This window comes from Salvia hispanica, chromosome 5 (genome assembly GCF_029641045.1).
Source record: "Salvia hispanica isolate PSC_SH4W2 chromosome 5, Shi_PSC_v1, whole genome shotgun sequence".
Lineage (NCBI taxonomy): Eukaryota > Viridiplantae > Streptophyta > Magnoliopsida > Lamiales > Lamiaceae > Salvia > Salvia hispanica.
The window spans coordinates 3,424,251-3,563,759 of NC_142696.1; the positions used below are offsets into that span (position 1 = coordinate 3,424,251).

At 36.3% G+C, this 139,509-nt stretch overlaps 18 protein-coding genes, 2 long non-coding RNA genes, 1 other non-coding gene and 1 pseudogene across 31 annotated transcripts; 8 read left to right on the forward strand and 14 right to left on the reverse strand.

Moving 5' to 3' along the window:
• The first annotated feature begins 4,020 nt into the window (after positions 1-4,020).
• LOC125188501 (E3 ubiquitin-protein ligase AIRP2-like) lies at positions 4,021-6,655 on the forward strand. Its single transcript, XM_048085363.2, has 5 exons — positions 4,021-4,296; positions 5,001-5,151; positions 5,244-5,310; positions 5,395-5,629; positions 6,193-6,655. Exons 1-5 carry the CDS (start codon positions 4,208-4,210, stop codon positions 6,401-6,403), a joined length of 753 nt encoding a protein of 250 aa, XP_047941320.1. The 5' UTR covers positions 4,021-4,207; the 3' UTR covers positions 6,404-6,655.
• A 70-nt stretch (positions 6,656-6,725) lies between these two features.
• LOC125188499 (internal alternative NAD(P)H-ubiquinone oxidoreductase A1, mitochondrial-like) lies at positions 6,726-10,006 on the reverse strand. 2 transcript variants are annotated; one of them, XM_048085359.2, is made up of 9 exons: positions 9,826-10,006; positions 8,694-9,363; positions 8,276-8,480; positions 7,926-8,086; positions 7,770-7,835; positions 7,517-7,680; positions 7,334-7,448; positions 7,065-7,244; positions 6,726-6,981 (listed from the first exon to the last, which is right to left on the reverse strand). In XM_048085359.2, the coding sequence occupies exons 2-9, from the start codon at positions 9,300-9,302 to the stop codon at positions 6,829-6,831; spliced, it is 1,653 nt and encodes a 550-aa protein (XP_047941316.1). In that variant the 5' UTR covers positions 9,303-9,363; positions 9,826-10,006; the 3' UTR covers positions 6,726-6,828. The 2 variants fall into 2 exon arrangements, with proteins under 2 accessions (XP_047941316.1, XP_047941317.1); XM_048085360.2 differs by lacking the exon at positions 9,826-10,006 and adding an exon at positions 9,688-9,731.
• A 1,634-nt stretch (positions 10,007-11,640) lies between these two features.
• Positions 11,641-14,199, reverse strand: LOC125187903 (endonuclease 1-like). Of its 3 annotated transcripts, XM_048084553.2 has the most exons (10): positions 14,079-14,199; positions 13,925-13,968; positions 13,545-13,725; positions 13,097-13,204; positions 12,923-12,978; positions 12,760-12,843; positions 12,387-12,482; positions 12,194-12,258; positions 12,022-12,095; positions 11,641-11,950 (listed from the first exon to the last, which is right to left on the reverse strand). In XM_048084553.2, the coding sequence occupies exons 1-10, from the start codon at positions 14,116-14,118 to the stop codon at positions 11,817-11,819; spliced, it is 882 nt and encodes a 293-aa protein (XP_047940510.1). In that variant the 5' UTR covers positions 14,119-14,199; the 3' UTR covers positions 11,641-11,816. The 3 variants fall into 3 exon arrangements, with proteins under 3 accessions (XP_047940510.1, XP_047940509.1, XP_047940512.1); XM_048084552.2 differs by lacking the exon at positions 14,079-14,199 and having other exon boundaries at positions 13,925-14,055; XM_048084555.2 differs by lacking the exons at positions 13,097-13,204; positions 14,079-14,199 and having other exon boundaries at positions 13,925-14,055.
• On the forward strand, positions 12,225-14,205 carry LOC125187907 (uncharacterized). Its single transcript, XR_007170679.2, has 4 exons — positions 12,225-12,350; positions 12,769-12,901; positions 13,099-13,373; positions 13,565-14,205. It is a non-coding gene; the product is annotated as an uncharacterized LOC125187907 (long non-coding RNA).
• On the reverse strand, positions 14,084-17,174 carry LOC125187904 (endonuclease 4-like). Its single transcript, XM_048084557.2, has 10 exons — positions 16,999-17,174; positions 16,820-16,938; positions 16,433-16,607; positions 15,955-16,068; positions 15,828-15,883; positions 15,612-15,695; positions 15,399-15,491; positions 14,892-14,950; positions 14,664-14,737; positions 14,084-14,540 (listed from the first exon to the last, which is right to left on the reverse strand). Exons 2-10 carry the CDS (start codon positions 16,934-16,936, stop codon positions 14,422-14,424), a joined length of 891 nt encoding a protein of 296 aa, XP_047940514.1. The 5' UTR covers positions 16,937-16,938; positions 16,999-17,174; the 3' UTR covers positions 14,084-14,421.
• A 301-nt stretch (positions 17,175-17,475) lies between these two features.
• On the reverse strand, positions 17,476-19,383 carry LOC125187905 (TatD related DNase). Of its 2 annotated transcripts, none has more exons than XM_048084559.2 (2): positions 19,238-19,383; positions 17,476-18,713 (listed from the first exon to the last, which is right to left on the reverse strand). In XM_048084559.2, exon 2 carries the CDS (start codon positions 18,642-18,644, stop codon positions 17,763-17,765), a length of 882 nt encoding a protein of 293 aa, XP_047940516.1. In that variant the 5' UTR covers positions 18,645-18,713; positions 19,238-19,383; the 3' UTR covers positions 17,476-17,762. The 2 variants fall into 2 exon arrangements, with proteins under 2 accessions (XP_047940516.1, XP_047940515.1); XM_048084558.2 differs by having other exon boundaries at positions 17,476-18,725; positions 19,238-19,380.
• An 11,963-nt stretch (positions 19,384-31,346) lies between these two features.
• Positions 31,347-33,385, forward strand: LOC125187297 (uncharacterized). Its single transcript, XM_048083856.2, has 2 exons — positions 31,347-32,034; positions 32,746-33,385. The coding sequence occupies exons 1-2, from the start codon at positions 31,434-31,436 to the stop codon at positions 33,102-33,104; spliced, it is 960 nt and encodes a 319-aa protein (XP_047939813.1). The 5' UTR covers positions 31,347-31,433; the 3' UTR covers positions 33,105-33,385.
• Positions 33,386-41,967: 8,582 nt separating this feature from the next.
• LOC125189990 (syntaxin-125-like) lies at positions 41,968-42,925 on the reverse strand. The gene is made up of 2 exons (XM_048087195.1): positions 42,501-42,925; positions 41,968-42,421 (listed from the first exon to the last, which is right to left on the reverse strand). The coding sequence occupies exons 1-2, from the start codon at positions 42,923-42,925 to the stop codon at positions 41,968-41,970; spliced, it is 879 nt and encodes a 292-aa protein (XP_047943152.1).
• Positions 42,926-43,272: 347 nt separating this feature from the next.
• Positions 43,273-47,341, reverse strand: ABO5 (ABA Overly-Sensitive 5). 3 transcript variants are annotated; one of them, XM_048085923.2, is made up of 5 exons: positions 46,222-47,341; positions 44,556-45,916; positions 44,210-44,280; positions 43,712-44,140; positions 43,273-43,613 (listed from the first exon to the last, which is right to left on the reverse strand). In XM_048085923.2, the coding sequence occupies exons 1-2, from the start codon at positions 46,966-46,968 to the stop codon at positions 44,711-44,713; spliced, it is 1,953 nt and encodes a 650-aa protein (XP_047941880.1). In that variant the 5' UTR covers positions 46,969-47,341; the 3' UTR covers positions 43,273-43,613; positions 43,712-44,140; positions 44,210-44,280; positions 44,556-44,710. The 3 variants fall into 3 exon arrangements, with proteins under 3 accessions (XP_047941880.1, XP_088915495.1, XP_047941879.1); XM_089059369.1 differs by having other exon boundaries at positions 43,273-44,101; XM_048085922.2 differs by having other exon boundaries at positions 43,273-44,140.
• Positions 47,342-54,421: 7,080 nt separating this feature from the next.
• LOC125186400 (sphingosine kinase 1-like) lies at positions 54,422-57,847 on the reverse strand. Its single transcript, XM_048082757.2, has 10 exons — positions 57,301-57,847; positions 57,093-57,215; positions 56,892-56,992; positions 56,564-56,636; positions 56,384-56,470; positions 56,223-56,300; positions 55,837-55,907; positions 55,119-55,415; positions 54,850-54,972; positions 54,422-54,711 (listed from the first exon to the last, which is right to left on the reverse strand). The coding sequence occupies exons 1-10, from the start codon at positions 57,605-57,607 to the stop codon at positions 54,520-54,522; spliced, it is 1,452 nt and encodes a 483-aa protein (XP_047938714.1). The 5' UTR covers positions 57,608-57,847; the 3' UTR covers positions 54,422-54,519.
• Positions 57,848-59,482: 1,635 nt separating this feature from the next.
• LOC125189989 (uncharacterized) lies at positions 59,483-60,148 on the reverse strand. Its single transcript, XR_016130189.1, has 3 exons — positions 60,021-60,148; positions 59,792-59,936; positions 59,483-59,705 (listed from the first exon to the last, which is right to left on the reverse strand). It is a non-coding gene; the product is annotated as an uncharacterized LOC125189989 (long non-coding RNA).
• A 4,113-nt stretch (positions 60,149-64,261) lies between these two features.
• LOC125190576 (uncharacterized) lies at positions 64,262-66,708 on the reverse strand. The gene is made up of 7 exons (XM_048087906.2): positions 66,541-66,708; positions 66,351-66,416; positions 65,533-65,654; positions 65,319-65,446; positions 64,878-65,025; positions 64,633-64,792; positions 64,262-64,546 (listed from the first exon to the last, which is right to left on the reverse strand). The coding sequence occupies exons 2-7, from the start codon at positions 66,361-66,363 to the stop codon at positions 64,452-64,454; spliced, it is 666 nt and encodes a 221-aa protein (XP_047943863.1). The 5' UTR covers positions 66,364-66,416; positions 66,541-66,708; the 3' UTR covers positions 64,262-64,451.
• Positions 66,709-74,780: 8,072 nt separating this feature from the next.
• Positions 74,781-76,545, forward strand: LOC125190654 (myosin-4-like). 2 transcript variants are annotated; one of them, XM_048088004.2, is made up of 6 exons: positions 74,781-75,222; positions 75,298-75,427; positions 75,495-75,602; positions 75,687-75,742; positions 75,820-76,020; positions 76,102-76,545. In XM_048088004.2, exons 1-6 carry the CDS (start codon positions 75,025-75,027, stop codon positions 76,411-76,413), a joined length of 1,005 nt encoding a protein of 334 aa, XP_047943961.1. In that variant the 5' UTR covers positions 74,781-75,024; the 3' UTR covers positions 76,414-76,545. The 2 variants fall into 2 exon arrangements, with proteins under 2 accessions (XP_047943961.1, XP_088914685.1); XM_089058559.1 differs by having other exon boundaries at positions 75,820-76,545.
• A 1,453-nt stretch (positions 76,546-77,998) lies between these two features.
• Positions 77,999-82,100, forward strand: FMN/FHY (riboflavin kinase/FMN hydrolase). 3 transcript variants are annotated; one of them, XM_048082330.2, is made up of 12 exons: positions 77,999-78,072; positions 78,180-78,373; positions 78,755-78,889; positions 79,146-79,332; positions 80,132-80,262; positions 80,351-80,420; positions 80,519-80,584; positions 80,901-81,055; positions 81,131-81,226; positions 81,314-81,465; positions 81,544-81,627; positions 81,698-82,100. In XM_048082330.2, the coding sequence occupies exons 3-12, from the start codon at positions 78,814-78,816 to the stop codon at positions 81,821-81,823; spliced, it is 1,143 nt and encodes a 380-aa protein (XP_047938287.1). In that variant the 5' UTR covers positions 77,999-78,072; positions 78,180-78,373; positions 78,755-78,813; the 3' UTR covers positions 81,824-82,100. The 3 variants fall into 3 exon arrangements, with proteins under 3 accessions (XP_047938287.1, XP_047938286.1, XP_047938288.1); XM_048082329.2 differs by lacking the exon at positions 77,999-78,072 and having other exon boundaries at positions 78,079-78,373; XM_048082331.2 differs by lacking the exon at positions 77,999-78,072 and having other exon boundaries at positions 78,079-78,373; positions 79,172-79,332.
• A 1,297-nt stretch (positions 82,101-83,397) lies between these two features.
• Positions 83,398-85,192, reverse strand: LOC125187756 (uncharacterized). The gene is made up of 2 exons (XM_048084389.2): positions 84,896-85,192; positions 83,398-83,875 (listed from the first exon to the last, which is right to left on the reverse strand). The coding sequence occupies exons 1-2, from the start codon at positions 85,038-85,040 to the stop codon at positions 83,592-83,594; spliced, it is 429 nt and encodes a 142-aa protein (XP_047940346.1). The 5' UTR covers positions 85,041-85,192; the 3' UTR covers positions 83,398-83,591.
• Positions 85,193-87,222: 2,030 nt separating this feature from the next.
• Positions 87,223-88,086, forward strand: LOC125186312 (uncharacterized). Its single transcript, XM_048082664.2, has one exon. It carries the CDS (start codon positions 87,340-87,342, stop codon positions 87,856-87,858), a length of 519 nt encoding a protein of 172 aa, XP_047938621.1. The 5' UTR covers positions 87,223-87,339; the 3' UTR covers positions 87,859-88,086.
• Positions 88,087-92,344: 4,258 nt separating this feature from the next.
• Positions 92,345-95,635, forward strand: LOC125187890 (protein TRANSPORT INHIBITOR RESPONSE 1-like; annotated as a pseudogene). Its single transcript, XR_016130462.1, has 3 exons — positions 92,345-93,430; positions 93,851-94,342; positions 94,618-95,635. The product of XR_016130462.1 is annotated as a protein TRANSPORT INHIBITOR RESPONSE 1-like (transcript).
• A 944-nt stretch (positions 95,636-96,579) lies between these two features.
• Positions 96,580-98,496, reverse strand: LOC125189988 (ARM repeat superfamily protein). The gene has a single exon (XM_048087193.2). It carries the CDS (start codon positions 98,460-98,462, stop codon positions 96,762-96,764), a length of 1,701 nt encoding a protein of 566 aa, XP_047943150.1. The 5' UTR covers positions 98,463-98,496; the 3' UTR covers positions 96,580-96,761.
• Positions 98,497-99,264: 768 nt separating this feature from the next.
• Positions 99,265-101,479, forward strand: LOC125189022 (cytochrome b-c1 complex subunit Rieske-4, mitochondrial-like). Its single transcript, XM_048086185.2, has 2 exons — positions 99,265-99,672; positions 100,637-101,479. Exons 1-2 carry the CDS (start codon positions 99,486-99,488, stop codon positions 101,275-101,277), a joined length of 828 nt encoding a protein of 275 aa, XP_047942142.1. The 5' UTR covers positions 99,265-99,485; the 3' UTR covers positions 101,278-101,479.
• A 199-nt stretch (positions 101,480-101,678) lies between these two features.
• LOC125189023 (uncharacterized) lies at positions 101,679-103,550 on the reverse strand. The gene is made up of 6 exons (XM_048086186.2): positions 103,332-103,550; positions 102,606-102,864; positions 102,491-102,527; positions 102,289-102,394; positions 102,081-102,191; positions 101,679-102,009 (listed from the first exon to the last, which is right to left on the reverse strand). Exons 1-6 carry the CDS (start codon positions 103,482-103,484, stop codon positions 101,893-101,895), a joined length of 783 nt encoding a protein of 260 aa, XP_047942143.1. The 5' UTR covers positions 103,485-103,550; the 3' UTR covers positions 101,679-101,892.
• Positions 103,551-118,498: 14,948 nt separating this feature from the next.
• On the reverse strand, positions 118,499-121,001 carry LOC125186310 (vesicle-associated protein 4-2-like). The gene is made up of 7 exons (XM_048082660.2): positions 120,613-121,001; positions 119,951-120,021; positions 119,714-119,795; positions 119,477-119,595; positions 119,197-119,274; positions 118,983-119,102; positions 118,499-118,899 (listed from the first exon to the last, which is right to left on the reverse strand). The coding sequence occupies exons 1-7, from the start codon at positions 120,878-120,880 to the stop codon at positions 118,846-118,848; spliced, it is 792 nt and encodes a 263-aa protein (XP_047938617.1). The 5' UTR covers positions 120,881-121,001; the 3' UTR covers positions 118,499-118,845.
• Positions 121,002-133,239: 12,238 nt separating this feature from the next.
• Positions 133,240-133,375, reverse strand: LOC125191425 (small nucleolar RNA Z247). Its single transcript, XR_007171109.1, has one exon. It is a non-coding gene; the product is annotated as a small nucleolar RNA Z247 (small nucleolar RNA).
• Between the last annotated feature and the right edge of the window lie 6,134 nt (positions 133,376-139,509).

Consider the following 139,509-nt stretch of genomic DNA (forward strand, 5'->3'; position numbering starts at 1 on the left):
TTGCAAGCGCAACCACCGAAGCCCGAGCCACACAGGCCCAGCCCTGAACCAGGATACCACTGTTGGGTCTCGGTGGCGCACACCCGAACTCCACATTAGTATGATATTGTCCGCTTTGGGCAAAGCCCTCACGGTTTTGCTCTTGGGGTACTCCCCAAAAGGCCTCATACTAATGGAGTAGGGGTAGTCCATTTATACACTTGCAAGTCTTGTCCATTCTCCGATGTGGGATATGGTTTGCTCCCTTTCAATACATAGTGACATAGGGTGACAGACAGCTAATTGCAGTTTTGCGTTTTGACCTAACATATCACTTTAATATTTTGGTGGGTATTTTTGTAAACGTATTTATCACTAATGGAGCATATATGAATCACAATATATAGTATAGTATAGTATAGTATAGTATAGTGTATAGTATGTAAATTTTGTATTAAAAACTTCATCATGTCTCACTACTTTTGAAAGTTTTTTCTTTAATAAAGTATGACATATTCTCCGATAATAATAATTTAATTATATTTTCTTTTAATTTCTCACTTATTTTATTAATTGTGCATTATAACATATACTCCTCTAGAAGTTCATATTTATAAGAAACGGAGAGCGAGAGTTTTTGTTAGTTAAACCTTTGTTAGTTAAACCTTAACTTTATAAGATCGAATTAAACTATTTATATGAAGCGGACCTAATATTTTCACTATAGATATAACTGTTTTTCAATCGAGATTCAAAGTGTAACAGAAAGAAACTTAAAATGCATTACTGGTTTATGCTAGTTCAAGGGCAAAATAAAACTCCAGTATTGTTATTATACGTAGTTTAATATGGCGTTAATGTATGTGCAGTCCGTGATTGGTAGGAGAAGCATCTAGAATCTAGATAGATATCTATGAAAGATAATAATTTAAATTTTATCACTTATTTTAGAGAACAATGGACCTACATGATATTATAGAGAATACAATCTTGTCTGTATGTTCGTTGTTCCTATTCAATGGAATGTGAAAATTTTATTGCACCTATTTGTTTGAAAGATATATGTCCATATTCGAATTTAAAAATAGATTCTAATGAGTTTCATAGAAAGTGAATATGTAGTTGATGAACATGTATTTTGTAGAATGACTTTGGAGGTTGTATTTAAGAATATGTTTACTTAGATTTAGGATTAGTGTTACTTTACTTATTTAACTTTCTATTACTTAATTATTTTGATTAACTTATTAAGTTGAGTTTTTAAATTGACCTGAAATAGATTAAGAAAAAGAGACCGAATTAGATTAAAGTATGAAGTCAAAGCACCTAACTCAATTAAGTGGAATGTTTATAAGTTAATCGGTTGAATGATAAGACGAAATCGGTCGATGAATCCAATGAGTTGAGTGCAAAGAGGCAAATCCGTTCAGAGAGACTCATTTGATAGAGTATTTTTGTTTATAAAAAAAATTAATACTGTATTTTTAATCATAAATAGGGTAGAGAGATAGCACTGGAATTTTGGCAGAGGCTTCATGCGGCGGAATTTTCAGCGCTATTGCAAGTCACTTAAGGATGGTGCGCGGAGCGGTTGCACCTGTGCGTGCGATGGCTTTCATTGTGCTTTTTTTCTTTTTTTAATTACATTATTCTATATTTAAATATCTTTGATGGTTGTAGTTTTAATTTATGTTATTAGTGTTTTTAATAAATAATTAATTAATAAAATATAAAAAATAGTAAAAATTAAGTAAATTATGTCAAGAATTATGGATGGCCTAACAAATGAGATTATTTGCGGCAAAAAGTGAATATTGAGGCCTAGAGGGTAGTGGCGGCTGTGCCCACGGATTACAATGCCAAAGCATAAAAAGAGTTGGAGTGGCAGACAACCAAATTCGCATTCACTATAATCATGCCTATTTATATGAAATTAATTTTTAATTAATGTAAAGTGGAATATCTAATTAGTTAATTAATACTGTTAGACTTCAATAAATTTACTATAATTTAATAGTAGCAGGTAGTTTATGTTAAACGAACTTTAATTAATTATATTTGAATGCAGCAAATTTGAATTTAATTACATAAAAGGAATGTAAGAATATTAAAAATGTATACCCATTAATGCACTAGAAGTCTCGAACTGGTATGCAGGATGTTATGAAATCCTATTGCTAAGGTTTTCTTAGCATAAAAAAGATTTTAAAATCATTTCAAAAAATTAAATGATTTCTATCTATAAGGTGTATGAAAAAATAAGCCTGACAACTCAAGGACATATTTGATAAGTTGGTAATGTCTAGATATAGATACGTATATTACTATTTCCAAGTGTTTGGTATCATAGTTAACCTATCATGGATACTTGTATTGTCCTCTATGGCCCATCCAAGCCCGCAGGTTTTTTCCTCAAAATACAAGGATATGTATTTCACAAATTTGGTCGGATAGCATTTCTGTCTCATTTCTTGTCTACCAACAATAAAAGAAAACCCCATATGAGTCTATCTTGACATAAAGTCCGCATTTCTTATCTTTGCAAATTTTCTTATATCTCATCTTTCTTATCAAATATTTGTGTAATATGTGATTATAAAAGAGATAACCTCACTTGACTATCTTAATTTATAATGTTGTTAGAATCAGGGTATTTATAATTTTTAAGAAAATTATTATATTAATTTATCAAAATTATTACTTTAGATTAGTTAATAATTTATTGAGTATTTATTTTAGGCGATTTTACATTATTACAAGAGATCACAGACATTATTGCAAAAAAAAATAAAAAAAATTATATATTAACCTGAATTGACCTGAGATGGAAATGAGATTCCCTAAACCCAAACGACAAAATAAATCAATAATGGGGCTGTGGATATTGGATTTTGCCCCACTTGTACTTTATTTTCACGAATAAATAGTGGAGTACTACTATTTGCATATGAAATTATTACGTCATACTCGTGAACGTCAAAATTTGGAAATGAAAAACGCTAGAGAAGGTTACTTGATTTTGATAACAACACTTTCTCCTTCCCTTGAAAAACAATATCACAAAACTTTGTCATTTCTTTCCAATACTAATTTTGATAAATGTCTTGATAAATGGGAAGTATTCATTTTTACTATAAATTTTTTAATTTATAGTATTATGTTGGGTAAATATGTGACTCACTTGATTTTTATAGTACTTAATAACTTAAAAAAAACATAAGATATAGAGATGAAGTAATTCCCAAAGTGAAATGAACAATGTTTTCAAAAATTATGAGTGCTAATCAATATCATTTAAATACGAATTTTCGATAGTATATAAAACTAATATAATATTTTAAAATTCCTTAATCTAAATATATATAGTTAAGATTTCGTTATATTCATTATAATATTACATTCTTGATAAATTTTATTTTAAAAATATTTAAACTGTACAAACTAAAGTAGTAAAGTGTGGTGCAAAAATATAATTTCAAGAATATTAATTATTAAAAAAAGAAAAATATTTCTCTCTTCTTAGTACTCCTTATTAAGTAATTCATATCCTTCTCTTGAAAGCGCCCAACTAAAATATTTTGCTTTTTACAAGAATGACCACTTATAATCTTTTTATTTTAATTTATCATGCACTTTAATACTTTATTTATAATCTCTTTTACCATAATCTATTAACTACTATATTCCCTTATTTTGTATTGAAGGAATGTAATAGTAAGTTTAGGAAAACCTCTCAATTTTAATAGAAGACAAAGGTAATAATAAGTTTTATAGAAAATAATTTTGAATACTGTACTTTGTTCTCTCACTTTAATTTGTATATTCAACTAATGCAAGCCTTTCATTTGATATTGGATGAAGATAATAATAAGTCATAAATTTGTGAGTTTATTGCTTTTTACCTTATGATTTGATCATTAGATGTTTATTAAAATCAAAATTCTAAAATGGGAATTATCCCTAACTCACCTCACCTGCTCCTCCTCCACGTGTCACCTTTATCTCATCTCTTTTCTATATCCAAAGTAGACAACTCTAAATTTGAGGGAGAGAGTGTCAGTTTTAGTCAGAGAAATTTCTTTTCAAATTCACCACAACAATCTCCAGAAATATCTAAAATCCATCCTATCCAAGTCCAATTTTCTCAACGTAGTTGAAAGTTTCCATTTATGATTGTTTGATCCTCCAAAAATATTAGGGGAAAAAGGATATTTTTCGAAAGAGAGAGATGTATGTAAGCGGCGGAAGTCCAATACGGAAGTCTTTCCGAGACTCGCTCAAACTTCTTGAAGCAGATATTCAGCACGCTAATACTCTGTCAGTTTTTACTCCTTTTTCTCTCCTTCTCCATCTCCCTCTACCAATTTTTTTTAGTTTTTATAGTTTTGATTTTTCTGGAGCTTCGAGTATAGCTATTTTCTTTTTGTTTTTTCTCTGTTTTTTTCAATTAACGCGATTTTTTTGTTTAAGCTTTTTCGCTTTTTCATCGGAAAATTAATTGTTAGTTGCGGTTTCTGTGTCCTTTTCTTTTATTTTATTTATATTATTTTTTTATTTTTATCCAAGTCGCTCTTTGTGCTGGTATCATGATGAGAATCCAGATTCTGCATATTGATCTGGAAATTTTTGTAATTGATGATAGTTTGGCCTTCACTTTATCTGTTGCTTCAGTTTGTCGTAAAGGTATAATTTTCAGGTTTCAAGTGAATACTACACCTTTTATTCAACTTCTCAAAATATTTCTCTTGAAGTACTAAAAATTGAATTATTTTTCTCTTTTTTGTTCCCCTCCTCATTTAGGTTAGAATTTGGGTTAATTTTGATGCATATTGATTGGATTTTCGAGGGTTACAAAATACAGTAACTCTGCACTGTAATGCCAAAAATATCATTACTTTATGGTGTATTTGGATTTTGACTGTCTGAGCTAGATTCCCCCCTCAATTATGTGAATTTGTTAATTGAAGATTATCCATTTCATCTGTTGGATAAGTATAATTAATGTGGTAACATCCTTCCAGTGCATCTGATTTTCCAAGGGAGTATGATGGGGCGTGTCTACAAATGAGAATGTCATATAGTCCAGCTGCTCACTTTTTACTCTTTCTAGTTCAATGGACTGATTGCCACCTTGCCGGAGCTCTCGGACTGCTGCGGATCTTAATTTATAAGGTCAGTCTGTCTTATGTAGTTATGTTCTTCTGTATAATGTGACTACCTTGTTTGTGGAACTGATTGGAGATTGAACTCTTGTCACTGCACAGGTGTATATTGATGGCACCACCACAATGTCCACTCATGAGAGAAAAGCGAGCATTCGAGAGTTCTACGGTAAACTTCCTGGTTCCATCACATTTCTTCTAAGGTGGTTAATAATCAACTCTGTTCTGAAAAAGAAATGTATCTTGTGGCCAGCTGTTATATATCCATCTCTAATGCAACTTGAGAAAGGTGTTACGGATTCAGAAGATAAGAAACAGAAAGCTGTGTGTCTGGAGCGATACAGAAGGAAGGATGACGATGATCTCAGGCATTGCTCGGAGCTGGATGTCGAGAGGGAGGAAGAATGTGGTATTTGCATGGAGACGAATAGCAAGATTGTCTTGCCCAACTGTAACCATGCCATTTGCCTCAAATGCTACAGAGAATGGTATGCTGCTGCTCCTCCTAAACATTTTCTTAAGTTCTTTATAGAATTTCTCTCTGTGAACTGTTGCTTTTGTGGCCCATCATTGAAATTTCTGTACATTATCCAGCTGTTTTATTGGTAGAATTATTTTATCCTTCTCTTGTATCTTATGAGATTCTCTGTCGTTCACGTCCTTTCTTTTAAGTTTGGTTATACATACATTGAAGTGTGGATTTCTAATTTATAATGTATGCTTGGATATGAGTTTCGGTTAGGGGTGTAGCCATCTTATGATTGCATCATGTGTCCTAATAGAGGACTACGCATAATATTTAGTCTGTGTTGAAGTGTTAAGGTGCTTTTGTTTCGCTATGCGTTGCATGTTGCTATCAGTCTTCTGTTAGGTTGAGTTGCGCTCGTCTGCTCAGGGTTTCTTCTAGCTTAAACTAAGCTGGTTCAAAGATTTGTACTCCATATTTTTTATGTTGGCCCTATATGGAGAGGAACATATGCAATGATGTGAGACTATAACGTCGAAGGCTTTGATTTCTCCCCACTAAACAACTTAACATTCTCTATTGCAGGCATTCAAGATCACAATCGTGCCCTTTCTGTCGTGACAGCTTAAAGAGGGTAAACTCTGGTGATCTATGGGTGCTTCTGGATAACAAGGACGTGGTAGACATGGCTGCTATAACAAGGGAGAATTTGAAGAGGCTGTTTATGTATATAGATAAGTTGCCAGTGATTATCCCTGATAACCTATTTGACCCCTATGATTCCCATGTCAGGTAATGAATATTTAAAGTCGTCGTGTCATCTGTGCTGGATTATGCTATGAGTCTGTTGAATTAGACTTAGAAAATCCATAGGAACAACCCAGCCTTGATTTATTGTTGGCGGAGGTTTAAGGTTTAGAAAAGAAGAGAAGGATGGTACCTATGTTGTCTGGTAATTTGTAAATTCGTGTATAGTTTGAGGTCTTCTCAGCAATTTGAGATTGTGACGGCATAAAGAAATTAATCTACTATGTCTGTTATGACTTTATGAGACTTGTGAATATTTAGTTAATATGACCTGCTATGTTTCTGCTGCTCAATGTGTTTTCTTGTGCACATTGTATAGAGAAATGAACATTAAATTAATCATGTTGCATATGTCTACACAACATACATTAGGGTAAAGAGTTATTGCAAGCTGTAGTAGTAGTTGCTGTAACATTAGATCCTGGAATTGTCTCGGCCGAAAACAAGTGTGGTCGCCCAGTTGATAGCAACATAAAATCTGTTTCTCCAGCTGATTACTCGTGTGAGATAGGCCGAGCGCCAGATGAACCAGCTTAAGAAGCCAGCTAGTGATAAACCCTTAGCATCCTGCCGCCACACCAAGATATACTATCTTATAATAGAGTTATTATTATGTGCTCATTTCTTGAAATAGATCGGGGTGAAGTTACCTTGGACTGGCGGAGATCGACCAAGGCCTTGTAGCGGCCTACAGATGCCATGCTTCCGAGATGCTTGTAGACGAACGGGTCACCTAGAGGAACATCTTTGCCAAAAGAGGCCTTACCACCTCCCTCTTTCCCCATTCTGTTGAACAGCTCAACTAGATACTTCCCTTGCCGCTCCGCAACCTGATCAAGATTAGATAGTATAGTTTGGTTTTGTTGGGTTTGAAACCAGAGAAGCAAATGAAGATGAGGACATGATACTGAAGTCTCACCTGAGCTAAAGCGGGAAGCACTGGCCGCCCAACCCCTTCAACAAATCCAGCGCAGTCGCCAATGGCAAACACATCTTCCACAGATGAGACTCGAAGCCATTCATCAATGCCGATCCTGCAATACATTCAATTTGGTTTGGTCCACGACGAATACATAACAAAGGGGTTGATTCAGTGTTATACCTGCCGCCGAGAGCCTTGGGGAGGGATAACGAGTTTACAAATTCTGAGGGACCGACTCCGGTGGACCAAACAAGGAGGCCATAAGGAACATCACTTCCATCGCTAAGAACTATCTTGTTCGGGTGCACCTCTTTAACGACACCACGCACAAGGCGCACTCCACACTGATTTGAGAAACAACCGTTATGTATCAGTACAATTTTCGACAAGGAAAGCCTCTGCCATCCAAAAGGGGAAAGTGCTCGAAAAATACCTTTGTCAAGTGCTTTGTTGCATATTGCCTTAATCCCACATCAAATGATGATAGAATCTCATTCGCCTGGTAAAGGAAGTGTAATAAGTATAGTAAATAGCTACAAACAATATGATCCACGTCAAATTTAATGAGCTGAGAAAAGAGTGGGCATACCTCAATGAGTGTTACTTTTATGTAGTTCTTGACATGAGCATACCTCTGCCGGACATCTCTCATTATAAAATCACTCAATTCTCCGCTGAATTCCACACCGGTAGGTCCACCACCGATAACAACACAGTGCAGTAGCCTCTCCTTTTCTTCCTCTGACATGCCTGCACAAAACATCCATTAAAGTCAGTCGAAGACTGAAGACGAGAGAGAGGGACGCTGATGCCATTAATTCCGTGTATATAGTTTCACAGAAGGAAAAATTTGATCATACCATTCAACCCTGGAACTTCTTTTCTGCATGCTGTACACTTACACACTTGCACATGCATATATTGAACATAAAAGATCACCTGGATTTTCAGAGAGCATCAGGTTTAGGAGAAGCCTCTTCCTTATTTCTTGGGCATGAGACACTTCTCGAAGAAAAAAAGCATGTTCATGGACTCCTTTGATGCCGAAGGTCAATGGTTCAGCTCCAGAAGCAATTACCAGTTTGTCATATGCAACTTTGAATTGGTATGTTTCTTCACCATCAACTGCTGTCTCACAGAACACCTGATATAGCAATGGAGATTGAATGTCCTTAATGGTACTTCTGAATCAACTCAAATAACAATGACAACAATACTGAAGCATCATCTCATTGATAATTATTAGCCTGTGATTGCTATAAATAATTAATCCTATGTATATTAGATGTGATGTAGAAGACATAATAAAGAACAGAATGTCTTGAATGAAATAACATGAATATTTGAAGCTACTTACTTCACGCTTGTCCGTGTCTAGACCATTGCACGAAGCAAGGAAAAAATATGAATTCGGATCCTTCGCCAATGCTGTCTGTATCTGACTAACAGGCTCTGCTACCGAACGGAATTCCAAGGTTCCAACACAAGTTGAGGCAAGCAAAGGTGTAAACACCATATGGTTCCTTGGCGATATACAAACAACATCATATAGCTTGGTGTTGAGGCCTTTAAGAAACCTACATGCGGCCCACCCACTGCCAATAACAACAACTCGAGGCTTTTCACCGGGCTTTGTTGCTTCAAGAGTAGGATACTTTAGATTCTCATATTCTGAATCAGATTCCTCGACTGCCGCTTGTGCATGAGCATATTCATAATGAGGGGTCATCCTCAACCCCCTACTGCCAAAACTTGCTGCAGGAAACCTGCCAATGCTTGAGAAAAACGGAAGATTGCTGCGAGGTTTAACATGTTGCTGGAAAGCTGTGAAGCTCCCATTGAAAGGGGAGTGGGACTTGCTCACGGACGATGACTCCTCACGGATCATGTCCCGTATTCTAGCATATCTACCCGTGGCACCTCCAGATTGTTGGCAACCGTTTCTAGCTATTCTCGCCAATGCCATTTTGGAGGGCAAAGACTTATGCTGTTAATTGAAGTGGAACAGAAATCTGTACAAGTTTTCACTGCACAAAATGTTTAAGAACCAATCAATACAAGTGAAGAAAACCAAATGATAATACTAATCTCCAAAGAATGTGGAGAAGTAAAGACAATGATCTAAAAAGACAAATACAAAATGCAGTGAATCTCTTTATAATTTCAATCCTTTTTGTTTCTAGAAGAAAAGACTAATTCAAAAGCCAATTTCATCTACACATCAACAGAGGATTGCTCATGAAAATACAAAACTAGTTATGATCTGCGAGTAAAACATATAGTAGTATCTATGATTTCTCAGATGTAGCAATCTAATCGACTAAATCTAAAACAATAAGCCAGAAACGCACACACTAAAACACACAGTTGGTTAGATTCTTCGAAGGTGCAAATACAAAATGTATGCTTATAAATATGTGTATATATAAATATTTGTAGGGTTTAACGGAGGGTTTATGCAAAGAGGAGAGGAGAGGAGATGATCATACATTGCACATGGACGTGGGAATGCGACACCAAAAAGGTGAAATAAACAATACGAAAAGAAATCTCCTTGTCCGGAGACGAATTAATTAAGTACCTTACAATTTGTAATAAAATAACAACATTTTGCACAACAAAAAATTGAAAAATGCAACGCCTTGGTGAACAAGAAAGCTACCTACTAGATCCACAGCCTGGCAAAATTTTCTTACTGTCAAATTTAATTTTTACATATGCTTAATAATTGGTTGCACAATTGTATAAAATGGCTATAAACCCTATTACCAATGTAGGCAGCGCAACGGAAAATGATAAATTAGGTATTTATTTTTATTAAATTTTATGTAATAAATTAAATTGAGCTAGACAAATCGGTTGGTCGGAATACAAGTTTGAAAAATTGACATTGCATTATTATATGCAATTAGTAAGTCTATGAGTAATTATAACTCACTTAGATATTTGTACCATACATACCGATCTTTCTTTCCATCACATTTACGAATAAATGTTAGCCTTGATTCGTATCGTAATTTTGATCTTATTGTGTTTACTATCATTTTGTAATTAATTTTGATTCTGCATTAAATATTGAGATGTGTCCTTAATATGTTAAAAAAATAACCCGAGTTAAATTATTTGGTAAGTTGAAACTATCAAATTAATTAAATGGGACTTTATTACATTTTTTGATAATGGGATGCATGGAATATTGTGAATTACGATAGGCATGAGTAAAGCACTAGGAAATTTCAAAACGTGAATATTCAATTCAAAGAAAGCTGGTCCTTCCACTCCACGTCTTAATCAACCGGAATCTTCGGAGCCGTCTTCATTCATTTCAACTTCGTTTTTCCTTTTCTTTGTTGCACTTTTCTTCAATTAAGTATGTCATTTCATTAACAGCTGACACGTATTGGGGAATAACATCGGATATTCGGATTTTGAATATAAAAATAATTGAAAAAAGGTACTAATAAATGAATTACTGCATGAGTCCCTAAAAATTTATTACTTATTCTCATTTTTATCGATCCCTAAAAATTTAATACATTTCACTTTTACCATTTTTTACGATCAATCACACATTTCATATCATTTACTCATTCGTACTCATATTCAGGGGCGGGACTACATATAAAGGGGGAGGGCTTTAGCCCCTAATGAATCTAACTTTTAAAAAAAATTCTATTGTAAAATTTCAAAGTATGTTCGTATTTTACACATATTATAGTATAAAAGCCCCTAATGATTATCTAAATTACTTGAAAATTTAGTTTGAAATAAAATTTTGAAAATTTAGCTTCTACTTGTATTTATTTCTGCGTCCGCGCTGCTCACATTTTATTATAAAACTAATACTCTCTCCGTCTCACAAAAATATGCACTCTTTTCTTTTTAATCAATCCCACAAAAATATGCACAGTTCAATTTTTGAAACTCTATTCTTTCTATTGAGGTGTGACTCATTCTCCACTAACAATAATTTAGTAGTCCTTCCGTCCTGCATAAGGAGTCTCAATTGAGTTGGGTGCGGGTTTTAAGAAATGTTTAAGTGTGTAATAATTGGAGTGTGTAATAGTGGAATGTTAGACTCATTTGCATTATTATTTGTTTTATTCTTTGGATCTGTTTTTACTTGTTCTTTTTAGTATTTTATTTTATAGTATTTTTATTTCACTTTATATGGAAATGTCTAACCGGGTCTCCTAATACGGACGGAGGGAGTAACTTTTTTCTTTCTATCCCCCTCTTACTTTTTTATTGTACATTAAAACTTGTGTCTAACCAAAATACATATTCTTGTGGAACGAATGGAGTATATAAAAGTAGGACTACTTTCTATTACATTTCTTAAAACTCGTGTCGGATCAAATTGTGACAAATTATTAGGGATGGATGGAGCATTTAAGACGACATACATAAAAATAATGAAATTCGAAATTGAAACGCAATGGAAAGTGAAGGTGGTTAGTTTGTTTGAAGGATTGAGTAATCATGTAGCAACAAGAGTTTCCTCCATCTCTAAGCTATCACCAGCAAAAACCCGGTTCAAAATCATGCCTAACCGGACTCCTCCCTGAGCTATCCGCTTCATAACAATGGGCAATCTCGAGTTGAAGTAATCATCTGTCAACACAAATAAAAGATAAATGGAGTGAACAGATGGCTCGTTTGAGTCGAAAAATGGCCCTCCGTACCAGAAAGAGTGTCCCCTGACTCAACACCTTTGTATCCCCATTTGCAAGCCGTATCCATACTCTCAGCAGCATACCTGCAATACATGATAATGAACACCAACTACATTCGTAATAAATGTTTGTTTTTCATCCACGTCGATAATTTCTTGCATTTCTTGATGCAGATACTCACTTGCTCACACAAGAAGATATGTGACTACATTCTCTCCATGAGGCAAGATCGCTGGACCAGAGTCCCTGTTTGCAACAATGGATGTGGCATAACGAATCAGACTATAGATTATACGATCATTTTGCAAGTAATACCATTTTGATCATAAGCTTTACAGGTTAGTGTTTTAGGCAAAGGATGTTAGCTAGCTTACTTCAGTAAAATTTCCTTGAATGTCTTGCTGGAGGAGGTTGATGTCCTTTCCATAGTAATTCGCCGCGGCTGTAAGAATTATCTCTCTATCCCACACCTAATTGGGGAAGACATCAATGCTGTCATGCTCACTCAATTTGAAACTTGAAATCAAGTACACAAGAGAAGTGAAGTCTCTAAATCAAATTAACGAATCTTGATCTTAACAAGAGTTCATATTAACTTTCTAGACCTATATTTTCTACATATAGAATCATCTAAAGTGGTTTCTGTTAACCTCATCTATATATATGCTCATGTAAAATGTATCATTCTTATCAAGAAAATAGCTAAAAAAAGATGATAGTAGTAGCATTTTATAAGCCAACACTCACATGGTGCAGATTCGACTTGTGCCTGAACCAGCGCAACTCCACAGTGTTTCCACCTTCGTCGCTTGTGAACCCAACATGCATTGGCTAACAAAGGCGAAACCACAACTAATCGACAATCACAGTGAAACCAGAATTCATGCAGGTTAGTGTTTATGTTGGTTACCTGATGGATGTCTCCCATGAAATGTGCTAAAAACAACAATGCTTCTGTCATGTTATCTGGGAAACATAAATAAAGAAAGAAATTCCTTAAGCATGCTTAACATAATTGGTTTAAGCAAAGGTGAGGATATGATAGATGAGGCAATTCATGGTAATGGGATGATTGATCTCTAACAGCGTCGATCAGAGGTCCCGTGATGGTAATGTGAGAGTTGATTGGTGAAGTTCCGGATGGCACCTGCGACGCACATATCCTTCGCACCCTTTGGGTCATGGCAGTCCCCTATGTTCATCCGTCAATATCAGATACCATAACAATCAACACAACAACAAGGGTGTGTTCTCTTAGATGGAAAAATGTGGAATACTGAAAAATTGTTCCCCTCCTTTTCCTCGCTTCACATGTTCTCCAGGATAGATACTTTTCACGGTCAGGATGGAAAATTTTCCAGGCAGGCCCCTTTCCCTCTTTTTCACTCCAATTCGTGATAATATTATCATAGGGATGTTGGTGTGATAATATTTTCCCTCCTTTCCCACCTTTGCTTATCCCTCTTTTGTCCATGATAAATTTACAAGAAAAGACGCACACCCTAAAAGTGATGATGATCATATTAACTTACTCTGATATTTAAAATTGCAGGCTCGGTCTGGTGTGTCAATGAAGTGAAGAGGGCTCGTCCATCGGTACCTATACCAGTGTCTTACTTGGTCTGGCCAAACACACAGCGCCGACAAATCGCCATTCACGTAGTCTGGAAGCAGCATTTGAACTGCGTGATGCGCTTCCGGTTCCAGCAAGTCCTGTCTTACATAGGAATGTATGACTGTGAAATTCCTAGAGATTTTGAGAAAGAGAGGACCAAACAAGCAAGCACGCAATGATACAAAAGGGATCTCCATCACAAGAAGAAAAAAAAGGGTAACAGGATATTATTTATCTTCCCCCTTGAATGAATATAATCACAAATATGAAAATGGTTGCATCTGATTATATTGATACCTGAGCAATTTTACAAGTCATGACATGACCCTCTTTGCTCCATGCTTGAACACCAGGTTTGTGAACAACAACACAAGTTAGAAAAACAATGAAGGATGCAGAAATTCCTCTTAAAAACGGCATTTGAAATTCAAAAAAGGATATTGTGACCCACCAAGATTACAAGCTAGTTCTGCATTAGCATATATATACATAAACTATTGATAGTTTACAATGCGTACAAGCTAAATACTGCTCATCTTTCATGTGTCTTATAAGTTGCTTTTACAAAAAAAGCAACATACAGAGGCAAATTCCAGATTAGCAGAAGCAATAGCTACATAATTTAAAGTACAATTCTTAGCAGAGCAGCAATGTTGACTTCCAAGATAGCCAACTACTTAATTTGGAAACTTAAGTCTTGGCGTGGGGGAATTGTACAAGCCAAGAGGAGTGGCACAAATAGAGGTCCCTCTCGAGATTTATCGTAGAGTACATCTCGATCTCCTCAACCTATATTATTCTACTGCAATTGACTTATTTTTGGAGAAGATCCTGTTGAGAAGAGTTGCCAATCTGACCCCACCTTGGGCCAGTCTAGACTCAACAACAGGCCACCGAGAGTAGAAGTAATCATCTGCATAGAAAGAAAGAAAGATGTAAAAATTAGTAAATAACATGAAAAGATAAAATAGAGAATATGATTATCCGAAAATGGCAACTCTAAGTTGAAACAGGATTGCAACATTAATCATTTTACCTTCTAAGGTGCTTCCAGGAGTGGCATTTCTGTAAGCATATTTACAAGCTAAAGAGATGCTTTCAGAAGCATACCTGGGGAGAGATATGCACAGATAAGAACCAAAAGGAGTATAATCAAGAAGTAAATCATATACATATATGCTTAAACTGAACGTCTAAAAAAATTTATGTTGTGAACGGAGACTAGGATGAGATTGTGAAAGAAGAGTGAAGAGTACAAACGTACAGATCTGGACATACTGCACCCTTGCAGTTCTCATTAGATACATCATCAACCATGGCAGCCTACAATACATGCAGTTAAATGAGAACTATAAAAAGAGGGCAGATAAGATCTCCCAAATACTACTAAATTTCAGGTGGAAGAAAGTTGGATAGCAGAAGACGAGGAGTGCCTCAAAATTATATCTCTTCCAGAGATGAAGAAAGGTTTACAAAGCAATATACAAATACAAATTACAATAGAGTAAAACAAATAAAGTACTGCATTAAAGTAAAATGTTCTTTTAAGTGAAACACAAAATACTCATAAAGGGCTATTGCATAATTACACTTTTCACCTACTAAGCATATGCAGAAAGTGTTGCTAGTATATATTGTCCCATAAATGCTGAAGATAATATTGATTTTAGAATGGCACCATATATATCAAAGACATCAAAGACAAAGGAATACGGAGCCTCTCATATGTTAATAATCATGTTTTATGCACCAAATTAGCAACTTCACACACCGTGATATTTTTCTGAATGGCTTGGGTCATTGCAGACAGATCTTTACTGTAGAATGTCTTTAGAGCAGACTCAATGATCATATTGTCCCACACCTGAACCATAATATTTCTCATTACCTTCTTAACAAGTTAAAGTCACAGCATCTCAACAAAAAAGTAGAAAGAAAGGTATAAAGATTGTTTGTCTAAAATTTTATGCCAAATACAACTCACATGATGCAAATTTGTTTTCCTACGGTACCAACGGATGGTGATTGAATTACCACCTAAATCTCCAAGAAAGCCCACGTGTAATGGCTGCCAACCATTTTCAATGTTAGAAACTCTTGGATTACATTAAGTCATTAACTCTCTGGTAAACTGTACTTCTCTTACAAATATTCAGAATCATTAGACGGGTTTGGTTTAGAAAAATAGAAATGACATAACCTGGTGGACATCACCAATATAATGTGATAGGAACATAAGTGCCTCTGTCAGGTTATCTGTAATTTGAAGAGACAACTTAGTCAATTTCTGGAGTACGAGCAACCATTCAAGATTCAGTGATGCTTACGGCTTGTTGCATATAAACCAGAATCATCGTGCGCTGACATAAGCTGCTCTGTGTAGTTATAAATTGCTCCAGTGACACATCGATCCTTGCGTCCAGCAGAGTCGTGACAGTCTCCTAACATATATACATGAATGAAGCCAGTCAAGGGTTTTCAAACTCAAATTGAACGATATATGCATCTGAGCTTTAAAAGACAAAAATTTGAATGGAAATGGTATTGAAGCTTAGAATCAGCCCTCAGCCAAGTAATTATTAATGAGATAGCACACATAATAACAAAGTGTTCAGTGGCTATATACAAAATCGTAATACAAGTAAAAATTAAACCAAAAACTTATACCATAAATCGATTGACTGATAGTATATAGTACCAATTTCTTCATTTGGGAACAATCCAAAAGATATAAAAAAAAACTAAATATAAGTAGTATCAAAGAAAAGGCACTAGAAAGTAGAGAATGAAAAAAGATGAGCTTACTGCAGTAGTCATAGTTGCACCTGAAGTCAGGTGTATCTACATAATGCAAAGCGCTGCTCCAGTGATAGTGCCAGCGAACCTGGTCTGCCCAGGCGCAAACAGCAGCAAGCTCACCTTCCGCAGAATCTGGAAGCAAGGCTTTCACTGCAGCCAAAGCTTCGTCCGTGAGATAATTCTGTGTCAAACAAAGAAATTCCGTCAGGGAAAAGTAGTTCTGCACAATGCAATCATAAGATCCTCAAAATAGCCCCCTTTCTCCTCTCCACATCTTGTCTACTTTAACGAGCATTTCATCACATGTCTAAAATCATCAATGAAATGCCAATCCATCGAGATTACAGAATACTCAAATCCAAAGTTGAGGAAACTTGAGAGAGAGAGAGAGACCTCGGCAATTTTGCAAACAGTATGGTGACCATCTTGTCCCCAGCCATGAATTGTTGGAATTAAAAACAGGAAAGCAACGATCGCCCCCAATATCCAGTGGAGTTTCAACACATCCATCTCTGTATAGCATTCATAATTACAAATCGTTGGTGAATAACATATTGACAGAGTGAACAAACCTGCAATTTTTTTGGATGAAAAGCGATAAAACTCCACACAAACAGAGTTACAGAAGCAATAATTTTGGTAGAAGTGACTGATAACACACTGCACTATCTCGATTCTCGAGTGATATAATTGCAACGAGTAGTAGATATTTTTCTATTGCGACTGATTAGTTAAACGTGGGTTGTTGACTTTACCAAATAGCAATGGTTTCTCATTTAATTCATTATTTTATACTTTAATAAAATGTGGTATACTAAACTTTTTTTTTTATTTGTGGATAAAAGCTTAAAATATTGCAGGATAAAAAAACAGAACAAATATTTTGAAAAAAAATTGAAAAGCTTAAATTCGAAGCAAATCAATTCCATTTTTAACTAAATTTATTCAATACATTTTTTAAATCATGATAATCGAATGGTATAATACTTACAGTTATACTCTCCTGAGTAACCGAATAGTTCAATTTTACAAGAAAGAATCCTTTCCAGTGGACGCATCTAATTGCTATTCCTTGCAAGAAATTCTATCTTCAAGCCAATAAATTACATCATCACCTCTCATTATAATGCTATACATGATGTATAAAACTAAAAAATAAATAATATAGTGGACAACAAATAGAGTCACAAAGTTAGTTGATCGTCTCTGATTCTTCAACCTTGTTTTTACTTGGTGTTCCCGAATGAATACGAAGCAACAATTATTCAGTATTTACATCAAGTTTTTCACGATCAGACTGAAACCATACAGAGAGTGATAGCATTCAAGAACTTCGTTAAGCTTGCACCAGCTTTGAGCCCTTGTAAGAGAAGAGGCGTTTTGCATTTTCATAGCTGAGTTGAGCAAGTTCCTTTTCCTCCATTTCAAGCATATGTGCAACATAAGCAAGTATGTGATGAATGTTAGCTGGATGATTGAGATTCTCCTCAACGATGGAAGTATCTTCACCACCACTTGCCTCTTTCGGATCCAAGACCTCTCTCTTGATCACAAATAGAGAATCCGGATCAACTGAGCTTGGCCGGGCATCCGGAGCATCTGTCTCCAACAAAATCCTTTCGGGAGGAACGGACTTCAACATTTTCTTCGCCTTGCTCTCTTTCATCGACATGAGAAACCCAGAAAACGAGAAGTAAGCACCGAGCTTAGCCAATTCAGGAACCATCTCAGCCGAGCCAAGAAACGAGTGTAACACCAGCCCAGCAGGGAAAGGCCCCTCGGATTTCAGAATCTCGAGAAGATCGCCAAAGGCACGCACACAATGGATAGATGCTGGTTTATTTAGCTCTTTCGCGAGTTGGAGCTGTTGTCGGAAGACTTCAACTTGATCTGTGAAGTCTATCTTCTTCCCAGTAGAGCCTTTGTCCAAACCAATCTCTCCTACTGCAGCAGAGGGAGTGGACGCGAGGAAATCTCTCAACGTCTTCAGCCAATCAGGAGTTCTATCGGTTATAAACCACGGATGAAGGCCAAAGTTGGGAACAACAGAAGGATGGGCGTCGCTCATCTCCTTGACCAAATGCCAGTCCTTCTCACACACTCCATTTACGGCAAAGTGAAGGACGCCGGTATCAAGGGCCTCTTTTATAAGTTTGGGAGCCACATTTAAGACTCTTGAATCTTGTAGGTGACAATGAGCATCGAAGAGTCTGATCATTGCTCACATCAACTAGTGGTGTCAATCTCGTATCTTCACAAAATCGAAAAGCAACAGCTGCAAGCAAGCCTGGAAGTGCCACTATAAGCATCATTTTAGTTTATACAAACAGCAAAGAGGAGAAGTGACAAAGCAGCATCAGCGGGTATGAGAATATTCATTGGTTACACATCAAACTAAATCAATTCTAACTTAATAGAAATAGGTAAGACTCAAAACAGAAGGTTTGAAAGGGAAAACTGATTAAAATATGGTGGCAAAATCACACGCAAAAAAAACATACAATCAAACTTCTTCAGTGTGCGAATAGCAGAGCAATATCAATCAAAATTAATCTCAAAAACAATAACCGGAGTCAATACCGCTAGATCATCAAATGAACACGCAGAGGAAGAAGCAAAGCTATATATGAATTGTTAAATTTCTTCAGGAAGATTCAATTAACTGTCACAAATGTATTTATCTCAGTAGAATGGTAAATCAGCTGTGTTGCGTATGAGTCGGAACAATCGAAAACCTAGAACAATTATGTGAATATATGATATGTATCCAGATCTAACTGATTAATTGGTAGAGGCGGAGAAGAGAGAAACCTGGCGAGGGATGAGAGCAATCCGCGGCGGTGCTAGCGAGCCGGCCGTGGACTTTCTATTTTCCGGTAATTCAGTATCTTTTTCTTTGCTGCTTATCGCAATCCTTCACATACTCCCTCCTCACACATATAGAAGTCTCATTTTTCATTTTAATAGTCCGCGAATAGGAGTTTCAACTCACTTTTTTAGGATTCCACCTCCACCTAGCTCATTTAACTCACATTTTATTTAAAACTAATATATACAAATGAGACTTATATTCCACTAACTTTTTTCTATCCAATTTTTTTTAAAATTTCTTAAAACTCGTGCCGCTAATGAATGGACTCCTAATGGAGGAAAGAGGGAGTAGATTTTATTAGTACTGGATATTGGACTGAACTAGCCCAAACCTCTTTTGGGCTTTTCAAAAAATAGTTTGGATACGTACGTTGGTACTATTTGATGGTCCATGATTGCTATAAATGATAGTTATATGAACTTCACTTATTCTCATAATCTCATTTGTTAACAGTAACACACTTTTGCGGTTGAATCATTATAAATGTGACAACTCAAACTGAGTTTTGTATGGACCAGGTAAAATGGAACAGAGGGAAGGAGTGATTTGATTTTTTTATTAATTAATTGGAAATTAATTTAGGAATGTTTTGCTTTAATCATTTTACAAAATGTAACATGAATAACGACAATTTTGAGTTAGCAAATTTAAATCATGTCTAAAAAATGAAATAAATTATTACACACATGCTTGTAAACACATTTGAGCTTCTTAGATGATAGCAATCTATATTCTATATTATCTGAGAAAATAATTAATACGTAGAACCTAATGCTTACCAATGTATGAAGATAATTCACAAATAGTTGGTAACTGGTAAGCTTTTATGAATTATGAATGGGAAAGATGGGATCAATGCTTTTTTTTGTTAAGGCTTTTGTAATTAAATAATGCACCATTTATTTCTAGCATATCTGTATTTATCACAAGCATATAGAAACTCGTTGAAACAAATTGATAGTATTACATCTTGTCATCTAATTCACCTCTTTCCTTTTTCTTTTAACAATACATATACGCGAAATAAATCGATTAGTGTGTATGAGCAAAATACATGAAATACTAATTGGCATCCTAAACATATCTGCAATCTTCTAACTAACGTCTCAATTGCATGAGCTTCCAAATCTTAAACTAAAACTTTCTTGATCAGGCAACAAAATCATGGGATCCAAACTCACTATTTGTGGCTATAAATGTAAGAAATAGTTAAGCAATAAACAAGAATCAACTCTAGGAAAATTAAGCGTGATGGATGAATAGGAATCCTTGTAATCCTATCCAATCAAGCATCATCCATTTTGTCTAAATGAAGTGGATGTGCCTTGTTTGGATATAATTACTCTCGATTCTTCTCAAACTTCTTTCCATCTATATGTTTGTTATTTTAAAATAATATTACGTCTCGTTTTATTTTTTCCCACGTTTGTTTCAAGTTTCAATAGTTAACCCAGGCCACACATGACATCCCCATTTACAAAATATTTGTCCTGATCTTTTAAAAAATTAGTTCTTCGCCATATTTTTAATTTGTTTATTAGATGATTGTTTCAAATTATACAACTAACCAATTACTCTATATTGATTCGTACGTTTATATGTATGTAGATTTCTAATTAATTGATTACCTAAATCAAAGTATTGATCAACATTCACAATATATTTCCACCTCCAATTGTCAAGTCTAAATCTCAAATTTGTTGATATGAATGGTCCAACTCCAACAACTTGTCCTGTTAAAGGCATAAACAAAATTTGGTATATGTAGACCATTTGAAACTTCTATAACTACAAATTGATTTTGAGAGGTCAAAACAATCTTTTTCACCGATTCGATTTGATAATGATCACGTCTATTTTATATAAATTCGGAGACTCATGTTTCATGTCTCACATATTTAAATTTGGATAACTCTTCCAATCTTTCTAGTCTTCCTATTATAAGTGACTCATTTTCTACACAACTTTTTACATAAATTTAAATGCAATGTATGTTAAACTGATCTATCCTTCTCATTTAATCATGGCCCAATTTCTACACAAGTTTTTTAGTATAACTTTTAATGCAATATGCCCATATATTCTATAGTGACCCATCCTTTTCATTTAGTTAGGGGTATGGTTATGCAGAAAGCGATAAAAGCTAGAGAAGCTTTTGTATTAAAGCTGTTGGTCGGTGGCTCCACCATATGAAACCAGCCGCACTACGTCGTTTTCAACTCCAAATTGTTGGATTTTGGTTTTTATCTGCGTATCAAATTAAACAGATATTTTTGGCCGCCAATTGAAATCGAGAGGTTGGGAAAGTAGCAACACCTTTTAACAAGATTATATAATTATCTTACCAATTTTTGGGCCATTAATTTGCTTTTCATGTATTCAAGTGCAAACTAAGATCTGGATGACTGTATAATGACCTGATAAGTGAGAGGGAGTATTTATTTGATTTCGTTTTCTTAAGCCGACGCCAGTCGTTTTTGGGACCCATGGATAATACTCCAAGATTAGGGATGAATAAAAGATAAGATTATGGATGTTAAGATTAGGGATGAATAAAAGATAAGATTAAGGATGTTAATTTTTAGAGTGAACTACACAAGGTATCTGATCTTTCACTTTCGCACGCAAATGGTACATGATCTTTATTTTATATCGTTTTTGGTACCCAGTGACAAAAATAACCCTAGGTACCAAACTTGTGATTATTTTGTTATGTAGGATATTTTTGAAAATTTCCATTAAATAGTATACCAAACATGTGATTATTTTTTTCATTTCTTATTTCTTTTCTTCTTCTTTAGTTTCTCCTTCTTTCTTTTTTCTTCATTTTTTTTTCTTTTTAGTATTTTATCCTCCTTTTTTCTTTCTTTTTCTCCTTAGTTTATGTTTTCTCTTTTTTCTTTTCTCTTCTTTTTCTTCTTACTTTTTAATGTTTTATACATACATCTAATTGCATTCATAATATAAATCAAGAACAAAACACCTAAATTAATTATTTAAAATATTTAAATCAATTAAATATTTTGTATTGAATTATTTTATACTCATTTTATGGTTGAAAAACCTAACTAAAAATATTCAACTCTTAATATCATTATGAATACAATTCACAATTTTAAATTTTTATCAAGACTATATTGATTAGTTATTAATTTAATATAAAATAATAATAATAATAATAATAATAATAATTATTATTATTATTATTATTATTATTATTATATAATATTATGTTATTCATAATTTAAATAATTATATTATTATTATTTATTAATTACAACTAGTTTTTAGTATTATAACATTAATATTATTACAATAATTAAATATAATTATAACTATAATTATAATTAAGTATATTTGTATGTAAAAAATTAATTCATTATTAATTTATAACATCAAAATAATAATATTAATATTGATTAATAATAATAGTATAAAGAGTGAGAAGAATGAGAGAAGAAATTACAATATCACTTTTGGTACTTAGTTTTGTATGCCTAAAATAACCTTAATAATACAAATGGAAATATGTAGTATTTGTTTAGAGGGCATTTTGGGGTCAAAATTGCATTAGGTACCAAAAATGTGATTTATAGGTAAAAAAAATGATATAAAATAAAGATCAGGTACCATTTGCGTGCGAAACTGAAAGATGATGAGATACCATTTACGTAGTTCACTCTAATTTTTAAAGAAAAAGATAAAAGTAAAAAGTAACATGGGACAAAACTAAAAAATGGTGAGCTAGCTAAGGATGAACTATACATCTTATTCCCATAACGGCTATAAATCCGTATCACATTTATTAATTATACAGTCACATGAAATATTTATTGCCACCCACTATTTTGTTCATCATCTGTTAGTTCTGTATTTGTTTAGCAATCAGATACTCTGAATCTTGTATATACTGCATGCATGTATAATGTATTCATTTCTTATACTATTATACATTTATTATACTACATATGTGAATGTATTCACGATACTTAGTGAGTGTATGTTTATATATTATAGTAAGAGATATAATTAATATGGTAGATATGTACTCCCCTTCACCAAATAATGTCAAATTTTGCCATTTTAAAACTCCATGATATTGAGTAATATTTACTTTTTTTTCTATTTTAAATAGATCTAATACTTCATTCATATCTTTTATAAAATTAATGCTTCGTACTTTCATATAAAAGTGACGTTTTTTTATAAGAGTATTTCTTTTTAAACTGATATATATATAGGGTAGAGATAAAATGAAAACTCATATATTGTATAAACTCCAAACTTTTCAATACAGTATCAACACAACTTCAACACAATGTCAACACAGTATAAAATTTCAAGATTTTGATATCAACACAATGCCAACACAACATCAACCATTGACATCGTATTGACATTTTTTGTTGCTATGATTTTATCATATGTTGATATTTTTTAACAGTTCAGATCATAGTTTAGAGTTTGTACAATATTTAGAGTTTGTATTACATTCCTAAACCCTAAACCCTATATATATAGTAGTAGGGATGCGTTAAAATGACAACACCTCTTAAAATAACATCATACCGTCATTCCTAGCCAATCATTTGTACACGTGGACGAATAATAAGTTGTCATGTGGCAATAAAAAAAATGCTCAAGTGTAAAAATCTCGGCCAGCAATATACAACACTGTATACAACAATTATTTCTTGGCCAGCAATATCCAACACGTTATACAACAATCTATAGATTGTTATGTGGTGTTTATAATATTATTGTGTAGCGTTTATAAGAGCATCCGCAATGGTCGGCTAGCGACCGGCTAGCCGATTCGTCGCGCTAGCCGATCGGCTAGCCGAACCATTGCAATCGGCGAGGGCGATTTCGGTGAGCGGATCGGCGTGGGCTGGCCGATCGCTCGTCGCTGGCCGAAGCGCTGGCCGATCGGCTAGCCGCCATTGTGGCGGCCCGATCGGCCAGCGATCGGCCAGCGCTGATTTTCGATTTTTTTTTTTTAAATCATATATAAACGCGATTTTCGTTTCATTTTCATTTGCACCACTTGTTTTAACGAGTTTTCTCTCTCTCTAACTTTCTGTACAAGATCATCATCGAGCGATGGATCACAACAACGAGTCCAGTCCACGGGGGGGGCGATGGGGGGGGGGGAACCAGGGGGTATGCCGTGGGGGATGCCGGGCGGCGGGCAGGGGAGCGGCGGGCAGTCAGCGCCCGGGTGGAGGGGTATGCCCCAGCTGCAGCAGCAGATGATGCTGCAGCAGATGATTGGGATGATGTGGCAGGGGGGGATGCCGCACGGTATGCATCCCGGGATGCCGGGGGGTGCAGGGATCACCGGGAGGGGACGCGGTATATCGGTCCTCGCTTGATTTTTTGACGGCTTCGTCTCACACGTCGACCCCGGTGGAGACGCAGTTCTCTGGCGATGACCTTCTGTCATTGCATGATATGGGGATCGATCTCGGGGACGATGATACTCCCGTTCCAGCGACGCCGGCCGCGCCGAAGAAGAAGACGAGGGGGAGGGGGAAGGGCAAGGCGGTCGGCGAGTCATCGCAGCCCGCTGCCACTGGCCGGGGGAAGTGGACGGAGGATGAGTACGCCGGGGTGGCCAAGGGGTGGTTGGAGGTGTGCGACGATCCGCTGGTTGCAAACAACCAGCGGGTCGTCAACATGTGGGCGAAGATCAGAGATGCCTATAGGAGGCACTGCCCGCACGGGATGGACTTCAGCAACGATGAGGTCCGGAAGAGGTGGGAGCGCACCAGGGCCGCGGTGGGCCGTTTTGCGAATTTGTACGCCAACGCCCTCCGTCAGCTCAGAAGTGGGCAGACTGAGGACGACGCCCGGAGGATAGCCGCGAGTCAGTTCCCCTTGGAGGGGAAGTATAAGGAGTTCACCTTCTGGGAGTGCTTCTTGTTGTTGAAGGACTCCGAGAAGTTCCAGGCTGGGTGGCCGAAGAAGCAGCGACTTAACTATAGCGGCGACTACAGCGGCAGCAGCGGCGGATCCCACGACCTCCCCCCGGATGCTGAGGAGTTTCCATCCCCTCTTTCATTTACTGGTCGCCCCCGCCCGGTTGGACATAAGCGGGCGCAGCGGGCTGCGAGGGGCGGATCCCCCCTATCGCCCCGCGAGGTCCAGTCCTCCGCCCTCCCAGCCGCCCCACTCGAGTACACTCTCCATTCGCGTAACCAAACGCGGGCTCAGATGTTACAGGTCTTCCGAGAGTGGAAGAACGCCACTGACCCCACGGAGAAGAGGTTTCTTTACGAGATGCTCGAGAGCATGCGTGCTGATTTAGAGATCGCGAGGTCACGGCTGGGGGGTTCCGACGTGGGCTCAGATACCACGGGTGGCGGCAGCGGCGAAGGCGGCGGCGACGACGAGGACGACGGCGACGGCGATGAGGAGTAGAGAGTGGCGGGGCTCGTGTGTTGAAGCCCTTTTTTTAAAAAAAAAATCATGTACTTTTTTTTGAAATCTTTGTACTATTTTTTTAATGGAATGGATTATTTTTCCCGTATATGTGTCGTAAATTTAATTCCGTATTTTAATCGTAATTTTAATTCCGTAAATGTAGTATATTTTGAATTATTTTTATTGCGGCTGGCCTATGGCTGGCCTAAATCTGATGTGGCAGGTGGTTTTTTTAGTGTTTATGACGTGGCAGGGGAGAGAATGGCTGGCCTATGGCTGGCCTAAGCACCATTGCGGATGCTCTAATATTGTTGAATATATGGTGTCACAGTGTTACTTTAGGAGGTGTTATCATTTTAATACAAATCTATAGCACTAAGTTTTAAGGATGATCTTTCTCTGTTCTTATCGCCTTGAATATAAAATTATCAATGAAAACAGAGTGCCAGCTGTAGTTTTATCCATTTGTTGACGTTCGACTGCCCAAATAACATAGTACTATAAAACTTATTTTGGAATTATTGTATGATTTGATATTTAAATTTGAAATTAAAAAGCCATCGTATAGTTAATAGTTTAATGTTTGATACTAACATTGATAGAAAACGCGGGATTCCCATGATAACATTGATATAAAATGAAAAAGACTGCAATCGATTTGATAAGTTTTGAAAGTAGAGATTGGATTGATTAAAAATAAAAAATTTAAAATGGAGATGGATAGAGAGAACATTTCTTTCCAACAACATAATCTCTTTTTTTTCCCCTTTCCCTCTATGTTTTAATATAGCGCTGAATGGATTAAATTGATGAGCAAAACACTGGCCTGGACCCAATACCTTATGAAAAATCTGTAGCCTCTGCCTCTACGGTGCTTCAACGCTACAATGATTAACAGTTAACACATTAAACTCTGCCGTTGGATCTATGAAATTGTGTTTGGTCTGCGTCACGTTATGGGCGCACGTCCTTCAATTATCTTTAAAATATCATCAATTAAAGGGCATGGGTTACTTCTTGCTCCGTATTTCTTATTACTATGCCTCTCATTATAAATATGAGTATGTATACTTTGAAGAATAATACTACCCCGTCTATAAAAAATAGGACACATTGTGAATGATATGGGTTTTAATTTGGAATTGATAAAGTAAGAGAGAAGTACTGTGGAATTTGAAAAAAAAAGTAAAAGAGAAGTAGTATTAGTGGGATGTGAGATCCATATTATTAGTAAGAGAAAAGAGGAAAAAGTAAGAAAGAAGTTGTTAAAATTTGAAAACTTTTCTTTTTTAAATGTGCTCTATTTTTCACGGACAACAAAAAATAAAAAATGTGCTCTATTTTTCATGGACGGAGGGAGTACATAATAACTAGCCAGTTTAAATTTTTCATACAAAAAGTTAAATAGTTTTACTGATTCAATCAATTTACACATAATATATAATTTTCAATAGTTTTAGTGATTCAATCAATATACACATAATATATAATTTTCTTATTATAGATATTCAATTGATTTAGGTCATTACTTATAGTGGAAGAGAGAGTATTAATTTTTGGAGAAAAAGATTGTTTATAGCTCGCAACCCCATTCGCATTTGGGGATTTATGTGGACTTAACAGGTGTAAAATTGCTTGGATATTTTGAGTGTAAGTATGCAACATTTCCCACTTTAATTTACTAAAATACATTATACTAATATTTTGTACTAAGTTAGTAACGCATTGGTCGTGACATTAAGTCATTTGAAGGAATTTTTAAAGGGGTAAAGCAACTACGTAGTAGTTAGTACACTAATTAATGAATAATACTACAATCAAAAAAATGAGAATGGATCTTTTTATGACTTGGAAACTCAACAGATCTGTCCTAACTAAAAAATCTCACTACTATGTGGCCCAATAACATTTATTTAGGTGTGAACAATATTAAAGTATCAACAAAGAGACAAATGTTATGTAGTTTGACTTGAATTAAATATGTAAAATAAAACTGCAATTAAATGACCTTCACATTTAAGTCAATACGTGCGATCGAGTGCACGCAAATTTCGTAGAATATAACTAAAAATATCTTAGTAAGCCTGCACTGTCACATGCAATGATGCAATTATATAGTAAATGGGTTCTATTTAAATATCTTGATTAGCTGATTAAGTTCTTAATAACTAATTAATAATTTTAACAACGTATTCAGCTTGCTGCTAATCTCAGCCACGTACACCATTATTTTGCTCAACTAACTAGAGAGATTCAGACGTAGAATATTATAACGATATGATAGTGAATTTGTTGCTGCATATGGGGGTGTAGCTGGACAGTTAGGCAACAAATTCAATAATATTATGGCATTATTCCATTAGTAAAATAATTAAGTAATTTATTAAATGTTCCATTATATCAAACCACGTAATGCCATGTTGCTTCATAAAATATATTCAATTAATCAGATAGTATATTACGAAAGTGCATTTGACTCGACTGGTTATAGTACATTATACTGCAGAAATAATTTACACAATTTAAGTAGTAATCTAACGATCCCACAACTTTAAACCATAGATATTGCTACAAAATATCTACACGTTAACATCACTCGGCTCAATTCTAGCCCAACATTACTACCTAACGCAAAAATAATTGATGGAGGTCACTCGATTATAATGCAATATAACTTGGCAAGAACTCATAATAATTAAAACCAAAACTGGGACACCTAAGGCTAGGATTAGACAAAATGCCTAAATCTCAATAATTACTGAACCGTAAAGTGTTGGCATTAATATTTATGAAACATAATGACGATGCTACCGATTCATAGTTTAATTGGTCAGACCAGTTTGACCATTGATCGGATCTAACTATTGTACCATATTATAAAATATAGTAAAAATTTAGTGAATGAAAACCAAAAATAAGTATAAACCACAAATTGGTCGGACCAGTTTGACCATTAAGATCTAACTATTGTACCATATTATAAAAGATAGTAGTAAAAATTTAATGAATGATAACAAAAAACAAGTATAAACCACAAATCTTGAATCTTAATAATATTAAATGCAAACAAGCCTACAGGTTTACAATTAAATTCAATATCAAATCGTTATAAAATATTTTTTTTCAAAATATCTTAAACACAACAAAAAGTTAAAGCTTTATACGGAGTATTCAATATTCGTCTCGTTTTGCTTTCATTTGCAACTTGAAGGTTAATGCAGTGAAGTTCATTTTATATATATACAAAAAAAAGCAATAGAAAATTTACAAATATTGGTTTTTTTTAACTGGTGTTTTCAAATCATATGAGTTCAAATATTTAGTTATTGGAGTACTTATTTTTATGTCCGAACCAAATCAGCAAGCACAGTAATTCATATAGCTGAATCAGTCAAATCAGCCAATCCAATCCGTTTTAAATTATACTCCAATTACATCTAAAGACCAGAGTATGTGATCAAACCAACTTTAAAAACTAGGACTAACTGCTTTTACCAGTTTTCCCTAATTAAAAATAGTAACAAAATGAAAATAAAATAAACTTTATAGAAAAAAGGGCACGCCATAGTAGTACAATGTGCTTTAGTCGTGGGACCTAAGTACTATAAATTAACTATAACTAATAGTAGAAGCGCACTTGATGATATCGATTTACAGAAGAAAGGCCACCTTTTTTAGCTGCAAAGTAACGCATGGAACAGGCTGTGGCCGCAACTCTAGGCCCGCTGCACCGGGATCTTCCTACAACTTATCTGTTTTCCTCGTAAATTATCCACCCATTAACATACGTATTCTACAATGGTTTCATTATACAAAGTAAAGTAACGTCATGTGCTCCTTGAATATTATATACTCCCTACATCAGAAATACGGAGTATAAGTCATTTCATGTTTTGAACCATCATTATTAAAAAGGTATTTCCATTATAACTTTTTTAAATGATAATCCTAAAACGACATATATAGAATTAAATTAATGAACATTCATGGGATGCAAGGTGTACATATTATGTTTATTTGATCAAAATCGGTAGCACTGCTTTGCTTTCAACTTTTTTAGTCCAGATATTAGGAGAAGTTAGGAAAAAATAGCTAGATTGGCGGACCAAGGCCTAGTGTCTACTAAGCTAACTCTTTTTATTCGTATAACTACATCAATTTTTTGTATTTTGTGTGAATCATGGTGCAGAAGACCTTAATCGTCACAACGAAATATATAAAAATTGTTATCTCGAAAATTTGAAATATATAGTTTCTATCTAAATACCGGTCATACCATGCATCAAATGCTAAGTTTTTCCTCTTTTGGCTATCAACATATATTAACCTATCCATCTTCTATCATCAATACTATATTGGATCATGTTATTAATACTTGGTGATTATAATGTTATCATTTTGCTGCGATCTGATTACTTGAATATACAAGTAAACAAATCTTATACTAAGTAAATTTTCTTTATTCTAGAACAAACTTAAGTTTTACTCAAAACTTATCAAGAGGTGCATATTCTCACTCATTTTAGAGCATCCACAATGGATGCCCGATCGCACGCCCGATCGGCTGAGATCGGGCTCGGGCGTGGTCGGGCATCCATTGCAGCCCTCGGTCACGCCCAAGCGCGACCGATAGTTCGGTCACGACCGATCCCGAGCCCGATCGATCGGGCGCCCATTGCAGGCCGATGCCCGAGCCCGAGCCCTATCATTTTCCTTTTTTTTTTTATTATAAATTATATAAATCCTAATTAAAAACACTATAAATACTCCATTTTTCTTCACTTTTCACACACCAAATTTAGATGACTAGTTTGTTTTTTTTTAATTTAGTATTTTAGTTTTAATGTAGTTTTTTTTAAGCTAAGTATATGATGTAGTTTCACTTTTAAATTAAGTAATGTAGTTTTTTACTTTTTGCATTTGTGGTATTTAATATAATATATTTTGGTATTTTAGTTTAAATAAAAATAAAATTAAAAAACAATGATTTAAAATTGAAATGAAAAGTGAATAAGAGATAGGGCATCCACTAGAGCTCCACCATTACAGAAAGATAGGGCATGCTGACGTGGCAACCACTAGAGCTCTCACTAGGACTTCTACTAGGGCATCCATCGTGGATGCTCTTAGAACCCATATCACTATAATACTACTCCTATTAATAAAGCAATAGTACTTTAATTATTTTCTAGTTGCTTATGACTTTCAAAATCAAAACCACATTATCAAAGCCATACTCAAAGTAATTTCATACTATCACTCTCGTGCACATTCTAGAAAACACTAAGCTTTGGTTGGAGTAATTTTGAAATTAGTTTATCCAGATAACGTAATTATCAAGTGTTAGCCGACCAGAAAAGAGGTAAATCTAAGATAGTAGAATGTGATTTAGACTTTTCACTTCCAAATCCAGCAAGTAATTATATTAAATTAAAAAAATGAAAATAAATTTTATAGTTTGAGTCTGTTTGACCCACAAGTGGGCCAATCAGAGCACACAAGTTGCAACTGTTTTTGTCCCCTTATCGGACGGCCCAGATTTCACGCCTTTGCACAAACCGCGTCCCCTCACCATCCGCTCCCCTCCTTTATATCTTCCCACACACATCACCTTCTTCTCCACAGCACCACTCTCCAATTCCCTTCACTTGTCTCATCTACTCTCTCTCTCTCTCCTAAATCACACACACTCTCACTGCATTGAAAGCTATGGGGGCGATGAACAGCTGGATGTCGATGAGGATGATTCTCATATCAGCTGGAGTTTTGTCCGCGGCTATGGGGCTGAAGCTGTCGATTCCGATCGCCGTCGAAAATGTCCCGGCGCTGTGGTCCGTCGTCATATCCTGGATGAAACCTCCGTATCTGTACATAATCATCAACGGCATCATCATCACCATCGCCGCGTCGTCGCGCTTCCACCACAGCCACACTGAGCCTGCCGCGATTCGATCTGAGCGCTTGATTTCGGTCATAACGCCTACGCTCGAGAGTTTCGTTCCGCTTCCGGCTCCGGCGAATTTCAAAACCACCGCCGCGCCGGAACCTCGGGCGGAGGTTGTGGTGCCGGCGGTTGAAAACAGGGTTGTCGATTTGAAACCTGTGGTGGTGAACGGTTTGAAGGTTGATTTCGCTACGGAAGTGGACGATCTGCGGATACTTCGAGCTGAGGCGGAAGATGTGTTTGACGAATCGGCTTTGCTGAACAATTCGCCGGAAGTTAATCTGGAATCGCTCTTTCCAGCTAGAGAGAAACCGCTCGCTTCTTCCAGATTCGTACACCGGAAGCCAAACAGAACCCCTTCTGAAGGTAAATTTCACTGTATTTAATTTCTTCTATTTCTGGATCAAAATCTTAGCATTTTTTGGTCACTAATCGTTCATTTGAAAATGATTAGGAAATTTTGATTACTGTTCTGTTTTCCTACCTCCGTCCACGAAAATTCGTCCCGGTTTGACCGGGCACGAATTTTAAGAAATGTAATGGAAAGTGAGTGGCCTGTGGTCCTACTTTTATATATTACTCCCTCCGTCCCGGCTAAGATGACACACATTGCTTAGCCGGCACGAGATTTTAGGAGTTATTGGTTAAAGTATTTAATTGGAGAAAGAGAATGTGGATGTAAGTATTAAAGTAGAGAGATAAAGAAAGATGAATATTTGAATAGGAGTGAAAAAAAGTGGTCGAGTGGATTAATTGGAGAGAGAAAGTTACCATAAAAGGAAATGTGTCATCTTAGTTGTGACAAACTAAAAAGGAAAACGTGTCATCTTAAGGGGGACGGAGGGAGTAGTTTTATAATAAAATGTAAGTAGGAATGAGTTAGTGGAATATGGGATCCCCTACCACAAATGTAAAAGTGAAATGAGACAAATTTTGGAGGATGGACGGAAATGGAAAAATTGGACAAATTTTTGTGGATGGAGGTAGTAATTCATAAGCATGCAAATGTTTGCTTCATCTGAAAAGGTTTAATTTCATTTTAAAATCATATTTTACTGATCGATTCGAGAAAAACAGTTGCAGGTGCAAAGGCGCTGCGGCGGGTGGCTCGGCCGAAGAAGCAGGAGACGCTGGAGAGCACGTGGAAGATGATAACGGAGGGGAGGCACGTGCCGCTGACGAGGCACCTGAAGAAGTCGGATACGTTCGAGCAGCAGGCGTCTCCGGTGATGGATCGTGTGGCTATGGTTCCAAAGTCGGAGACGTTCAAGGAGCGTAGCAACTACGAGGCGAGGATTCGGAAGGAACCGTCGCTGGGGCAGGACGAGTTGAATCGGAGGGTGGAGGCGTTCATCAATAAGTTCAACGAAGATATGAGGATGCAGCGCCAGGAATCGCTCCAACAGTTCCACGAGATGATCAATCGTGGAGTCTAGATGGAGTTTTTCTTTCCCTTATTTTTTGGGAATGGAAAAATTGAAGATAACTGAATATACCTATAACAAGAATCAAGATTAGAATACTCATTTTTAATTGTGATGAGGGTTTGATGTAGCTATGAAATTCTTTGGTTAAAGTTTATAGAATACAGGGAAAAGGGTATTTCTAGGTCGTGGACAAATATTATTGTACTATTACTAATATTATTGTACTATTACTCCATTTGATTGTGTACATTAATATGAATTTGGTTGTAGACTGCAGTGGTGTTTTCGCACTTCAATTTGTTGCTACATTGGAATACTCCTTTAAGTAGTAGTAGTACAATATTTCATTCGAACATTTACATATACTCCTACATATCATGTTACTATAAATAATCTTCATATTAACATACACGACATTTTTCATGTTTTCACATTTTGAAATTGAGAAGTAGAATATTACTCCCTCCGCCCCCGATTAAAAGTCACACTTTTCCATTTCGGTCCGTCCTCAATTAAGAGTCACACTTCATTTTTACCATAAATAGTAAGTAGGTTCCACATTCCACTACCTCAATTCACTCACATTTTATTATAAAATCAATATAAATAAATGGATCTCACATTCCACTAACTTTTTCAACCAACTTTTCTTTATATTTCTTAAAATTCGTATCTGGTCAAAAGTGTGACTCCTAATTGGGACGGATGGAGTATTTGGAATTTGTTGCATGGGTGTCATCTGAGATGTAATATTCTAGGCAACAGTACATTACATTGAATTCCAGATTGGCGATGCACTTTAAGGTTTATGCGTAAAAATATAATAATGATAGTTTGTTAGCCTAATACTCAACTGTATTGGTCAATATTATAAGACGTTTTTATAGAATTAAAGAATAACAAAGAAATTATACTTACCACTGGATTATATAGGATCACGGTGTTGACCGCCGACTTGTAGTTGTACATATATAAACTTTTAAATAACTACTTTCACTATTTTAGTGTCACGCCATCTATCTCACCAAACTGTATCCACTTACCACTTTAACATGGTTTTAGGCTGTGGGGCCAAAAAGTGAGAAAGCGACCATTCAAAAATGTTTCTCCAACATAATCTAAATTAATCCTTAAACTCTCATCACTTTCCCCTCATTTTATTCTTATCATATTCTCTCTTTTATTACACCAGTAAAGGAAATGATGTCATAGTAAAGTTATTCATGACAATATTTTCTCTGAAGTGAGGAATAAAAGGGATGAAATTATTTTTTGTAGATAATAAGGGAAAAGAAAGAACGAATAGAGAAAGTCATCTTGATAACCAATCTCAAATTTAAAAGTGAGGATTTTCTTTTCTCTCATTTTCTCCTCACAAATTTACAATTTAAAAAAACTCACATTCGTCTACATACTTTATTTACACTGTTTTTTTTATTGAACGATTGGCATGTGATAAACATTAATAGGTTTACATATACTATATGGCACGATTAACTGTACACTTGTATTCCCAATAAATGGCATAACTCATCTAATCATCTTATCCATGCACTAATTATACAATTACTACAGATGATTGGGTTTTGATAACAACAATATTTGCATATAACATAACTACTCAAAACCATAAAGGGCTAAGTTAAGTTGGTGATCTAAATTTTATTAAAAGTTTGGCTAATATTGGCCTAGGCCTCTTATCTAATAAGTTAGGTTTAGGCCAGTAGATGTGCCGTGGACGGTGAACCATTGATTTTGGTAGCTGCTTATTGTTAGTAATCAAACGGGGATATCACTGTCAGCGAGTCAGGGGTAAGGGGGGGCGATGCTCTCGGCCCAACGCTATGCTATGTTTCTATTTTGGGTCCTAATTGTTACTCCCTCCGTCCCGCTTTAGCAGCAGTCCCATTGACTTTTCTGCTCTCTTTTTGTAAAAATGATAAAAAATAGTTAAAGAGGAGAAATGGTAAATTAAGAGAGAGAATAACATAGAAAAGAGTCTTATCTACATTATTGTCTCTCTTACTTTATCATTTCTCTACTTTAACTATTTTTTATCATTTTTACAAAAAGATGACAGAAAAGTCAATGGGACTGCTAAAGCGGGACGGATGGAGTATATTGGGTCTAGCCCGTCTCGTGTGTCTATTTATATAGAAGTAGGACGCATAACTCTATAATCCGAAAAACAATATGAATACAATATGTGTAGAATTGGGTAATTCTTTGTTATATTATTCACAATAGAATTATACATCATATATAGGCTAGAATAAAACTATACAAGGTAAGATTTCCTCAATCAAATATCTCTAATTCTCGGTCATAATATTGTGCAATCTTCTTCTGATTTTGTGTAATCTTCTTTGCCTTGCTGAATACTCCAGATCTTCTAACACTTCCCCTCAAGTTAAGTGACGGGATTCCCAAAGCTTAACTTGTCCAATACTTATTGAAAGCTTTTTACAGAGATTGTTTTGGTCAGAATGTCAGCCAGTTGGTCTTCTGATTTCACATACGGAATTTCCACTATCTTCTCCTCAAGGTTCTCTTTTATGAAGTGTCTATCAATTTCGACGTGTTTAGTTCTGTCATGCTGTACTGGATTCTCCAAGATACTGATTGCAGCTTTATTGTCACACAACAATTTGCAAGTTTTTTCCGGTTCCAAATTCAGTTCCTTCATCAATCTCCTAAGCCAAAGGATTTCGGTTAAACCGCTCTTGATGCCTCGAAACTCGGCTTCAGCACTTGAGAGAGCTACTACCTTTTGCTTTTTATTCCTCCAAGTGACTAAATTTCCACCAACAAAGGTGAAATATCCACCAGTTGAACGTCTGTCGACTAGGTTCCCTGCCCAATCAGCATCTGTATATCCGTGAATATCTAGGTGCCCATTCTTCCGGAACAAAACTCCATGTCCAACAGTTCCCTTTAAATAACGGACCACTCTTAGTGCTGCTCCCCAATGTTCTTCTTGAGGACCATGCATGAACTGGCTAAGAACTCCCACTGCATATGCGATATCTGGCCTGGTGTGGGACAAGTAGATGAGTTTCCCAACTAGTCTTTGGTATCTTCCCCGATCAGTGGGGTTGCCCCTTTGACGAGTTGAAGTCCGTGATTCTGAATGATTGGGGTGTCTGCTGGCTTGCAGTCCAACATCCCTGTTTCTGCCAAAAGATCAAGAACATACTTCCGTTGGCTAATAAAAATTCCTTTTCCCGATCTAAGTACTTCAATCCCGAGGAAATATTTGAGATCGCCAAGATTCTTCATCTCGAATTCTGCAGCCAGGTGTTCTTTGAGTTATTGTATTTCTTCGACATTGTCTCCAGTAATGATCATATCATCCACATAGATTATCAGACATGTGATCTTCTCCCCTTCTCGTTTGATGAAGAGCGTGTGGTCAGAATTGCTTTGTTTGTATCCATACTTCTTCATCACTTCTGTAAATCTTCCGAACCAGGCCCTTGGAGATTGTTTTAGCCCGTACAGTGTTTTCTTCAATTTGCACACTTTTCCTTGCTCGAACTCTTCTAAGAATCCTGGTGGAGCTTCCATATAGATGGGGTCTTTCAATTCTCCATGAAGAAACGCGTTAGTCACATCGTACTGATGAAGTGGCCAGTCCCTATTTGCTGCAATAGGGAGAAGGACTCTTACGGTGTTCATCTTTGCAACCGGAGAGAATGTCTCAGAGTAGTCGATTCCTTGAGTCTGAGTGTACCCCTTTGCTACCAGTCGAGCTTTGTATCGCTCAATGCTACCATCTGGTCTTCGTTTAATTGTGAAGACCCAGCGGCACCCAACTGTATGTTTTCCATCGGGGCAACGGACTGACTTCCCAAGTTCCATTTCTTTTTAGTGCCTTCATCTCAACTAGCATTGCCTCCCTCCAATGTTTGATTTTCACTGCTTCTTCAAATGTTCGAGGTATCTCTTCCTCATACAATGCAGCATGGAACGCCCTTGCCATTTTGGAGATGTTAGCTTCTACGAAGTTTGCTACAGAGTATCTGCTATTCTTTCAGGGGAGTATCTCTTGGGAGGAATTCCTCTTGTGCTCCTTACGGGGCGCACATATTGCCCAGTATCTTGATCAATCGAAGTATCCTCTTCCTCTGTATCAGGGGGTCAGAAATAACCGAATTTTCAAGAGGTGAGTCATGGATTACCTCGGATTCCGTTACGGCTGGATCATCGGAACGCGGCGGAAGCATCGTTGGGTTCGTTTCTGTAGATGAGGTCGGCTCATGGATAGTGCCAACTTGCTCCGTTGGTCCTACATCAAAGTGACTTGGCACATACCACCGAAGGGAGTCGTTTTCTTGGGTCTCCCCCTGTCTCTCACTCTCCCCCTGAGTCCCAAGGTGGTAAAAGAATTATGTTTCGAGAAAGTTGCAATTCATGGTGGTGATTACCCGTCTGGTTTTTGGATCGTAGCATCGATAGCCCTTTTGATTAACCCCATACCCCATAAATACACACTTAATTGCACATGGGGAAAAATTGTTCTTTCGTGTTTCGGGATGTGCACGTAGACCGTGCAACCAAAGGTTTTTGGTGGAATGGATAAGGCTGAGGGAACTTGTGTCTTAGTAGCCAAATGGTCTAGGGGCGTTTTTCGGTTTAGTGTTTTGGTAGGGAGTCGGTTAAGGAGGTAAACGGAGGTGGCTATGGCTTCGGGCCAGAAAGACGGTGGGACTTTTGAATCAAAAAGGAGGGCTCGAGTCATTTCAAGGATGATTCGGTTTTTTCGTTCCGCTACCCCATTTTGTTCGGGTGTATGAGGGCAGGAGGTTTGGTGAATTAACCCGTTATCCCTAAAAAACTGAGCCATAGAATTGTTTACAAATTCCCCCCCGATATCTGATCGTAGGATTTTAATGGATGTTTGAAATTGGGTTTGGACCATTTTATAAAAAGAAATGAATTTTTCAACAACCTCGGATTTTTGTTTCATAAAGTATACCCATGTAGCTCTACTGCAATCATCGACAAATATCACAAAATATTTAAAACCAAAACTAGTTCCAACAGGTGCGGGCCCCCACACATCAGAATGTATTAACGAAAAAATAGTGTCAACACGAGTATCATTAGGTTTAAAAGAGTTACGGTGGCTCTTGGCCAAAACACAAGCTTCACACGAAAAATCCTTAGGAACAAAAAGTTTAGGAAATAAAGATTTTAGATAACCCGGAGAAGTATGACCCATTCTTCGGTGCCAGAGCCAAGTCTCCCGAATGGTGGGTCTGTGAGCAAGCATCGCCGCACCATCTTGTCGAGCAATCTCGTCTACAAAATAGAGCCCACGGCGTTCAGTGCCACGTCCAATAATCTTCCCCGTCCAGATATCCTGTAAGAGACAGAAGTTTGGCTGCATTAGTAGAGTACAATTTAAATCCTTAGTCACATGACTAATTGACATCAACTTCTGAGATAGATTATGAACATAGAGGCAATTTGATATCTGCACATTCGGGAATATTTCTATAGTTCCTGCTCCTTCAACCGGTGTCACCCCCCATTGGCAGTTTGTATATGTGACTTAGGGGTTTCATGAAATTTCACAAAATCACTTTTATCATAGGTCATAGTATCTGTGGCCCCACAGTCAAAGATCCATCCCGTATCATCAAATTCATTATAATCCCGGACCTCAAAAGCATTGGATAATTTCTCTAAGGGAGCAAAAGAATTTTTACAAATAATGGGGTCAAATTCAATATTTCTCCTAAGTTTGGGGGCTGTCTTATGTATAATATCATAATGGGGTTGGTTTTTATATTTATCATAGTTGGAGGATTTAATTGAAAAGGGGGTTAAAATAGGGTTAGGCTTTTCATTCCCTAACCCTTTACCTCCAGTTTCACCGTCGTCGACCTTGAAAGAGGCTGCCATTGCTTCGACCGTCTTCTCCCCACCGTTGTCGCCTCGCCGGCCACCGCCGGTGTGGAGACCACCGGATTCCGGCCTCCGTTCCAAAAATTGAGCCATCTTGCGGCTCCCTTCTTCCCCTGTTCCAGCTTGGTTCCTTCCTCCCTCGGCTCCGATGGCTACTTTCGCATTCGCTGCCTTCTCCTCTTCCCACCAGTCGGGATATCCGACCAATTGAAAACAGGTTTCCTTCGTGTGTTTATTCATTCCGCAGTGGGAACACCAAAGCTTTGATTTGTCCAGTTTAGAGTTTCCCCGACTATTGGCGGCTGAGCGCGGCTGCGGTGGTTGGCCCTTGTTCTGTGGCTGAGGCGGGCGATACTCCTTTGCTCCAAAGCCAAATCCCACTCCCGATGATGAGTCGACTTCGACACCGGTGGTGGGAGAATTGGACGCCGGTGGCATGATCTTGAATTGAGCCGCCTCCCGTTTCACCCATCCATACGTTTCATCGACTGGGGGATATGGATCCTCCTTGAGTATCTCACGCCGGACCCAATCATATTTCTCATTCAATCCGGTGAGAAATTTGAATAATCTCAACTCAGACTTGATGCTTCGACATTGTGCAACACCCTTGTCGCAACAATCGACCGTCTTGTGTGGGCATCGATCGATGTCCATCCATAGTCCATGGAGGCGACTCCAGTAGGCTTCCAGGCTTGAATCCTCTTGCATAATCCTGCTTGCTTTTTCTCGCAGATCGTAGATGAGATACGAATCGGCGGAACTTGCAAATGTCACCGCGAGCGTATCCCACAGGGATTTCGCCGTTTGGTGGTGTGCGAAATCTGCTATCATATGTGTCTCCATGTTGTCGATAATCCACGAGAAGACAATTAAGTCGATCTCCTCCCAATCTGTATATCCCTTCTCTCCTGGCCGCGGTGGAGTCGGGTTTCCGGTGATATGACGGTAGACTCCTCGTCCTCCGATAGATACCTTCATTAATCTTGACCACAGTGAGTAGTTCGAGCCATTCAATTTGAAGGCTACGGTAACACTCTTGCTTGATCTAATTTTCTCGGCTATTGGTTCAATATCAATATCATGCTTGTTATCTGTCATATTGGTTGGGTTCTCGCCGTTTCGGTCGAGAGAGGTATATTTGGTTTAGGGCTATGATGATTTTTCTCTGAGCCTAACCTGTTAGAAGATCTGGAGTATTCAGCAAGGCAAAGAAGATTACACAAAATCAGAAGAAGATTGCACAATATTATGACCGAGAATTAGAGATATTTGATTGAGGAAATCTTACCTTGTATAGTTTTATTCTAGCCTATATATGATGTATAATTCCATTGTGAATAATATAACAAAGAATTACCCAATTCTATCATGGTATCAGAGCGGGTCGCCGACTGTGGGTCAAATTTAACTGACCCAGCAGTATATCTGGGCCGAAACAAAAAAAAAATGACTGATCCAGCAGTATATCTATATTTAAAAATTTGGGCCAAGTGGTCCAACCGATCGAAAAAAATTGGGCCGATTGTCCAATCGATTAGAAAAAAGTCCAACCCCTCCAAGGTTCACCTTGAAAGGATTGAGGGAGGGTGTTGGCAATTGAAACTAAAAATATAACATATAACTGTCTCACATCGGTGTCAAGAGAAAACTGAAACTAGTATATAAGTCTCATGGGCCCTCCTCCTATCACCAATTGGTTTTAGGATGGAACCCATGGATTTCTATCAATATGTTCTTCTTTCTTGCTCTTGGACGTAGCCAACACAACGTTGGTGAACCACGTAACGTAAATCTGTGTCTCTTTACGTTTCTGTTTGTCTTGATTACACAATTACTCTATTTTGTCACAACAGTAAGTATCAAGAAAAATCAGCATTAAAAAAGATTAAGAAAACCATTAACTAATCCCTCACATTTTTTTTTACAAAACACATTGATACGAATGAAATTGAGGTAGCCTTATATATTAGCTTTACTTTTCCCCGACTTGAGATATGATTTGCACCCCAACAATTTCCATTTGTGTAAAAGCATCTCCAAGGAAAATGATAAATGGAGAGGTAAAGAGAAATAACTACCATATTTACTTCTTCATAAAATTTCATGCTCCAATGGAAAGGGTATTTGAGGATGTTTTATTCTTTATTTCATTTTGAGAAGGTATCTTTACCTCTTCTTGATAGAACAGATAAAAAGTTAGTTATTTTTATTTGCCCTTTCAATTTACCTTCTTTTCTTGGAGTTCATTACTTTTTAATAAGATATAATAACCTTTTTGAGAAGGTGAATGAGAATTTCTCATATAGTACATTTTTCCCTTAGAAATGCTCTAACTGAGCTTATTAAGAAAAGTCAGTACTGAAAATAATCCAAAAAGTCATCATTAATTCAGTTGAACGCTTTATAAACTTCCTTTGGATTAAATGGGTAGGTAACAATTTCATGTCAAAATCTTAACAAATGCCAATGCCGAAAATGAAATGTAGTACTAGTATAGTATCTCTAAAGTTCTGTATAATGACGTCAAACAGCTATTTACATATCTTTCCCTCAGTGTTATTACTTTTGGGTCAGTTTGATTTTACGTGCAATAACTTTTTTTTATCAATTTTCTTGATATATTAGGACTCTTATCTGGATATTTTATGTATTAGAAGCACCGGAGTTCGGACATTTTGCAATCCTCTTACTCTGACAGTAAGAGTGACAAAATTACAAATTTTCCCATCACATGCTCGCTCAAACTTACAATGTCAATAATAATTAAAAGAGATCTCCTGCAACTATACAACAAATTAAATCTGATGAACAAGCTGTTGTTAGCTAGACAGTTTGATCATAATCTTGATTATTCGGATATGAATTAGTTGATGGTGATATGGTGAAGAAGCAAAATAGAGTGTATAATTATGAATATGACAAAATAGTGTAGCAGCAGCAGCGGCAGCATCACTATCTATGCAGTTGCAGTGTTTTCGAATTGATTATCAACTCTAAGAATGGAGAGGACGAGTACAATGATAATCACCAAAGCAATGACTATAGCAATATAGGCCTGTTTTCGGGTCTCCTTCTCGTAATCATTGAGCGACCCCGTCCCCGTCCCGCCGCCCTTTCCTCCACCTGACGGCGCAGCCTCATCTCCCCCAGCGGCGGCTGCTCTGTTCCCGCCACCCAGTGCGTCGGCTGTGACCGGCGTTGCTATCCCCAGCAGCACTTGGTGCAGCGCCATGAGGTTCCTCCGGATCTCCCTCATTGCGTCGCGCCTCTCCTCAATCTCCGCCACTGCCTCCGCCACGGAGTCCTTCCCGTGCTCAACCTCGCGGTGGAGCGGAGCCCTTGCGGCCTCGCTCGCTATCAGGCTGTCGATGGCCTCTGCCATTGCCTTCTCCCCCGTGATCGCGTAGAACCTTATTTTGTCAACGTGTTAGAATCCAACATAAACCTAATAGGAGTACATTTTAAAGAGCATAGTGTGAAGTATCTGACTTGGCGTCGATAATCTGTCTATGATCGGTCTCCATTTGGGACCTGAGGGATTGGAATCTGTGCATAATCAATTGGAGGGCCTCGATGATGTCGGAGATCATGGAGGCCCGAACCTGGTCGTCTGCGGAGCCACGCTGGGCAGCATTGGCCCGAACGAGGCCCTCGTATTTCTTGTTGATCTGTTTAGCCAGCTTGAATAGGTCGTCGAGGTCGGTTTTGAGGCGGCCCCGGATGTCCCTCATCATCCCCGAATTCTCTGCCTTTTTAATATCCTCATTGGATTCCTGCAGGCTGTTGTGTAGCCTCTCCAGATGCATCACATCCTGCTTCACACTTTCAACTTCCACAGAGAAAATCTCCAGGCAGTATGAGTCCTTCCCCCCCTCCGCCTCTATGCACATCTTCGAGGAACCGTTTACATCCATTTTCTTTTCTCCGAATTCTTCAGGAAACAATCGTTGATTTTCCAGAAGAATTCGGGGATGGAAAACTGAATGTGTGTTTGTTTCCTCTCGAGATTATCACGAGGTTTGGTGATAGATCATCGGTGATGTCCCTCGTATCTCCGATGACGATAGAGGACAAGAAAGGGATTGGGATTTGGTAGACAAAGACATTGTTTATGAGCGTTTACATGGCCCTGTTGGGGAACTTCCATCTCTACCAACCTTTTCTCCACGTTGGAAACCTGAATTAATGTTTATGAATTCGTGGATAATAATTAACCTTGGTGAGAAGCCCATATTAACGCTCCTTGTATACTCATATCACATGCACTACTATAAATACTCTTAATTCTTATTTCAAGAATAAAAAAGTTGATAACTGCAAAAAGCGTATCAAATTATGCTGTATTCTAATTGGTTATGCTCCCTTCAATTCCTCCTCCCTTTCAATACATACAGCTTTACCCAGCGAAACCAACCAAAAATTCGACTACTTTCTTCCATGAATTTCCTCTGACCATTTTTTTGTGCAAAGCCCCACAACCTAAAATATTTATACATCAAACTCCATCTTGCGTCCCTGACAAATTTTCGACCACATCTGACTCCAACGATCTATGTTGCTGGCTGAATAATCTATCAGCAGAACCTGGGATAGAGCATCTCACTGCCCAAAAATCCAAGCGAGGTGAGATATCTTCCTACCGCTCAGGCTGGATGTTAAGGTCTATTTGGCCTTTCAAAGGTGAAGTTGACGATATCTACCTTCAGGTTCTTCCACATAGCTTGAATTCAGCACATCTTCCTCGTTTAAGCTTCTGTTTACAGTGCTGCTACCAACACATGGATCACCATCCTGCTCCTTTTCACATGACTGCTGTTCTTATAAGTTCTGAGACGAAGATGAGGGTTCAGTTTGTTTCTTTTCCGTCTCTCCATCAAGGTGTTAAAATGGCGCTTTAACGAAGCACAGTCACAAGAGTGCCGGTGGTTGGTCCATTTCCCACTGGGAGGTTGAAGGCAGACAATGCATGTACAGCCACGTCTATGGTGTAGGTGTTTTGTCTTGTTCTCTGAAGAAGTCAGGGCCTTCTCCCTCCCCTTGAATAGCTAAATTAGGGAGTGTATCGAGTCCTTCCTCAGCAACAAATTCATCTGCATCCCATCCAGAGCTCTCTTCTTTATTACAAGGGTCTGCTCAAAAGTTGGGAAACTTGAGTATGGAATACATAGCAGTGCAAGACAAGAAAGAAAAGACCCGACCTTTGTTCATGGCAGGTAGCATTTGCTCTAGCTGTTTGTTAGTCAATTCCTCAGCAGATGAAAACAGAGATCTGACACAAATATAATGATGAAATCAAGGTTACTGGTGAACTAATTAAAATATATGGAGTACCATTACAGTAGGCTGGAACTCAAAATATAGGAGTAGTTCTTATAGTTACAAACTAAAAAACAGCAGTTTTTCAGATTGTACACACTACCTTTATAATTCAAGAATGGATCCAAAGATAAGATGGTAGTTCATATATCACGGTTTTAGAAAGAATTAAAAAACAGCAAATAATGACAACTACATCATCACGAATTGATAAAAAGGTCTTCCTACCTGTGAAGGTCCCACACATTATCTGAGCAGGTCAACTTTGAAGACACCTTACGATGTGAAATTGAGAGAAAAAGGTTAAAAATTGGGTATGAGAGCTAGCATAATAAATCTAGGATGCAGCTTCAGCAAAAGAACATGGCAGCAACAATGGCTTATCATCTCAACGGACTAACAACCCAACCAGTAATTGGATTCTGTTTTCGTATTCTATGCGTTCTCTGCGAACCACTCTGTAATCTCTCAAGAATTGCATAAGTGATCGAATCAGGAGTTAACCCCTCTTCTTTAAGCTTTGAGTACAAATCAACAGCTTCTGCACTTCTCCCAGACTTCTCAAGACAGTCTAACAAGATATTGTATGTAACTATATTAGGGCAACAGCCTTCAGCAAGCATTTCATCGAACAAGCTATACGCCATCTCAACTTTATCAGTCTTACCAAAACATTCTATCAGTGTACTGTATGTTACAACATCGGGATTCAAACCCCTCTCTTGCATTTCCTTAAGCCTCATGTGTGCTTCATCAACATCACCATTTTTTCCCAGACAATTAATCAATGAATTGTATGATACAACATCTGGTCTGCAATCACTATTCTCGAGCTCTTCAAAAATTCTAACAGCTTCATCAACTCTTCCAGCCCTACCAAAACTAGAGATCAGAATATTGTAGGTGAAGATGTCTGGTGGCGGCCCATCCTGTTTCATTTTCTCATACAGATCAAGGAGATGAGCTATTTGCTTTGACTTTCCAAGAGCAGAGAAGACTGTGTTGTACATGAAAGTATCTGTCATTATACCCTTTTCGTGAGTTGTACTCATCATGTCTATTGCCTCAGTAACTTTTCCAGCATTGCATAAACTCTCCAACATGGACAGATAGGCATCCCTGTCTCCCTTCTCATGGAATTTCCACATATTACAAAACAACCTATGCGCTTCACTTGCATGCCCTAGTTTGCTTAGCATTCTCACCAGAAACGCATAGATTGACTTATTCATGTATTTGCTCGATATTTTCACAACCTCATCCAGTCTACCAAGCTGTCCTTCCACAGCTAAAACATTGAGAATGAGGCTGTACGTGAACTCATTAGGCCTGCAATTATTTTCCACCATCTTAGAGAAAAGAATCATAGCTTTGTCTGGCATTCGGCTCCTAACCAGTGCCTCCAGCATGGTATTGAAAGCCATTGAATTTGGTTTGCAATCCTTCAAAAGCATTTCCTCAAATAAAGCTACTGCCTCATTCAGCTTGCCCAACCTTCCATTCATCCTGATTAGAATGGTGTATGTGTATTCATCAGGTCTGCAATGCTTCTTTTTCATGTCTTCAAGCACCTTGTATGCAACATCAACCTGACATGAAGCACAACACATCACAAACAAAATTAGATTCTGCAAGTCACATTTGGCTTGTCAAGATCTAATACATTACACAAAGATTCAACTACATCATTTCTACCAAAATTCCAATTAACCTAAAGATCTACAAAATGATATTCTAGAAATTTAACCAAGCAACACACTCTAAATCTTCATCTTGATGCACAATGTTCATAAATTACAACTAGCATGATCCTTGATATTAACATGAAGTACATAAACAAGAGATTCAACTAAATAATCAATGGAATGCCTTACAACTACATGCATATCCAAACCTTTTCGTCTTTAGCAAGCGCATCAAGAAGCATGTTGTAACCAAAGTTATCCAAGTTGTACCCTTTCCTCCGAATTTGTGCATAAACCTGCAATGCTCGATTCAAGTCGTTTGCCCTCAAATATGCTTGCACGAGACACTTATATGTGTAACAAGTCAACTGCAAACCCCAATTCTTCAACAATTCCAAACACTTATCCAATCCATCAACACTATTAAACGCAGTGATCAATATATTGACGGTAGAGATATTCCCAGGAGTCCTTAATCTCGCCATCAAATCGACAATTTCTTTGATTTTTTCGGTCCTGTCTGGAAGAGACGATTTCGAGAGAATCAGCAAAATACGGTTGTAAGTGAAGGCATCGTGTCGGTAATTCGGGATATGCGAGCGGCAAAAGTGAAAGAACTCGAGAGCTAGGGTTGGGGATTTTAAAGCTTTGAGAATTTCGGAGACTTCAGAGGTGGTTGGGGGTATGTTTAGGGCTTGCAGATATTCAGAGAGGTCGAGGAAGGAATCGGGCGAGGAAGCGGCGGATTTTGATTGCAGGAGTTTGGTAGCTTCGGCGATGAGCTCGCGGCGGGGGAGAGGGTAGCCGCGGACATCGGAAATTAGCACGGGAGGAGTGACGGAGACTTCTATGGCGGAGGTGCGGCCTTTGTTGGTAGATGTCACGATTTTTCCAGTGTATTTGGTGGCGTAACCGCGGCGGGAGGAAGGCAGGAGGAGGGCGAGATGAGGGCGCATGGTGGGGAGCTTCAGTCTATCAAGGGTTTGGCAGTTGTATAATACTAGTAATTAGCTAGCTCCATCTTTGATTCGGAAGAGATTGAGTCTACACATTTTGATCATTCCGCAGCATGTTACTCATATATTTGAAAATCTGTCGCAGCAATTTTTCATGAACACTCTCTATTCGGAACAGTTCGCTATGCTAATTGCCTCTTCGTCATTTCCAACTCAAGCATTAGCTTCATTGGTTCAGAAAACGTGGCCACACAAAAATAAAATCTTTTAATTACCTTAATATTGCTAGAGGCGATGGCTTTCTGGAGAGCACCGTCGGTCCTGGGCGAAGGCAGAATGGGAGGCGGTGCTAGCCGGCGACAGGGGGCAATGGGTTGAATTTTGCGTGACTGGGGGAAAAAAATAGGAATTTAATTGCAAAATGGGCCGGGTAATTGGGCTGGTCTCTAGATATTGGGCTGAATAGTTAAAATTGTAGAGATAGTGTTGGAAAGAGCATTTGAATGCATCGAGAATGCATGTACAGAAATGGTTCAGAGGTGATATGACATTAAAAAATTGTCATGTGTAACATTGTTTGTACAATCCTAGGCTTAATTGCAAAACAAATAAAATAAAACTGGAAACAATAGATATATCATTAAAGAAAATGAGAGGAAAGAAAATGATAGTGTCAATAGGTTGGGGTATTCACAGACCCAAAATAAAGGATCAACATTTCAGTCCAAACAATAAATACAGAGGGGCCCAACAACTGAATTTTCAATGCAATATATTAACCCATCAATTTGATAGATTTTAATAACCGAGTATTAAGGTGAATTATTAGTATAGTGTATAACATTCCAGCAAAAATTTGTGATTAGCCAAAAGTTGGTGGTAATGTATAGAACTTGATGTTGATACCATATCAAGAATATGTCCTTTTTCTTCTGGAAGCGTGCGTCGTAAGTATATTAGTTTATGATTATTTGTTGATTTGTTGTGATTTTAATTTATAGAATTGTCTAACTAGAGATTAAATTATAATATAAGTAATATTTAAATTCAATAAAAGTTCATGAATACCTGAAATATTGAGCAAAATAAAGGTGTAGGCAATTAAATTCAGAAATTTTGTGAAGTTGAATACATAATTACTACTTTTTGGTCCTAGTTTCAAGTTCTGGGTGGAATTTCCATCAGCTAAGTATCAGCAAAAAAACTGTGAAGGGTGACATGGTCGACTATCAGAAAAGAAACCTCTCAGCCACAGTACTCGAGGTTGTGATTGTCGTAGATGATAGTATCACCGACAAATTGGAACAGTAGTACTTAATTTACTCTTCTTAATTAACTTCTTTAGCTTATGCGAAGCATTTTTAATTTGTTAAATTATTTCATGTAAGTTCTATAGTTCTTAATTCAATTTTTAGCTTATAAAATGTTCATTTAGGTTTATGATGCTAGAATAACTTGAAATTCGCACGGTGCTTTCAAGACAGGTTGATGAATCAAAGGAATTGCTAAGCTATGTAGTCTTTCATTTAATTTTTAGCTCCGAAGATGTTCACTTAATATGGTTTATTATTTCGTGAATGTATGACAAAAGTGAAAATGTCGAAAACATTAATGATCGATATCAAGATAACTTGAAGTCTGCACGGTGCTTACAAAACAGGCTGGGGAATCAAAATCATTGCTAAGTTAAATTTTCAATATAAAATATAAATTTAGGGGCAATACATGGAACTTTCAGTTATAAGGTAGCTGACAACCCAATGACATTTTTATTGCAAGCCGATACTTCCATCTCCGGTATCTTTAATAATACCCCCGACTAAGCTGCTTGCATAGAGACATCGGGTGGTATATGACACATGAGAAATTCAATCATATGAACTCGTATTTCTTGAGTATGGAACACTTCGATTGAAGACATCTATTGTATTGGTCGAAAAAATAGACCTCACACTGATAGGTGGTTGGCTCAACAGAAAGTTGTGGGCTCATAACAGGGAAAGAGACAAAGCACTTCAGAACTTTAACATGTATCCTGAAAGAATAGCAGAGGAATTGATATAAAAGATAAAGAGAGACTGTATATTTCCAGAAATAGTATGTTCATTGATTGAGATTGGAATTACGTGCTGCACATATATATAGCTACACTGAGAATAATACTCTACCATAACAAGCAATAGAAGAGTGACAACACAACACATTTAACTGCCTTGGACCACAAGAGCGAGCTGGCCACCTTCTCCTGCTGCCAACGTTTTAGGTGGTCCCAAGAGCACATCTTTCCAGCTCTTCATGTTGTGAGTAGATGCCACGTCCTTGACTGAAGAATCTTCATTTTCACATTTAGCATCAGCATTAGGATTGAGAGCTAGCTTCACTTTAGTTTCAGCTTGCTTGAGAGTGCATAGGCTAACACCGACTGTTGATGGACACATGTTGAATCTGATTTTATAGACATCTTTAGCTCTGTCATTTGTAGTATTGTGGAACTTAAAAGAAAACATAATTCCAACATGAAATTGCCATCACCCAAGTTAAAAAAAATCGTGAAGAGCTTACTCTTTTTACTCTTTAACATAGACACATAGTTATGTGAGTAGAAACGCCCCTGATAAGAAATAACAGTGGCGGATCCAGGATTAAAAAATGGAGGGGGCGGAATAAAATAATAAAATATTAAATATAATACTTCAATATGTTTTTTTAGCAAAATGAAAGTCTATTACAATTCAAGTAGCTCTAGCATCTGTTAACCGAGACAACTGATTTCTACGGGTATCCATATCTTGAAAACGTTTGAAGATTCTTTCATTAGAAACACTAGCGAAGATGGATCTTTCAATGTATACTACCAAACTGTCATTCAACCACTCATCTCCCATCCTATTCCGCAAGTCAGTCTTGACAAATTTCATTGCTGAAAATACTCTTTCAACAGATGCAGTCGCTACGGGTAAGATCAATACCAACTCAATCAGACGATAAACCAACGAAAAAACTTTATCTTTCTTGGTTTCAACAATCTTCTGAGATAGGCTAGCCAAATCTTCAATAGCATTCAATCGTGCATCTCTTCTCACAATATCAACAAAAGTTTCAAGTTGTTTAAACAATTCAGTATGTTGAATCCATGTGAAGTCCTATGGGTAAAGAGTAGCAAGATGAACAAGCTTATCAATATTAAAAGCAGCGAAATCTTTTTTGGATCGAGGCATGCCATACAACTTAGCAAGTCTGTGGATGTTATTTCAATTGAGCTTGGGGCGATAATGGTTATTTTCTTCGGTCAACGGGGCGACATCGGAGGCAACGGAGGGGGCGGATATGGAAATATACATCCGGGATAAGGGAAAATTAGTCGCATGGTGGGGGCGACCGCCCCCACTTGCCCCCACCTGAATCCGCCACTAATAAGAATGTTTGATCCATGCAAAATAAGGATATGAAGGATCTCAGGGATATAACCAAATTCTTCTTAGAGTATAAACTCAACGTACAAAATCTTCAACCTCCTTCGCTACTAGAAACTATAGAAGCGTAATGTCTACAACAACTAAATGATAGGTAATCATCTAAATATATACTTTGGTATACCTCTTACCATATTCTTTTAATATCCCGAACTATAAACTATTTTGTAAATTTCCTATATATTTTTATACAGGGCGAGTTTTCATACAACTACCCAACAGGACGTGATGCATGTAAAATGGGATCCGAATCTAGTGTTCTTTTGGGACTAGCACATAATAGATAGGTTCTTGACGGCAATGCATATGATTTTATTTAGAGGCACACATGCATACAACAACAAGATTACTTATGTTTTTGTTATCAGTAATTGGATTATGCAAGTCTAGCAATCTGGAGACTAGAAAATACAAACGGTTCACAACCAAAACCAAAGTCCATATAATGGAGGGAAGGGTAAGTTACGTTTTATGGAGAAACTGCATGGAGCACATATAACCATATCTTGTAAAATACATATGAAAATTCTTATACAAAATTAATATAATATATTTTTTAATATTATGTTTGTGATTTACAACCGACTAGTCTTTGGATCGCATGGCCATCCATAAATCCGTAATAAAAGTAATCCCATAACCGATACCCGAGGTTCTGAGTGCAACATATGTTGCGATTGTCGAGAGTTCGTATATGTAAATTCGCTAGTTCTTAATTTATTTTTTTTAATCTACTTTCTCTAGTTTAAAGGATGTTCATTTAATATGTTTTATTATTTTGTGTATGTATGATGATTTACGTGGATATTTTATATAAAGAGTTGGGTTGGAGGCAGTGGTAAAATTACTCTTAGTAGATTAGTTTAAAGTTGAATCTAGACTTATACATGAGCAACTAACCAATAAAGAAAGGAGAAATTTATTTAATCCTTGAAGCATGAGTATGTTTATTCATTGATATATTCACATAATAATAGAACATTTGAATAGCGTAAGAAACAAAGAAGAAGTGACATAGTACAATATAATGAAACAAAATAATTTGAAATTTGCACGGTACTTGCAAAATAGCTTGATGAATCAAATGCATGACTAGGCTACGTTGTAGTTCTAAATTTAATTTTTAGTTTCAGATATGTTCATTTAATATAGTTAATTATTTCATGCAACTATGAAAATGTCAAATACGTTAATACTGTCAGAATAATTTGAAAAATGTCAAATACGTTAATACTGTCAAAATAATTTGAAATTTGCACACTACATGCAAACAAGTCAAGGAATCAAAGTCATTAAGTTAAATTTTCAGTTTAATATATTAACCCATCAATTTTATGGATTTAAATAATTGAGTAACACGCCTTTAGGGTGAATTATTAGTTATTAATATTATTGGATTAATTATTTACACGTTTAAGTCTGGGATATTACATATTTGGATAAAGTGCTTTACCCAGGTCCTAAAACAATATGTTGGGGTTACCGCAACGGAAACACGGAAAACAAACATATTCTTACAGATCTATTTAGGAGATTATGTATTTGATTCCAATTTAATGCAATTAAATCTAGATCTATAGATAAAAAGGATATTGGTCCCTAAAACCATGAACTTTGGCCAAAATTTGGTATTTTCACACGAATTCTAAAATTGGCCTAGAATGTTACAAACTTTGCACTTTGTTTGGTATTTCCTACGGCATGTCTATCAACATATTTGACTAACTTACGAGGTTTTATATCATATTTGACACAGTCAAATCAATGTGGGTTTTTACGTGACTTTTTATCCTACTTTTAATGAACATAAAAAGTGGTTTAAATATCATAAAATGTATCATGGTTGCCTACGTAAAATAAGATTTTGATGAAAATATCTTATTTGGGTCAATTTGAAAAATATCAAACAAAGTGCAAACTTTGTGATATTCTAGACCAATTTTAAAGTTTGTGGGAAATACCAAATTTTGACCAAAATTCATGATTTTATGGACCAATATCCCTAGATAAAACACATCAAAACCACATAAACATGTTATTTGATGTAGAGATCGTTGATTGTTACCTTTTGATCCAAAATTGGATCGGCGTTGCTAGCTAAAACTCCTTGTAATCTCAACTACGAATCTTCCATTCTATTCCCACGTCATTGATTGTTCATCCGGGTGGGCGGATCTTGAATAATCAATATAATGAAGTGAGATCGTGGGAGAACCACACAAAGACACGCGATTGCCTTATCTAATCCTATGAGTCAGGATATAACAAGAACAAAATCGAAAACCCTAATCTCCCTAGAGCAAGGGCACGAAAATCAATGCAAGAGGGGGGGAGAGAGAGAGAGAGTGAGAGAGAGAGAAGGCCGACGACGGCTAGGGTTTGGCGAGGAGTGTGTTGTGCATGTGTGCTAGGGTTTCCCACCTCTCTTCACTATTTATAAGATGGACTTCTATTAGGCTAGAATGGGAATCCATGGAGTGATTAGATGTTGGGCTATCCCATTAGACAATGAATTTATTAAATCAATTAATCCTTAATTTAATATGGAGTATTATCTATAGAATATTTTTATTCCACTAAGGAATAATATTAAACTCCCATCTAAATCCCAAATTACGAAGAACTTAGGTTCCATTTTATTTTATAATATTTCTCGTGTTTAAAATTATCTTAATCCATTAATTTAATTCTTTATCTGCTATGTGACTTGAATTAAATTAATTCTCCAAAGATTTTTTCTAGTTTGAAACTTTATTTATCACATGAAATAAAATTCCAAGATTCCTGAACAATAAATTCATTTTTCAAACACCTCTTGGGATAAAATCATACCAAACTAGGCACACGAATTCTATGAAATAATTCTAATATTTCATGTTATTCAATTACTACCACCCAAGATACTATGATTGAGTTGCGAAAAACTCTCATATATTGATAAGTCAAAGTGGCGTCTGATTAAATAAATACATTTATTCTCATTTACTTTAATTTCTCTAACTTTATTCTCTCTTATTTCATTCTTTCTTCATCATTTTACCTTTTTCATTTCTTACTTTATTTTTTTTTACTTAACTCACTTAACACAATTTTTCTTAAATCTCATATTGAAAAGAAAAGCTTTCACTACTATAGAACAGAAGGGGCAGCATTTAATATCACTTTAGAACACATCCAAGCAGTGGCGCGCAACGATTAAATGCTTTCTGTGGAATGTTAGGGACGAAAGTATATGTATATCCTTGGGAGCAGCATGCTTTGATAGTAGCAACATTTAACTGTTTATTTTTTTTAGAGTTTGAGTATCATCTATCCTCTAAAGATTGTAAATCATTATACTTATTAATACTAGTATTTAGTTTTTGTAGCTTTTCTACTTTTAATACATTTTATTTTTTCTTGTAAAACAGTTTTCCAATTTTCTTGTAACTTTTTTTTTTATCATTAGTGTGAGCATTTCCAGTAAAATTTATCTGTTCAAAAATCCTTCAAACTATATGGAAAGGCTAATTGCATTACACAAATCGTATACGTATAACAAGATCTACTTAAAACTAAAAGAAATTATAAGCTTCTCAAATCTTAAATAACGATGCCAATAGTTTACTTTAGAATATTATTAATCAAGTGCTGAATGTCGGTATATGCGATCAAGATATCACAACAATTCACAATCCTACATATACTTTCAGAACCAAATTAACTAATATACTATTACTAGTAGTATGGAACTTCAGTGAAAATTAAATGTTGAATATATTGCATATACTTTTATTTCATTGATATAACTAATTCAAGTGTGCAACCACTCTCTCCCCCCTCTCTCAAGTAAAAAAAACAATACAATGAAACTCTGATACATTAAAAGTTGATTACAGGGGACCATATTGCATACAAATAAACGCACAGAAAATATACATATAAGACCAAAATTTGTGAACATGGTGAACCAGCAGCTATTGAAATGCTAAACAAGAATCGAAACCAAACTCTCTCATTTATAGTTGCATCAGGTTATAATAGAAGGATCACAAATACAGGTATAGATGATTAATAAATAAACCACATTCAGATTATGCTAATGCGGAGTAAATAAAGTAGCCAAACCTTGATCGACTCTAATAAGTAATCTGTCGTATCTCATCAATGTATCTTCTTCACATTTGTATGCTCCACTCCCTCTGGCCAAAACTTCTCCATCCACATCTATGATCCCGGATTTAGTTGGGTCATCGGTTCGTGGCCCAGGCTGCAAAATGAATGCCTTCACCTGTAATTACGAACCAATACAAAATATATTGAAGAGAAGTGTTGCTAACAAAGATACATTGATGGTTCGTATGAAGAAGAAAATACTGATCGATGGAAAAAGAGGAAATGAGATCAGAAATCAAAACTCTGAGTGCACCTTCAGATAAGAAACATAAGGGGATTTAACATGGCCTCCACTGTTTAATTCAGTCATCAACTTTAGCAAAGGCAGTTTAGGAGTTTCCTTTATCATGATCAGGTCCAAACACCCATCTGAAAACTGTAGATGAATAACAAAAAGGATGGAATTATTACTCGTTACAATTTTACTTAATTACCTCTTGATATGACAATAATAGAGTTGGACAGTAAAATTACAGTGGTGAGGCAAAATAACAGAAAAGAGAATAAATGGAGGGAATAGACCTCGGCATCAGGGGCTGCTTTAGTATCTTCAGCTCCCCAAGGTACATTATGGAGCCAGACTGAAACAAAAGGTCCGTCAATCATCCGCCAGTTTAAACTCTTTATATCAACATTAGGACCTTGATAGCCATACGCTGGATCCCTAGCAAGTCCATCCGCAGATTTAATTGCACTTTCATCATCGATAATTATATTCTTTTCTAGATCTAATGGCTCTCCATAAGATTCATAACCCGATGCTGGCACAAAAATTATATTGCCGTTGTACCTCCTGAGACCAAATATTCGTTGAAGACCCTAAAAAACACAAGAGAACCCCATTATTTTCAGTGAAGACAGAGTTTCTTGGACAAGGATGTATCATTCATGAGAATCAACATGATAACACCCACATAGAATACAATAGCAACAGAAGAAATAACAACTTTTTAGGAATACCTTGATTACAACTTCCAAACTGCCACAAACATTCGAAACATAGTTGTAAACCGTCTCAATAAATAAATTAATCAAGGAAATCAGAAATGCAAAAGATTGTTTGCAGCCTATCAGTCTATCATATAACAAGAACTCTTCTCAAGATACAGATAAATGATGCTTTCATGTAAAGAGTATGCAACACATACAGTGTATAAAATTGTATAGTATGAGCTACGCAATAATAATATAGGTGTACTCTGTTTTATCGTTATCCAGTAAGATTTCAATCCAAACTTACGTAGAAATCCAATCGAGCACTTCCCATCCATCTGTATTTCTCAGACTCAATATCAATATCAGCCACAAGACCTGTATTGATTTACCCCAAAATTCATACATTACCACTAACATATTGTATAATCATGACCAACAACTTAGTTGACTACGTTAAAGTAGTTATCTATATGACTTAGAAATATGAACATAATTTAAGCTGTTGAGACTAGTGCACCAAAAGATCGATGATCACATGCATTACCCCAAATTCATACAATACCACTGACATATTGCATAATCATGACCCACAACTCGGTGACTAAGTTAAAGTAGTTATCTATATGACTTAGATATGAACATAATTTCAGCTGTTGAGACTAGTGCTCCAATAGATTGATAATCACATACCCCATGCCAGCATTAACATGCTAAAAAATCTAGTTTCCCCTTGTGATATAGTAGCTATATCCAGTGAGCACTTATGCCCTGCAATTTGCAAACAAGAACTTACTTACATTAGTTTCAAAAAAAAAAAAACTTGGAATGAATGAAAATAGAATACAATCTACCTCGAATAATAAAAAGAGCAGCATTAGATGCTGCACATGGTTCACCATGTGAATCTAGAAGCGACTTTGCCATGCCATTTCCAGTTCCTGGATTTTGTATCTTATCAAGTTCAAATTTTGAACTCGTAAACAAAGAGCTACTGTCTTTATCTATGGAAAAACATAAACATAGAGTCAAACCTGCAGGTACTGCTCCAAGAGGAATCCTTATTGCCTTTTCCCAGTCCTCCCTAATCAGCAGTCCATTTAGCACCTACTAGAGCCAGAATGTGTTAAGAAAGTGAACAATTTAAGACATTTTTCGTTACTTCGCTACTAGGAGACTGAAAATTGCAAGTAATCAATAAATAAATTGAACTATCTAGTTTGAGGATTCACAGTTTGAGGATTTTAATTTATATATCATCGAAATAAAGCAGATAGAAAACCGACTTTCTTAATCTGGGTAGGTAGTTGCAGTACAATAGTTCATGAATAAGTATATATGCCGCTATAAATACCGGCCTACCTCCACCAGAATTCCATCCCCACTAACGCAAACAATCCCATCAAATTTTGCCAGATCCAGCGTCTGAACGACTTCCTTAGCGTGCAACTGGTGTTTGGTTTCTAAATATCATCATAAACCCCAACACATCAACAACCATCCATCATCCATTTTTCAAATTCATCGGCTACAAACAGAGAAGGAAAAGAGACGAATGCCAACCTTGTACAGTATACTCCACGCTCGCATCATCGAGTAAGGGCTTCACATCATTTTGAAAAATCTTCGACGCCGATTTCTTCCCTCCGTAGGGATTCACAAATATAAACAGCCGCCTCGGCCTTCCTGAATCCAAACACACAAAATTGGAGCCAGGCTGATGAAATTGAAATTCCTACCATCCAAATTACAGCATAAATGTTGTGATTACCGAGTGAATCCAGATAATCCTGAAGTTTTTCAGTCCAGATTCGAAGAGAATCGCTCGATAACAGCTCCAGCGTGAAGGTCTTCCTGATCAGGGCGGATTTACTAGTGCAGCAGCAGATTCCAGCTTCGGCTTCCGCAACCGCTCTAAATTTGATCTTCAATCCGTCGACGGAGAAACCTAATACCTGCTTCTCGATGTCCAGCCGGTGGTCGTCCCAGCGGAGTTGACCGGCGGCGGAAAAAGTCGCCGTCGTTGTGCCGCCGTTGGTGCGTACTTGGTCGGACAATATGCATTCATCCTGCTCCATTCAATTCAATACAATCAATATGAGATAATTTAAGTGAGCTCTTCCCAAATCATACAAGTGTTTTGATCCAAAGGAATTTGATTTCTTGTTGGATTTGGATTCTCCGCTTTGGTTGGTTGAATGGTTTTGTTAATTGTTGTTTTGCAGGAAAAGTTTTGTTAATTACCAAACAAAACCCTGCTTAGTGCCTATTTTAAAAAAATTATAAAGAAATGGACAAAAAACTCTTCCTAGTGGCAGTGGAAAATGGAAATATTCGGACACGTTGAATTCCCTTTTAATTAAGAAACAATTTATAAGTTGTTTTATGTAATTTATTTTCTTCTCTTTTAAAAATTATTCTTTGGTAGGGGTGGGCAACATGAGGTGGACTGTAGAGGTTTACTCGACAACTACATATACAAATAAGATTAATATAGTTATACTTCGTCCGTTTCATAAAAGATGTCATATTTATGGGACGACACGAGATTTTAGGAGGTTTTGTTTTGAGTGGTGGGTGGAAAGAGAAAATAGTAATATTTATATTAATGTGAAAGAGAATTTTTTCCGGAAAAAGAAATGTGACATCTTTTGTGAGATAAACTTTAAAGGAAAGTGTGACATCTTTTGTGGGACCGAGAGAGTAGTATTTATTAATTTGTGTACTTATTTTCTCTCTTTCCAATTTCTACAGAAGCTAAATTATCAAACAAGCCTTTTCTCCCTAAAATTTGAACGGCCCGAGATAGTTTCTCACTAGATCTTGATTGGAGGTTCATGCTTAATTGCAGTCGTATTCAGTTTATACGTGTAAAATGTATAATTAATACAACTAGTATAGTTTACTTGTGAAGCTTTATTGGATTGTTGTAACTTGTAAACTTGTTTTTGGCATGTTTGTTGATCATGCGGAGCATATGATTGGAATTCTAGACGCATCCAATATATGTGAATAGTTAAATCAAGTATTTTTTCAGTCGTTTGCAAAAACTCAACACTATTACTATTATTCAAAAAGAAAAATGTTGATAGAGAACGCGTGTTCCTCCAATTTAGTTGACTCCGAAGTGAAGAAAGTGCAAGAAAAGGAATAATTATGTAGACCGTCTTTAGATTATGGGCCATGCTTTTTTAAGTTTTTTAATCAAAGTAGTAATTAATTTGCTATGAACTATGGAAATTATATAATGCAGAATAGTCTATAAATACCTCCTCCGTCTAATTAGCCTAATTTCAGGTGATTGATTTTCATTTATATTAAAAAAATAATATATATATTCTCTCTTAATTTATTCTTCATTTATTTTACTCTCTTTTTATCTCTTCTATTTATTTATTCTCCGTACTTTATTTTCATTCAACTTAACTCAATGGAGTATAATTTTTTAAAATTTTGTACCCAAAAAATTCCAATCATTTGTAGGAGGAAGTACAATACAATGGGATACACATAAAAATTTGTAAATTTGAATAAATATAGATATATTAGGTCGAAAAGGCAAAACACAATGATAAATGCAAAAAAATAGGCCATTACTTACTCTGAAGGCAATTGAAAGTTTGGTTCTCATTAGTTTCAACTAGGAAGCAGAGAGAATATGACAAAATCATGCCCTCTCACAGTCCCCCTGTTCAACCGAAGCCTTGCCTCTTGTCGAAAATTAAAAAAACTGAAGCCATGCCTCTCGAATACCAAATCATAATGAGTCATTAACAAATGTATATTGTTTCTATGACACATGGAGAAAAAAGTTTAAAAGAAATAGAGGTTCAACATAACATCCAACTCAAGTTTTTGGTCTAGTTAGTAATGGAAGCTAAAATAAATTATATACCAAATCTTACACATACAATCTCCAATATAGATACCCTAAAGGAACCATCCAATCAGCATACATTAAAACAAAATCTCAAAGTAGATCTCCTTATTCAGTTATTGCATCAAAAAACAAAAAAATGTTACTACAATCCATCTTCAAATTAGCATACAATGAAACAGGCCGCAGGATTCTCTTCATGTGCTCATATGGAAACAATGTTGGCTCACATAAAATCATAGTCATCATAACCATCATAACCATCACATACAATGAAAGCAATTGTTTCTTCTTTCCAACTGTAAGCAATATATAACTTGTCATAAAACTAGTACCATGACAAACCAAATTCGCTAATGTAGGATGCAATTGAAAAGTGGCAAACCTGTCTTCTTTTTGCTTGCATTGGCTTCTTTTTCAGCTTTTATTGCAGTAATGGACGAGGCAACTTCTTCGGCGTCTGCTCCTTTCAAAAAAGTCAATGACAACCTCATAACAGCCTTGAGCAGACCAATGTAGTGATAGCTTTTCTTAATAGAGAAAATGTATAGGGCATCACACATCTATGCAACAAATGCAAAATAAACAGGTATAGTGAGGCAAATATCACGAACCTCATATGGACGAAGTTTATGAGAGATGAGTTCTGCATATTCCAAAAAGTCACTCTCGCTGTTTGGAATAAAATTATCCAGAGTCTTTTCATCACCCTTCTTGGAAAACAATTCTGTAGTAGCACGAGAATGAAGATGGCTGAAAAATTGAAATGCCGAGCATAAAAGACTACCTCTGCTGCCGAAGTTTTTCTTCTAAAGGATCTAAAGGCACCTCTTGTATGGCTTCAACAGCTTTCACCTTCTTTTCATCTGGTTTTGCTGCAGTCTTTTTAACAGCCTTTTCAGGAGGTGGAAGCGGCTGACGACATAAAATTGGATAATGATAAGTACCATAACATACAAGAAAATTAAGAGCAGCAATGCAACCAAATAGTGCTTAGCGTACCTTCGCAGGCTCCTCTTCAACTTCCCAAGAATCCTTGATACCATCTTCGTCCAAATCCTCATCATCCCAATTGCTCTTCAGAAGCTCCTTTTTGCTTAGGAGATCTGGAACAGGCTCATCTTCTGAAGCACAAAAGGATCATCACATTAAGATATTGGAAAAGTAACAGAGCAAACCAAGATATATTCATTATTTTACAAAAAAATAAGAAAAACAAGATGAGATGTTTAGGGTGTAGTCTAGTTGTAAAAGCCAACAAAGATCTTGTTATTGTCCACTCAGAGTTATCCATATTCACTCAATGATACAACTCTTGAGACTTTCAGTGACCAGTTTCAGCAAGAATGATCGGTATTCAAAGTCAAATTATTACATTTATTAGAAATCACAGGATATCTAATCATGGCAAGAAGTTCAGATCCTCAACCCAAATTTTTGGTAATTTCCCATGAATTTCGAGAACTGGAATTTTGCTAATGACGAAACTACCATAACTAATCCAAAAAACAAATGTTATCAGAGGCCAAAATCATATAATGAAAGTTATCCTAGAGCGATTCTGTTATAGCAAATCTAGAGTCCTAGATCAACCTCAGGTTCATGAATTGATGATGCATTATGACTATGTCTTATACTCCTGACCAAGAGTTCACACTCCTAACCATTATAAAAAAATGCAATTAATTATAATAGAATGGTGAATATTGTTGGTTTTTGGAACATTGTTGTATTTGTTGAAAATCACGACATAAATCCGAGCGTATTGCATAATAATGTGCGTGAAGGCCGTCAACAAGAGCATGTTTGATAGCCTTATGCAATGTAATCGAATAAAATCTGTTTAGCTTCAGTTTATTGTCTCTTTTCCCGAAAACTAAATACACATGTCCCTCCATTTGAAAAATTGAAGAGTTGATTTGTGGATGAATAGCAACCCTGAATCACCCTTTAAATCCCACAATACATCAACGTCTTGAAGCATCTTTGTAGTTTCACCAACTAGAAGGAGAAACGTGTGTGTCTCTGGACGCCTGCACTCAATCAAAGTGGTAATGAGTTGATAGTCCAGTAGCTTGGACTCCACAAAGTAATACACGCCATTGAAGCCCTTTGCCCCAAAACGACCTCATGCATCATGTATGCCAAAAATTTCTCGTCCAATTTACAGCATTGGATAGGCTTGCACTCAGGGACGGATCTAGAAATTCTGTATAGGTGGGGCAAAATTCCATACAAACACATTTTAAGGATTTTAGAAGGGGCATTTATAATAGTATTTCAAAAAAAAATTTAAAAATAATGATCAAAATAGCACTAATGAATTTTTTTGAGGTGGGGCATTTACCCATTGTATGATGCATGTACATCCGTCCCTGCTCGCACTCATGTCCAGCCATGATATTCCGTTAGATATGATGGTCTTGTTGGTATAGCATGGTGATTCATATTTAGGTATATCCACAAGCGTATGAAGCTAGTATAGTAAATGCTCCCTCTGAAAAATATGGTCCAAGTTTGATTCGGCACGGATTTTAAGAAATGTGAAGAAAATTGAGTTGCAAAAGTTAGTGGAATAAGGGTCCCACATTTATATATTTGTTTTGTAATAGAATGTGAGCGTAAAGAGTTAGTGGAAAGTGAGGACCATTTACTAAAAATAGAGAGAAAAAAAAAAAGGTGGACAACTTTTCACGAACGGACCACAATGGCAAAACTATACAGCATTTCACGGACGGAGGGAGTAGCAAATAAAAGTATGGACAAATGTTTTTTTTTTTGTTATATGTGATATCAAGTTTATACGTGACATATCAATGTCCTTGGTAATATGTGCAAAGCTATTTCATTGTTCAACTAGTTTGTATTCTTGTATTCTTCTACCTGAGCGACAAATCTAAAGTCACTTGGCCAGTTGCTTGCCAAGTGCAAAACATATATTGCTCTAGTTTTAGGCGATGGCGTAAAAGGCTATCAAACTATGCAAAAGTTAGAGAATTGATCAATTCAAAGGAAGCCTTTGCTCGTCGTCAAAGTGGATGGTATGTTTGTTCAGTATTTCGCCAAATAACAGCCTTTCGTGACTTGAGATGTAATGGGTGTTTAGCTCAAACACATATGTAATGGGTGTTTAGCTCAAACACATAGCTCATAACTCACTCATAACTCATAAGAGTATGAATCATATGTCGTAAATTTTCATTTTGATTTTGATTTTCATTTTCATGAATAGGGCGGTGTTGAGCTCAAACATGATATCAATATGAATCTTACGCCCTAACTATTTTTTGCATTTTAATTTTAGTTTTCATTAGGGGTGGGGAAACAGTTCTTGGGTTCTCGGTTAACCGAGAACCGAACCTTATTTTTCGGTTCTTGGTTAACCGAGAACCGAAAAAATAAGGTCAAGGTTCGGTTTCGGTTAGTGGGTTTAGGATTTAGGCGGTTCTCGATTAACCGAGAACCGAAGGGTTAAAACCGAATAACCGTTTGATTTTAATATTTAATTTTATATTTATTTTATACATTGATTTTAGAAGAGTTAAAAACTAAAAAGGAATGTAAAAAGTTAAAAACCCTACTGGAAAACCGCCGCTGCATTCCTATCTTTCTCTCACTGGAACCGTTTTCTACTTCTCTTCACTCCATACCGCTGCAACGAGGAGGCGACGACTCCGATTCCATCCTCTTCTCTCCACGCCGTTGTTCGAACTTTAAAGGTATACGTGTAATATGTAATTATGTATGTTTGAATTTGAGGTTTTGAACTGTAACTACAATAATTTAACATATCTAATGTCTTCATGTAGATTAACCTTCCCAATTATCAATTATGGAATAAGAATAATGTGAATGTGATTTAAATTTTAACATATACACATGTAGTCATGTAAATTACCGATTTGGAAATAGGAATTTAGTAATTTACTTTGAACTCAATTGATCAAACTGAATATTTAAGGAATTTAATTTCATTGGAAGTTCGGAGTTCCGAGTTCGTAAACCATTCTTTAGTCTTTCCGATTTAAGAATATATTTATTTGAAGTAGCAACATACTTTCCAGTGAGCATATTTAACCTGTAGTCCATCATGATTCATGCTTCTCAACTTGTATTGCAGAACGGTAATACAATGTCTGAATCTCTCCTTCAAGCAATAGTTAGCAACCAGCCAGAGCACAATGTCGAGACATTAGATGATATTGAAATCTCTCCTTCTCCATCAACCTCACCCAGTAACGAATCCCAGCATTAGCAAACTTTTTAATTTTACTGAATGTATACCACTTGAGTTCGGTTCCTTCGGTGGAACCGAAGACCGAACCGATCGGTTCCTCAAATAACCGAACCGACAAAGGGTTCGGTTTCGGTTCTTGAATTCAGAAAATATGGGATTCGGTTAACCGACTAATCGGTTCGGTTCTAACCGAACCGACCGAATCCCCAGCCCTAGTTTTCATGGAGTATTATTATCATAAATTAATACTTGTATTCCAAATCTCAAAAGTACAAAATTTCGATAAAGTCGTCATACTAAATTGTAAAGATTGTAAAGATTGACAACGAGCCAAGTTCTTAAATTGTAAAGATTGACAAACAATTGATGCAATTCTATTATTGAATTTCCTACTAAATCATAGCAAGAGGAGAAATTTGAAGAAACCAGAGCAAGAATATGAAGAAATCATGCCAACACACACATACGACGCCTATCCACTTATATACAATGACCAAAAAAAGTAAGTACTTAATTCATACACAAATGTATAGTTTTTGCTGAGAGGAAGAAATAGATAGTATTCAACAAAATATCCAAATCAGAAGTTTTTGGTCTAGTTGGTAATGGAAGCTAGAATAATGAATTACAACTCCTTATGTACCAAATTTTACACATACAGAAGGAACCACCATCCAGTCAACATACATTAAAACAAAATCTCAAAGTAGATCTCCTTATTCAGTTATTCCATCAAAAAAACAAAAAATGTTACAATCCAACCCCCAATTAGGGACATGAAACAGGCTGCAAAATTCTCTTCATATGCTCACATAAAATCATAGTCATCATAACCATCATAGCCATCCACCACCACTGCATCATCTTCTTGTTTGCCAACATGCAATTGTTTCTTCTTTCCAACTGTAAGCAAAATATATAACATCATAAAACTACTATCACGACAAACCAAATTCGCTAATGTAGGATGCAACTGAGAAGTGACAAACCTGTCTTCTTTTTGCTTGCATTGGCTTCTTTTTCAGCTTTTATCTTTTCGTTTGCGATTGCGGTAATGGATGAGGCAACTTCTTTGGCGTCTGCTCCTTTCAAAGAAGTCAATGACAACCGCATAACAGACTTGAGCAGACTAATGTAGTGATAGCTTTTCTGTAATAGAGAAAATGTATAGGTCATCACATTTCTATACAACAAATGTAAAATAAACAGGTATAGTGAGGCAAATATCACGAACCTCATATGGACGAAGTTTATGAGAGATGAGTTCTGCATATTCCAAAAAGTCACTCTCGCTGTTTGGAATAAAATTATCCAGAGTCTTTTCATCATCCTTCTTGGAAAACAATTCTGTAGTAGCCTTAAAATCAGCTTCCTCAACAAGCCTGTAGAAACAAAGCACATGTATTGATAGATACTCCGTGTTAGTTACTTAAGTTAATGAAAAATAGTTATTTATATTATTATAAAACTGTGACTGCAGATAATGGAAGTTCAGTGACTGTTTCTTTTGGAGTTCAATGATGTCAACCACCCCAACCCCCACAACTGCAAGAACTAAAAATAGAAACTCTAGTATGAAATATGAGCCAAAATGAATGACAGGACGTATTGCGTCAACTTTGATAGCACGAGAATGAAGATGGCCGAAATATTCAAATGTAAAGCATAAGACTACCTCTGCTGCCGAAGTTTTTCTTCTAAAGGATCTAAAGGCACCTCTTTTATGGCTTCAACAGCTTTCACCTTCTTTTCTTCTGGTTTTGCGGCAGTCTTTTTAACAGCCTTTTCAGGAGGTGGAAGCGGCTGACAACATAAATTTGGATAGGATAAGTACCATAACATACAAGAAAACTAAGAGAAGCAAAGCAACCAAATAGTGCTTAGCGTACCTTTGCAGGCTCCTCTTCATCTTCCCAAGAATCCTTGATACCGTCTTCATCCAAATCCTCATCATCCCAATTGCTCTTCAGAAGCTCCTTTTTGCTTAAGAGATCTGGAACAGGCTCATCTTCTGAAGCACAAAAGGGTCATTACATTAAGATATTGGAAAAGTAACAGATTAAACCAAGTTACATTCATTACTCAAACTAAAAACAAGAAAGGCAAGACGAGCTGTTTAGGGTGTAGTCTGTTGTGAGAGAGAACAAACATCTTGTTATTGTCCAGTCAGAGTAATCCATGATTCCATATTGACTCAAAGATACAATTCTTGAGATATTCAGTGATCAGTTTCAGCAAGAACAATTGGCATCTAAAGTCAAATGGTTACAATTGACATTTATTAGAAATCACAGGAGATCTAACCATGCCAAGATGTTCATATCCTCAACCCAAAATTTTGGTAATTTTCCCATGAATTCCGAGAACTGGAATTTTGCTACTGATGAAACTAGCATCACTAATTCAATTACCAAAAGGAGAATTATACATCTACTTTGAAAAAGAGATTATCAGAAGCCAAAATCGTACAATAATAGTTGTTGATAAAATAGCTAACAGAAAGAAAGAATGTTAACCAATCTGAGAGCGATTCAGTTATAGCAAATCTAGAGTCAGAGATCAACCACAAATAAACCCAATTTACACAAGCCAAAGCAATCGATCAAATTGGGTACAGAAACAAGTTGCATAAATGATGAAAATACTACAATTCAACAACTAAAATCAATCGAGGTAATTGAAAAAAGAAATCGACAAAAAAAAGTACCCCAATCCTCCATGTAGTTCCGCTGCGTCTGGACTCAAAACTCTTCCAACTTTCGATAACTCCTCTCTATAACAGACCAATTCAGAATATAGTGAACCAATTACTTCAGAATCATATTAATTGAGAAAAAATATAGTCACAAACCACCAATCAAAATCAACTGAAATTTCTCGAAAATTAAAGATCGAACCTTTTATGAGTTATGTGCGAAACAGCTGAAGCGCAAAAATTGGTGAGAGGAAACACTCCAACAGGGGTGCTATGTAGTAATTTTTAACACTGGGACGGCGACAAGAGAGTGAGGAAGGAGAGAGGAAGTGGTGGAGTTATTATTAGGGTTAAGCAAATGGCTGTTCATTCCTCCTGTTATCCGATATATAGAGGCGGTGTTAGGGAGGTTTATTAAATTTGTTTTTCCTTTTTTGATCTTTGGGTCATTAAAAAATTCAATTAATTTATTATGGCAAATATATGCCGCTCTCTTTTCTTGTAAAGAATATAAGCATCTAATAACTTTTTACATTTAATTGGTATACTCCATTTCTGGTAAACTATAACCAGTCCACGTCCCATAAGAATATGCATTTTTAGTTATGTACGAATTATAATGCATATTTAATAAAATAAAATAGATAGTTTAAAAAAAATATTAAAACATTATTAATAGATAATAGTTCTCATCTCTTTCAGAATTTTTTTTTAAAATTAGAAAATACATATTTTTATTAAACAGACTAAAAAAAATTGTAATATTTTTATGGAATGGATGGAGTATAACTTATTCCTTTTAATTACTTCAATATTTTATGTGTTAATGTACATATCTTCACAAGTGATGATGTATAATTGAATATTCATCTATCTTTTCATAAAAGTAATTATATCTATTTAAAAAGTAATGAATTCTAACAGAAAAAGATAAATTAGGGAAAAAAGTAAATTAAAAAGTTATATTTCTCATTTATCTTCTCAAAAAGTAATTATATCTATTTTTAAAAAGTAATGAATTATACGAGAAAAAGATAAATTGGGAAAAAAAATAAATTAAAAAATTATATTCATTTATCTTCTAAAAAGTTAATTATATCTATTTAAATAGTGATAATTCTTAGAAAAAAAGATAAATTAAAAGACAAATAAAAATGACTAACTCTTTACATTTGATATAAAAAGGAAAGATACATTTCCAAAATTTAAAAATTAATAATCACTTTACAAATGTTCTTTCTATTGAAAAATATATTTTTATAAAGAAGAGCTAAATATGATATATATTTTTCTTAACAATTATAGTGAACTACACAATTGGTCCCTAAACTATGCGTTTCGCATGCAAACGGACCTAAGCTTTAAAAATATTATGGTAGCCCCTTAAGGTGTAATCATTTCCATGGTACTTTTCACTATTCATTACAATGTACCAAAAATGCCCTCAATACATGAAGGACATTTTTGGACTTTCAAATATAGGTACGGGATATGACACTTTCTCTATCTCTCTCTAATATTAATATGATATTTTTCTTATAGTTTGAATACCTAATATGATATTTTTCACTTTACTTTTTCAATTATTTTATGTCAAATCCCCTTTCTCTTAAACTATTACTACAAAGTAAACTTTAAAATAAAAAATACTATTACTATGAAATTCATAAATATATTAATTATAAGAATTAAAACTATAAATTTAATTATCAAAATAATTTGTAGCTAAATTTAATTTTGATTGTGATTTAATTATTTTTAATATTAAAAATTAAAAATATTTATTAAGAGCATCCCCAACACATGATATGCAGACGAGCATGCTTGTGTCGTCCGTATGGCATATCGCAAGCTCGTCGTTGGGCTCGTGCAGGCGAGCTTCGCTTATTGGCAAGAGCACACACTCCTCCTCCCCCGCGAGTGGGGTGTCATTTTTATCTGTTTTATTAATTATTTAAAAAAATCAGAAACATTATAAAAAAATTTTAAAAAAAAAAACCACTTCAAAAAATATGGCCGTTTAATAACCGTATTTTCAAATTTTTATTTCATTTTTTATTTTTTTTTATCATCAATACATCCAAATTATCTATAAATAATCATTCATCACCCAATTATAGAATTTTAAATTTACCGCTTGTATTTTTAATATTTAAGATTTATATTATGCAATTTTAAGTTTCTAGGATTTTAATTAGTCAATTTAAATTTTTAAGATTTAAATTATATATTTTTTTAATTTATTAATGAAGTTTTATGACTCCATTAAATTTTTCTAGTAATTATAGTTTTAACAATAGAATAGTTGGACCCATAAATAGTGAAAAGTATGTTCTTGGAGAAGAGTATGGTTGTGGATATTATGTCTTAGTTACAAGTATGGAATAAAATATAAATAAAAGTGGTATCAGGCTATGAATAGTGAAGAGTGATAAGTCGTATTCTAAGCCTTGGTTACTGGTCAGTATGTCGTGATTTACATGTATTATCCGCAAAGAAGTTGCGTAAGTGTGCAGGAAAAGGGTCTCGATCATTAGGAGAAGGTTCGGACAACTCAGGTGAAAAGAGCGCTAGAAGGTACTAACCAGAATGCATGCCAGAAAGAAGGCTCGAGATGGAGAAGAAGGATTGCTTGGATGATCAACCACAAACAAGGGCAAATGAGTCATTTCGCGAAGGAAGTCTACCCTAAAAGTAAGGGCAAGCCTCCCTCTAAAAGGAGCCACTTGGAGAGAGAGAAGGAGTTCGGCCACTACACTTAGCTAGAATTCTCTCTCGGAAAAGATCATTTCCTTTAGCATTGTCCACATCTTCTCATTCCTCGCCCAAACCATGGTCACCTGAAGTTCCAGACATCCACCAGAGTATCACCATCTATCGTTCCAGCCAGTTCATCTCGTAGTAGTAGTAGTTTCATCGCCCGGAGTGGCAAAACAATCTTAATCGCTTTCTTAGTTTAAATCTTTACTTGTTTTCTTTCGTTGGATCTGTTGCATAACTTAACTCTTTGTTATCTTTTGAAGTATTTTGTTGAGATCCAAATGTTTTTAGTAATGAAGTTTGTTTTATGCATCTCTTTTGGTTCGAATCTGTTTCATTCTGCCTAGGTAGCTTAGATCCAGTTATCGCGTTTATTTTCTAAGTGTTTAAATATGTTTTCGTTTGAGTAGGCTAGATCTGGGTTTGTCAACTAGAATTTCGAGTTTCTTTGTTTCAGTTTAAGGTTTATGCATGAGTTTTTCATTTTACGTTACTGTCGTCACCTTACATGTTAGTTAGTAGGAGTAATCTGGAATTATTGGCTGTTAATCTTTGAGTTTAAGCTTTTAATTTATGGATCTTATGTTTGAAGCTGTAAATCTGAGTTCATCCATGGAGTTTGTGTTCATTTAAATCTTATGCATACTTGTTGAACATCACAATACACTTTTTCTAGGACCACTTTGACTTTTTAGTTACTTTTTGCTTTTGTCCTTTACTTTTAAGTTTGTACCCTCCAGACCTGTCAGAGTAGACACCCAACTACTATTCCATATTACTTTTTATAGTAACCGTTTTACTTTCCACATGTCTCCAAAACACCTTGTCCCTCGTTCTCACGTACACAACCACATGTCTATCACTTTCACGTCCTCCAATCAGTAGAGTACCACATTTAATTGCTGCTTAGGTAGAATCTCAACCCAAAAGCGTGGTAGCTAACCAAAACCTTCCAGATTATCACCACGATTATCCTAACGTATCCATCTCTGTGGGATTCGACCCTTACCTCCACTATACTAGCCAGATTATTGATACCGGCTTCCGGTCGTCGTGCCAACGACACAGCTAGGTTGGGATTTTCATCCTGATCAGTTGGATATACCTTTGCATTAACACAACACCGAAAACCTCCTCTTTCAAAGAGCATGCTCTCAGCGGAGAGTACGGTTGAGCATGCTCTAAGTCTCAATTTCAAAATGAAAAGAAATCATGTGGAGAGAGAGAGACTATGGCGGTGGAAGGGGAGGAGGCGACAAGGATGCTATGGTGAGAAAATAATTGGGGCACATGCTCATGTACAAAGCGCGCAAATGAGGGTGGGAAACGGATGTTAGGTATGGGTTACCATAATATGACTCGATACCTATCGGGTAGGGTACCCTATATCTAATTTACGAGATCTTGTATAGGATCGAACAATAAGATTTAGGATATGTCGAGTGTTGGTTATTTGTGATTTACTATTTTGAAATTTTTTAATTATGTTTGGGGTTGTTCGGCTTGGTTATTTATAATATAACACATTGGCTGCTTTTAATTATGTTTTCTAAAATTAGAAGATGAAGTATTTCTCTCTCCTCGTGCCTACTAAAAATGTAATAATATTTTGTACGAAAAATTGGTACTTGACACCTCAAGAACAAAATCACTAGACAATGAAGTGTAACTCAGTTGGTAAGACGTTCCCCCCCCCCCAACTGATAAATCCGAGGGTTCGAGTCATTTGAGGTAGATGGGAAACCATTGTTAATAAATTTTCCCTTACCAATGTCACTATCATTTCACTCACAATCCGGTTAATTCTCCTTTAATTGTGTTTTTTATATAATCGAAAATATTTTAAAAGAATTAGTGTCTCAATATACAAGCATTTGATCTCCAATTATTAATATGCCATTATATTGGCACCATTTCATGTCTTCGGGTGTACAATTAGTCTAATTCAGATACCTACCCAAAAAAATCGGTTGGGTATTAGCTGGGGTCTTAGGTTATTTTCGGTGCAGGTACCTCGTTTTATTAGATTTGACACCGAATTCGCTGCTCTTAGGGTGTCCACAGTAGAAAAGCTCATGGTCCTGCCCAAGCCACAAAAACTTGGCCAAGGCCAAGAAACTTGTCCAGGCCACAAAAAAACTTGTCCACCCTAATAGTGGACAGGCCCAAGCCACAAATTAATTATTTTTCATTTTTTGTATATGTTAATTTAACTAGAATAAAAATTATCGGACTTTAGTGATCCTGGCGTACTTCTTCTAGACCTAGTCGTGTGTACGCTCGGCGCTGCCTGGCGGTTTGAATCTGTTGCACACCGCCAAGACGCGCTTCCAGAAGCATATGTCGGTCTGATCCGTGCCAACTATGGCATCCGTCGTGACCGCGTCCCAGGCCCTGGCAATAACAATGGACTCCGCCGTTTTGTACAAAGTCCTCCATCGACCGCCACCGCCACCGCTATCGTCACCACTGCCGCCACCTCTCCCCGTCTCCACACATCTGGACGTCAGGGTCTCTGGTGTCCCCATCAACTCCTCCCACGTGAATCTATTAGATTAATCCAGAGGAGATTGGGTGGAATGGAATTGGGAGGACTGGAATTGAGTGGATTGGAATTGCTGAGAATGGGTGTCAGAACGCGGAGAGTTGATCGCGTCCATGTTGGGTCGGTAGTCGCCCAACCCCGATTGGGGACGACCCACGTTCCTCTGCTGATGAGAGGGGGACTGACCCCGATTTTGGGGTGTCAGTTGCCACGGCACCGGCGATGGCGGACTCCATATCTGGGATGGACTGGGGGCTGAGACTCGATCTCCAGGGTTTGGGAGGTGGAAAGTTGTCGTATCCCGAATCTCCATAGCCGGGGGAATTATCATCTCCACCTTGCATTTTGAGATTATAAAAATTGTAGAGAAGGGTGTAAAATATGTGGAATGAGGTATTTATAAATAATTTTTGAAAATATTAAAAATTAAAAAACAAAATAAAAAACAATCGTGACGGCGACGCATAGATGCAGTGTTAACTTAATTCATTTATCCTTCTTGTTCATGTGTTCTTTATCTTTGTCTAAAGTGTATCATCTAATGGTGTTATAAGCAATATGAATATCTATGCGAAAATTATTTGAAATTAAAATTTTGAAGGAAAGGAGAAAGTGGGGTTTCTTGAGATTGCTAAACTGCTCTCTTCCCATTTGTGAAAACGGCTTGAATGCTGCTGGGGTTCATTGTCCAAACCTCCCGAAGAAGTTGCTTGCAAGTTCTAATTTAACATTCTATTTTTTTTTGTGGAGACTTCCAATTCAATATTTTCTAGTTTTTGTCGATGATTGTCTGGATGGTGATGTTCAATTTAATTCGGGTGGTGATGTTCTCTCGATGCAGATTCAGAGAGATTAGGCGATTTATAGAAATCGAACAGAGGGAGATTAGGCGATTAAGAGAGATTAGGCAATTTCTCTGGGACAGAAATTTTAATTTTTTGCCTGACAGAGGGAGATATTATCGCCATGTATAGAAATCTGAGTTTTTTTAATAAAATTTTTTAGCATAACATAACACAAAACGACGTAGTTTTGTGTTCCGACTGCCACATAAGATAAGTTTATGCCGGAAAATTTCAGGGTTGGGTCGTTCGGGAAATTTGCACAATCCAGCAAAGTTCGTGATTTTTCACACAACTTTTAAAGTTCACGGGAAATTTCAATTTTTTTTGAAAGTTAACAATTTTAGAAGCAGTTTACCATTTTTGTTTTAATATTTAGCCCATTTCTATGGAGCTTAATGGGCCTCGAGCTATTTTAACTATCAATTCAATACGACCAAGGCCTAATCAGTCGATTCAGTTCCATCTTTTCTATATCATTGGGTATAATTTTTTATGTTTTTATCAGAATAATTTTTTATCCTCATACTGGCTCAAATTTCTTGAGAAAAAATCAATTCATAATTCTATAAGTGAATTCAAATCCAGTACCCCAATATATTTCGTTATTTTGTCCTACTATCAAATTCGTGAAGAGTTAATGGTGCGAAATAACTAAATAAATACTTAAATAAAATGTTATCCATCAACTTAATTTTAATAAATTACAATGAACTTTGATATGAAAAAATTTAGAAGCTCTTAGTATGAAATGAGTTCAATCGTACCAACGCGTTTCATGTTGAAACTGGTTCGGATGATTTCAATTTTGTATAAATTTCAGTTTGTGCAGTGATATGGTTAGTCAAATTAAAATTGGTTGAATTTAGCTACAATTCATATAAATTAAGTTGATGGCCACTTTTTGTTTCCATTATCTATAATAACTATCTCAGATTTTGCATCATTAGTTATTTCAATTATGCTTATTTTAAAATAAATTCTCTAACAATATAAAGAATCACATTTAAAATTTGTGACCCAAAACTATTTTTAAAAAAATATATAGCCTACTTATGAAATATAAACTTATACAATCAATTATTAACTAATAAAATTGAAATTAAATGATAAATGATTAAACTATTTGGTAACCAATGAAAGTAAATAAGGTCGAATTTGAATGAAAAGAGAATGTTGTTATTTGAAAATAGTACTCACAAATCACAATAGAGCACAATTTTTTTTATAGATCTCGTTGACCCCAGTGAATACAATTTTTACTGTCGTAACTTTTGATCAAGGCCAATTTTGATATTTCATGCCATCGAATTGAAGATCTTTTACTAAAAAAACAATATTGATATGCACTATCTATATCAAAATGATTTGTGCCAAACTAACTAGTATAATATCAAAATCAACCTTGACACTAAAAACACAACGTTGCATCAAACTGAAGACAAATTACGGCACCCACCATTGTACTAAACCTTGCTTGAATCGTGATACTTGATAATAAAACACATTCTAAGAGCAATAAACCAAAAAATATAGGATTTCTAAACAAAAATTAGGATTTTTAAAACAAAAAATAATGTGAATATGAGAAAGGAGACCCCTGCACATGGAAATAAAGTGTAATTTTGTTAAGCCCAATGAATATGATACCCACGTGACGGGCCATATTATTACTCTCTAATCAAAATCATTTCTCTCACAGCTTTGGAGCCATTTGAGGGAACACATTTCAACCAATTATCGTGGCCCCATTTCTTTCATTAAAACGCCCCTGCATTTTGAATAAATCGTCAATTAACCGTTATACATATTCAAAATTCATCTTTGATTTATATTGTTAATCATTATCTTGTTTACAATAACATATAATTAGTCTCATCATCATTACTCCCACTTAGTCCTTCAAATAGCAATGATCAAGACTATAGTGTATTATATAGTATTTACAGAGCAGATATTCCGCCGATACCAAAAACCAAAGATTACATATTTCACTTTGTTACTGATCATATACGTAACATCAGTAGCGGATCCAGGATCCGGAAACGGAGAGAGCGGAATATATAGTATTAGCTTGATTTAGTGCGGACATGATTATTTTTTTCGTTGTTTAGAGAGACGGCGAAGATAAACGGATGGAGCGGACATGGTAATTTTACGTCCCGATAAGAGGGAAATAGTCGCATGGAGGGGGCGACCTGCCCCCCTGATCCGCCACTCGGTAACATTTTGTTAATTTGTATTCAAATGAATTTCGAGCCCCAAAAATACAAATCCTGATCATCCATTTTCATCTTATTCCAGACCTGAAAATGAAAAGATTCACATCCTATAAAGCAAAAGGCATGATGAGAAAAAAGCTGTTTCAACAGTTACTAATCACGCAGTTTCATCCCCTCCAACACAAGTAGATTTTCCCAAACTCAAGTAAGCCAAAAACAAAAGCTTAAAGCCACATTCATTCCCATACAGGAATGCCGCGCCACACCTGCAGATTCGTCTCCACCTTTCGATTAAAACTTGAAACTAAGCTGAGAAGATGGTAACAACGACCTCCATGGCGACTCGCAGCTCGCTCGAGCTCATGCTCGATAAACTGCAGCAGCTGGAGGAGCAGCCGCCCGACACTCTGCCGCCGCTCCCCGCTAGGGCCCGGAGAGCCCGGCCGCCGCGGCCGCCGGGCAGGCATTCGCAAAGAAATGGAATTGCAGCTGCGTCTCACCATTTTCTGGAAAAGGTAATGTTGTGATTTCATCAGATTGATAAACATGCTTCGATTCAATTGAAATTGAGTTGTTTTTTCTGTTTACAGAAGCTAGAATTTGGGGAATTGAAAGAAGGAGCAGAGAGAGGAGTGTGCAAGATCCAGAAATGCTACCGCGGTTACCGTGTTCGTTGCTGCTATTGGGAGCTGAAAAGGGGAGTGATCGCCCTGCAATCGTGTAAGCGGTTAGAATACAATTTTTGAAAGCAAAACAATCTCAAAATTAATGTTCACTTCTGGTGCAGTTATTCGAGGCCAAAACGCTAGAAGGGGATACGAACAAAGATGCAGAATTCTTAGTGCTATTATCACAATACAGAAACAAGGCAGAAAGTATCTCGAGCTTCGCTCTGGTAAATCAATACGCCTTTAATTTATGCTCACGAGGATAAAACGGATGAACTTACGATTTCATCACCTGCTATTTTGATCTGCAGCCAGTCTGAATCCGAATCAAATGAAACGGCGGCAGCTAGAAGCGGAGAAAACCAAGGTTAAACGTTTGATCCGCACACAGAAATTAATCTCGATCTCCCTATTTTCGTAACAAAATCCAATTGAATTTTCCAGGATCAAACTCGAATTCCGCACACATCTCTGGTTGATCTTCAGAAGCGAGTAGTGAGAACAGAGGCCAAGCTCAGGGCGAAGAATGAGGAAAACGCCGCGTTGAAGAGGAGACTGTTGGAAATTGAGAAGAAATGGCAGCAGCGCGAGGAGAGGATGGCGTCAATGGAGAAGGAGTGGCAAGATCAATTAACATACATACAAGTGAGATCAACATATACATTTTCATTTGAAACTGTCAATTACCAAATCAACAAAAATATGAGCATGCGTTTAATCACGCAGGAATGCTTAGCTGCCACAGCTAAGAAGAATCAATCGCCTCAAATCCGATTTTCCAATCGATTCCAAAATCCAGAAAACGGAAGGGGTTTGCATATTCCGATGAAATCCAATAATAATGAGGTGGATGAAGACGATGAAGTTGGAGAGGAGCGAGTGTGCCTCAAAGTCCGCCCTCGCGAGGAGCTTCAGAAACTGAGTGTAAGATTTAAGGAATGGAAGAAAGAGTACAAGAATAAGCTAAGGAATGCACAATCAACCTTCAAGAAGACTTCAAAGAGCCACAAGAATTGGTGGGGAAGATTATCCAACTAATTAACTCGATCATCATTTAAATGTGCCAACAAGTCTCCCTATTCTTTCTCCCACTCCTCTATGCTTGCACAATTGTAAACATGTTGAATACCAAACATTATTTGAAATAGAAGATCTCTTCTAGTTTCATTAGATGTGTAGCACTAAAAGAGAAGACTACTGCTATTGTTGATATAAAATCATCTCATTCGAGAAGTACATGGGAAACTAACCGTTATTTAATTGAACTATAGTAGTACTACTAGTTAGTATATTTGTTGGGCCAAAGGCCCACAGCCAACTAGAGGCTGGAGCACTAGGTGGTGAGGAAAGGACAGTAGTAGCGGGTCCAATAGTAGTATAAACTTATTATGTACTTATAGGCTGAAATGACTAATATCCCAGTAATAACAACGATTATGAATTTATATACTTCCTACGTTCCTAAGAATTACTTTTTGCCATAAAAGTCTATCCCAGTTTAAGAGCCACATTTAGATTTTTTCATATTTGGTCATACAATTTTACCCCATTGTTTATTAAAAGTCATTATGTACATTAAAATAAACCAAAACAAAAATAAAAAGGGACCCACCTTCAACCAACTCATTTCATTTATTACATACTCCACCATCTCACTTCATTTATTACACACTTAACTCTTTCTTAAAACCCGAGCCATACCTATATCTAACTCCTAATCTGGGACAGAGGGAATAGTATTCATTTATCTTCAATCCAAACAATAAAATTTTCATTAATTTTTCTTTTTTCTCCGAGCTCAGTGCTATATTATTAATTAAAAAATTTATTATACTTAGTTAATTTAATTGTAAGTAATATTATTTCCGTCACTGCAAGGATGTGATCGATGCATGTCGGCGCGATTTCGGAATGCCACCCGTTGATGATTATGGCATCGAGATTGGGGGAGGGACGTCGTCGGAGGCGGCAGCGGCACGGGCGACGAGGACGAGGAGGAGTGAGAACCGAGGGTTGTATTTCTCGACTTTTTATGATTATGTAATTATTAAGTATTATGTAATTTTTTTAATGAAGTATTCGAATTTTCCTATATTCCGTGTCGATATTTTAATTTCGTAAATTGAATAATTGTGAATTTTAATTTTATTGCGGGAAGTCCTAGTGCAGGGGAAGTCCTAGTGATGTGGCAGTGGAATGGGAAGTCCTAGTGATGACGTGGCATGAAGTTTTTGTGGGAAGTCCCAGTGAAAGTCCTAGTGGGAGGGGCGCCACCAGAGATGCTCTAACTTAATCAAGCTCATTTTTTACTAATTAAGATACAATCATTTAACTTAGTAATGAATTACTGTAGTAATACTCCCTCAGTCACATGTTCTCGCACTTTTCATTTTAGACCGTAAATTTGGAATTGATTTTTTAATTTATTAAATTAGAATTTTAAGCATAATGAATAATGAGTGAGCTCTTAACTTAATCTAACATATTAATAAAATACATTAATTCTAACTACTGCTATTTATTAATTCTAACTACTAGTACTATTTATTAAGAACAAATTATTCGGTCCACCTCCATTGGATTTAAGCCCACTTTTATTTATTCATAAAACAACAAATAAATAATAACTTAAAAAATATAAAATGTGCACGGTGAGCAGGGCTTCTTCTTCGACCATTTTCTTATTCCACCCTCAAGGTGAGTTTCAGAAATTTTCTCCTCCCTTCTATTCTATCCCCACTTTTCAATATCCACAAAGAATTGACTTGGATGCAATATTCATAAAAATATGCGTATGTGAACAGTGCCGACCGTGTATCACTGTTCAAAAACCCAAAAAATGGGGGATTTGCGATAGGTTTCGGAACGTGGTTGGAGGTGATTCTTCCCTCAATTTTGCGTTTTCCAGTACCGTCCCCAATTTTGAGACACAGCCCCAACTCCAATTTTGAGAGAGAGACAGGACAACCCGCCTCCTCCGCCATCCCGCAGTATCAAGGTGTGCCCCCGGCGCTTCGGTTGTTAAATCGTGTTAGTTGTGTTATTCATTGAGCTGATGAACGCATCAACCGTTTTTGTTTATTTTCTGAATTGAAAAAGAGTTCTCTCTCGAACACCAGAATTGTGTTCAATAGCTCATTCACATGATCAAAGTATGTTCAATTCGACACCGATATCCCCCAAAACCTCCATATCGCCATCTCCCTCGCACCGCTAATTGATGTTTATTAGTATTATTGAGTTTTTTATTGACTTATTCTGCCATCATGAATTAGATTTCTTTTCTGCTTTCCTCAATTTCCGCATGATTAACCACTGCACTGTCATATTTTGAATCAGTTGGGTCCAACAGTTCTTCTTTGACTTGTTTTTGCGGCAGGATTATTTATCATGGTTGATGAATCATAACTCTGCTTTGGTGTGCTACTCATTCATGCTATGTCAATGACAAGCTCTTTGAGAAAGCTCGCGTCCTGCGTTATCCTTGATTTGGATGGAACACTTCTTAATACAGGTGGTGTTTATATTCTTTTGTAGAGATCTTTTATTCATATAAATGCCATTAAGATACGAAATTCCTTTAATGATTATCGTGCATAAATTGATCAAAATGGAAAGATAAGTACTTTTACTAGTCTTTCTGGAGGAATAGATTGCCATCTGCAGTAGATGATGAGCGTAGATTTACTGCAATATGGGCGCGAGATGAACTTTATAGGGCTTTATGTTGTGTCCTCTAGTGCTACTTATTTAGATTTCATTTATATTAGACGCCATTGTGCACGATGTCTTGAAGGCTTACCTGGTAAAGTATGGAAAGCAATGGGATGGAAGAAGATCTGATAGAGTCGTTGGAAAGACACCCTATGAAGCTGCAACTGCTATTGTTGAAGATTATGAACTTCCCATAACTACAAATGAGCTTTTATCAGAACTTTCTCCAATATTCTCCGAGAAGTAATGTTGCTTATCTTCTAGCTCCTCTCTTATTTATATTATTGATGAAGTTGGTAATTATTATGATCATGCATCTTCTTACTTAGCTAACAGTTGTGCATTGTTCTTTTTGAATATTTGGAACTTTTGGAATTGCATATCAATTTACGCTGGTGGGACATGCATGTTTTCCTTGTTTCATCTTACTAAAGCCTATTGTGTTATTTTGCAATGCGTTGTCTAGAAACTTATTTAGCAACTTGCTCTCATGAAGTACTCTCTCTCCATCCAACTCAAATGCCACATTTCTTGTTCATACGAGATATTATGAGTGTTTTTCAGAGTGTTAAGTGGAGAGAGAATAAAGTTGGATATAAAATAAAGTAGAGAGTGGTGTTTCTTTTTCTAGAAATGTCACTTTGAGTGGGACATCCAAAAAGGAAAATGTGTCACTTTGAGTGGAAAGGAGTGCATATTTCTTAGAGAGATTCTAATATTTTTCTTCAAATATAGAACAATGATTCTTTTTCCCGGTTTATGCAAAGTGAGTAACTTAGTTTCCAGGTTTTCTTACCTAAACTTTGCACAATTAAGGTTTGAGAAGAAGAGGCACACTTGGTTGATTGAGTAAATTATGCCATCTTTGCCTATGGAGATAATTTACTTTAGGAACATGTTGGCGCGGTTTTCATTTTCTCCCATTTGGTTTTCCTTGAGTTATTATCAAGTAATAAACTAGTATGTTTCAATTATGTTATTGGCAATATGTACCTTCTTTCTTGGTGAGGACTACCTAATTGTTATTTTAATTTCATATTAGGTGGTGCAGCATCAAAGCCCAACCTGGCGCCAACAGGTTAATTAACCATTTGAGGAGTCATGGCGTGTTGATGGGCTTGGCTTCAAATTCCTCAAAGGAAAATATTGAAACTAAGATTTCTTATCATCATGGTACTTGGATGTGAATCTGATTTTTGCACCCACATCACTGTTGTGTATGGTTTTCATTTGCATTTCCTGTGGCAATAAAAACTTGTAGGATGGAAAGAATCGTTCTCTGTCATTTTAGGTGGTGATGACGTCACTTCTGCGAAGCCATCTCCTGAGATGTAAGATTAATTAAACCTACTTTATCTTGCTACTTTGGATGCTTCTTTCAGAAAAGAAAGCCGTAATGGCCATATGACTTTGTGGTTTATCGTTGCAGATATCTTGAAGCTGCTAAGAGGCTGGAGGTAGAAGTTGCAAGTTGTCTTGTCATTGAAGATTCACTGTAAGTATTAGTGAAGTACTATGTTGCAATGGGTGGACAGTAATACTTTGAGCAAGTTGATATTTTGAGATTTGTGGTACTTGGATTTTTCTTCTGAGTACATTGAATGTGTTATTTTGCCATGGAAAACATTGCATGCTAACCAGATATGTTAGTTTCACAAAGCTTTAAGGACTAGAAATGGTATCACTCACTTTGTAGAATGAGTTTCTTATATTTTTACTCATGTACATGCTTCTTTCCTATAAATATGTTGTAAGTTTGTGTAAAATTAATAAAATTACAATGCTATTATTATTTCATGTATTATTTATAGGCCGGGTGTTGCTGCTGGTAAGGCTGCTGGAATGGAAGTGGTTGCTGTTCCGTCACTTCCTAAACAGTCCCATAATTTCACCTTGGCAGATGAGGTGATTAATTCCCTCCTAGACTTGCGACCGGAAAAGTGGGGCCTACCCGCATTTGAAGACTGTGAGCTGCTCTTTCCCGTCTTTGATTGCTTTGTTACATGCTATATTCTACATATTGATTTAGCAATTGCTGCAGGGTTGGAAGGTACTTTACCAATAGAACCATGGTACATTGGTGGTCCCGTCATCAAGGGCTATGGCCGTGGTTCAAAGGTTCTCGGGATTCCTACAGGTTTTTCCACAAACAGATGAATCAATTACTCTGGTTGTTGATAGAGTAGTTTGGTCTAACAAACTTGGTCTTGTGCTGCTCTTCCAGCTAATTTGTCGACTGAAGGTTACTCGGATCTCCTCTTGGAGCATCCTTCTGGTGTTTACTTTGGGTGGGCTGGACTAGCAACTCGAGGGGTTTACAAGATGGTAATGAGCATAGGTTGGAACCCTTACTTCAACAACACCGAAAAGACAATTGTGAGTCGTGCTTGTTTTGCTCTCTTCTGCAATCTGTTTTTTTTCTTTTCCCATTCTTATTGTATAAAATCATTACAGGAGCCATGGTTGCTTCATGATTTTAAAGAAGATTTCTATGGTGAAGACCTACGTCTTGCTATTGTCGGCTACATACGGCCTGAGGTATGTTCTCTGATCATTGTTTCACGCGAAGAAAAGATATGTAACCAACGTTAATGGTGTCGTTGTACAGACCAACTTTTCGTCGCTCGAGAGCTTGATAGCAAAGATCCACGAGGACGGAGAGATTGCTGAGAAAGCGCTTCAACTTCCCCAGTATTCCAAGTATAGGGATGATCCATATTTCAAAAGTTCCTAACACAGTTGCCAGTTTCTGGATGAAAAATTCAGACTAATGTTATTACTCAACTCATCAATTTATCAGAAGGCGAAAAATGTGATGGATGAATGCTTCAAAGTAACTCATTTTTATTTGGGGATTGTAATTAAAGAAATATCTTCATATTAAATAAATTATACTCATTGTAATTCAGCTATGAACCCTTGATCAATTGGATTGTAGTAGCGCCGAGTATTATATTCACAAGAATTCTAAGTAAATGAATGTGAGTATCGAATGATCATTTTTACCTCTATTTTCTTTTGCTTGGTATACGATATATTTCTACTAAATAAGAATCGCTATTCCTTCCCCAAGACATGGGTTCCATCATTCTATTCCTAATTTCCTATATCTATTCTTTTCCAGTCTTCATTCTATTTCTCATTTATTTCATTTCATCGTACGAAGCATGTCATAGGTTTGTACTACTAATTAACTACTCCCTACGTCCCACATTTGGAGTCACTTATTGTTATGACTCAGATTTTAAGAAAGAGTTGAAGTGTGTAATAAATAAAGTGAGATGGTAGAGTGTGTAATAAATGAAGTGAGATGGTGGAGTTGGTTGAAGATGGGTCTTTTTTGACTTTTGATTTTTGTTTTGATTTATTTTAATATAGATAATGATATTTTTATGTAATTTTGAAGAAGAATGAGATAAAATTGTATGACCAAATATGAAAAATTCTAAAAGTGACTCTTAAATTGGGACGGACTTTTATGGCAAAAAGTGACTCTTAATCTGGGACGGAGGGAGTAATGTGTTTGAATCGTCCAATTATAATTTCTTATGGAGACTTCAATAATACTCCCTCTGTCCTACATAATTTGGGACACTTTGCCCGGCACGGGTTTTAAGAAATCTAATGGAAGGTGAGTTGAAAAAGTTGGTGAGATGTGAGTCATACTTTTAAAGTATCAGTTTTATAATAAAATGTGAGTATGAATGAGTTAGTGGAATATGAGGTCCACTACCAAAAATGGTAAAAGTGAAATGTGTCAAATTATGTGGGACAGTCCAAAATGGAATACTGGGTCAAATTATGTGAGACGGAGGAAGTAGATTTTAGTTGTTAATTTGGTTGATAAGTTAATACTCTCTCCGTCCACGATTAAAAGTCTCATTTCTAGATGACGCAAGTTTTAAGAAATGTTAAGAAAAGTGGGTGGAAGAAAGTAGGAGTCCCACTTATATATATTAGTTTTAAATGATATGTGAGTGAAATGAGTTAGTGGAATGTAGGATTCATAATTACCATTTATAGTAATTATGAACCAGAACTCTTATTCGTGGACGGATCAAAATGGAAAAACGATACTCTTATTCGTGGACGGAGTCGGAGTGAGTAGTTGCTAACAGCAAGTTTTCGTTAATTGTTAAAAAACTTTACTTTTTTATTTACTTATAACATTTAATTTCTGGACCATATTGTTAACGTAAATAGAATCTAAATATTTTATTTTCTGCCTGAACATTTTATGAGTTGGTTATATCCTTTATCTTGGTAACATAGGTTACAAATTTGCTACTTCACTAATTGCTACAAAACTAATCCTAAAAAGCTTTTTGTGTTAATTTCGTGTAGCAAGATAGAGTACATTATTGTTCAGCAAAACACAGAAAAATTGGCAGCTCTCAGTAAAACAGTGCTCAAATATAGTTGGCATGTGGTTACATATATCTTATATAATTATATTCCATTCATAGACAACTCTAACCTCCATGTTTCTTGCAGCCCCATTCCTAAATGCAGTACACAGGAGCTTTGACGGGGCGATAAACGAAAGGTCTCACAGCATGAGAATAGCCAGAGGGGTGCTCGTAGCTGAACTTGACACCCGCACTTCCATCTCCAAGATGCGTGCAGTGGTTGTGGAAGCTGCTGATCGGCCTCGCTAGACAGGCATCCCAACGCTCACTCTCTGGCATCGTCTCAGCTACTGTGTATATCCCATTTGAATTTGTGAACGCCTGGTAGTTTAGGACTTCCCCGGACTTCGTTATGCAGAGCACAGCCACCTCAGCACCTGCGCAAGAATCGGAAAACTCAGGATATCTTGAACTTATAATGACTGCTTATGCCTTGAAAGGTTAACCGGGAACAAACAGGGCTAAACAGGATACTGGAAACAAGTGAAAAGGAGCAATGTATTTCATTCTCCAGCTATACCAGATCGGTTGCTGATTAAACTTGGCAAGCAATTGAAACAAATTGAAAACATGCGCGCTAATTGATATAATCGTGCATATCAGCAGAGATAAAGTGAAAACTCTATGCCTTATAGACCAAGTTCATCAGACAAGAGTGAAGAAGCCATAGGGTTCTAATCCATTGACAGAAAGATAGGGGCAATGCCCTTAATTTCCTCCCCAGTAGATATCAACACTCTCCTAATGAAGCTAGGATGCCGCCATCATAATCCTACATTATATCTAGCTTTGCGTTCCTCAATCCTTATCCCGCTGTTTATCATGAAACTTGGACAAATCAATCCTCTTGAAAGATCTAAAAACAAAAGCGACTGATAGACAAACATGGGATGTGTCCACACTCGAGACAAGCACAAAATGAGAAGCATAAAGTCATCAGGACAATCCAACATTTGCAGGTTCAGCAGAAGCAAACTTCTATGTGTCCAATCCGAACAAAAGCAACATCATCATGTTCTCAAAGAAGCCGAAGACAGCTGAATCAGTCATTAAATCATGAACTACTACACAGATCATTGATATACATAATTCACCCCAATATCTAGATTACTATTCACAGTCACTAAGAAAGTCATTTCAACAACTATATACAATTATCAACAAATCATTCTCTGGGAGTTTACATAAAAAAGGCGAATCACATCATCTTAGAGCATCACAATTAAAAGATTTATACTCCTCTTACGATACCTAATTGAACATAACCCTAAAATTTCTTATAAAATCAACTAGCTCGGTGAAAAATTGAATAAAAATTACAGGATAAATCACCCGCCAATATTGGCAAAAGCAATTAGTATAAAACTAAAATTGGAAGCAGAAATGAAAGGGGTTGCCTGCTAAAACGTGATCTTCGGGGCCGATGGAGGAGTCGGCGCACACGTCGCACACTACTCTGCCGTGGATTTCGCCGGTCCATGCCATCACTCCTTTTGCCATCAAAACCGTCATCAAAGCAGCCGCAATAAGAAGCTTGGACATTTGGTATGAAAACTACTTTCAATCTTTGCTACTGCACTAAATATGTGCTTCTTCTCATTCATTTCATCATTTCAATACAAATGCCACGCGACACTTTTATTCCTATGAATAGGAATTTTGTACAGTATATTATACCATAAAATTATCTATTTAAATGAATTTTCAGCAAATGCTAAACCGATAATTTTCTTATACTAATATAAATATTAGTAGCATTCTTTGAACCGTAGGTCATATACTAATTTAAGTAGGAGTAGCATCTAATATTCCCTCCGCTCCAATTCTGCGTATTACTAAGGTTTTTTTGTTGATGTGAAGGTGAGAGATTTGTGGACTTGCTGTTAGATTTGCTGAGGCTACCAATTATTTGGCGGAGATATATGAGTGAGTTAGATTTGCTACCTATGTCACAAAGCTTTGTTATGGTTTCTGATGGCTTAAACAAATTGTGGGGAACTTTATTTAGCCAAAAGATACTGTAGAATAGTTGGAGTTATCTGTTCTGATTCATCAACTCTTAGTGCCTATTTGGTAGGCATGTTAAGATAACACGAGATAATTAGAGTAAGATGGGCTTTATAAGTGCCTAACATGGGCCTCCTCTTATCGATCAAACAGTCAAATAAGCCCATATAACTCATATATATATAGGCTACCAAACAAGCACAATTTATGCCAGGAAAGTGATCCTCAATGTGCTCACTCTTGCTGCATACATGTCCATGCAAAAATCATGATTTATCCTTCTACTTTTACATGTGTAGAACAATATGTGTCTTGTTGAAGTAGCAGACTATATTTTTCCAAGATGTGGCCTAATGTTTTGTTTGCACTATTCAGCTTGAGTCCAATTATAAGTGTTGCAGACACTTAACTATCTTTTCTTTCTACCCATCATAACATTGAGTCACAGTTAATTACCTTACAGCAACAGCAGTAGTGTGTGCATGCCCCATTCCAATTTGGGTCTTGGGGCACATCATCATGTGATCACTCTGCCATGTTCAAAGTTGTGTGATACTCTATCTTCAACATTTCCATTTGGGGTGTCGAAAGATATTATTATCCATCTGAACTAACTTCTAACACCAACTTATTCCGGATATTCATAATTGATTAATTTGGTGTGTTTGGTATTTGATTCTGATCCTCATTCTTTGCTCAAGCCAAGAATCACCAATTTTGATCCTGGATGACTATTCTTCCTTCCCAACTAATGTGTTCATATCATACACGAGTCAATGAAATCGTTGTCTGCCATAACCATCAAGGGACCATACTCATCACCATCCACTCCATACTTTTGACCCTCTCTAAAAACACCCCTTTTTCTCCCAACTCACAACTCTGGAAACAACTGTATTTGGAACATCTGACAAATTACAGGTGACAACTTTAATGTCTTGCAACATCTGTGTGATGAGATCTTGTACATGGAAATGAGAGTAGTGTGTATAATTGAAGGGTGATAAGAGTGTGTATAAGCTTGGTATGTTGGTGGATTTAAATGCCAATTAACTGGATTTGGCGTCTGACAAAAAATACCCCTTTCTTATGGGACACCTTGCCTCTTTTTGTAAAGAAGCCGCATCATAATACTAGCTTCTTCTCCTGCTACTCCATGTGCTATGTCACCACTCCAAATTTATTCTCTAGTGAATGAATACCGACAAAATAAGTTAATAAATTATTGCCAATTAAACATACCTATGTTGCAATATTCACCTTACCTAACCTTAACTTACCTTTTAAAAAAAAAATAAAAATAAATTAATAACCTTACCTTACCTTACCTTATAAAATACTCCCTCCGTCTCCAATTAAGAGTCACACTTTTCCATTTCGGTCCGTCCCCAATTAAGAGTCACGCTTCATTTTTACCATAAATAGTAAATAGGTCCCACATTCCACTAACTCAATTCACTCACATTTTATTATAAAACCAATATAAATAAATAGGTCCCACATTCCATAACTTTTTCAACCAACTTTTCTTTATATTTCTTAAAACTCGTGCCTGGTCAAGGTGTGACTTTTAATCGGGGACGGAGGGAGTAGTTAGAAGGATTATATGATCAACAACCTATTCTTTCTCTTCCTTTGGATTTTCTAAGTAATTAATCTGCTTCTTCTTCTTTTGATTAATCTTTGTCTGTATATAATTACATAACCAAGTCCCAGGCAAACTCACTTTCACTTTCCCAATCTTCCACACACGTATTCTTGCATGGGGAGGTTTACAAGTAGACTCATCAATCCCATTTCAAAAGCCCAAAATCATGATTTAATTTGGTAAATCATGAATTCTCTCTTCTCATTCGTCACCACTCTCTACGCTCTCCTACTCCTCTACTTCCCCTCTCACTTCTACCGCTTCCTTCTCTCTCCCGCTCTATTCTCCACTTTAATTCTATTGCTTTATCTTCTCCGCCTCGGCGCCGCCCAAAGATCTACCCACTCCGACTCCACGCAACCGTCAACCGAAGAATTCCGCGAATCTACGGAAAAAAACGGATGCGATGAGAAGAAGGAAACGAGCCATTTGTGCGCGGAGTCGTTCGTGGAGTGGGACGTCCGAGCGCCGCTGGAGGTGATATACGAGGAATGCGAAGGAGATGACGATAATTCGGATTCGATCCGCCGGTACGCCTCGCTCTCGCTGTTTTACCCGGAGTCCGACAGCGACGCTTCGTCGGAGGGGGATTTCCCGGCTTGGGATGGAGAAGGGTTGATTGAGATCACGCTGGATGAGAAGAGGAGGAGTTGCGACTTTGAGGATGATAATCTGATCGAGATCAATCTCTCGCCGGGAAGATGACGTGGAATTCGGAGGGGATTGATTAACCCGTAGTTTTGGTAAATTGTGATGATGATTAATTAAAAGGAGAGACGTTTTCTGGGGTTCTGGGTTTTAGAATTGTATTACATCAAGGATTAACGCGTGGTTAGTTGCTAAACCCAAAGCTTCCTAATGATGAGCTGATTTATGTATTTACTGGTGTGCCCTCACAGGCCTAATCCAATTTTCCTTTTTATTTAAGTTTAATCGAATAGTTGTATAGTTCTTATACTCCCTCCATCTCCGATTAAGAGTCACACTTTTCTATTTTAGTCCGTCCCCAATTAAGAGTCACATTTCATTTATACCATAAATAGTAAATAGGTCATACATTCCACTAACTCAATTCACTCACATTTTATTATAAAATCAATATAAAAAATGGGTCCCACATTCTACTAACTTTTTCAACCAACTTTTCTTTATATTTTTTAAAACCCGTGTCCGGTCAAAGTTTGAGCCCTAATCGGGGACGGAGGGAGTAATTTATATGAATTCATTATTGGATCTATCAGTGAATGACTATTCATGTGGTCCTTTTTTTCATTTTCAGTCACATAGCATGGGTTTTGAATAAGACAGTCACTATTCTATTGTATGCACAAGAGATAATACGAAACTAAACGGCTAATAAATTTGGTTATAATTGAATTATTGAAAAGTTGAAACTTCTTTCTTAATTTTAGTAGTTGTAGAAAAATGATGGTAAAACTTCTCCTTTATAAAGGAGAAATCTTTTTGGGAAGTACACTTTTTTTCTCACTTTAATTTTTTCCTTTCGCGGTTCGGGCATGAGTGATTTATATACTTAAAAAGGTGGTTTCCATGGATTAGGCGAAAGGCATGTGGAAGTGAACATGGTTTGTGCTGTCCCTGAATTTCATTAGCGAAAGGGATATCACGATGAAGCAAAATTCCTTTTCTTGTGACTCTATACAATTACAATATTACAATTTCAATTTGTGTTGTGAGGTTAATCTTAACTTAGGTGACAACCATTATTTTATTAGTCTGATGTCCAAGTTCAATCATTTTTAATAACTTCAAACTTAACATCAAGATGAACTCGTAATTCATTAGAGAATTAAAATAACTCGCAACCAAACTGTTGGAATAAAGAAATCAAGTAATTGGAGAACAAGAAGCTAAGAGATGAAGTTATGACAACTGATTTCCTTATTCCAATTTTACTTGCTTGTGTTAAAAAATAAAATGCGAAAAATTAAATACTATTGCAGAAAGTAAAAAACGGGAAGAACTTTAAAGACTACATTGTGAATGACTTGAATTGAATTATCTCAATGGTTACACAACCTTTTATAGGCTCTAATTCTAGCTATACATGAAAAATATATTCTAATTATACTAATATCCTTTTATTTGATTTTCCATAATCTTTAATTGATTTTCTTCATTATTCTTGCCATAACTTCATCTCTTACCTTCTTGCTCTCCAATTACTTGATTTCTTTATTCCAACACAAACCATCTCAAAACATCTCAAAACAACTGCACGATGCAATCAAGAGTTTTATCCGGGCATTTATGATAAAAAGATGATCATTATTTTGAGCATATTCTATGCAAATCAACATAGTATATACGGTAATCATTTTTATTAAATTTCATAAATTGAATAAAATGTATAGAATTTTAGAACGAGAGATTTTGATCATGCGATGAGATTAGTGTGAGAGCTGATCATGAATATGACATAGAAATTAATCATACAAGATGTGATTAGGTTTACTGATTTGTGGATTATAAGTTTTGTATAAATCTGGAGACTTATGTGGATTTATAAACATGTATGTATATCACAATCTGTTATTGTCATGAGATTGATATTTTGTCACTTTGCTTTGCTGCAGTACTGAATTAATAGCGATGTCGACATATTAATGGAACACAGCCCCTTCCTCTCACAAACATCTTGGTTGTGCAACAGGAACAAGACCAGCAACTTTGGGTCTATATTATGTTTATCTATGCTCACATGTCTGCAAACGTTAGCCGCCACATTGATTTGTTTATAAAATTACTTATTTTATTCATACTTTTTTTATAGGTTAACTTATTATATTTTATTAATTATATTATAATCTTCACATATTCTAAAACTCTGAATCACCAAAAAAAATTGGATGTATAACCATTTTGGACTATTTGCTCCAGGCGAGGTGAGGTCTCACTTTACTTGATTAATAAATAGACTAAGTCTACGATATAAAAATGCAATTGCAATGAAACATTGGTGACTCTATGTACAGGAGATTCTACCGGTGTGACGAAAGGACCCCAGCCAGGAACTGCTTGCTACTAAATATGAATTGAGGAGAAAGCTTTACAATGCCCTTTGTCGTGAACCCGACCTTACTAGTGCTATGCGGGTGAATCCCAAGCTGCTAAGAAAAGTTCGTTTGCAAGTGTGACTAACCGATACATCTTCTCCGGTCGCTCTTGTGCTGTGTATAAGAAATTCAGAATGTGTCGTATCATTTTTCGCACACTAGCAAGTAACTTAATCTTTACTTTTACATATTACTACCAAAGGAATATGTTGAGTTTCTGTTTTCCCAAATCTAAAAGGGAGTGGCAAGCCAATTATGTTGACGTTGCTTTTTCTAAGCAAATCTATACTATGTGCCTAGATTAGGAATACTTTGCATCGAATCGAACTTTTCTTTACTAATTTTTTTGACAAAATCTATATTTGAAGACGGAATATATTCATTCAATACTAATGAAAACTAAAAATCTGAAAATTGGTCTAAATTGAAAGTGTAGTTTATTTTCTTTGAAATTATGATGCATGACCTATTCCATGTAGGGCAGATGTGGCCCGTTGCGTGTGATGGGCTGATGGAATGGAAGGGCCCAGAGAGAAAATGGGCTAGGAGTGCCATGTGGCAAGCCCCCAGGAGGATTTTAGATAATGAAATGGGAAAAGGAAATGAGATGGAGAAAAGGGATTGGACAACGATCGGAGACATGGAAGATAAAAAGGGATGATTGTTGCCCTTTGGTAACATGGGCTTTTCATTTCCAATTTAAATTTCATACATATCCATACAAATCCCTATTCCTAATCTCAATCCTAATCATATGATTAGACCTAATTCTTGGTCTTAAATTATTACTTCGTTCGTCCTATTCTAAGAAGTACATTTTTTATTTGCCACAAAATTTTATAAGTACTTTGTTTTGTGAATTGAACAGAGAGAAAAAAAAAAGTAAAATAAATAAATAAATAAAATTGAGAGAGAGTAGTGTTTTAATTATAAGCAATTTATCGAATAAAATGAAAGCGTATCAATAGTACGATAAAGAGAGTATTATATGAAGTACTCCCACCGTCCCAGATAATTCGTCCCAGTATTCCATTTCGGTCCGTCCTGCATAATTTGTCCCATTTCATTTTTACTATTTTTGGTAGTGTCCCCCCATATTCCACTAACTCATTCCTACTAACATTTTATTACTCCCTCCGTCCCGGCTAAGATGACACATTGCTTAGCCGGCACGAGGTTTTAGGATTTATTGGTTAAAGTGTTTAATTGGAGAGAGAGAAGGTGGGTGTAAGTATTAAAGTAGAGAGATAAAAAAAGATGGATATTTTAATAGGAGTGAGAAAAAGTGGTTGAGTGTGTTAATTGAAGAGAGAAAGTTACCAAAAAAAGAAATGTATCATCTTAGTTGGGACAAACTAAAAAGGAAAACGTGTCATCTTAAGCGGGACGAAGGGAGTATAAAACTCATACTTTAAAAGTAGGACTCACATCCCACCAACTTTTTCAACTCACTCCCCATTAGATTTCTTAAAACCCGTGCCGAGTCAAAGTGTCCCAAATTATCTCGGACGGAGGGAGTAGTATATAATTCCCCGAAATAAGAAAGGGAAATCGAAGGGAAAGGGGAAGAAGAAGGAGAAGGGGGGAGGGGGGCATATTATTTGGTGTTGGTGATGTGGATTCATTTCTGAATTCTTGGCCATGTACAACATTATCTCTTTCATCTTTATCTCACGTTCTCAATTCGTGTACTCTCAATCATTTATTCTATTCATAAAATCATCAAAGTTGTTATTGGTATTTAGCTTTAAGAGAAACAAGAGATGGATTATGACCTGGCAACTAAATTTGTAGATATTTTTCCTATTTCAACTATAGTTTTCTGAAAACAAACACTAAGACAAAAACTAGCCAATATTTTTTTGCGGAGACTAGGGAAGGTGCTGGATGGTGCCTTCCACATTTACTAATATTACAAGTGTGTCAACTCTTTTTGACACACTATATGTTTAGTGACACATTATTAATATATAAATGATGAGCAGGAAAAAATGGCTCTCTGAGTCAACTAACATCTCATATAGAAAAAGGTTTGTGGTTTACCTTTTGGCTTTTTTCCTTCTTCTTTTCAGTGGTTTGGTTCACTGACTTTATCCAAATTGCCATTTTTTTACAAAACTTAGGCCAATAGGCAAGCGTTGTTTATATACAATAAAAAATCGTCAAGACTTTAGCTATAATTATGCACTATATATATAATTATAAAGCGAAAAGTATATCAGCACAGTATGCTAGCAAAAGGGTGTTGGCGATTACAGTTGAAAGCTACTTCTTGATCTCACTTCAAGTTTTAATTTTTGATACTTCCTTTTCCACTCCTTTCCTTTGGGTTGGAGAGGAACAACTCTTTCATTTCAAGATTTCTCAAATACTCTAATTTTATCCTATATTGTTGTATTAGTTGCTCACCATATGAATATGTTACATTCAACTACAAGTCTACAATGGATTGTGATAATATACTAGGAAAAGAGCCTGTGAAGTTTTTAAAGTCTGATAATCTCCTAATGATTCCTTTTCTTGAGGAATGTAGATACATTTGAATTCAAGATTGTTTTCTATTACTGCACCTGTGGATAAAAACTCAAATAAATATAATGGTTGCTGTCTCACATTGTGTAAATGTGCAGGGTAGGCAGGGTGTGAGAACTTGCTGAAGCATAAATGAATCCATTCCCCAAAAGAGGAATGGATCCAGAACCAAAATTTCCTTCAAACTCTGGCAACTACCATGGGCGAGTTCACCCTCGATCACCATTCCCAGATGAAGTATTGGAGAAAGTCCTGTCATTCGTTGATTCACATAAAGACAGGAGCTCAGTCTCCCTTGTGCGCAAAGATTGGTATAATGCTGAGAGATGGACAAGATCAAAGCTTTTTATTGGAAACTGCTATGCAGTGTCACCAGAAATAGTGGCTAGAAGGTTCCGAAGAATTAAGAGTGTTACACTTAAAGGGAAGCCAAGATTTTCGGATTTTAATATGCTGCCACTGAATTGGGGTGCTAATGTGCATTCTTGGTTGGTTATGTTTGCCAAAGTTTACCCTTTCTTGTAGGAGCTGAGGCTGAAGAGGATGACCATTACCGATGAGAGCCTGGAGCTCTTGGCAAAGTCATTCCCTGGCTTCAAGGCTTTATCTTTGTCAATGTGTGATGGATTCACTGAAATTGGGCTCAAAGCAATTGCTAGTCATTGCAGGTGCCATCTGCTTTTATCTTTTATTATTAAGTTAGTTCATTTGTCTGTGTGTGTTGATTACTTTCTATTTCGGCTCCAGTTTTGGACCTTGTGGTTTTCTGGAAGCAATAGTACTTTATTTACTGGGGTTTTAATTTATTGACTTTTAGGGTGTGTTTAAAATTTAGGTTTTCTGGACAGCTGTAGCTTCTATTTTTAGATAGTGTGAAATGAACCATTTATCGGCTAGATGATGCAAAAGAAAATTTAGCTCTGTGTCCATGATAGAGAAATATGTTGCCAGCATATTGACTAATAAGCACCATATGATGACACTGAAAGAGGACATGCTTGACTATTTTCCAAGCTTGAAGTGGCTCTGAATTGATTTGTTCTTAACATTAATGAAGGAGATAATTTAATCTGTACATTTGTTTCTAGGAACTTGACTGAGCTCAACATACAGGACTGTAGAACAGAGGAGGTTGGTGGAGGTTGGTTAGGTTGCTTCCTGGAAAACTTTACTTCGCTGGAAATTCTAAACTTTACTTGTCTTATGGTGATGTAAATTTTGATGACCTGGAGAGACTTGTTAGTCGATGCAAACTACTAAGAGTTCTGAAGGTGAATGATAGAATTACTTTGGTTCAATTGCAACGGCTGATTGTGCATGTTCCTCTACTAACAGAGCTTGGCACTGGCTCCTTCCTGCAAGAACCTATGCCTCGCCAATATGAAGAGATTGAAACTGCATTTTGTAATTGTAGAAATCTCCAGGCTCTTTCGGGTTTGTGGGAAGCAACTCCCTTGTATCTCCCTCTTCTTTATGGAGCTTGTGCCAGTCTGACTTTCGTGAACATGAGCGAAGTACCCCTTCAAAGTGGTGAATTCGCAAAGTTTCTTGCTCACTGCCCCAATTTACGATGCCTTTGGGTAAGAATTTGTTTTTACTTCTTTATGAAATTTTATTATTGGAGAAACTTGATGATCATAAAATAAGAAAACGATATTGAAATCTGCTCCATCATATAAACTATCAGTTAAGTGCAAAATTAGCTAAACGCGCACTGAATGAGTGCCGTTCTCATTTTTCTATAAGACGGTTTCTCCCTGGATTGGCATTATTGCAGTTTCTTCCTTCTTTAAAGTAGTATACTTTAATGTCTCCTTACTTGTAGTCTATATCTCAAAGTTCCCTCCATATGTAGGTCATGGATTCAGTTGAAGACAAGGGGCTTGAGGCTGTTGGTTCGAGCTGTCCCTTGCTTGAAGAGCTACGTGTCTACCCTGCAGATCCATATGACAGGCATCATCGTGATGGAGTGACTGAATTGGGTTTCTTGGCAGTGTCTCGTGGATGTCCCAAACTCCACTATGTTCTCTACTTCTGCAGGAGGATGACTAATGCTGCTGTTGTCACCATAGTGCATAATTGTCCCGATTTTACCCACTTCCCCGTTAATGCATTATGACCCCGTACCAACCAGATTACTCACAAGCGGTCCCTTGGATGACGGCTTTGGTGCTGTTGTCAAAACCTGCACGAAAATTAAAAGGCTTTCAGTTTCAGGCCTTCTGACGGATCAGACATTTGCGTATATAGGCAAGTATGTTAAAGATCTTGAGACTTTGTCGGTGGCTTTTGCTGGCAGTAGCGATTTGGGAATGCAGTGTGTCTTGGAAGGCTGTCCTAAGCTGAGGAAGCTTGAGATTAGAGATTGCCCCTTTGGAGACTCTGCTCTCGTCTCTGGACGAGAGAAATATGAGATGATGCGGTCATTATGGATGTCATCGTGCAGTGTGACGATGAAAGGTTGCAGACTACTCGGGAGAGAGAATCCAAGACTCAATGTTGAAGTGATTAGAAAGGATGAAGACCAAGCTCACAAAGTCTACGTCTATCGTTCTGTAGCAGGGCCAAGGTGCGATTCCCCGCCATTTGTTCTCACACTTTGACAGTCATTCTTGGTCAGTCTTTGCTCTTTTCTCTTCTCTTATAATATAAACAAGTTTCTTCTAGATCTTTCACTAATGTCATGTTGACTAATCTGGGATTAAGGATGGATAACGAGGTAAATGTTTTAGGTTACTCTTACTATGATGTTTCTCTCCTTTGACTGTCATGATCAACATCTCCTGTTCTGTACATGCATGAATCTTTCAGTTTCAGTCTTTGTGGTGAACACTTTGTTATAATCTTATTTTAAATCCAAGGTGAAATGTTGCACTGAATGTACTTTGGTCAAGAATATTATCTTTTGGATTTTTGAATTTAGAAAATATGAAATGGCTGGAAAATGTCATTTTTTTACTAAAATAGACTGTCAATCCTAATTAACTAACTTTTGACTGGATTAGATTACTAATCCAATATTAATTAGAACTTAAATATAAACTAAATTTTTGACTTTAACATTTCTAAATAGAAATTAGCTTAATAAATAAAAGAAAATAGAATCAACAAGATCGAAGCCATCTCATTACCTTGAAACCAATCTTTCATCTCACTGTTAGCTCTCGGGGATGTGATCCTCTGCAGTGTTTATAAACACAGGATGAGGTGCTGTTCCAAAAACTACATCGTAACAATTACTTAAACAAGTCTACGATGATGAATTAAGCCATGTGTTCTCCATTGCATTTCTTCACAGTAAAAGAAATGACCATTTTTGGATCGTTTTTCTTTGTTCGGGATTCAAAGTCCAGAAGAGGAGCAATATTTTGGACACAAATTATAAAATGGTTGTACGTTTCGGACTAAAAATAGATTTTAGTCTTTCTTTTTTCTGTTCACTTAAAATGAAAGTGTTAAATTTGCAAATTACTAATGGGTACATCATAACATCACATAAGAGGACACTAGTTCCTAAATTCAGAAAATAATAGTAGTACTAACATTATATTTACAGCAGGCAAGAATTTTGATTGGCAAAAGCATGGGGGCCAACAATTATTTGTCTGAAAAGGTGAAAAACCATTATCAATAATCATTCAATGCACATATCGAGTTAACCGATCCAAGAATTGGATCACATATTTTCATGTTAGGCCACCAGTCCCCCACCTTAACTGGCATATGCATTAAATAATTAGTGCAATCCACCTTAACCTATTTCTTGTCATTGTAACATGCATGTAATTTGTGTCTTAACAAAAATAACCAGTAAGAATTAATCAGATGAACTATCACATTCTTTTTCATCAAATGCTAACCCAACAGTGATGCAACACTTGAACATGTTCTAGTCTCCACTTGATTCCATCACCATTCACCATGTGCAGAATCTGAAAATTAATCATCTTCATCACTAAAAAGGAGTGTTTCTAAATACAAGGGAAGCTCTAAAAAGAATCAAGAATGCCAGATTCCATTGAAAATGGTGCCTAATCTATTGGAAGACATCTTTCTGACAATTTTCTTAGCATCGGAGAACTGAGCCTCCGCAAGCTTCTCGATGTGTTTAAGGTATCCGGAAGTCGCAATCTTCTTCCTGGCAGTAGCGCTGCTGCTCGTCAGCGACGTCAATATCGAAAGCAGCAGCTTCTTGTTCACTGCATTGTTCACCTCCAGCATCCTCAGCACCAGTCCCAGATTCTGATCGCTCTGCACGAACTTCTTCCTATTCTTCGGAACCACAATCATGCTCGAGATCGTCTCCGCTGCCATCTCCCGAATCTCCACCGATTTCGAGTCTAGAAGCTTCACCAAAACCGGCATGAACCCGGCTTCCCCCATCACCTTCCTCCCTTCCTCCGAAGTCCCGGATAGCCAAAACGCCGTCTTCAACGAAAGCTCTTGGACGGAGACCTCGCCGCGTCGGAGGAAGTAGAGTATGTGATCCATGAATCCGTAATTCACCAGCAAATGTAGTGAATTTTGCGATGAGCAGCAGATGTTCACTATCCCTCTCAATGCCATCTCTCTTGTCTTCGTTGATAAGGCTGATTTGGGGCAGAAGACTCTCACCAATGCTCGAATTCCACCTTCTTCAATGATCATTTCCTTCACCGATTCATCGTTGCAAGCCATGGTTTGCAGCAAATCAACTGACTTAATTTTGATGATTTCATCTTTACACTTTGCGAGATTAACGAATAGAGAAATTCCGCCTTCCTCCACCACGAACCTTTTGATTTCTTCCACTCCGACGAGATTCTTCAGCACCGCACAAGCCAGCGCGACCAATTCCACACAGCCGCCGTCTCCGCCGCTGCTACAAATCTTCAAGAGGGTAGTGATCCCTCCATGTGACAAAATCGACCACGCATTTTCGGAATTCTCCGTCACTGAAAGCAGACACGTGGCGGCGAGCTTCTTACTCTCTTCTTCCCCCAATTCGAGAACCCTAATCAAAGGAGCAATCACCCCTGCACCGATCAATTCGCTCTTGCAAGACTCAATCTCTGCAATTAAACACACACACTTGGCAGCCTCTTGCTGAATTTCACCATCGAGAAATTTTACCAGAAATCCGATGAAATCATCCAGCTGCAGAGCGACGGTTACGTATCTCTCATCTTCTCGAATCACTTCACTGAAAGCGAGGAGCGCTTGCTTCTTCATCTCATCGCTCCCAATCCTGAACCTCGACAGCAAATCGACGACGTAGAATCGGACATCTTCCATCGACGCGGCGGCGCTCGGCCGGGAAACAACGATGGCGTCGCTGCGGGCGAGGAGTGCCGCGGCGTGGATGTCGAAAATGGTGGAGATGTGAGCGTCGATTTTGGCGGAGACGGCGTCGAGATCGCTCTGCATAAGCAGCTTCCCGCTGTAGGAGAGGTTCAGGCACTGCTTCGCGAGGTGGTCGCAGCTGTGGAGAGTGGCTAAGACGGAGTCGAGAAGTGGCGGGAGAGATGGAATTTGTGCGGCGGATTGGGAGTTGTGGATGGCGGTGAGATTGGAGGAGAGGTGTTGGAATTTGGAGCGGATGGTTTGCCATTTGGGGGAGAAGACTTTGACGGAATGGGAGAGAGAAATCAGTGATGAAATGAGGAGAATAGCTTGGTCCAGTGTGGATGAATGATCAGTTGTACTGCTTTCTTCATCCATTTCTGTTGCGCTTTGTGACAGAGTGCATGTGCTTCATATTAATTGGATGGTAGTATTACTATTATTATCTGAATCACTCACACCTCATAAAAAGGATAAATAAAATAAATATGCTTATATGAGATATATTTAAACAATTCAACTGATAAGTTTACTTATATTTTTATTTCTGGCAGCATTTACTTAATAAGGCATTTGCGGGAAGTGTAAGGGAGATGCAGATGTTAAAAACATGGTGATAGTTAGTTGTATGAGGGGTTTACTATTTTTAAGTGTTTTCGAGCAAGTATACTTGAGAAAAAGATTTGGAAAAATTAACACTATTCTTGATGGCGTGGACCAAGAGTCAACCATAAAAAAGTAGAAACATATTAAGAAGAAGAAATAAACAAGTGGACCAAGAAATGACCATAAAAACTTAGAAATGAAAAAATAAACAAGTGGAACTAGAAAATAGTACTAGTACATAAAATAGTACTCGTACATAAAATGGGAGTAGTAGAAACTAAAAAGGTTAAGAAGAAATAAACAAGTGGAGCATGAAAAAACCAGTAGAATCTAAGATGATAAAATTAAAAATAATATTCCTCTCGGTCCCAATAAATATGAAATGTTTATTTTTCGGCACAGAATTTTATATAGTATTGTTTTGTGAGTTATAGAAGAGATAGTAAAATAAGAGAGAGGATAAAGTAGATATAGAGTTATTTCTAATTTAAAAAATGTTTCATTTTTAATGGTACACTTCAAAAAGGAAAAGGTTTAATTTCCGGTGGGAAGAGAGGAAGTAGTAAAATAAACAAGTGGAAAACCAGTAGAATCTAAGATGATAAAAAGCCATGCGCTCTACAGCTGGGCTAAGACGGCTTTGTTTACAAATTTTGCACTAATTTTTAATTGATCTCTTAATCTAACCGACTCACTTTTGTTTTCCTTCTTTTAATCTGCCATTGACAACCTAGGTGCAAGCTCCCGAATCGGTTATCTTTGAAAGAAGTTGAAGATTTTTTCGATTGATTGGAGATGTTGAGAGTAGCAGGGAGGAGGCTGTCTTCTCTCTCATGGTTGTCTGCTCAGCCTTCCTCCGCCGCGCTCGCGACCAGTAATTCTTTCCCGGTCGCCGATACATCTTCCAACGGCCGCAGCCCATCCGTTTCTTCACCCTCACATTCATTTGCCTGCAACAACTCCTTTCCCAGTCTCTTCCGAGGTTCAGCGTTTTCTCATTTTATTATGGAGTAGTAATTATTTTATTCATCGCCCCCTTTTTAGCTTTTCGTTTTTTTGGAGATCAGATTGTAGGCGGGATTAGACAATTGAACTTTTGTTTTTTTGATCGCCCCTCTCTTCAATTCAAACACTGCCTCTTTGAATTGAACACCATTTTTTAGTTGTATTATTATTGAATTGCTCCCATTTTAGTACGTAGTATAAGATTGGGATTCTATTTAGGCGGTATTCTTTATTGGTTTCAGCATATGTTTTGACTGTTTATTTTGCTTGAGACTAGTTATGGGGATTCGCTGTCCATTTCAAATTTGTGCCACTCGTTTTCACTGGTATGATCAATCTTCTTTAGGGTCTTGTGGAACTGTTCTGTTGTGAAATAGCTCAACTTCCATAACAACTCCTTTGAAACAAATATGATTTTCAGGCATTCCAGAGTAAAGAGAGTATTATAGTTGTTATGATCTTATGGATTGTTGAATAATATTAGCTGTATGTCAGGCAGAGAATATACTTATTAGCTGAATAATATATCTTCATTCACATTATTATTCTCACTGCTATTAATTTGTCATTTTATTAGTCATTCCGTTATCTTTGAACACACTTCCTCTTCTAATTCGATACCACACTTATATCCAAGTTTATTTATTTCATGTAATTTTTAACTCCATGGGTAACTTAACTAAATGCATTAGCTGCATCTTGTCAGATGTTAAGTACTTAAGTGTGATTTGGTTCCATATAATTTGTACATAGTGAATGTGGTTCGTAAGTCAGTCAACTATTGTTGTTCACGTTATCTTGAATGCACATCTAGCTGGGCTCCTAATCTCCGCATTGTGTGTTGATGGTCGTTTCGCCATGGTTTCTTTCAGCAGGTCCTCTAAAATTGATATCTGCTACATATGTTCACAATACATGAACCTTTTGGTTAACTTTTGCAGGCTTTGCTTCTAATGCCATTGCTCCAGGACACGATATTGGTCTGGTTTCAGATCTTCCTACTGTGGCAGCTATTAAAAATCCTAGCTCAAAGATTGTCTATGATGAGCACAACCATGAGAGATACCCACCGGGTGATCCTAGCAAACGTGCCTTTGCGTATTTTGTTTTAACAGGAGGGCGGTTTGTGTACGCATCACTGGCCCGTCTCTTGGTACTCAAATTTGTTTTGAGCATGTCTGCCAGTAAAGATGTCCTTGCTCTTGCTTCTCTGGAAGTTGATCTATCCAGCATTGAACCTGGGACAACTGTTACTGTGAAGTGGAGAGGAAAGCCAGTTTTCATTAGGCGCCGTACTGAAGATGATATCAATTTGGCCAACAGTGTTGACCTCGGCTCCCTTCGTGATCCACAGGAGGATGCTGTTCGGGTAAAGAATCCTGAATGGCTTGTTGTTATTGGGGTGTGTACCCATCTGGGTTGCATTCCATTGCCAAATGCTGGCGACTATGGTGGTTGGTTCTGCCCGTGCCATGGATCTCATTATGACATATCTGGTAGGATCCGTAAAGGTCCCGCACCATACAACCTAGAGGTCCCCACATATTCCTTCATGGATGAGAACAAGTTACTGATTGGATGAGAAGTAACTTTCTTTTTTGATTTCCTGCACACAAGATCCAGAACCTGGAAGATTTTATATCTTTTTATGCTCGTTTGTAAGTTGTAATTTGTTCTTAACGCTGCCTCGTCATGCTTCATTTGACCTGAACAGAGGCTCAGAGGTTTGTCGAATGATTCTGGTAACTTTTTCTTTCATCCACCTATAAAGATTCGGTTTCTTAGATTATGATTCTCAGAAATAAGCTATGCTGTGGTGATCTGTAACTGTGTACTATGGCACATTGGCATTGGAAACTCTGTTGATTCTTTGATAATGTTCTTATCAGTAAACACTAAACATGGAATCAATCGATTAGGTTGCAGAGGTGCTGAAAACAATCTACTTAGTGTGGAAGTGCAGCGTTTTTCGTGTGCGACACGTTTTTGAACTCGAATGTCATTATGAAATAGATCCTGAGAGTTTTGTAAGTATGTTTTTATCTTACTTTATGCTGTAAAATTATCCTAAACTTGAGATATTTGTATGAGAGACAACAGTAGAATATGGGAGGCAATGTGCCATAATTGATATAGAATCACAAGCATATTAGCAAAAGAATATATGTGAATTAGCAGCCTCTCGTCTCGATCTGTATCAGCAGTCCTGAATGGGTACCAACTTCAGGGGCCCTCCAACACAATCGGGAAGCTGATCCTCATCGATATCTTGGAGCAGGGTAGGTCTTAGTTTTTTGTCCTCCACGAAAACAATCTGAAAAAAAAGACGACTCAAGTTACCGAGGGTCTTTGGAAGTGAAATGTAAGTGGAATTTGGTAAGATACCCTTCTCTTTGTGTTTTTGTCAATAAATGGGTAAACCATCTTCCATGCAGTCATGAATATGTAGGGTGCGTTGATGATCAGCAACTTGCCCAGCCTCTCCGGGTAGCAATCCTGTCACAAATTCAAGTCATGTGTTTGTGTCACTGCAAATTTTAACATAAAAACATTTCAACGAAATAATGCGTATCGAGAGAGGGAGAGGTCATACCTGCAGAATAGATAAAGCAGCAAGATATCCTCGAATATCGCTGTTAGCATAGCCCCATCCTTGTAGATCAGCAATGGTAGTAAACTTCTCATGGCCACTAGGCATTCTGAAATACAGTGTGTAAGAATAAGACATGGTTTGCTATTAAGATTTGCAGGTTTCAGTTAAAGAAGAAAGATTTGAGCAACACTATAAAACCAACCTGCTGCAAATTTTCTCAAGAATGTAAATAACAAATCCTGCAGAAATAAGGAAACAACAGTTAATGCAAACATGATACAATGGTCAAAAGGAAGAAAACTAGACTAGAGGCTTACGCTTGATCTCCTCCACGGTAGTGGATGCAGGCTTATGGCGGGCAGCGAAAACGAGCATGATGGGGCGTCCAGCCTTGTCATGACCTTGCACAAACAACTTATTCTGGGCCAGTTCATTAGGGATTTCGGAAGGAGATATGAAGCCATTTGGAATAGATTCTCTCCTCCATTTCAAGTACTTTAAAAACATGGCTGACGCCTTATCAACATCCAGATCACGAGCCCGAAGAAACCTACGGATCATCAAGTCATCCACATCCTGCAACACCCCATAAAACATAATCTCAGTAATTGAAATTTGAAAAATATACAACTCAAATTCAGTGATAGAAACGCATTAACTAGATACATTGTATATCAATCACCATTTAGATTCATATTTCCCTCTCAATGGAAAAGATGGAAGTCAAAATGCACTTAGAAAGGCATCATATATCTAACTGATTGTTGCAACACACCTTTGTTGATTGCACTCTACTCTACTTTCCTTTCCTATAGCTGATAAAGATCATCGAGGAGAAGTAATTTTTTTGATCACTCTGATTCTTCAAAGGCCAATAACTACAATGTCAACTTCTCCAATTTTCCAAATTATACTAGTCAGATCAACACATTTTTTTGCTATTGGTCATGAATTAAATTGAATATAGAAGTAAAGAAACAGATCAAATAATAACGTGATTAATTAGGCGTTGAATAAATAGGAGAGAAAGTGATTGAGGTGACCTTAGCAGAGGGATCTTGTTTAAGGACAAGGGCCTTCATAGTTTGAATTGAAGTCCGCTCCAATTCTTCTCTATTCTGTGAGTCGAGCTCATCTTGTTTTGCATCGTCGGAGACTGTGAGAGACTGAAACTTCTGCCGCAGATACGAAGTCATATCCCCCTGTGCTGCTCTGATTTGCTCTCACAACCTGCAATCAAGAGAGAGAGAGGTGAGAAGATGCCGGGGATGGCGCAAAAGTTATTATATAGATAAACTAACGTGTATTATTATAATGAAGAATATATATGCAATCAATATCTAATAAGGTCGTAGTTGACTGTACATTGCGTCAAATCTGTTTATTCTTACCGTTGTATTTTGACTATTGACAGATTGGGGAATATATGAACTCCATTTTATTTTTATTTTTATTTTCGCATTGTTTTCTTTAATTTTAACTTAGAAACGATTATAAAAGCATTTCTAACCATTTTGGATAATTAAATAAAACTCTAACCAATTTTAGTAGTATCTAATTATATAGTAATGATTTTATACCAACTATTTACACTAAATTCAAATTTTGAAAAGTATTTTATATTCAATTATTTTTTATGCTTAAACATTTCAGTCAAATTGATATATTTTACTTAAATTACACACTAATACTTTATTACTATGTCAATAACTTAACTTAAATAAAATAATATAATACTAGGATATATTCATTAATATAAAAATCACATAATTTTTAAAAATTATATAGTACATGATTTGAATCAAGTTAATAGGTGTAAAATCGTGTAATATGGGCTAATCCACTAATAAATAACTAACCTAATATTAATAGAAGATTTTTCAATGCTTTTTTTTGTATTTTTTTTATTTCTTTTCATTATCTTTTCCTATTTTAATAAATATAGATTGATTTGGACTTGATTGTAATAAATTTTAATTTAAAAATTAATTTATGATTATTTTAATGTAAATCTAAATATATTTATTTTCTATTGAAATTTTAGTCAAGAATTATCATTGGAGATGCTCTAAAATGGAAACATTAAAACATCCGTGCAACTGCAAATTCGACAGCGTGCCTCTCACTCTCTTCACGTCGTCCTTGTACTTGGCGGCACTCGCCTCGTCCATTGTGGCGGGAACAGTCACCAGGAAACTCTCTCAATGCTGCTCGGTGGCGTCCTATTCTGCACCGGTGCTCTCGTTAACGCCTTCGCTTACGCTGTTTGGATGCTCATTCTCGGCCGTCTTCTTCTCGGAGCTGGAATCGGCTTCGCCAATCAGGTACCAACCATTTTCACATTCAACTTGCTGCTACATAAAAAAAAAATGCCATTTTATATCCTTCAAAATTCATGTACTCTGCTCTTTACCTGTCGGTGATCATTATGATATTTTTAATTTATTTTCTCAATTTTCGATCACCATATGTATTATTCACCAAACGCGGAATCTAAACCAGTCACCACCATATAACTGTAAAATAGTAAAAAAATAAGAGAGGTCAAAAGAGTAAAGTAGAGAAAAAATAAACTTTTACAAAAAAAGTAAATGACTGTACAAATAATTTAGGACGATCCAAAATAAAATATATAGCAATTAGCTTCAAATTGAGAAGGTAAACGAGTACAATTATAATCTAGAACATTAAATTTGCTAAGCTACGTTTTAAATAAATATCATAATATTATTTAATGACACTATTCAAGATTTAATAATTATATAATTATAATTTTTAAAATAATATAGCAAATATAATATTATATATACAATTTTATCTTATCAAAAGTTGATTGTTATTTTAACTAGTATCAATATTGTGCGTTGCACGACCTATTGAATTTTCTCATATAAAATTTTAAATTAGATAAATTATGATAAAAAAGTAAAATTATACTTGTATAGAGTTTTTAAACCACTAATACAATATAAACCAATGACATTGATTACGAAGCAATCTTGATTATGTTATTAATAATTTTTTGTAATGTTGAAAAATTCAAATAGCTTTCCACATCATCTTGTAGATTTTTTTTAATAATATTGAAATTTTAATTTAATCCTTGTGTTGGAATTAATTACATTTGTCATCAATCCATTTAATTACTAATCGTATAACATTCAATAATGTCACTAATAGAAAATCGATTAATAATAGAAATATAAAAAAATAATAAATCAGAATGAAACCAAGAAATGAGAAATTCAACAAAATAGAATTCAAATAATTTTATGCTCATGTAGCTCTGTCCTATCGCCCATCGGCCCCCATCTATCTTCAGTAGCTTTCATCTTCTCCTCTCATCGTCTCCAACACTTTCATCGTCCTGCGTCGATACCATCTTTTCAACCAAGCTAGTTTGCTCCAGTATGTAGATAAGAACTTCAAACTAAAGTCAACTACAGACCCATACTGCAATTTCGATAAATATTTTCATTCGTTAATAATGTGAAAACAACTTAGTATTTGTACTATAACACTTCATAAAATACTTACCAATTTGTAAACCAAATTTGGCAAGGTGAATGCTTCCATGATTTCAACCTTTGATTGATAAAGTTATGGTAGATTGTAGATCACTAAGAGGGATTAATTCCATTTCCATGGTTTCAACTATCTTCACCGGTAAGAACAAAACAACAAATATTAGTAACAACATAATAATCACACTTAAACAATGTATAGAATGGAGAAATATAAAAACATACTATTGATAAAGAGCAAGAATCATATTGAAAACAAATTCATTTTGTAGAAAATTCAGTGATGTAATAGATTATAGGTAAAGGTAATGAGAATGAGAATGAGAATAATAAACTAGTGAATGATACATATATATATATATATAGACAAAAAAATATGAAAAAGTTATAGTGAGTTGAAATTTACGTTAAATTATTATTAATATAATTCCTAATAATGTGGCGGTTACAAAGCTACAAATCTTCTAATTCGTGTAACCCCTATTCCATGGTTGATCAATATGTAGTGCTTAGAATTAAATTATTGAGATTAAATCAAAATTATAAAAATTGTAACGGCCAAAAGTTTATAAACCTTTATGAAGAAAACTTCCATCCACATTTATTAAATTAATTAGTGTAACAGCCTATCATATGGATTAAATATAATTAAGTGAAAATTCAAATAATTTTTATAATTGGTGATTAAAATGTAACAACCATGAAATCATTTTTTTATTGATCAACCAAAATATCTAAATTTTATAGAACAATACAAAACTTATAAATTAATATATAAAAGTAGGACTCATATGTCATTGACTTTTTTAATTAACTTTTCACTACATATCTTAAAATTCGTGCCCGGTCGAAGTGAGACAAAATTTAAGAGATGGGAGTAATATGTATATTTAACTCTCTCTGTCCACCAAAAACAGAAAAGGTTATGAAGGATATATGTTTTAATGTATAATCGGTAAAGTAAGAGACAGATAGGAAAAAGTAAGAGTGAAGGAGGGAAAAGGTAGTGGAATGAGTGTTAGTAGATTGTGGGGTCCACATTTAGAATGATGTATATGGTTAGTATTGGTTGAAAACTTTTCACTTTTGGACTTAGTTTAATTTTGGTGAATACCCCAAAATGATAAAACTAATCTATTTTTTGTGAACAGATGGAATATAAAATTAAAGGTTATTTTTTTTTAGTTATTTATATTATAAACATAATCAATGAAGTGTTAATTAGGAGACAAAAGAACAAAACAATAGAAATTTTATCAGGTTTTCGGGCTAGCCCATCTAGTTTTCAGGTTAGCCCTATTCGGATACTCGGGTATGGGCTAATCGAGTTACTATAATTTTATTGAACTTAAAATTTTCAACCCTAATCCTCTAAATTTAACGGGCTATTCGGGCCAACTCACATGTTACGGATTGCACTAACATCTCTACTTTACTTACACAAACAATTTATTAGTCATCAATTTTTCTTATTTGTTAAAAACAAACACCTTATTAAATAATAGTACTCCTTCCGTCTCATTAAAAGAAAATTACCATATTTTTTCCCACATGATTTTATAAGACAGGTGTGATAAAAAAAAATACGTACTCATTATTTACTCAATAAAATAAATCGAATCAAATTCTAATATTATGCATAATAATATGATAAGACTATCTAAGGAGTATACTCCTATTCTTGATATATATTAGTTTCACTCAAGATATCCACATTCTTGAGTGACATAAGATTTTAGGAGGAATTGTTAGGTGAAGTAAGTAGAAAAAAAAAGTATTGGTTCAATATTTTACTTCCTCCGTCCCGCTTTAGCAGTCCCATTGACTTTTCTGCACTCGTTTTGTAAAAATGATAATAAATAGTCAAAGTGGAGAAATAATAAAGTAAAAAAGAGAATAATATAGAGAAGAGTCTTATCTACATTATTCTCTTTTTTACTTTATTATTTCTCCACTTTAACTATTTATTATTATTTTTACAAAATGAGTGCAGAAAAGTCAATGGGACTGCTAAAGCGGGACGGAGGGAGTAATAATGAGAGAGGAGAGAGAGATTTATTTTAAAATATAGAAAGGGACATCTTGATTGAGACAAACTGAATAGGAAATGTGAACATTTTGAATGAGACGGAGGTAGAGATGCCGAAAGTTTACGGTTCGAGTGATTAACTACGAAACCGTAATCGGCGATTACGGTTTCGAACCGTAATCGTGGGATTTAAATGGAATCGAAACAGTCACTTTCGGAACCGTGGGACAATTCAAGAACCGAAACCATGCCATAACTGTCGGTTCTGAACGGTTCCAAATCAAAATCGTGAAAAACCGTGAAACCGAGCTAGAACCGCAAAAAACCGCTAGAAATTGACAGTTCAGAATTATGAAAAACCGTAAAAAGAACCATCGGTTCAAAACCAAAACCGAAACTGAAACCGAACCGCGAAATTCGATTCGATTTAAATTAAACTCAAATTCGATTTAATAAGAAAATTAAGCAACATTCAAGCTTAGAATAAAATTCTTAAATTTGTAGCTGATCCGTCAAATTTGGTCAGATGACGACAATGATGTCAGATAACTAGTTATTACTCCTTCCGTCTGCAAATAGAAGTCTCGTTTTTTCATTTTAGTCCGTCCATGAATAGAAGTCCCGGTTCACTTTTACCATAAATGATAATATGGTCTCATCTTCCACTAACTCATTCCACTCATATTTCATTTAAAACTAATATATAAAAGTGGGACAATATTCCACTAACTTTTTTCCACCCACTTTTCTTAACATTTCTTAAAACCCGTGCCGCCCATGAATGAGACTCCTAATGACGGACGAAGGGAGTATATTTTTTTAAACTGAACTACGAAAATGGTTCCCAAACTATATGTTTTGCACGCAAACAATCCTTGAACTTTAAAAACATCATGGGTAATCTCTAAACTAAGTTGTAATCACATTTATAATACTTTTTCATTATTCATCACAATTTTGCACCAAAAATGTCCTTCAAGACATGAAAAACATTTTTTGATATTCATATCTACTGAATAAGATATTTTCTCTGTCTCTCTCTAGTACTACTAGATATAATATTTTCTTATAGTTTGTCTGATGTATTTTTCACTTCACTTTTTCTCTATCCAATACTAAGAAAAAGATAGAGTAAATATCATATCCATTACATAGATATAAAAGTCCAAAAATGTCACGTTGGAGTCCAAAGACTCTGTCCTTTCGGCGGCGGACCGCCGCATGACTTCCGGCGCTCGCCGGGCGAGACTCGTTTCCAAGCGTAAGTTTCCGAGGCGGGCCGCTACATAGCTCTGACTGCCGGGCGCCGGCGGTCGCCGTACAACTTTGCGGCGGTCACCGGTTGCCTTCTGAACTCCAGAATTCCAGACTTTGCGTTTTGACTCCCTTTTTCGGCTTAAATATGCACATTTCCCACAAAACACGTCAAAATACCAAAATAGATAAAATATGCAAATAATAGACATGTAGACTTTGACATAAAAAAACAGACCAAATAATGACCTTAAAACCGTGCAAAATCCGAGCGTATCAGTAGGTGGGAAATCCCTGGCTGGTACTTTTATTTTTAGTTTCGATTGTGTTTGAGTTGTTTTATTTTGTTTTGATTGCTTTTGAGTTGTTTTATTTTATTTCCGTGTGTTTTGCTTTGTTTTCGTTTTTTGCTGCATTAATAGGTATTGAGGCCAGTTGGGAGGGAAGAAAACTCAAGTGGGATGAAAGGAGCAAAGTTTCGGATGTCCAGAACCATTCTAGCGATGCTGGATGCACACATGCGGAGTGAGCGACTCGCTGGAATGTCACGGTAAGTCAGAGCCTATCCAGTGAATCACTGGAACCTACATGTATGCACAAAATGTTGTCAGGAACAATTTTGACTTAATTTCTTCTTCTTTTTCACAAACCCTAGGCGCGATTCTTCCCATTTTCTCTCAAATTCCTCCTAATTCTTACTAAATCACACAAACCCACTTGTTAATCTTCACTTAATCAACACCAAGGAGTATTTTGGACCAATTAAATTCCAGTTTCATCAACAAAAAACCCATAAACACTCCATGTATACTCTTCATCTATATTTTGTCAGTTTTTGTGTTTAAAGTCTCGATTTTTGTATAGATCTTGAACGCTTACTAAGATCGTGGTTGAATTTGATACTCCATATGTCCCACGGAGTCACAATTGAGTCTGTCACAGCGTTTCAAAATTGTAAAGAAAAGTTAGTTAAAAAAAGATAGTGGAATGTGAGTCTCGTTTGTATATATTAGTTTTATAATAAAATGTAAGTGAAACGAGGTTAGTGGAATGTGTGACCTATTATCATTTATGGAATTACTAAAATGGGACGGGTGGATTATTTTATTTTTATAAATTTGAATTAATATAAATCAAATTAATTAACTATGGGACATTGTTAGATGTCCAATGTCAAGTTATATTTTATGTTTCTCTCCTACTTTACCAATTACACATTAAAACTTGTGATATTTTAAAACTTGTTACTATTTTTAAGAGGCAGATTTTTGTACTCCATCCATCTCAAACTACTTGATGCAATTCTTTTGACACGAGATTTAAGAAATTAATATTTAAAGATCAAATAAAGATAATAAAGTAAGAAAGAAAATAATTTTTTACTAAAAAAGTAAATGACAATGCAAGTAATTTAGGACTACCCACAATGGAATACATAGCAATTAGCTTCAAATTGAGAAAGTAAACGAGTACAATTATAATCCAGAACATTAAGTTTGCTAAGCTACGTTTTAAATAAATATCATAATATTATTTAATGTCACTTATCAAGATTTAGTAATTATATAATTATAATTTTTAAAATAATATAGAAAATATAATATTAATATATACATTTATCTTTTCAAAAGTTGATTGTTATAATTTTTAACATCATATGAACATTCAATCTTTAGATATAAACTTGGATAGTTTCTTGTCATTCATGATAAAATTGAAACATGAGTAATATTTTGAAAAAATTCAAGCATGTGATATTAGCTATTTAGTCCTTCAAGATTTTTTTATTAACAATAGTATTTGAAATAAGACAATGTAAATTTATAAATTAGAGTAGAAAATGAGGATGTTCTATTTAGTTTTGAAATGTGAGATTTTATTTTTTCAAAATGAGATGGATTAATAATTTGTATGAATTAGTATGCAAAACCTTCACACTATAGTGAGTTAGCTTTTCATAATATGAAACAAAATTTATATTTATTGTTATGATATTAATTTTTGCTAATATTTATATTTATTTATTGCCTAATTCATCATTTTTTTATTGTCACAACTTTGACATTTTAACCATTACAAATTTTGAGACTAATTATTCCATATGTATGGTATTTTAGTATTGAACGATATATGTCGTTAAGTATGGTTGCTCCATTTAATAAATCCAATAATAATAATTTAAATAACATATGTATTTTTGTTATTTGTATTGTAAACTCATTTAATCTTATGTTTTTAGTTGTCTAATAGAGTTTATATTAAAGATATTTTAAAATATTAATTTTAAATTATTAATTAATTAAACTTGAAATAATTAATAAAAAATTATAAAAGTTTGGAGAGCTTTGATTCACCGTGCATGAATGGGCATCACTTGAAATAACATAATTTCATTAAGTTCTAAGAAGAATAAAATAAATTCGCATATCATATTAATTAAAAATACTACTCCTATATTAGAATCAATCTGAAACTATAACGTTCGAGAACTACTTTCTATAAAAAAAATTATAATCATGAATAAATAAATTTAAAACAATATTAAACTAATTCAAATTAACTTATTACTTTTTTGTTATAATTCAATGCACGTAATAACAAATTTAAAAAATTATTTGTAGTTAACAATAAAAATAATTAGCTAAATGAATTCCAATAATATTAAAATAAAAAAAATATTAAAAACAAATTAAATTATAGTATATTAAATTTACCAAGAGCATTGATACTTTCATAAATCAACCTATATAGATATGTTAAAAAATTACTAATAGCCATTATTCTAATAAAAAGACTTAAGATTTTAATGATTACTATTAGAAATAAAAGTTATAATTATGATAATATAAAATAAAGAAATTGGTGGTGATATATTAGAGTAATATAAAGAAATTGCTGGTAATATATATATTAGAGTAATATATAATTGTATCTAATAATAATATTAATATTGAAAAATATTAAATCCTGATAAGTTTGGACATGAGTATGCCAATTGCCAGCAGTGACGCTACACAGAAATCTCATCACATCATCGACCTTCGTCCACAGCATGCCCTCTACCTCATTCTATGATACAATTTGTCGTCGAGAAAAGTTAAAAACAAAACAAAACAAAACACACAACCGCAATGAAAATACAACAAATAATAAACCCGAAATTCTACTAATAATCCTCACTTCCTTAAGCATTGCACCAAACCCTGAGTGTAAACTTCACGGAAAAGTTGCTTGAATACTAATGTCCAGAGGAAAAAAAGTCTATAATTAATGATTTTATATAATTTGCATACAAGTATAAAACAACGCATTAAACAACATACCACACAGTAATGAAAAACACACTATAAACTGAGGATATTGTTTGGCTCTATAGGTGGTAGCTTCATAAACGTGAATATAACGAACGGTGATTACCGAATAAATTGTGAAAGGCTCTAGATCAATGAGCAAGGTGTGGATTGTGGAATGGTTTCATGATGTCGACCTTTCTTTCTATGGTATGAACTAAAATATCACACTTGAGTTTTGCAAGATAAGTAGGAATGTGTGGATAGAGTAAGCCTTCAAATATCATATTTATAGGTCAAAATAATCATGAGATGATTTAACTTCTCCAAATTAAAATTTATAAATTTGCACCTTTAAATATGAATAATAAGTTTAAAAACTTAATAATTAATTTAAAAATTAATTGAAAGGTGAAAATTATATAGGGACACACGTTTTTTTCATAGGATAGATTTAATATTTATTTTATTTTTTATAATTCTCATAAAGAATTCATGATAGTAAATAAGTAAAGGTAAAAGAATGATGGGCATTAATTTTCTGATATTAAATTGAGTGTTAAAAGGAAGATTAAAGGACATTTACTTAAAATAAATTCATATTATTTGATACTTATAAAATTATAAAAAAAAACAAATTGAGAAACTTTACATTTATAGAAATTTATGTCACTTATTATTTGTATCAATGCTATATTTCAATACATGGAATAAATGCGGCAGTTTCATACATTAGTTTAATAGATAATTCCTAAGACACGAATAATGGTATTTATATAATTATGAGAGTTACGAATAAAATTGAAGGTAATTCAGGAAAATTTACATCCTTAAGCATAAAATGATTATTCAAAACCTGCTAAAACTTGTCTTTTATATATGTATAGATTTGGTCAACATAGAGTATTAATGTACTATTGGACATTCACGTTATAAATACGTTGTCATCTGAATAAATGTAGTGCCAAAAACAAACGTCCAGTTTCTTTCATATAAACCCATTAAAAAATTAATTGCAAATAACATGATCTTTTAAATCGAAGTTGTAACATTAATTTTAATTCAGTCATTAAGTTTGATAACCATTTCCTCTGAAAATTAATTAATTACGTTAACACAAATAAATGAGAGGTTGATTATTAGCATATATAAACATAAAATTGTATACATAATTTTCACACACAAATATTTCCCTTTTCATATTAAAAAAGGTAGTAATAGTTAGCAAACATGAAATCGTCAAGAATGGGAGATGTGGTTACAATTCTCATACTCCTTATATTTTTTGTTAATTATGTAGCGGCAGAAGATATAGACGTCATCTGTTATGCGTCATGTACCGAGCTTTGTTTCTTAGAGCCTAGATACTTGTGTTATGACTATTGTGATAAAGAATGTGCCCAGAAGCCGCCACCATCTTACAAATCATGGCGGTCGAAAGCTCACAAACCACTGATGTAACGATTTATGACAAAAACTTATGCTAGGGCATGCTTATGATGATATATTCTAACACTTTAGAATGTCATAATATGTGTTTTACTTAATAATTATTACTCCTCAAGTATTATATATTATCTATGTAATAATTTTAAATAGCTTAAAAGATCTTCAATCTATTATGTTCATTTTTATAGATCTTGGTGACCTTGAACCTATTAATTAGTAGCATACTTAGGTTGGAAATTCTCCTCATCACCCTGCCAAGCAAAATATCAAGATGGATTGCAAACTCACATCAATAATTAATGAACAATTAAATATATGAATATTTTTATGATTATAATCAAGAATATTAAGTTTGATAGCTTCGGGGTCCTTAATATTAGTATGAACTAAGTATTTATATCTTCAATGTAAAAGTTAATTAAGTTACTATATGTTTTAAACAGGGTTGCAGCATGTATTGTGCAATAACCGATAAAATTGTTGCAAATGAGTAGCCTTAGGCTGAAATTCTTTTATCATATACTTTCAAAAATTAGCCCAAGATGGATAGTGAACAAGAGCAGTTTTCCCGCAAGGGTAGTATTAGCATTTACAAAAATTTAAAAAAAACTGTCATTTTATATAAAAGATAGATAGATTACTCGAATTTTGTTTTACAAGTGACAGGGTCATTAATATGATGGTCAAATTAATTTAAACACTAATAAAACTAAAAGTAAGGTTTATATTGGAACACGGGAACATTTTATGATTTTGGTCAAAAACATTTTATTTGTTAGCTTTGAGTCTAAACGTTATGAATTGTTCATTTTTTGCCAAAAGTTGACATAGCTACTAAACGTTATTTTTGCAACAAAAATACCCTTCAAGGCATGAAAAACATTTTTTGATATTCATATCATGGTATTGAATAAGATATTTTTTCTATCTCTCTCTAGTGCTACTAAATATAATATTTTCTTAGGGCATCCACAGTGGGAAGGACTATGCGATGCCCTAAGTCCCACCTTATGCGCCGCCACATCAGCATTTTATCCTCTGCCCATTCCACCTGCATTGGAGCGGACTATAGCCCGCCCTAAGCGACGCCCTAAGAATATTATCTATTATTTGAATATTTAAATACTTCAAAATTTGGGAAAAAAACTTCATTTCATTAAAATTAAAACATTACACTACGAAATAAAAAAACTACAAATTCTCAACGGCGGTTGCGGTTCCAAACTTCTTCAATCATGTCGGTTATGAGCTGAGTATGGTCTTGTTGGTTGCGCATTGAGGTCTGTCGCTGTAGAACCTCACCGAAGCCCATCGGTAATCCTCGAGCAACAGCGGGGTCGCCGTGCTGGAGCTAGATCCTGTTTCATCATCCACCCAATCGGTGACATGTCCAAGTTCTTGTTCGACTATCATGTTATGCATGATGATGCACGCATACATGATGTCGGCGATGACTTACTTCAGAAACGCGCCGGACCTTTCACGATTGCCCACCGCGATTGGAGCACCCCAAAAGCCCGCTCCACATCCTTCTGCGCAGACACCTGCTTTGCCGCAAACAAGACTCTTCGGTCACCAATTGGGCAGCTGATCGTCTTCAAAAAAACAGGCCACCTTGGGTATATGCCATCGGCCAACTAGTACCCCATATGATGTCTGCGGCCATTGACAGTGAACTGGATGGCCGTGCCGCGACCCCTACACTGATCGGCGAAGAGTGTGGAAGAGTTGAGGACGTTGATGTCGTTGTTCGACCCGGCTACACCAAAGTGAAAATGTCAGATCCAGAGGTGGTAGTCAGCGACGGCTTCAGGATCATCGTCGGTTGGCTGCCCTTTTAGCCACTAGTAAATTGGCCTCTCCACGGCGTCGGGCAGTTCTTCCACTGTCAGTGCATACAGTCGATGCTCCCTAGCATCCCAGGGAAGCCGTGCACCGTTTCGTGCATCCTCATCAGCTTTTGGCAATCATCAGCAGTCAGCCGTCGCAAATATGTATCGTCAAAAGCCTCCACTACTACCTTACAAAATTTCTTTAGACATTCACGGCCAGTTGTCTCCCCGACGTGAAGGTACTCGTCGAACATATCTGCTGTGGTGCCGTAGGCCAACTGCCAGATCGCAACCATGTACGTCTGCAACGGCATAGTCCGGGCTTGCCGATGCCGTCTTCCCGATACTGAAAGTACTCATCACGTCCCTCCAAAGCGTGCACAATACGGAGAAAAAGATCTTGGCTCATTCTAAAACGGCGGTGAAAAACATTCGGGCCCCACCGTGGATGCTTGGCAAAATAATCTGCGAACACACGTTTGTGAACTACGTCGTGCTCGCGGGGGACATACGTCCGACGTCGTATCGGCCGCGGGACCACCGCAACCTCCGCCTCTGCCTCTGCCTGCTCCCGCTGCATTTGTGCAAAGCATTCCCCGCGGCTTCATTAACGGCATCAACAAGGCTCGAGTCAAGGCCCGTCTGCAACCATTCGATGTACTCAAATCGTAGTCGTCGGGATTCATTTTTTAGGAGACGAGAGAGAATATTTGAAGAGATGTGAAATTGGAGTGTGTGAAATGGTAGAGAATTGTGGTGTTTAAATAAGAAAAAAAAAATTAGAAAAAATTCAAAAAAAAAAACTAAAAGAAAAAGCGTGAGCATCGTTCGTGGCATCGTCCGCGATGCCACAGTGGCGGACGATGCGACGGACGATGAGCATCGTCCGCGCTTCATCCGCGGACAATCTATCGGGCGCGAATGATGGTTAACCCATCATCCGCGATGCCACAGTGGCTATCGTCCGCCGCTTCGTCCGCCTCATTGTGGATGGCCTTATAGTTTGTTTGATATATTTTTCACTTCACTTACTCTCTATCCAATACTAAGAATAAGATAGAGAAAATATCATATCTAGTACATAGATATAAAAGTCCAAAGAATGAACAACAAAAATGGTCCCTGGACTATGGGTTTATCTCGCCCATAGTCCGTGGACTTTAAAAATATCGTCAGACATCCCTAGACTAAGGGTTTATCTTGAAATTGGTCATTTTTCACTGTTTTCGGTCGAAAATACCCTTTTTGGGGGGTGTTGGGGGGTTTGGGCAATTTGGTCTTTTTACACTTTTAACATTTTAAATCTGATATTATGTCAATTACTAAATTTGATATTATTTCAAAATTATCATTTTTCTTCTCTTTTGTCATCCTTCACTTTGTTTCTTTATTTAGATATAAGATTTAGTTTTATAAAATTCAATTTTTAAATATCAATAAATTTATTTAATTAAAACTATTAATTCATGGATACTATAAATATTGATTAAAACTATTATTTTTGTTATTTAATATAATATTCAGCTGAATTGAAGAAGTACAGAAAAATAATACTCCCTCCGTCCAACAAAAATAGATCCCTTTTTTCCATTTTGGGACGTTCACAAAAAATAGATCACTTTCTAAAAGTGGAAAGTTTATCTCTCATACTTTTCCCACTTTTTCTTCCATCTCTCACACTTTACTCACTTTTTCTCCCTATCTCTCTTACTTTACCTACTTTTTCTTCTCATCTCTCTTACTTTACCAATTCTACATTAAAACCCGTGCCGAACAACAATAGATCTATTGTTTGTGGACGGAGGGAGTATTAATCATGATGGAAAATAAGAGCTATTCTTTTTAGCCTTCGTTCGGTTATTATAATTGCATGTGATTGAATATTATGAAGTTGACTAAAAATTTGATTCTACTAAAAATTTTATATAGGAGTATTTTTGTTGAAATTTTCTAGTAAATTTTGATTGTTTTCAAATTAATAAACGAAAATTATATTAGTCTTACATTAGATGCATATTTATTTCAAAATAAATCGTTTTATATGATCTATTTATAATTAAAGCTATTAAATATTGATTAAAACTAAGGCGTTGTCATACCTTATTGATTAAATATTAGACACTATCAAATACTCCCTCCGTCTGCGAATAAGAGTCCTATTTTTCCATTTTAGTCCATCCGCAAATAAGAGTCACGGTTCACTTTTACCATAAATGGTAATAGGGTCCCACCTTCCACTAACTCATTCCACTCACATTTCATTTAAAATTAATATATACAAGTGGAATCCCTATTCCACTAACTTTTTTCCACCCACTTTTCTTAACATTTTTTAAAACTCATGTCACCCATGAATGAGACTCCTAATGGCGGGTGGAGGGTGTATTGATTGTGACTATTAATTTTTGTTATTTAATAATTTTTATAATTAAAAAAAATTATTGATATTTAAAAATTGAAATTTAAAATTTAATTTTGTAAAATTAAATCTAATATGGAAATAAAGAAACAAAGTGAAGGATGACATAAGGGTGGAAGAATGATAATTTTGAAATAATATCAGATTTAGTACATAACTGAAATAATACTATATTTAAAATGTTAAAAGTGTAAAAAGACCAAATTGCCCAAACCCCCAAAACCCCCTAAAGGGCATTTTCGACCAAAAACAGTGAAAAATGATCATTTTCGAGATAAACCCTTAGTCCAAGGATGTCTGACGACATTTTTAAAGACCAGAGACTATGGGCGAAATAAATCCATAATCCGAGAACCATTTTTGTAATTCACTCATGTCCAAAAATGTCCACCCAAATGTAAAAAAAATATGAATGTAGAAAAAGAAAGTGCTGTCAATTAATGGGAACCGACCGGGAGAGTATTGTGAAGAAAGTAAGGTTACTACATACTCCATAATCCATACTAACTTGATTCCTTTACTGCTAATTGAATATTTCGAGACCGAAAACTTTTTTAGATCCACACAAGATTTTTTAAGTTGAGAAACAACTGCAGATGTATATGCCAACAAGCCAAATACTCAAATTCAATTGCAACCGCCACATCACTCCTAGTCAATACTTTGGCGGGACACAGCTTTCACAATTATGGAATAACTACATACACTCATGCAAGTACAATGCCGTTAAAAAAATTATCCGATCAGGTACACAAGACTTTCAGGAAGAGACTTCCACTTGCTGTCGAGCCAGGTATCGTTCTCGTCTTTCTTTCTGCATAGAGGAAGAAGATATAGATCAGTCGAAAATGACACGATACCACTTTGTACAAGCAATTTTAAGGTGACATGGCTCACCCATTCGTCAATCACAAGTCCTTCTCCAACAAACTTTGGCCCTGTGTCCTCTGAGGGCTTCTTCCGAGCCTCAAGTTCAGCCTCAGCTTCAGCTAATTGCCGCTTTAGTTTCTCGAGAGCCTTCAAGTATAACGCAAAACTGATCAGCATTTCTAATTATATCAATTGTATATTAGATACACTCATACACATGATTAACAACATAATAACTTACAGGACTGGGGCGTTCAACATCCAGAAAAACTACACGAAGTATCTGCTCGACAGCTACTTGATCCTTGTGCTCATCGAACTGTGTTGAAACAAAATCAGAACATCATAGTGCGTACATAGAGTCGAGTGAGACTTCATTCAACTAAACAAACAACTCGAGGAAGTGGACTGGTGCACATGTGTTTCTTCGCAAGGCATATTAGAAACAAACAACTGCCTGTTTTCAAATGAGTGTTGCCATTGCAAGCAGTTTTATGCATGAAAAAGAGGTAGTGACAAACCAATTCTGGCACATAGTCCATTTCTTCTTTCACTTTTAGGCTCATTATTTTGAACTTCACCCTGCTTTTCTGATCCATAGGCTTTTCATTGTTCTCTGGAACCTCTACAAACTTGAAGACTGATTGAAACAACCAACACCAATAATGAAAGATTTATAAGGTTAAAAACATCAAATAATGTATGGACATGTGCACATATACACTGGCTTTGAGAGAGAGGGGGTTCAAGAAGAATACCGGTTGCTATTATACTCTCGCCAGGAACAAGAATGGCCCCAGGAGGACGCATGAAACAACTCTTTGGTTCTGTGGTTTGAAACTAAACGACCAAATATAAACAACTCTCAGAACAAACAACCAACCAGAGTATTTTCATATGATCATTAGTTCTCCAAATAGAGATAACTTAAGACTTACAAACGTCAAACAGATTACAAGCTGGTAAGAAAGATAATGAATAAATGAGTGAAATACCTTGAATGCTACAAGAGACTTGCTTGTATTCTTTATTTTGATAGCACTTCGAACTTGCTTACCAGGCTCATCTGAGTGGAGTACAAAAATAAGTAAACAAATAAAAACAGTGCAATCTCAAACCTCGAAATTTAAAGACTAGTTAGAATTTTCTCTCGACATCTCCCGGTTGGCAAACAATTCTCACATTCATGTCAGTTACTGATGATTAAGGTAATTCTTAAACTAACACCATAAAAGGAAAACTACCCAAAGAAATGCTTAGGCTTAGACCTTTCTGCATTAGTAAACAATGGAAAGTCCAATCTTGATCTTCTCTCCTAGTAAGATTAGCACTAAACCCCCCATCAAATCAAATGTAGGAAATAATAAAGGACAATAACCAATTCAAGTCAAAGTAACCCTAATCTAGTTTAATTTTCTAAAGGCCCTAACAACATGCTTTCATCCAATATACTACTACCTAAAGTGTAACACATCAAGATAACTAGAAAATCCAAAGAGAAAATGACAGACTAAAGCAATCTACAAATGATAAATGTTAGATCAAGTTTAACTAAATCAGGAAAAAAGATAAAGTTCTGTTTCAACAACAGATATATAAAATCAGCAGTCAAATCCAATAGAGTGAAGGGGAATAGGAGAGAGAGAGGAGAGCATACATGGAAAATAGAGCTTATTGGACGGATCGAGCTTCAAACGGCGGCGCGTGGGGAGCAGAGATCTAGCCACCGACGAAACTGAGCTAGCAGCCGCAGCGTGAGCACCCGATCCCTCGACCTGAGAATGAGTAGCGTTGCTGCCGTGGCCATAATTATGCTGATAATGGGCGAAATCGGAGGAAGAAGACGACGCCGGCTGCGAGTTTCGGAAGGGCATTTTGAATAGCCCCCAAACTTTACCGTCAGATTTATCGTCGGCAGTTGGCATCCGTCGCCGGTCACCTAAACGACGTCGCAGTGGAAGGGGGTTTTGATTTTGATTTTGATTTTGATTTGGGTTTCAAGCTCTGGAGAGTGCGACTTTTCTAAAGTTCTTCGTTGGTGCGGTATGAGCTTATCATTTTAAACTGGCGTTTGTACTTTTTTTTTTTAAATTTTAATACTCCCTCTGTCCCATATTTGGAGTCACTTATTGTTATAGCTCGGGTTTTAAGAAAGAGTTGAAGTGTGTAATAAATGAAGTGGAATGGTGGAGTTGGTTGAAGATGGTTCCTTTTGACTTTTGATTTTTATTTTGATTTATTTTAATGAAGATAATGACATTTTTATGTAATTTTGATGAAGAATAAGGTAAAATTGTATAACCAAATATGAAAAATTCTAAAAATGACGCTTAAATTGGGACGAATTTTTATGGCAAAAAGTGACTTTTAATCTGAGACGGAGGGAGTATTTTTTATCTGTGTCGCCTTTTGCTTTCAGTTGAGGTCGTTTTAATTGTAATCGGATTTGAACTTTGAACGAATATGATTTAAAATTTCAACTTTTGTTGAATTTGAATCATGTGGTGTAATAACTATTGGCAGTATAATCGTGGATGCATTATTAGTTGAGAAATAAAGTTACATTCAAATAAAAGGAAAGACACCTATAATTGACAAGTGTAATAATGCCGAGAAGGGAAAGGTGCATTGATTAAAGTAGGTAAGGTAACATAATCTTATATGGTAGCTGGCCAAATCCATATCAACCATGCAGCTATGCCTAAAACGACCAACTAATTTTGTTGTTAGCGATTAGGATGGCTCTCAAGTCTCAACTCCATCCCATAAATTAGTCCTCAAATTTCTTTAATTCATTACTAAAATTACATTTTCTATGCTTAGTTGTGAGGTTTCGGACATATAGTAGTACTAGTATTTAAAATAAGAACATAGAACTATTTCATGGTTTCGGAGGTATAAAGATTCAAATCATAAGTTTATAACAAATATTAGTACGGAGTAGTATTTAAAATAAAAACATAGAACTATTTCATTTATATTTCGATCATAAAAATTAATTGTGGATGCATCTTCTTTCTCGATGAATGCAACACAATAGTAAATAATTAACGAAAATTTCAATAAATTTCAAATTTTCTAATGGAGTTCATTTCTGTGGACAGTGACGGAGCGAACAATTTTACATAAAGAGGGGGCAATAAGAATTTTACGATATATCATTAATTTCGGTTCATAAAATAACTATTGGGGTTAAGAGAATTGTAGGTCCATTAACTGATTATGGAAATTAGGAGAAAGTATCTTAATAATGATCCATTTAACAATAACTAGTGAATTACATAATCAAAATTAAGTTTTCAAATCTACGCATGTATGTATACGAAAAACGCATACAAAAATTACATATAGAGTCAACTTCAAGATATAAAACTGTGCGCAATATAAATGAATCATATTTTTTTTTTCTGTATATCATGACAAACAAAGCGTACACAATATAAAGTAACGGTATATTTTTGTATTTTCAATAACATCCAAGTTTGAGCTTTAATTTCTCACCTGATTTGACCCTAGCTATTTTTTCACTTTCTATTTATTGGAAATAAGACTGTTTTTTCTTTGATTTTTACAAAAAGGACACATTTGTTCGCTAAAATTTTGTGCCTTTAGAGTTTAGGGTGATTTTGTGTTCTTTTCTCTTTCTTGGGTTGAAATTCAACGTTGACTTTGCTGCATCAACTACTTGTTCAATCCCGTACACAAAAGTCTTCAAGCTAGTTTTATTGACAATTTATATATATTGCATAATTAGAATTTTGCCTTGTGATAAATCCTGAATACAGTTCAATATATTGCAGCATTAATGTCCACTATTCTTATTATATTTGTTAGTACAAACCTATCCCACATCGGACATTTGAGGGAAGTTGGAAGGTGTATATAATTCTTGTCCAACCCTAATTAGTTTGAGGCTTTTTGGGAGTGACCCAAAAATAAATCCGTGCGGGCTTGATCCAAAGCGGACAATATCAAACTAATGTTTGCCGATGCTGACAATATTTGTCAATATTTAAAGATTTTCGATGTGTGTGAGTGATATTAATAAATCTACTAAATTTTATTCATCAAAATTTTTAAAACAATGCAGCGAGATTTTGTATTTTATAGAACTTATTAAATTAATAATGCATTTGAATTTGTTAGATTATTAATTTAATTAGCAATCATCCGTGGATCCGGTCTTAATACGAAGGAAGGGAGGAGAGTGTACGTTCCTTGTTGACTTTTACTTTGTCATAGTTTTGAATTTAGCTTACTAACCCTATTTTCCGCGTTTGATATTTAATAAGTACTTTGGCAATGAAATATGGATGGACGTTGCATAAGGATTTATTAAATTAAATTGGACTTTCCCTTGTTTTCTCTCCTTCACATGTACTACAACTCATAATTAATTATTCAAAGCACACAAGATTTGAATAAAATGTAGAAAGCACGTCGGTGGCTACTTTTCTTTATTTATACATGTACCTATATTTTTTTTTCTTTCAAATATTAAGAATGCAACATTATCTTACTTTTATAGGCCTTGGTGGTTTATCGATGTATCTCAGTTTTCCTCATTCTATAATTTTAACTTAGTTGGGAAGTGATCGTTTCAATAGGTCTTGGAGTTCAATAAGCAGACACTACGTGTAACAAACACAAAATGTAGTCATTTCAAAAAAGCATTTTACTCCCTTCGTTCCATAGTAATGGAGACGTTTCTTTTCAGTACGGAGATTAAGAAAAATTGTGTTAGATGAGTTAAGTAAAGAGAAAGTAAAGTGGAAAATGAAAAAGGTAGAGAGATAAAGAGAGATAAAGTAAGAGAGAGTAAAGTAGATGTGGAAAAAAGGAAATGACTCTATTACCATGGAACGTATCAAAATGACAAAATAACTTTATTACTATGTAACGGAGGGAGTATTAATTAAATACTCACTCTATTCCTAAGAAGATGACCCATTTCTTGAAAAATATGAAATTTTATGAAATTTAATTTTATATGTTTGAGTAAAAAAATAATGTAAGAGATAATAAACAATATAAAGATAAATAATATTTTTATTTTTAATAATGAATTATTTTAATTGAAAAAAAAAAACAAAAAAACGTCATTTTTAATAAAGAAAGTAAGTAATACATTAATATTAAGGTCATATAAATAGTAATCTCTACGTCTCATGATATAAGTCACACTTGGGAGATGACACGAGATATTAGAAGATATTATTTTATTTATTATATAGCGAGAGAAAATATAATTTTTATACTTCCTCCGTCCATGAAAATTCGTCCTGATTTGATCGGGCATGGGTTTTAAAAAATGTAATGGAAAGTGGGTTGAAAAAGTTAATGGATCGTGGATCCTACTTTTATATATTAGTTTTATAATAAAATGTGAGTAGGAATGAGTTAGTGGAATATGGGGTCCACTATCAAAAATGGTAAAAATGAAATGGGACAAATTTTGGCGGACGGACGGAAATGAAAAAATGGGACAAATTTTCGTGGACGGATGGAGTAATTAATATGGGAATGAACTTTTTTTAAAAGAAGAAATGTGACATATTTTGTAGGACAAATTAAAAAAAAAAAAGTGTGAAATTTACTACGGAACGGAGGAGTACATTAATATTAGGGTCATATTTAAGAATAAAAACATCCATGTGTTTACATTAAAATTAGGGTCATATTTAAGAATGAAACCATCCATGTGTTTTAATGGTATAATATGATAGAATAGAAGTAGTAACTAGCATAGAAGGTGACAATATTAGGTGGGGGAATGAGATGAGAATTTGAGTCAATAATATTACAGTATACACAATTATACATATAACACATTCATGTACATTTCTTAAAACACAAATCGCTGAATTAGCCCTTCAACCAAACACCGAAATTAAGTTAAAATAACATAAAAAGGGATGTTATCAATTGGGTCCCCAGCAGGTCAAGTACATAACTGTCCGCAGCGATTCTTCAGCCTCTTTCAACTTATCAGTCTTGAATTCGGTGGAGTCGACTGCACCGGAAAACTTCCTCGCCTGCTGCCTTGAAGAAGAAGAAGAAGAGTCTTTGATTGGCTTGAGTTTGATCCTCTGCATCGCCCTTATGGCCACCTGGTACTCCACTCCGCTCATCTACCTATTTTCCCAATCCCAACTTACGTCTATTTCTCAAATTGGATTTTTGTGGGTTTATCTCCCAATTTAAAGGGAATGAGATTTTGGATATACTTGCTACAAAAGAAATATCATTGTTTGCTGACATGATGTGTACGATGATGAGATTCAAGCTTATCCTCTTAATTGTTTGGATCATTATCTTTAGAAGACGCCCACGACCCACGTGCTTCTGGAAACTTCCACATACACTTAACCTTGGGCCTTGGTAGTGGCCCAAATAGCGAGCCCGTTACCCACATAAAGCTTTTTTTGGTACCTTATACTCCCTCCGTCCCATTAAATATGCAACATTTGATTTTCGGCACAAGATTTTAGGCAGTGTTGTTTTGTGAGTTAATGAAGAGAGAGTAAAGTAAGAGAGAAGAAAAAGTAGAGAGAGTGTTATTTCTATTTTTGGAAATGTTTCATTTTTAATGGGACAAACAAAAAAAGGAAAACGTTTCATTTCTAATGGGACAGAGAGAGTAAATGTTTTCAAGTCTACTTTTATGTATGTTCTAATTGATTATCATATGACGTTGTTCGGTGGTTGTGACTCATTATGGTATGATAATTCATTTAGGATTAAGTTATGAAGGTTATTTTAGTTGGAGGGCAATGGTTACGGGAGTCAGTATCATATGATTATTTATTTAGGATTAAAATGTAATATTCAATCTTATTAACCCAATGAGGTGTAATTATCCATCTAGAATTAAGTTGTGAGATTATTTTAGTTGAATGGAATAGCCATGACTCATTACATTATCATATGATTATTCATCCAGAATTAAGTCGGGTTGGGTGATTCAGTATATGATTATTCATTCAGAATTAAGTTGGGTGATTCAGTCTCATGAGTAGATAACTCATCTTCCTTTATCATGGTATGGATTGGTTCCGTTCATCCTTTTCCTTTTCGAATGTCTTTTCATTAAGACATAGAATCTTTGTTGCCACATGCTCTCTCCGTCCCACAAAAATTGTCCCATTTTTTCATTTCGGTCCGTCCCACAAAGTTTGTCCCATTTCACTTTTTACCATTTGTGGTAGTGGACCCCATATTCCACTAACTCATTCCTACTCACATTTTATTATAAAACTAATATATAAATTAAGACCCACATTCCACTAACTTTTTCAACTCACTTTCCATTATATTTCTTAAAATCCGTGTCCAGTCAAAATGGGACAATCTTTGTGCATGAGAAGGAGGGAGTATTGTTTTAGTTATGCTAGTGGGTGAATGGAGATTAACTTAATTCAATGGAAGGAACAATCATGTCTAAAAGCTGGTTCTCCTTCTTGAGATAATTGCTCTGCAATGTTCTAGACTTATAGAGATCCAAATATGTTTGGTTTCCATGTGAATCTGTGATTTACTACTAGTATTATTTAGCTTAAGTGATTACTGTTCTGAAATTTCCTTTTCAGTGTTGTATGTGTTGTATAATGACCCTATGTTGGGCCTTCAGTGAAAGAATTACTCCGTATCTATTAGGAGGTGTTCGCTTAATCTGTTATGGAAACAATAGATATAAAACTTGTCCAGATTTAAATTGGTATGGCCCACCAATTCTTTAATTGAAATCTCTGCGTTCAGTGTGTCTGATTAGGATATATTCTAGGTAACTGATTTCTCCATTTTATATGTTTGGACCAAAAGACCCCTCCAAGTTTTTCAAATTTCCACACTTTTACCTTCTCGTCGTATTGTAGGCAACATGAATTTATCAAACCACACTTTATTCTTGTGCTAGAATTCGAAATCAAGTTGCAAACAACATCAACTTTTCTTCCAATATTCTCAAAATCACCAAGTAATACCAAAGCAAGAACATAGACATCTCCGCTGCACAGCGAACATCCTCGCTGCCTCGGCTCTGGCCCCGACGCCCTTGCCACTCAATGATTGAGCTTCCGAGCCGCTGACGGCGAGCTCAAGAATACAGATTGAGATGATCTCTAATTTTTGCAACCAATTTAAAAGGCCCGAATACAGATTGAGATGATCTCTCTCTAATTTACACAATATCAGAAGGTCAAGTGAAAGTAAAATAAAAGATAATGTATCCCTAACAAAATACCTCTACTAGGAGTATTTACTGAAAAAAATGGATAATGTATCACCAATAATGAATAGAGTGAAAAGAGAAATGCCCAAAAAGAGGCAACTTTGATGATAATCTTGGGTGGACAGAAGATCCCAACGTCGTCATATAATTCAATTAATTAATACAATCCTTCAACTCACAGAAAATCGAATTCAATGATGTTATCTACGACGACGCCAAGATGAGGCTGCTGCCGCCCTCAATCGGACGGCTGCCCCCAATGACCGGAGCTTTCGAGCCACTGCCAGCGAGCTCAAGGCGGTGGCCAAAGGTCGGAGTCGACTATCGGCGGTGAACAAACTGTCGTGTCTGTAGGAGAGGGAGCCGACGGGGAGAGAGAGTTCGCGAGAGAGGGAGAGGTTCCGAGCAAGAGAGAGAGAGGGGGGATGCACGAGGTTGCTGGTGGCGTGCTGTCACCTGCGGCGGCGCCACCGGCAGTAGGCCAGTAGCCGAAAGTGGACAGAGAGGGTTGGGAAGAGGAGGCTGTGAAAATTTTAAAATCCCTAATTTGTGCAAGTGTGAGAGGACACAGAAGTTTGAGGGTAAATGGGTAACTACACTAAACAAAAATAGCAACAAAGGAAAGTAGGCAAAAGAACTTCATTGTGCAAGTTTTGAATTGCATTTCTAATTTTGATTTCACGAGTCATCAACAAGTTACAAAATAAGCTATATATATAGTCATCTACTGCAACTGACAGAACGTGCAATCTGAAACTAACTAGATCATGGTCCATCATCCTTTCTTTTAACCACCATTTCACACACGTTGTTAGTGGCCCAACAGAGCAGCTTTCCAATTCATGAGCTGAGGTGGAACTGCTTTGGATTCCTTATCTTCACGATCAATATCCACACGTGTTGCATTACATCCATATTTTTCGGTCGAGCTCGTTTCTTCATTCATCAAGTCGTGGGTAGTTTCAACACCTCCCCTCAATTCAAGCGACGTTAAGGAACAGACCCCAAGTTTGTTTTTCAACTTCGCAAAGAATTGCAAGCTCAGCGGCTTTGTGAAGATATCAGCGATTTGATCAACTGACGGCACATGTCGTACATCCAGTTCCTTCCTTATCACTTTGTCTCTCACAAAGTGCAAATCTATTTCAATATGCTTTGTCCGAGCATGAAGAACAGGGTTTGAGGCCAAGGCAATTGCACTCAAGTTATCCACCCAAACTATCGGTACTCCTCCAGGCTTAATTTTCAACTCACTCAGAATCGATTGCATCCACGTCACCTCCGAGGCAACATGCGCTAGACTTCGATACTCTGCCTCCGTGCTGGACCTCGATACCACCAACTGCTTTTTAGCACACCACGAAATGAGGTTCGACCCATGATACACACAATATCCGGTTGTAGACCTTCTGTCATCAAGATCCGATGCCCAATCAGCATCGGAGAAAGCTGTAATTTGCCCATTTGATCTCGTAATGTGAATGCCATAGTCTAATGTTCCGGCAAGATACCTGAGGATCCTTTTTACAGCCTTCCAATGTGAATCGAGTGGGTTCGCCATGTATTGACTCACTTTGTTTACTGCAAAGCTGATGTCGGGTCGAGTAATGGTGGCGTATTGCAGTGCCCCTACTGTACTCCTATACACCTTTCCATCGATTGAGGGATTTCCAATGACTTTGCTGAGTTCACAGTTGGATATCATGGGAGTTGGGCAGCTCTTTGCATCATCCATTTTCACCTTTTTAAAAAGATCTTTAACGTAGCTTTCTTGGCCAAGATGAAAGCCTTGTTGTGTTTTTGAGACTTCAATACCCAGAAAATGCCGAACCTCTCCAAGATCTTTTAAAGAAAAGTGAGCATTCAATTGGTCGATCACCTTTTTTATGGACGCCGAATTAGAGCCAGTCACCAACATGTCATCAACGTAGAGAAGAATGTAGATGATGTCTCCATTTGAGGACTTATGAAACAGGGACGCATCAGCTCGAGATTGAGCAAATCCGAGAGAGACAAAAACCGAGTGAATGGTATAAAACCAAGCTCGTGAAGCTTGTTTGAGGCCGTAGAGTGCTTTATTCAATTTGCACACAAGGGATGGAGACCCTTGTTCGAAACCAACCGGTTGTTTCATGTAAATATCCTCCTTCAATTCCCCATGGAGAAAGGCGTTGTTGACGTCAAGATGATTGATAAACCAACCAGCAGCAATAGCAACACTAAGAATCAAACGAATAGTATTTGGCTTCACTACCGGACTGAACGTATCATGAAAGTCAGAACCGGGCTGCTGTGAGAATCCTTGAGCCACAAGTCTTGCTTTGTATCTAGCAATGCTTCCATCAATGAGCTTTTTGAGTTTGAAAATCCAGGCTGACCCAATCAGATTTTTACCAGGAGGGAGAGTGGTTAGAATCCATGTCTTGTTTTTTATAAGAGCAAGGTATTCCTCAAGCATTGCTTGCTTCCAGACAGGTATAAGTAGAGCTGCAAGAGCAGATTTGGGTAAGAGGATTTCAGGGATGGTAACAGTGAAGACCTTAGGCTTAAAGATGCCTGCTTTAGACCTTGTCACCATTTTATGAGAAGGAGCAGGAGGTGAAGAATTGTGAGCAGGAGAGGCAGAATCAGTGGTAATGATATCATGAGTAGTAGTAGGAGCAGATGAGGACGAGCCAGCATCTGAAGGGAGTGAGTGATTAGTGATTGGATCATTTGTGGCTGGAGAGTTGGAAAAAATAGGAGCATTTGAGCTGGTGTCTGCAGCTGATGGTGAGTTTAGAGTAGGTGGAGATGGAGTGATGTGGTCTATGATACATGGATTAGGAGAAGGTGAAAGAGAGGATGAGGAATGAGTTTGAGTTGCAAGAATTGGTGTCTTCTTGTAAGGGAATGATGACTCATCAAAAACAACATCTCTTGAAACTATCACTTTACCATGAGGGAGTAAGGCCTTGTAACCTTTGTGGGAGCTGCTATATCCAAGAAATGTAGCAGCTTGTGATCTGTACTGCAGCTTATTGGTGTTGTAAGGCCTTGTGAGAGGGTAGCAAAGACACCCAAATACTCTCATAATAGTGTAATCTGGCTGTTTCTTGAAGAGCATTTCAAAAGGAGATTTCATGTTGATGATCTTTGAGGGCAGTCTGTTGATCAAATGAACTGCAGTCAAGAACGCGTCATCCCAAAATTTAGGAGGCAAGTTAGCCTGAGATAAGAGAGCAAGACCAGTTTCAACAATATGCCTGTGCTTCCTTTCAGCTAGACCGTTTTGTTGAGGTGTGTGTGGGCATGTGAAGCTGGTCGGGATGTGACAGTACAAGTGTAGTGTGTGTGCAGTGTTGCGATATTCAAATAAGGCAGGTTCCCCAGATCCAGCAAGTCCACTAGATCACTTGGTCTAGGAACTCTTAGGTTGTGCGGAATCCCGATCGTCGGACACACAAGTACTTCCCCGCTTCAAAAACCCTCAACCACTTTACTAAACCTAGTATAGGGAAGTAGGGATCGATCCCACAGAGAAGGATGCGTAAGACTCGTAATCAAGGATTTGGGAGTATTTTTCGTGTTGGCTGCTGCCACGCATTTTCTTGGGTTGAGGAAAATTAAAATTAACTTGACTTGGGAATATTAGAAAGAACTTAACCTAACAGCTAGACCTAGGAGATAATTCTACGGTGGGACCACATCTAAGAAAAAGTAGAGTACGACTGGAAAGTGGCAGAATAACTAACTCTCGTACTAACTGACAGTGACATCGTCTTCTACAACCAAATTCGCATAAAACTTCTTGAGAAAACACATAAGCAAATCAAAAACAGGGCTACTAACTTGAAATCAAATCTGTGCATAAATAACGAAGAACTTAACAGATCTGCATACCTAGACGAAGTGAAATAGAAAACAAAGGAAATAAAACAAGTCTATCAACTACTGTTTCTTTCACACGCCAAACCAACTTCAGACGCTAAATCCACTCCGGATCCAAGCGTCCGACACTGACTCCAAACAGAAGAAATTTTCCATCACGTCAGATTTACAGATTTAAGCTCCGAACACTCAATCAACCACAGATCTGTCACCAAATTCCACATCAAACACCTCAATAACGAAATAAGCAGAGATCGACATAGCAATTTAAGAATTAGCTAACAGCAGAGAGATCTAAGCAAAATAACTTGAAATTAAACAGCTAAACTCAGATCCATGAGCGATAAGCAGTTAAACATCATCAACATCAAAGTCGACTCCCAAAAGTGAAGTTCGACGGTGGAAACTCGCAAAAACAGCTGAAATTAAAAACAATTGTATCTTCGCCCTCACTAGGACGGTGTTACCAAACTCGAGATCTTTAGAAAGTACCCCCCCTATCACGATTATCCCCAGAATTTTTCCCAAGTGTGTGTAAATGTATGAGCTAAGAAGAGTAAAAACTATCTCCATTACGCTGCATGCTCCTCTCTATTTATAGGCGCTTTAGTGGGTCCAGCGAGGTATTGATAATGACTTTGTTGCCCTCAGCTGTAGACTCCCCCGTCACGCCAATTTTCCTTGTAAATCCTGCTCATTTCGTCCTTTTCTCTCGCTAGACCATCTCCTTCATTACTTCCTTGATCTAGCGATTTTCTTCACACACCTGGCTTAGGAAACGTGTTAGGACCCAGCAATTTATAACATTTTTTGCACATTACCGATGCATGAAATTAGCCTTATCAGCATGACAAACGGTGATGAATTCCACTATCTTTCAGAAAGCCAGATAATCCTTGAAACTCTCCTCCCCAATCACTTTGAAGAACTTTAATTTTGGTAGACAAAAGATTTTCAGCCACAGCTTTAAAGTTCTTAAATGCAGCATAGACATCACTTTTCAACTTCAAGAGGTAAATCCAAGTATGTCTACTAAATTGATCAATAAAGGTAACATAATAGGAGTATCCACATCTTGAAGTTGTCGGGGAAGGACCCCATAAATCGCTATGAACAAGTTCAAGAGGATGAGAGTATGTAGATTTAGAATCAGAATATGGGAGCCTGTGAGCTTTGTAGACACAACATGGATGACAAAGAGGAGATGTTTTCATTGAATCAAAAGGAATATTACATCCATTTAGAACATGTGTTACAATGCTGAAAGATGGATGACCTAATCTCCTATGCCATAGGCCTACACTAGAAACACCAATGCTGGAAGAGGAAGCTAAGGTGGCTGAGCATGCTGTAGGAGGAAGAACTGCTGGATTTGGAGGTGTTGAAATGACAGCAGACTTAGGCAGAAAGAAGCGGTAAAGACCTTGATCAAGAGAACCCTTGAGGATTGTTTGTTGGCTGTCCTAGTCCTTAACAAGACAATGAGTAGAGTGAAATTCAAAAAATACTCCATTATCTCTAGCAAATAGTGACACACTCAACAGATTTTTAGTGATAGCAGGGACATGAAGCAAATTTTTGAGAAAAAGAGGTTTAGAGCATTGTGAAGAAACAGGACAAATCCTCCACCAACATGATCAATGTCAACACTAGAACCATTCCCCAAAATAAGTTGTTTACCTCCATGATACTCACTGCTAATGTTGAGGTTCGAAAGGTCATTAGAGATGTGGTTTGTGGCTCCCGAATCCAGGTACCAAGAAATCAGTTGGCTACCCTCAAAGTTGTACTCTGATCGAGGTCTGATGGATGGAAGAGGAAGTGGCTGATGAACTCGAGTTTGAACCATGTTGGCAGAGGGATTGGATTGTTGTTGCTGCCTGCCTTGTTGAATTGGCTGTGGAGTGAAGGTTTGTTCAAATCTGTGCCAGCACCTATCTGCTCCATGTCCTGGTTTTTGGCACAATTGACAAATGATTTTGGAAGTAAAGCCTCTTCCTCCACGACCTCCCCTCGATGATCTGCCCCCGAAGTGTCCTCGACCTCCTTCATTTTTTCCATAGAATCCTCCTCGATTACTTTGATAGTTGTTGTCCCTTCTTTGCCCAGTAACCTGGGCGAAATTTGCAGTTGGTAGCACTCCATCCGCTTCCACAGTTGATTGCTTTCCACTATCCAGTCTCGATTCGAAACTAAGCAAGAGTGCAGTGACATCTTGCACTGTCCACATATCACCTCTTGAAGTGATCGTTACCATCACAGAATCATACTCGTGGCCCAAACCTGCAAGGATGTATAGGATTTGATCTTGCTCAAGAACTCGGCATCCTGCGGCCCCAAGCAGATCACAACATGACTTTACTTTGTTAAGGTAATCCTTCATGGAGAGACCTTCCTTCTTCAAGGTCTGCAACTGCAGCCTAAATTGCATCACTTTCGCCTTCGATTGGCTTGCAAAATTAGTTTCAAGAGCATTCCAAACATCTTTTGCGCTGCTCAGCCCAACCACCAAAATCAAGGCGCTATCTGACAACGACGCTTGTATCCACGCCGAGAGTAGCTGATCCTGACTATGCCAAGCCAGAAAATCTTCATTCACCTCCATTTGTTCTGATCCGTTCACCGCTATGAATTCCGGTGGGATCGGTAGGCTTCCTGTCAAGTGAGGCTCCAAACGATATCCTCGCACAATGGCAAGGATCTGCTGTTTCCAAATGAGAAAATTATCATCATTCAGTTTGACTGAAATGGGGTGATTGTGTGAGAGCACTGGTGTAGAGATACGTGGGAGAGAGTTTTGTGCGGAAGCATGTGGGGTTGTGGTTGAGTTTGAATCTGATTCTGTCGTTGTAGGAGAAAAAAAATGAGGGTGAAAAGGTATAGAGTCAGGGCCTAGGCACCTGCTCTGATACCATAAACAAAAATAGCAACAAAGGAAAGTAGGCAAAAGAACTTCATTGTGCAAGTTTTGAATTGCATTTCTAATTTTGATTTCACGAGTCATCAACAAGTTACAAAATAAGCTATATATATAGTCATCTACTGCAACTGACAGAACGTGCAATCTGAAACTAACTAGATCATGGTCCATCATCCTTTCTTCTAACCACCATTTCACACACGTTGTTAGTGGCCCAACAGAGCAGCTTTCCAATTCATGAGCTGAGGTGGAACTGCTTTGGATTCCTTATCTTCACGAGCAATATCCACACGTGTTGCATTACATCCATATTTTTCGGTCGAGCTCGTTTCTTCATTCATCAAGTCGTGGGTAGTTTCAACACCTCATTTCTTGGTGGATCAGAGATGAAAACCACCTTGTTAGCAATATTTATTTCTGGGTGTTTTAGAGCGAATAGTGCGGGCCCTAGACCAATTCTAGGGCTTCCATTAAATATATCTTGGACAGTGAACGACGGTAAATGCCTAGATTTGGAGGCATTTCTTGCCATAACTAAGAAAGTGAACGGGTCCTTAGTCTATATTTTTCTTTAGTCTATATTTTTCTTTATAGTACTAGGAGTACATTATAAAATTCCATGTAGGTTCGGTTTTTGTGATTGAAGGGGCGTTTGTTTTATGTGTTATGGGATGCCCAAAGTGGCAAGAAAGGGATTCTCATATACAACAATTAATGATCAGGGATTGTTATGATATCTCATGTTGGTTGTGGAACGTGGAGACCAAGACTATAAGGGATTGGCCATAGTAGTTTAACTAAGTTTGTGGACGTGCTCTGTTTCTTACCATACAAAACAAACTCCAACTTCAACCAATAAAGGAAATTGTGCGCTATTTGGATATTCTCATTATATATCTTCTCGATTATCCCTTCATTTGTTAATGCCAAGAGCCAATAATATGCTAACGCATTACAAATATATAAATGTAAATTAAAGTGACCAATGACTATGATTCGTTCATACTGAGGCACGACAGCTACATTTGGCTAATTAATTTGCGATCAACTCAAAATAATTTCTTCATTGTTTCTTAATTCCCCATATTGAATTACTATTTCAGAAGACTTATGTTATTTTACTCTCGCCTAGAAGCCTCTCGACTTTCTGAAGCCACGTGTTCCACTCCATCATATTATAAAAAATCACCCAATGAATGCACTTACATTGCATGGCTGCAAACATGAATTTACGCAAACCTCAACTTAAATTATACTACTACTATTCTATATTACTATAATTAACTACTCCTAATAAAATACAAACTCGCTTTTTCAATAGAATATTAATGAAATTGATGAGAATAGTAAACCAGGCACACTAGCCACAAATACCTATGATCCTCATATCCTAAAATAGATCCAATAAAAGTTGACTCATATCTCACTTTTCTAATCAATCAATGAATTGCTGGGGGAAACGAACAGCTATGAGTAGTAGAAGATGAAAAAATTACGTTAACAGATAATCCACCGAAGTTATATGCTGTTTTATATGGTCTACTTTGGAGATTTAGCACCTTATTTTTGGGATTGAACAAACTTAAATTAGCTAGTCATCGCTGATTAGATTGTGAGACTAATTATCAATAACTATACAGCCATGTAGGAGTTGGGTATATTAGCACTTATAAGTGCTTGATTATTAATAAAATAATTAAGATTGTTCTAAATCAAATTCAGAACCAATTATTCAAGCCATTAAGTACTTTATTGTTTTAGTCTTAATCTGTTTGCATTATGATATATAGGAGCAAATGTGATTCAATTAGTGTTTTCTAGAAAGCATGCACATTGAATTTAAACATTTACTCGATCTTATTTTTTATATAAAAATCAATGATTAATGTGATTTACTATACACACATGACATGATACATCCAAGTACAGCGCAAGTGAGATAGCGTGATTGGTCTGAATTAGAGTGAACAGTTAGCGCCAAGTATAATAATGTTTGACCTCAATCTTAAATCTTGCTATTTGTGAGAAAGGATGCGCGCGTTTTACACAATAATTGATAATTGATTATGAAAGTTTGTAATAATCAGCGATTTTCACGTACGTTGTGATCTCATGCATACGCGTGTCCTAATCTTGCTGCCTCCCTAATTATGCCCACAATTTCGTTCAATTATTAATCACTACTGTATTTTCTGAAATTGAAATTGGTCCCCCTCTCTATGCTATTTCAAGCTAGCCACGTAAACAACCTTTTTATATTTGTTTTATTAGTATGTTAGTACTTTAATGTATAGTACTCCATATAGGAGCGGAATTACGTGTGGCTTGCAAGTTGCAATTAGTTACACTTATCTACAACTAAAAACAAATTAGTTATATACTCCCTCCCTCCGCCCACAGTTAGGAGTCCCATTTATGAACGACACGTATTTTAAGAAATGTTAAGAAAAATCAGTGGAAAAAAGTTAGTGAAATATATATCTCACTTGTATATTTAGTTTTAAATAAAATGTGAGTGAAATGAATTAGTGGGAGGTGGGACCCTATTACCATTCATGGTAAAAGTGAACCGAGACTCTTATTCTCGGATTGACTACAATAGGAAAACATGACTCCTATTCACGAACAGAGGGAGTATCTATACACAGAATATTGATCAATAACGAACCAAGTTTAAATGTAAAACCAAGGATAAATTTATAGATTATAAGATCTTGTATTATAATGGTCAATAAATTTCGATGTAAAAAGAGATACTCCCTCCGTCTCTCCATAATTTATCACCATTTGACCCGGCACAAGTTTTAAGAAATGTTGTAGAAAGTGAATTGAAAAAGTTAGTGACATACGAGTCCTACTTTTATATATTAGTTTTATAATAAAATGTGAGTAATAATGAGTTAGTGGAATATGAGATCCACTACCAAAAAAATGATAAAGATGAAAGGTGACAAATATTTAGAGACCGATGAAAATAGAAATAATTGATAAGTTTAAGGAAGAGGAAGTATATAGTTTTTGAAGCATACATGATATAACGTGGTTTCATTCTAAAATCAACGGATAGTTGAATGATTGGCTAAGAAGCAGAGATTAAGTTGAAAGTCCAGTTTTATCGATGTGTGTACTTGAAATATTGGTCAAACTTTTCAGATCCAGAGAATCCGCTAGATCACAGGGGCTAGGAACTCCTTGAAATCCTCGGTTGTTGGGCACACAATCTTTTTCTGTTTCAAAACCCTCAACCCACGATACTAAAAACTAGTATAAGGAAGTAGGGATCGAATCCCATAGAGATGGAAGCGTAAGGAGGTATTTGAGAGACTTTGGAAAGGGTTTTGGCTGCTGCCACGCAACTTTGGGTCGAGAACTTAACTACTAGACTTGGGAAATGTAAATGATCTATTCTAACAGCTAGACCTAGAAAAAGGGAAACATAGCGAAAACATGCATGACGAAAACAGAGATGTAAACAGAACAACACTCCAGCGGTGAAATTTACCCAACCTAGTGAATAATTTCCCTAAATGCCTAGACAGATGAAGAACAGACCGCGGGGACTATTTCCTAAAATAGTAAGGGTACGAATGAAAAGCTGCAAATAACTAACTATGAATTTAACTAACAACTAGGTTCATCTTCACCAACGATTTATGATCACAAATGCAGAAAAATAGAGTAAACATCAAATCGGGCAGAGCATATCGAATTACACCAACGAATTACGATTAACTACGAAAATAGAACATATCTACTACAGCTAAACGAGGTAAATGAGAAAACATGAACTAAACTTCAAAACTCATGCAAAATCTAACAGATCTAAACATCGGATGCTTCATCCGCTCCGGATCCAAGCCAATCCACGACAAACCACAACACTTCTCATCTCCGATCACTCCGATCCAACAAATTTCAACCGATCAACTGCAATTCTAGCACAATTAAACTCAAACAACACAGATCAAGTGCAAAAAGCATCCAATGTAAAGCAACAGTCAACACAAACATAATACGAAAACATAACATAAACTTTCATAGCTAAACGAGTACGAATTCGACAACGATTCAACGAAATAAGGCCGAGCTTCGAACAACGAAGACTCGGGGAATTCAAAAGCAGAAATTAAAACTAAAGCTGTAAATTGTTTCTTCGCCTCGCGTAGAGACGGTGGTACACAACGGTGATCCAACTACGAACCCCAACCCCTTAAATTTCGTAACCCCTAATGTGTGTGTAGAAGTGTGAAAAGTGAGCTAAGAGCGAAATTCGAGGGTCCTCTGGTAGTGTGTTGCGTGCTCTTATTTATAGGCGTGGAGTTGATCTTCTAGAATCTTCTCTTGAATTTTCCTTTCTGCCATCCGTCTAGAAATTTCCTCCGTCTGGTAACTTTTTCCATTGTTCTGCTCACTTTCTCGCCAGACTCCTTCACCAGGTAATTTCCTTCCTTCTTCCTGGATCTGGCATTTTTTTCTATACACCTGGTTTAAAAGCTGTGTTAGACCCAGAAAATTTGCTGAATTTAACCCCATAACCAATTCATGAAATTAGCTTTATCATAAGTCCTAGCAAAGTTGAGGAAGTAATGATGCAGTTCCATTCATGTATAGTACTCCCTCCGTCCCGCTTAAGATGACACGTTTTCCTTTTTAGTTTGTCCCAACTAAGATGACACATTTCCTTTTTTGGTAACTTTCTCTCTCCAATTAATACACTCAACCACTTTTTCTCACTCCTATTAAAATATCCATCTTTCTTTATCTCTCTACTTTAATATTTACACCCACCTTCTCTCTCCAATTAAACTCTTAAACCAATAACTCCTAAAATCACGTGCCGGCTAAGCAATGTGTCATCTTAGCCGGGACGGAGGGAGTATATTGATGTTAGGTGATGGACCCATATTATACAGTGACAGTCCATCATTGATAATCCTCTTGGGGATTCCATGCTCTTATTTTTTATGGATGCTCGTTGAAGTTTAAAAAGTCACCACGCTTTAAAAACTCATGCTTCAAAATTTATACTCCCTCCTTATAACAATTGAAACATAAAATGAATGTTAAAAATATCATACATTGGTGTACTAAAAGAGCTTAATCCATTATATAAGTCTCATTGATCCCTCCTCTTATCATCAATTAGTTTTAGGATGGAACTCATGGATTTCTATCATGGTATCAGAGCGATTTGCCGACTGTGGGTCAAATTTAGTTGACCTAGCAGTATGTTTGGACTGAAATCGAAAAAAAAAATTATTGGCCCAGTAGTATATCTGGGCTTAAAATTTGGCTAGTGGACCAACTGATCGAGAAAAAATTGGGCCAATTGTCCAACCGATCATAAAAAAGTCCAACCCCTTCAAGGTGGCTGAAATCGAAAAAAAAATGACTGGCAGTTGTCCAACCAATCGAGAAAAAAGTGGGCCAATTGTCCAACCGATCATAAAAAGGTCCAACCCCTTCTAGGTTCACCTTGAAGGGTTTGAAGGAGGGTGTTGGCAATTGAAACATAAAATGAATGTAAAAAATAT

Bases quoted from the DNA above. Each gene is read 5' to 3' on its own strand.
- LOC125188501 (XM_048085363.2), top strand. From the start codon at position 4,208: ATGTATGTAAGCGGCGGAAGTCCAATACGGAAGTCTTTCCGAGACTCG. The intron at 5,311-5,394 runs GTAAACTTCCTG...TCTTGTGGCCAG, and splicing joins GAGCATTCGAGAGTTCTACG to CTGTTATATATCCATCTCTA. The intron at 5,630-6,192 runs GTATGCTGCTGC...TCTCTATTGCAG, and splicing joins CTCAAATGCTACAGAGAATG to GCATTCAAGATCACAATCGT.
- LOC125188499 (XM_048085359.2), bottom strand. From the start codon at position 9,302: ATGGCATTGGCGAGAATAGCTAGAAACGGTTGCCAACAATCTGGAGGT. The intron at 7,681-7,769 runs GTATTTTTCGAG...TTCTCAAATCAG, and splicing joins CAACAAAGCACTTGACAAAG to TGTGGAGTGCGCCTTGTGCG. The intron at 7,245-7,333 runs GTGAGACTTCAG...AATCTTGATCAG, and splicing joins TGCTTCCCGCTTTAGCTCAG to GTTGCGGAGCGGCAAGGGAA.
- LOC125187903 (XM_048084552.2), bottom strand. From the start codon at position 14,047: ATGCCGTTTTTAAGAGGAATTTCTGCATCCTTCATTGTTTTTCTAACT. The intron at 12,979-13,096 runs GTTAGAGATCAA...TATGTTTCCCAG, and splicing joins CGGGACCTCTGATCGACGCT to ATAACATGACAGAAGCATTG. The intron at 12,844-12,922 runs GTAACCAACATA...CGCCTTTGTTAG, and splicing joins TCATGGGAGACATCCATCAG to CCAATGCATGTTGGGTTCAC.
- LOC125187904 (XM_048084557.2), bottom strand. From the start codon at position 16,936: ATGGATGTGTTGAAACTCCACTGGATATTGGGGGCGATCGTTGCTTTC. The intron at 15,696-15,827 runs GTTATGTCATTT...AATGGTTGGCAG, and splicing joins ATATTGGTGATGTCCACCAG to CCATTACACGTGGGCTTTCT. The intron at 14,738-14,891 runs GTACGTTTGTAC...ATCTCTCCCCAG, and splicing joins GGTGCAGTATGTCCAGATCT to GTATGCTTCTGAAAGCATCT.
- LOC125187905 (XM_048084559.2), bottom strand. From the start codon at position 18,644: ATGATCAGACTCTTCGATGCTCATTGTCACCTACAAGATTCAAGAGTC.
- LOC125187297 (XM_048083856.2), top strand. From the start codon at position 31,434: ATGGGGGCGATGAACAGCTGGATGTCGATGAGGATGATTCTCATATCA. The intron at 32,035-32,745 runs GTAAATTTCACT...CGAGAAAAACAG, and splicing joins AAACAGAACCCCTTCTGAAG to TTGCAGGTGCAAAGGCGCTG.
- LOC125189990 (XM_048087195.1), bottom strand. From the start codon at position 42,925: ATGGATGTAAACGGTTCCTCGAAGATGTGCATAGAGGCGGAGGGGGGG. The intron at 42,422-42,500 runs GTCAGATACTTC...TGACAAAATAAG, and splicing joins AGACAGATTATCGACGCCAA to GTTCTACGCGATCACGGGGG.
- ABO5 (XM_089059369.1), bottom strand. From the start codon at position 46,968: ATGCGCCCTCATCTCGCCCTCCTCCTGCCTTCCTCCCGCCGCGGTTAC. The intron at 45,917-46,221 runs GTTTGGATATGC...GCTTCATGTCAG, and splicing joins CGCTTGCTAAAGACGAAAAG to GTTGATGTTGCATACAAGGT.
- LOC125186400 (XM_048082757.2), bottom strand. From the start codon at position 57,607: ATGGAGCAGGATGAATGCATATTGTCCGACCAAGTACGCACCAACGGC. The intron at 56,301-56,383 runs GTAGATTGTATT...TGCAAATTGCAG, and splicing joins TGCTCTTTTTATTATTCGAG to GGCATAAGTGCTCACTGGAT. The intron at 54,973-55,118 runs GTCTATTCCCTC...ATTCATCTACAG, and splicing joins AAGCAGCCCCTGATGCCGAG to TTTTCAGATGGGTGTTTGGA.
- LOC125190576 (XM_048087906.2), bottom strand. The intron at 65,026-65,318 runs GTAGTCTTATGC...TTGTTTCTACAG, and splicing joins GAAAAACTTCGGCAGCAGAG to GCTTGTTGAGGAAGCTGATT. The intron at 64,793-64,877 runs GTTCGTGATATT...TCTCTATTACAG, and splicing joins ATAAACTTCGTCCATATGAG to AAAAGCTATCACTACATTAG.
- LOC125190654 (XM_089058559.1), top strand. From the start codon at position 75,025: ATGGTAACAACGACCTCCATGGCGACTCGCAGCTCGCTCGAGCTCATG. The intron at 75,223-75,297 runs GTAATGTTGTGA...TTCTGTTTACAG, and splicing joins CTCACCATTTTCTGGAAAAG to AAGCTAGAATTTGGGGAATT. The intron at 75,743-75,819 runs GTTAAACGTTTG...TGAATTTTCCAG, and splicing joins TAGAAGCGGAGAAAACCAAG to GATCAAACTCGAATTCCGCA.
- FMN/FHY (XM_048082330.2), top strand. From the start codon at position 78,814: ATGTCAATGACAAGCTCTTTGAGAAAGCTCGCGTCCTGCGTTATCCTT. The intron at 79,333-80,131 runs GTAATGTTGCTT...ATTTCATATTAG, and splicing joins TCTCCAATATTCTCCGAGAA to GTGGTGCAGCATCAAAGCCC. The intron at 80,585-80,900 runs GTAAGTATTAGT...TATTATTTATAG, and splicing joins CTTGTCATTGAAGATTCACT to GCCGGGTGTTGCTGCTGGTA.
- LOC125187756 (XM_048084389.2), bottom strand. From the start codon at position 85,040: ATGTCCAAGCTTCTTATTGCGGCTGCTTTGATGACGGTTTTGATGGCA. The intron at 83,876-84,895 runs GCAACCCCTTTC...ATTCTTGCGCAG, and splicing joins CGAAGATCACGTTTTAGCAG to GTGCTGAGGTGGCTGTGCTC.
- LOC125186312 (XM_048082664.2), top strand. From the start codon at position 87,340: ATGAATTCTCTCTTCTCATTCGTCACCACTCTCTACGCTCTCCTACTC.
- LOC125189988 (XM_048087193.2), bottom strand. From the start codon at position 98,462: ATGGATGAAGAAAGCAGTACAACTGATCATTCATCCACACTGGACCAA.
- LOC125189022 (XM_048086185.2), top strand. From the start codon at position 99,486: ATGTTGAGAGTAGCAGGGAGGAGGCTGTCTTCTCTCTCATGGTTGTCT. The intron at 99,673-100,636 runs GTTCAGCGTTTT...TAACTTTTGCAG, and splicing joins CTTTCCCAGTCTCTTCCGAG to GCTTTGCTTCTAATGCCATT.
- LOC125189023 (XM_048086186.2), bottom strand. From the start codon at position 103,484: ATGACTTCGTATCTGCGGCAGAAGTTTCAGTCTCTCACAGTCTCCGAC. The intron at 102,192-102,288 runs GTATGACCTCTC...AATTTGTGACAG, and splicing joins CTGCTTTATCTATTCTGCAG to GATTGCTACCCGGAGAGGCT. The intron at 102,010-102,080 runs GTATCTTACCAA...CTTTTTTTTCAG, and splicing joins ACAAAAACACAAAGAGAAGG to ATTGTTTTCGTGGAGGACAA.
- LOC125186310 (XM_048082660.2), bottom strand. From the start codon at position 120,880: ATGCCAACTGCCGACGATAAATCTGACGGTAAAGTTTGGGGGCTATTC. The intron at 119,103-119,196 runs GTAAGTTATTAT...TTATACTTGAAG, and splicing joins ATGTTGAACGCCCCAGTCCT to GCTCTCGAGAAACTAAAGCG. The intron at 118,900-118,982 runs GTGAGCCATGTC...TCCTCTATGCAG, and splicing joins GACTTGTGATTGACGAATGG to AAAGAAAGACGAGAACGATA.